The 121,896-nt window shown below is 42.0% G+C and overlaps 2 protein-coding genes across 8 annotated transcripts; both read right to left on the bottom strand.

Annotated features, from left to right (window-relative positions):
- Window positions 1–11,959: 11,959 nt before the first annotated feature.
- MMAA (metabolism of cobalamin associated A) lies at window positions 11,960–25,190 on the bottom strand. 5 transcript variants are annotated; one of them, XM_074950952.1, is made up of 9 exons: window positions 25,111–25,190; window positions 23,148–23,279; window positions 22,116–22,598; window positions 20,579–20,701; window positions 18,993–19,163; window positions 18,519–18,604; window positions 17,030–17,179; window positions 14,908–14,995; window positions 11,972–12,250 (listed from the first exon to the last, which is right to left on the bottom strand). In XM_074950952.1, exons 3-9 carry the CDS (start codon window positions 22,540–22,542, stop codon window positions 12,192–12,194), a joined length of 1,104 nt encoding a protein of 367 aa, XP_074807053.1. In that variant the 5' UTR covers window positions 22,543–22,598; window positions 23,148–23,279; window positions 25,111–25,190; the 3' UTR covers window positions 11,972–12,191. The 5 variants fall into 5 exon arrangements, with proteins under 5 accessions (XP_074807049.1, XP_074807051.1, XP_074807052.1 ...); XM_074950948.1 differs by having other exon boundaries at window positions 11,960–14,995; XM_074950950.1 differs by lacking the exon at window positions 23,148–23,279 and having other exon boundaries at window positions 11,960–14,995; window positions 25,111–25,177.
- A 20,694-nt stretch (window positions 25,191–45,884) lies between these two features.
- SMAD1 (SMAD family member 1) lies at window positions 45,885–116,331 on the bottom strand. Of its 3 annotated transcripts, XM_074950945.1 has the most exons (9): window positions 116,112–116,331; window positions 87,270–87,540; window positions 86,988–87,073; window positions 84,299–84,912; window positions 62,973–63,230; window positions 60,290–60,406; window positions 56,293–56,514; window positions 51,336–51,592; window positions 45,885–47,242 (listed from the first exon to the last, which is right to left on the bottom strand). In XM_074950945.1, the coding sequence occupies exons 4-9, from the start codon at window positions 84,696–84,698 to the stop codon at window positions 47,099–47,101; spliced, it is 1,398 nt and encodes a 465-aa protein (XP_074807046.1). In that variant the 5' UTR covers window positions 84,699–84,912; window positions 86,988–87,073; window positions 87,270–87,540; window positions 116,112–116,331; the 3' UTR covers window positions 45,885–47,098. The 3 variants fall into 3 exon arrangements, with proteins under 3 accessions (XP_074807046.1, XP_074807045.1, XP_074807047.1); XM_074950944.1 differs by lacking the exon at window positions 87,270–87,540; XM_074950946.1 differs by lacking the exons at window positions 86,988–87,073; window positions 87,270–87,540.
- Window positions 116,332–121,896: the final 5,565 nt, after the last annotated feature.

Genomic DNA, 121,896 nt, shown 5'->3' with positions numbered 1-121,896 from the left:
CCTCATTGGGGTTCGAGCATTGTACATCATGTAGGGCGGCCATCCCCAGCAGCAACCCCCACCCAAGGTGCTTGTTGTGTCTTAGTGAGGGACACATTAAAGATTGGTGCTCCATCTGCAAGTTATTCACAAAGAGGACTCGGGTCAAGAGACTTGTGGTTGAAGAAGCACCTTCTGGAGCAGGCTGTGAGTAGAACTCTGTGTCTGTCACGGAGGTCACAGAAGTCACAGATTCCATGACTTCCTGCAACTTCCATGACTTCTGCAGCAGCCAGTATGCCTGACCCCAGGGCTGCCCATGCAGATGCTCCAGGGCAGATGCTCAGGTCGCCTTGGGGACAGCCACACCAGCCGCTGCTTGGGCAGCTCCAGGCAGCAGTCCCGGGCCAGCGGAGCAGCCTCAGTCTGCAGCCCCAGGCAGCGGTCCCCGGCGGTTTCAGCCACGGGGTGTCCATTAAGTCCAGTACCGACGACAACGGCACCAGAGCCAACCATCTCCATGCCAATAGCATACCAGGCAGCACCCGACATTCTTTGCCTCTCAATCCTGGACTCTAGTTCAGGAGTTCTCCAGTGCTATGACTTTTACCAGCTCTTCCTCCATTCTGCCTCCAGCACCTTCTGGCCAGGTTGCAGAGCCGCCAGGTCTGTCAGCACCGCAGCTCACATCACCTGGGCTGCAGACTGTGGCATCGAGACTGGGTCTGGCACCGAATACCCTCTTAATGTTGTGCATCCTTGGGTCCTGTCATTGTAATGGTGGCAGATCCCGTCATCCAGTTTGGTACTGGCCTCGGTGTCAGTGTCTCTCCCGGTACCAAGCAGGAGTGGGTTCCATTTGGTGCCACTGGTGCTAATTCCCCACTCCTCTTCAGCACCGATGATGCCTCCATATTGGGCTTCAGATTAGTCTGATCAGTTTGGCTCATCAGGGCTGGCTCCCCCGTTTGTCACCACAGAACCTCCAAGATTCCTCAAGATCCAGGTCAGTGTCCTCGTCAGATTGCCCTTTGATCTCTATCGGTACTGAGATCATGATAGGGGCTCTTGGTTTGGTGCCTACTGACCACCAATACCTTATCTGTATACCTAGTGGTTTCCTTGGAATCCCTGGGACACTCCACAGTCCCTAGTGTCCTACTCCTTGACCTAATCCAGAGAGATATCACTGGTCCCGCAAGTGACTCCTGCTCCCATACTGTCTCAGCTGCAAGTGACCACTGAGTCCATTCCCTCGGCACCTACGGGGCTCTTCTGACCCAATCCTGTGGTGTAAGAACATGATTCATTGTTGGCGCAGTGAACCGCCTCCTCACCCTCCCTCAATGACTCTACCATGACAGAATCTTCCTCTCCCTTGGTGCCCGAGGACTTTAAAGTGTATCAGGAGCTCTGGAGGAATATGACCACTACTTTGGGCATCCATGGGGAATTCCTGCAGGAGATTATGCATAAACTGCTGGATATTCTCCAATCATCAGCTCCAGAGAGAGTAGCCCTCCCAATAAATTAAAGGCCTGCACAGGCCCTCTGGAATACCCCCTCTTAATTGCCCTTATGGCAAAGCATTCAGAGAAACAATAGTTCATTCCCATGCAAGGGTTTGAGGGTTTCTACTCTCACCAGGCCCCTAACTCCCTGGTTGTGACTGCTTGGCTAAATGAGGAGGAGGAGGACTGATGTTCAGAGTGTGTCCAGCAGGTCTTGCTTGACGGGGGAAGCCCTCCACTGGGCAGCCTATTCAGCCAAATGGAAGTGATTCTCAGTATGATAGTTAGCCCAGGGAGATCAACCGACACTCCAAAATATCCTGGATACAAGCCAGTATCTGTTATACCTTCAGTCTTCTGGTCTTATAAAGTCCACCTGGTGGAAATTTTGGCATTTCATCCACCTATGCGTGGGAAGTTGGTGTTTTCAAATTCCATGGCAGTGAGGTTCTTGAAAGCAGTCACTCATCTCCACACATCAGTTAAAGAGCTGGTTCCTTTGTAGGGCCTTAATTCAGTTTTAGAAGCTCTTATGAGACCTCCATTTGAGCCTCTGGCGGCAACTTCTTCTTTCCCCTTTGTGTGTCAGAAAAATGCCTTCCTTGTGGCAGTAACATCTGCAAGGAGAGTGCGTGAGTTGCAGGCTTTGATGGCAGAGCCTCCTTACACTCAGTTTTGTAGAGACAAAGGACCCCTGCAGCCACACCCTAAAGTTTTTATCTAAGGTGATTTCCCAGTTTCACTTGAACCAAGTTAAATATCCTCCCTAAATTGCATACAATCCCAGAGAAGCAGCATCTTCGCACATTGGATGTCAAGTAATGTTTAGCTTTTTATCTGGATAGAACTAAGCCTTTCCATTCCTCACCTCTTCTATTTGTTTCATATGCAGACTGAATGAAGGGTCAAGCAGTCCCTTCACAGACAGTCTCCAGGTGGATGACTTCCTGTATCATGACAGCATGAAATAGCCCAGACTACACTGACTCAAGGGATATCAGCTTATTCCATGAAAACTCAGGTGATGTCAACGGCATTTCTAGGTGACGTTCCTATATTGGACATGTGCAGGGCTGCTACTTGGTCCTCTGTGTGTACTTTTGCAAACCACTATGCCATTACGGCTGCATCCAGATGAAATCCAAACTTTGGGAAGGCAGTCCTGTAGTCCTTCTGTAAGTACACTCAGCCCCGCCTCCTATTAGTACTGTTTGCGAGTCGCCCACAAGGAACGCACAGCTGCATCTCCTCAAAGAAGAAAAAACACCCATCTGTTGCTTTTGTTCTTCGAGATGTATTCCATGATCCACCCTCCATCCTGTCTGCATCAGAGTCTGTACTCCTGATATTCGGTGCGAAGGAACTGAAGGGTTTGGGGGCAATGCCATCCTTATATGAGCAGGGGAGGAGCCTTATATACGGCTCCAAGGCATGAGCGCCCCCCCTAAGGATACTGCTAGGCAAAGTTCTCTGGCTCAAGTGAGTGGGGCATGCACATGCCCACATGGAATACTTGTCTGCATCACATCTCGAAGAACAACAGACACAAGAAGCTAACCATTTGTTTATAAATCTTCAGTCATTTGACTAGGATAAAATGCTGATGCCTTCTATTGTCAACACAAGATCTATAGATTTAAATAATCAGGTACAAATTCACTTCAAATTCTGTACTTACTACTCGTTGTCCGAGATACTTTGAATCGTCTCTGTAACCTGGATATTCATAGCATTTGCCTGGAAGGAAAACAAGAAATGAAAGCCTTAGAGTGAGTAAAATGTTCAGTCCAATTTCTTGATACATTATCAAGCTGATTATCGTTTTTAAGTTCAAAAGATGTTTTGTTGAATTTTACAGTACACAAATATACACAGAGAGGAAAATTAGGCTACCAAATTAAACAGTGTTTCCCCAGCTCATCCTCCACCCTCCTGGGGAAATTTTGTGGGATGGGGCCACAGAGGAGGTGATCTCCTTGCAGTTATTCACCTTGCCTGCCACATTTTGCCATGTGAGAAGCAGGTTTGCCTCCCTGAATGAAAGGCCCAAGGCCTGCTCCCAAACTTGGCAGCTCCCCAAGGATCTGAAGGATATCAGGTCCATCTGCATGGAGGCTTTGTGCCTCCTCAGCAGCCACCTTCTCCCACCCCACTCACTGGCTCCCCAGCGACACCAGTCCATTGGAACTGTAATACCAGGTTGTCCGCTGACCATGGCTGCCTCCAGCACATTCCGGCAGAAAAGTAATACAACTTGGGCTTGTATTTATTAAATTATCAGAGAAATTTCCACTTGGTCAGATGTGGGGCAATGTGCATCCTCCCCCTAACCTGGCCGGTCCCTTCCACTTCACCAGTGCAGAGCATGGACCATGCCAGGTCGCCGCTGCAGTGGTGGGGAAAGAGCCCCACCGGTGCACATGGGTCCAAGAAGCACAATCTGGGTTAAATAGTTAAACAAGATCTGAGAGCTGAGTATATCTAATATACTAAGTAATATAAATGTTAGTTACAAATATTTACATCTACTTTTTGAATGCGATTCGTTTTAATTAAAACTGTGTTGAAACAACCTGCACAAAAAATGCATATATGGAGCAATGAGAAATAACTATGGATGCATTGCTGCCCCATAACAATGGAACGCTACAATTCTTTTACTGAGTTGCTAATTCTGGATTATTAAAGATATTATACAATGACTCTTTAATACAGCTAGAGCCCTTTATTAGATCATTATCAATAATAAACTGTAACTTTGTGCACCATTCTGGGATATGACCTTTTTAAACAGCAGTGTAGTCTAGTGAGAGCCAGGAACCTCCTGGGGTGTAATCCCAGCTGTACTACTGACTTGCTGTGTGCTATTGGGCAAGTCACTTTAACCTCTCCTTGGCTGTTTCCTCCCCTATAAAATCAAGGTGATACTTGCCTCCCTCACAGTGGTGTATAGACGATTACTGAGCTGAAGATTTGAACAGCACGAGGAAGATGCAAAGTGCTAGATCCGTGCAAAATATTGTTCCTGGTGTTTAAGGATTTTCATTCTGCAAAACTCAGCTATAGCTAGAGGTAAACGGCCAGTGTAGAAGTGGGACTTCCCATTCTTTGACAGATGAGAGTTTACCACTCTATTTGGACCATTGATGTGGCACTTTTCATTGGTGTGGTGGAAAAGCATCATGGAGGTTTCTTTGGTAGTTTTCAAAAAAAAATTCTGGCGGAGACAAGTGAAGGAGACTAACCTGGTAACTTGACACTTTGTCAGTCAGTGACTTCAGCAGTACAGTTTCTCAAGGTACAGAGAGAGACAAGAGACTCAGATAAATTTTGTTCCCAGCTACATGCTGGCAGCTCCCATTCAAGTGAATGAGGGTAATGATAACGTGGCCCATATAATAATAACGAATACTTGTAACACAGCAGGATGCAGGCTTTGGGATGACTAGAACTTACGGTACATCTCCAAGTTACGTAGTCTTTACCTTTCAATTGCTGAGTTACCATGGTTACAGGAAATCACAAAGACTGTTGAAGGTTTTTAACTAGTATTTTAATATAGACTATTACACAGAAGATGATTGAGACAACAATAAATAAGGTGTTTCTTAAATATTAGATCAATATAATTGGCTTCAGTCAGACTACTCGTGCTTGCGTATCTTGCTGAATTGTGCAAGTTTAGAAAGAATTTGAAATATCTCAAACTGATAGAAACCAGGAGGAGCACCCTATTATACTGGAGGGAGTCACATTCCCTAACAGTAACAAACTTAATTTTTACCTTCTCTCACAGAAAAATCTCCACCTTTACTGTAGCTCATTTTTCCTCATCCTCCTTACAGAAGTGACAGCTAGATATTTGCTATTTATGAACTATTGATAATGTAGATGGAGAGTACTTACAATTGCCTTTCACAAGTTCACCAACAGCTTCAAAATAAAACCTACATTACAGCTTGAACTCTGTCTTGCTGAAAAAGATCTTAGTTTCAATATATTTTTAATTAAGGTCATTTCATATAGCCCTAATTTGTTGGCATGTCTCCAGTCCCCAATCCAGATCCCCAATCCATGAACTCTAACTTCAGAAATAAATTGTGTTATACAGTGAGAAAGACTGATGGTGAAAGTGATGATACTACACTGTAATTATGTGAAGAAGCTCCAGGAGTTAATACTGTACTTCTGTAATTGTGATCCCCAAATCTTATGCTGCTATTAATGAAATGCTGTGGGTGTTTTATTTAAAAGTAATGCTGCTTACACATGTATAGACAGACATACTAAAACATCCCATGGTTTAAGTTTAGTAGGAGGAATAAATTCTAGCAATTACTGCAGTCTGCGTTCAAATGTAATATTAAAATGTGTCTAATGACAGATGACATTTAGTGACCTTAATAAATGGTGTCTGCAGCCAGTGTTCCCTTGTTCCCATGGGTGAATTAACTTAGCCTCCATGGATTTGGGACCTGGGATCAGAGGGGGCCTATGGACCCACAAACTTTGGATCTATGGGGGGACATTACCCAGAAAGTGCTGGAGGTAGCATTGGCTGGGCCAGGAATTTTCCACAGGTGGAGGGAAAAGATTTGATTGGGGAGGGTGAGGAGGATGGACTTCGGTTGGATCAGATCCAGGTTCCTTTGAGTTTCAGTCAACCCCTGTTTGTACCCATTGTCCATGGGCCATTTTGCAACTGCTTGTCTTTCATCTGACAAGTCCCTGAAACAATTGTTTATCTTTCTGTGGCAGTCCTGGACTGGTGGCCTACGTGGTAACTGCCCGGGTTGCCTGGCCCATTTGACCAGACTAGCTAGAGGGAGCACCCCCAGAAGGCGCAGAGGCATACTGAATGCTGAGCTGCCCTTGCCTCAGATTCTGGCTAGCTGGTGGCTGCAGGGCTGAGGAACACTGCTCCACAGCACCATCTAGGCACTGCCTGTAAACGCTGCAGCCCAGGTCCAGTCATCCTGCAGCTGCTCTGGCCAGCTCCCAGTTGCTCTGTTATGTCTCTTCATTGCCTCCCATCTACATGAAACTTTCCAAGTGTTTTCACTCTCCCCCCAACCTACATCTCTCCATACCTCTAAATCATTGTCATTGCTCCATCAGTAACAAGAATCTGGAAATCACAGAGGTTGCCAGATTGGCTAAGGAACCATCTTCAGAATAACCAAGCGTGTTAGATTTACCTTTGTCATCTGAAGCAGTTTGTTTATCACTGTTGTAATATCCAGGTATATAATGAAGCTGGTTTACCATAAATACTCTAGAGAACACACAGGGGGAGAGAATGTTTAAGTCTTTTAGATCAAACAAAAGGCTGCTTTATTTCTATAAGCTTGTGCAATATGATAAATTTGCAGCATCTTTACCTTGTCATTGGTCAGGTTTATTTATTTACAATAAGTTATGCAGGCAGTTTTTAATATCTGTTTTATTTAGGTTCTTAACACCATGCCCATCAACACAAGAACAAGAGCCCAATGGTCCATCTGGTTGGGTATCCTGTCTCTGACAGTGCCCAGTACAAGCTGCTTTGGCAGAAGAAACCTTAGGGAATTAAGCACCAAAAAAAGTCTGTTCTTTTCCCCTGGTACTTAGAACATTCATTATGCTCTAGCTGGTCAATAAGGCATAACTTTTCAAAATGTTACATGGGAGATGCCATTCTAGTTCTATAGTTGTTTTACAGGATTCGTATGTATGTCTCTAGGAGCAGGATGGCAGGAGACAATTCTTAACTCTCTGAGACCGTCTGCAGCTAAGGATCCCGAATGGAAGAAGGAATCTTATCTGTGGCTCATCAGCCAGGCACAGCAGGTCAACTTCTTAGGCACCTTAGACCCGCCCCCCTTCTCCCCACCACTCTTCTCAGCATTTCACTCCTGGCTAGCTTAGATGGCTGACTCGTGAAAACCCCCTTTTCAAGTGCTTAACTATCCCCAAGGATTCTATAGGTAGCATGGAGCCACCTAACTTGGGGCTGAAAATTCCACTAAGCAACCCAGGGGTTGTGTGTTGGCGCACTCAGCTGACCAACACCTAAATCCCTTTAAAAATCTGGCCCTGAATGCCTAACACATTTTTGAAAATGGGACTTAGATGCCTAAATCACTGAAGTGCTTTGGAATATTTTACCCTAAATCCTGCTGTGTCTGGCATTGTGAGATTGAACAGTGATCAACTACAAAACTCTGCCAGCCAGGGCAAGATTCTCCACTGCCAGAAGGGACAATGTCAGTGTGTGAGTGGGGGTAATCTGAGCTCTCAGTGCGTGGTGCTGACAGCACCGGCTGCCTGGTAGGTTGGAAAGACACCCCATTAACCAAATGGTAAATTTCTGTCCCTTAGAGACATGATGCACAGGCCAGCAAGCCTTCCCCCTCACTCTCTCAAAGATCCTGCTCTGCTGCTTGGGTGAGGGAAAGTTGTTCACTACATCTTCCTCTTCCTCCTCCTCTTGGGAACTAGTACAGCAGAAGACAGGCCCCAAATTTGCTACAACATTATGCAAGGAAGGAATACATACATCATAAAGTCAGAAAACTGTCAATTAATGTTCCAGAACCTACTTCATTTCCAAACCCTGTACTCCAGCCCACCTCCCGCATGCAGTCCGAACTCTTCCCCATTAGTACACCATTCTGATGCATTCTTCACCTATGTGCAGACATATCCCTGCCTGCTCTCCTGATCTAACACAGATTTAATTTACTGGGAAGCACCTAGATACTTCCAGAATGGGAACTAGAGAAAACCCTCAGAACAAAGTTATATTGTGAATGTAGGGGATGGAGCCCAGAGTTGAAGAAACAACTGCTCATATATGTATGTAGAGTGTTTTGGGCCCATATATTGAGTGACAGGAGGATGCAGGGTGGAGAACAGTCCATGATATGAGGAGCAGAATTACAGTTGTTTTTATAATGAGTAGGAAGGGGGCCTGCATATGCCATGTATGGCAGGTGAGACTCGAGAGCAGCAAAAATTAGGTTGGTGCCGCAACTGTACCTGAGAATTCATGACATTTAGGCATTTAAAGTCTCACCTACAACAACGTAGCATATTTTAGGGTGAAATCCTAGCCCCACTGAAGTCAGTGATAAAACTCCCATTGATTTCAATTTGGCCAGGATTTCACCCTTAGTTTTTTGGTAAGGTAATATATTTTTACTCTTTAGCCTGCATTATAAGAGGTTTTTTGCTTGTTTTTTAAAGGAACAACACTATGTATTTTAGATCTTCTAGTTAGGCCAGTGGTTCCATACTGGGACCCCTTTTTCATACCAAGGCCTTGCTCCCATCTAGCTGGGATCCCCCTTCAGACTTAGCAATATGGGAAGGCCAAGATGGTTGCAATCGTGCAACACCTGGGGTCTCAACTCCCATATCACAAACTCAGACTTTAGGCAATTGCTAAGTTACTGAATGTCTTTCAATACTCTATTTCTGATTAACGACATGAGTCATATACATGTTTTGGCTCTATCAGACAACAAATACTAGCAGATGTTTTCCCTCAGACCCAATATTAATCAGGATAAACAATGACATCACATTCTCTCGACAGCTTGCAAAAAGCGTGCTACTGTGGCAAACTAAATTTGCTTCCACCAAGTAGGGATGCTGAACCAAAAGAAGGCAATTTTTTTTGACCTTCAAGTACTTTCTGAGATTTCTTGATGGATGGTTCCTGTTTCTTGTTAGACTTGAATAAGGATTTCATCAAAAATGGATTTTTATAAGAATGTACACTGCAAATGTTTCCATCTTCTTAGTGTATTCAAGTTTACACAGTGCTAGATGTGTGCATGATATCATCAACTGTTCTTCAATACAGCACTGCTGCTAATTGCTGTTCTACTAACAGGTTCAGAGAATCTGGTAGAGGACAGGAGCCAAAAAGCAGAGAGGAAGAGAGAGAAGCTACAGCCTGCCCCATCAAATTCTTGAATGTAATGCCTGAATTGTGAAAGTTGTCTCCATCGTTAAATGGATAGATAAGCTGTACTGTATATATATGTATCTCTAGTTCTTTAACTTATAAAACAGAGCTAGATCTAGAATTAAAATCTGAGTAGCAAGGCAATGATAAAACGACTCTAGGTTAAGATTCTGATGACATAATAAAGAATACGAGCCCTTGTAGTTTATGATCTCATTAGAAACCCTCCTTGCAGTTCTTTACTAGCTGTTCCCATTCCAGGATTGAAAATGAAATGTGGCTAACTTAATCCTGGGTCTTAAACAGAACCTGCCAAATTTGATTAGGTGATCTTTTTATACGTTATTTTTGATTTCTAAACTGATCCTACTCATTTTCTATAGCAGTCAGGTTTCATTCCAGTTCAGTATGTTCAAATTCCTCTTAGAAGAGATGAAGAATAAGAAAGGCCTACTGTAATAAACCTCTCCTAGCCTCTACCTCTAAGAGGAATTTATTTTTCCACTCACATAAACTACGTATTGTAGGCTCCACTAAATAGGAATAAACCTTACTCTGGTGGATGAGGTCTGTTTATCCTGGTAGGAGAGGAGGGTTTGGTGCTCCACCTTGTGGGGTCAGCCAGCTCCTTTTTTCCATAACCAGCAGAATAGGTTGTTGCACAGTTGGCCTCTCTTTGAGCCTCCCGTCTCCAGGCTTCCCCAGCATGGCGCTGGATTTCTTTAAAAGCTTGAGGAGAGAGAGGACTAAAGGGCAAAGGCAATTCAGGAGATAAGAAGAGATAGCTCATCCTGGATGCAGCTCATAGATTCTGAGCAGCAACTTTACCTTACTTTAGAAATAATTTTCCTCAGCTGATGAGTGCTAAAGGTGATCAAGCCTAACTTTAACAAGGTTAAGGAAAGGGAAAGTGCTTTGCTGTTGTTGATAAAAGTTGCTAAGCAACAGGTCATAAAAACTCTACCAGCACTACACCCAGTAAAAGAAGTAGTAGTAATTAGCAAACTACAAACTGGATTTTTGTGTATATTTATATACCTGCTGGGAGGAAATATTTAGAAATGAGACTTATGTTAGGGCACTGTCTATGCGTGCAGTGATAATTTTTTATTCTTCTTATGTGGGTACTAGCATCACAATCAGTCAAAGGACAGGTCAGCTGACTAGTCTCCCCTTTGACACTTCCTTTTAATTGTTAATTTTTTCATGGCAAAAATGAGGAAGGTGGTGGTAAAATAGCAGATAAAGCTATGTAGTAGAAATATATCCGATTGATAAAAAAAAGGGGGGGGCCTTAAAGTGATCTTAAATTACATTTATGTAAATAAGAATAAAGCCTTAGCTAATTACTTTACAGCAGTGTTGCAATAAGGGAAGCATTTACTTTTCAGTGTCAACTACTGTGGAACACACACATTGTAAAGTTTCTCATTTTTGTAACAGGTGAATAGATATCATCTACTCAAACATCTAAGACCTGTGAGTACTTCAATCTCTTTGTAGCAAAATCGTGATTTTTAATCTCCATTTGGTTCCTAAAGGACAAATATTTTCTTTGCAATTGTGCCGCTAGGTAAGCGGAAACAACAATCGTGGAGACTGAAATAACCATTCAGTCTTTAATGTAGTCCATGCAGCCCAGAAATGAAGGATGTTCACAGTGGATTACATCAGTCTCTAAGTGTTGACAATCAGGCATCTTTCACAAATACTACAGTCCCATTTAAAAAAAAAAAAAAATCCAACCACCCCCAAAAACAGAGATTTTCTTATTTGGTTACATAACATTCCCTTGTTTCAGGCTACCGTGCATGTCATGTTTCTCCTTTTTTGTCTTTTTCTTTCCATTTGTTGTTTAGCAAGATCGTAAATTGTAAAGGTAATAAGGAACATTTTAGGTATGTGTGTTTCCGCTCTAAAATGTTCTTTTCAGTTGTTTACAACTTTTTTCTTTTCTAAAAAAATGCAATCAACTTTTTAAGGGAACTAGGAACATGATTAAAAAATATATTTGCAACATCTTTTGAATTGTAGATTTAGAAGCTGAACATTGGACAGGGACAGAGTTGTCTACCTGTTGGTAGTTCAGTGAAAATTGCCTGTCTGTGAACTGTCAAAGCTGTAAAGGTTTAAAAATCATACTTTGTGCCTGCACGCTGTTTTTCTAAAATAAACATGCTCATGTAGCAGTCTGCCACTTTTCTATCAGCATTGCACAGATACCCTATGTTAGGAAAGTTCATCAGGAGTGCTGTCCCTGCCCCCCTATGCGAAGGCACCGAGGAAAAAGGCCGGGCTTCTCCCTCGCTGAGTGCTCATGTGTGTAAAAGGGTTCGGCTGCTGCCTAGCAAACAGTGGCACATCATGTTCAATTACATTTTTACAAAAAACAGTTTATTATTCATTGTTGTTTATTTGTATTACAGTAGTACCCAGATGCCCCAACTCAGATCACAGCCCCATTGCACAAAAAGATCAGGAAGGCTGCAACATGCTCCATGTATATTCTGAGCTGAAAACTGGACTGATAGAGCGTTATTTGAGAAATGGTATGTGACATCATAGTACTGAATTATAATATATATGCCAAACAGGATGGAGTTAAAGTTATACATCCACCCTTAATTTTGTAATTTCCTGATTTAAGTGGTTTGCATGACATCTATTATCCAGCTATTGTTAGGGAAAATATGTATCCAAGGAAAAGTATTGCTATCGAAGTCTTAAACTATGTGAAGATCCATTTCTTATTCCAAAAAGTGGAAAAAAACAGAAAAGGGGTGATGTAGATTTTCTCTGAACATCCCTGAAAAACAGAATAAAAATTGTGGAGTTAGGGAGAAAACTGAGGTAGTTACTGCAGTGTGGAGGGAGTGGATACCATAGCAAGACGTGGCTACTTTTTAAAAGTAAACATCAGGAAGGGAGTTCTTCTCCAAGGTTAAAAAAACAATTTTATTTACATACAGTAGCCTCAGCAAACACACAGGAAGCGAGTCAGTGCAGCTTGTAGCGCTACACACATAAGGAACAGACAAGAGGAGACTTATTAAAGGCTGACAAGCTTGTAAAACAGGAGGTAATGAATTTACAAAAGCAATAATTTTGACAATGGAGCAGTCAACCAAGCATGGGTCACTTGGCCCTATCACTGAAAACAGAGATTAGATATGAAGAGAATAATCCAAGCTAGGAGAAAGGGATTGAATTTGCCGAGGGCACTTCAGCTGTAGATTCCTTTTAGCAAGTTTGACTGTTTAAGTAGAATAGTTTCAGATTTTCCCAGGAGATGGAAAATGGCAGCCGTTAGCACTCGAACAAAAAGTCAAAAGGGTAAAGTTTTGTTTTAATAGATTAGCCTGGATGAACTCCACTATTTTTCATCACACAGATGGTCTAGAAAAATATTGAGAAAACCAGTCTAAATGCTGTTCTCATCACTTTCTAGATCAAGCCAGTTTCCAACCAAAAGTTACGTAGCATATTAGTCCATCCACAAGTTTTCTCCATACGGAAACTGCCTTTCACCCTCACCAGCCAAACCATGGTTGTCCTGCTGTTCAGTACTATAATCCCTGAAAATGTACTTCAGCAGGGCTAGTCCTGTGAACGCACATGCATGTTTGCAGGATGGGGTCCTTCCATCGAATTTTATCCTTTCTTTTTTTATCATAATGAAGTATAATGGAAAATAAGGCAAAAGCTGTCACCTGTCAGGCAAACTAACTTTAATCCTGGCAGCAAGAATTAAAGTAGCAGGACTTAGACAATGAAGAACCCCCCCTTGTTAAAGGATTAAAAAAAAAATTCCCAGTGTCTTCAAAAGCTAACTTTTCTGATGTATTGCAATTTACCTAGAAGATTAAAAAAAAAAAAAAAAGCTGAAGATCTAGAGAAATAAATATAGATGCAAAATCAAGTATCCCCACTTTTAACATAATTCAAAAATTCAATTTACCTATGCAAGATATGAAGAATTCTTCATAGAACTCCAATTATTATTTTATTGCTTTTCTGCAGTTTCCAAAATTGGCATTTTTTCTGTAATAATACATTTCTGCCAAACAGACCATGTTTTCAAAATAATATTTTAGAAGATCCTCCAATTTATTATTAAAGGATATCAAAATGTGCGTATAGACCTTGAATAGTCAAAGTATTTAAGGTGAATTTAACAGGAGAAAGTTTAGAAATTGAAGCTTTCATCCAGCCAAATGGCCTTAAAACCCTATAGACAAAGTTGTTTTTTTAACTATAGCTCTTTAGTTATGGAAATACTTATCTTTATCATTAAACTCTGATGTGGGTTCCACTTGAAGTCTTTATCATTAGCTATATTACCTAATGAAACTTCACCTTTTGTTTTAAAAAATTTCTATTCAGGAGACACGAGTAGGGTGTTTCCTTGGATAAATATAGCTCCCAGGCGAGGCTACTTCAGTGCTATATCTGTTTGTAACACAAAGAACAGGTTTTGCTTAGGTAATTATACAGCACCCAACACTTTTGTTGTCACTCACAGTGAGGAGATGGGCAATGATCCATGCTGGCAACCGCTCCCCTTGCAGCATCTACCACTATACCAGAGCTGAAATCTGTAGCGTGGATACAATCTAATTGTAGCCCTAAACCACAGAAGGCTCCAGCAGCAGTAAGCTGTGTTATACTATAGCCATGTTTAAACACTTATTTTTGTTGTGTAAATGAGACTTTGGAGACTCGTTGTTTAATGTGCTTACTGAATCAGAAAAATCTCAGGTTTTTGGTAAATTTTACAGTGCATACATGACCTGTCTGTATAACTTAACAGGCATGTCCCCTGCAGTAAAAGACACAGATGAGCCCAAGAGCAGTTATCCTTATTTTGTGTGGGGGTTTTGTTGGTAAATATAATAGGACAAGTGCTGAAAAATTTGGAAAACAGGCAAACAAATTAACGAGCTTGCTGTGACAAACAGTACCATAGTTATTTTGTTTTAACAATTTCTATTACAATCTCATTAAGAGCTTTAAAACAACCAACATCCTTCACTATGCTGTACTCAAATAAGAGTTTTAGACGTGTACATTTTTCTTTTTGAATATAATCTGTAGTACTCCCAGAAACTAGCTTTGTTCCTCATGTGTATTATCTTTGCCTGAGTCTAGTACTATATGCAAGTATGCTGCAGTAATAAAAATATGAAGCCATGCTTAGGAAAATTTTATTTAATGTTTAAATAATTTGTGCAAATTGATCAATGACACAGTAGAACATGGTATCTTAAGGTCTGTCTTTGAATGCTTTCAGCAATAGGTCTGCTGCCAGCCCTGGAGCTAAGACACCACTGAGAACCTTTTCTTCTAAAAGTGGAATTTTATCCCTCACTGCTAAATGACTCCGAAAATGGTCCAGCATATTTTCTTGGATTAGATTCCACATCCACACTTTCTGCTGTTTCTGTCGTTTCGTGGTCAACTCACCACTTGTAAGCATGAGATCATGAAATTCTGTCATCTTATCCCACATATCTGAAATGCCTTCTCCAGTTTTAGCAGAGATGCGCATTACCTGTTGGATTAAGGACGACATCTTAAAAGAAATTAAGTAATCATTGGGTTGGGGAGGGTGTTTACACCTGAGTTCTGCATCAGCTAGATTCTACTAGTTCCAATTCTAGTAAGGCAAACTCATCCTTCAGTGCTACTGTAGACCTTTTTCTTCCCCCCCATGCAGCTTATGTTGTGTCCTCCTGATGAGACTTGAAAACCAAGTTTCTGCCACCTCCAAAATGTTACTCACATCCTATAGTACTTGTGACAAAGAGGGTTTGCCTACGTATTCTTGAACAAAGTTCCCCCTGTACTGTCTGATGGCTTACACCCAAGCAGTTGCTGCAGTTCAGTAATTTGTAGAAGGTTTTAGGATCCAAAGGTAAAGTATACAATATTACTACTTAAATGGGAAGTCAATTAGGTCTTTGCATAACCACATTAATATGAAACCCTGGATAGTTTCAATACTATACCAACAGTATTAACTTCCCTTTGTACATTGGAAGAGTGATTGTAGGCTAGAAAGCAAACATCCAAGCCATTTGAAACAAGTTCTAAAAACACCCTAGTTAGAGAAGTGTTTTTAGTCAGCCAAAAAAACCCACACGGGTCCATTTTTTTTTTTTTTACTATTAACACTTGACAGAGATGCCTGGTCTGTTAAATGTGTAGAGAGAGAGCTTTCACACAATGTAATAAAATCTCTAGAAATTACACATTATAGGTGTTGTAATGATGCTAACTCTATAATATGGTAACACTCTAAAAAGAAAGACCTGATGACTCTATTCCTGTGTAATTTGAAACTTAAGCTTACTGTTGTAAGGATTGTTTTGTTGCTGATATTTACAGGGCAAGGATTTGTAAACTTCTTAAAATTTCCTAAATAAAAAAGCATGTCTCTCAAAAGCTTCCATATCTAAACTTCTGCTTGGCAGTGCTGAGGAGGGGAGTGTGTGGCTTCTGCCAGTTGATATAAATCTCAAGTCACCTATCAGCCCTCCTGGTTCATGTTTATATGGAGCAGAACTGAACCAGACAGCGAAAGGCTACATTCCCTATTAAACTTTATGGGGTAAAGGTTTCAGCTCTGTGTAAATTGCTCTGCCGCTTGAACAAATTAATCACTAGACACTGCAAAGCACAAATGTATGTGCCACCTATGTAAGTATGTTAAAAGCTGAACACATTTGCATTGCAACAGAAGCAGTCTATAACACTGTTTCAAAGGGCACATTCAGGTCAGTTTGCATAACTTCCTGGGTTTTGTTTCAAAGGGATAAGCCAGAGGACTAAAAATCTGATCAGGAAGCAAAGTAAAAGTTGTTCTACAGTGATGTCCAATCACTAATTTGGTTTCAAATGACTGGGAGTTGAGGCACTCTAAGTGTAGGGGGTAGAATGGGAACAGAAAACCATTACCAAGGAAGCCTCATTTATATATAAAAGCATTTTACTACCGACTCTTTGCCGCAATTATGAATTCTAATTATTTGTATTGCAGTAGTACCTAAAGGCCCACAGGATCAGGGACCCTTCGTGCTAGGTGCTGTACACACAGAGGAAGACAAGGTCATTGCACTAAAATCCCATGACACACATCACAAGTGGGTATAACAAGGAGGAGAAAATAAAACATGGATAATAGTAGTTACATAGGTTAGTATGGTTTACAACAAGATGGTTTCCAAACTTCTTAAAAATGTACAGAAATGATTAAAATTCAGCAAGCCCCCCTGACCCTAGGTCTAGCCATTATCAGTTTGCTGTAGGCAACGTGGTAGATGTGAGTTTTGAGGAAGGATCTGGAGGCGAGAGAGAGCGAGCAAGTAATGGCTTTCTAAACTAGTTCAGGGAGGTACCCAATAAATAAGGGATTGCGTGAAAGTAGCAGCAAAGATGTTTCAGGCACTGGTGCACAAGTGGTGCAGGAGAGACTTTTACATAAATGTCCAGGTGGTTAATATGTAGTTAGGATTAAGTTAAGTCCTGTAAGCTACACACCACCTCTTCGGAAATAAAAAGAAGAAAATTGTGAAAACATACAAACCTTTGGTCTCCAAACCTTAGAGCGCTTGCGAAGTAGTTTCATAGCACTAACATATTCTGCTTGTATCCGCCGTGCAGGCACAACTAAATCCCCATCAGCTTTAGTTATAGCAACTAGATCTGCCATCTCAATTATACCCCGTTTAATACCCTGAATGGAACAAGGAAAAGGAGAAAAAAATGAATATGTTAATGCTCAGTCATAAAACTTTGATAAACTAATGGGGCTTGTCTGTTGTATTATCTTACCCCCTGACTTTCTTCTTAGAGTCACAGACTTTAAGGTCAGAAGGGACCATCATGATCATCTAGTCTGACCTGCACAATGCAGGCCACAGAATCCCACCCACTCTTGTAATAAACCCCTAACCTATGTCTGAGCTACTGAAGTCCTCAAATCATGGTTTAAAGACTTCAAGGTACAGAGAATCCTCCAGCAAGTGACCCATGCCCCACTCTGCAGAGGATGGTGAAAAAACCCCAGGACCTCTTCTAATCTGCCCTGGAGGAAAATTCCTTCCCAACCCCAAATATGGGGATCAGCTAAACCCTGAGCATGTGGGCCAGACACCCAGAATTCTCTGTAGTAACCCAGATCCCATCCCATCACAGGCCATGGGGCACATTTACCGCTCATAATCAAAGATCAATTAATTGCCAAAATTAGGCTATCCCATCATACCATCTCCTCCATAAACTTATCAAGCTTAGTCTTGAAGCCAGATGTGTCTTTTGCCCCCACTGCTCCCCTAGGAAGGCTTAATCTTTAGGCACCAGGAATTTCCTAATATTAGGACTGTCTGAGGTTTCATTAGTAGTTAGGCAGTTGTTATGACTCTGAACCATTAAATTCACATATTTATTCCTCTACCATGAGAAACTAACACCCTTCATGTATGTATAGCATGGGTTGGCATATATTACCTGAAAGGAGCATAACTGAATTTGCTAAACCAGTGGCTCTCAAACTTTTTTTTACTGGTGACCCCTTTCACACAGCAAGCCTCGGAGTGCGAATATATACACTTTTTAATATATTTAAACACCATTATAAATGCTGGAGGCAGAGCCAGGCTTGGGGTGGAGGTTGACGGCTCGCGACCTCCTGAGGGGTCCTGACCCCCGGTCTGAGGACCCCTCTGCTAAACTAATCAGTTATTACACAATTGATTGTTGTTGTCGTCGTCATGTACATATATGAGCATTCAAAAGTGAGAAGTTAATCATATCTAATGAGTAATGTGGATCGTAAGAGACTGGCCAGAACCAAAACTTCAAATCCTAACACCTGTAACATTTGGGAAAATTCAGATCCAAATTTTGTGGGTCAAGTTGGTAAGATTCTGACTTCAGTGGGAGAAGAGTGAGGCCACCACCAAGCACTTCGGAAAATACTACTACTACTTGCTTACTCAGACTTAATGCACACACACATTCCAAATTCAGACTTATGTTTTAGGTCATAATTCGCATTTGAGAAAGATAAATACCTGTAACTCATCTCCTCCTGCTGGTGGTAGCAGCAAAACAAACATATCAACCATGTCAGCAACTGCAAATTCAGATTGCCCCACACCTGAAAAATTGAAACCAGAATTGAACTTTCACAGCCATTCTAATGACAGTACTAAGGAGAAGTCCCACTATGGCTCCCTCTCTTTCTGAGCTCAACAAAGTTGGATACAATGAAGGTCAGTATGAAATCTAGTTTTATAAAATTCTCTCAGAATTTACAAGGGCTTAAAGACATAACAGAAAGGCCCCATTGGGTGAAGTCAACACACACTTACGAAAGGAATGGACCAAAATGGAACAGAAAAGATGAAGTACCAGAAACAGACAAGGCAGAAGAAAAGCTGTAAGAGGAAATATATGCATCATTAGTGCCATAAGTTGGCCTGGACAGTACAGTGGGGTGCAGGTGCAAGCGCTAAATTTTTAATTTTTACTTTTAAATCACATACCTACTGTTTCCACAAGAATGATGTCATAGCCTCCTCCCTCACATAGCAGAATAGCTTCATTTGTGGTCCTAGTCACACCTCCTAACGTTCCCCTGGTTGGAGATGGCCTGATGTAAGCATTCATGTCCCTTGACAACTCAGTCATCCGTGTTTTATCACCCAAGAGCGAGCCTTAAACATTTAACATTAACAATTTCAAAAAGGGCAAGTAGTCTGTTAATTTTCAATAGTCAATAACATAGGTGGGAAGGTGAGTGTCTCTGCTGAGGAATCAAACGAGAATTTCCCAGTGTTGTGTGCTACCAAGTTCCTGTGTGGCTCTTCTGGCTTGCAAGATGTGAGAATATCACAAAAGTGTAACGGCAAGTTAATGCAACCCACTGTCCCTAAACTCAGAGGGCTCCCTCTATGCCAGCACAGACTCTGCAAGTCCTGAACCCTTTTATGTGACCTGAGCACAGCTGGGTCAGCAAACTCTTACCTATCTGTTATCCCTCCCTGAGGGCAAAGCCTCATCTCCCACTCCATAGGAAACTGCCCAAAGACAAGCAGTGTCCTCCCAAGACGAAACTCTCCTATAGTCATTTTTTTATTTGAACTTAATGAAAATTTACTGGTATGACAAGTGTTGCTAAAGTTTAAAAGGAGACAGACCCTCTCAGTCCTCCTTTGTTCCTTATCCTGACCCTTTCTCTGGTGACCTATAAGTCTTGTCTCCACTACACATTCAAGGCATATTCCGTCTAGCCACAACTAATTGCACAGTCGTTATTCATAGTTAACCTGTAACATCTCCCAGTAGTAGAATTATAACAAGTTTCAAGAGACAGATATACAGAAAATGATAACGTATTAGTCAGATACAGCCATCTATGACAAAAGGATTAAAATCTGAGTTTCTACTGGTTAGGTCCCAGATAAGTTTTCTAAATCAAGCTTAGTCAGCATTGCACCATAGGATTTAAATTTTGGGAGGGGTAGGGTTTGCAGACGAATGCAACATGGGTTTGGAGAGCCTGTTGCTGAAGAGCAGGTAGCCCACAAAAGTTAGTCAAGTTCAGTGGCACTGCAACATCACCATGACTTACTACACAGAAGAGTCAATCTTGGCACCAAGATAGTCCCACAGAAGTTAAACAATTTGTTCCCATTCAAGGATGATAGTGTATTTTTCCAAGATCCAAGGCAAAGCAGGAATATATTGGTGGGGAGAGGGGGAGGTTCAGCTGCAAGTGTATTCTGATGGCCTCTAAATGAAGAGATTATTTGGCATCACTTCCAGTCTACATCGCAAAGTTTTAACAATAACAGTGCTGATCACAGAAAAGGAAGTTTTCCCTTTCCCCATACAATACCAGGAGAGAGAGGCTGTACAAGGCCACCAGAAGACAGCACAAGTTTGGGGACCTCACAAAACTGGGACTATGATGCCTAATTCCACAGCACACAAAAAATGACTAAAAAGCAATATATAGTTCATTAATGTAACTTTATAGGATAAATTTTCAACCACACACACCAGAAGCACCAGATACTGTCAAGATTAAATGCAGGAGAGCTGACAAAAAGCTTTAAGACACACTCACCACCACTTGTGCTAGAGGAAGGGTCCACAGCCAGCACAGACACTTTGTGTCCCCGGTCTGTAAGCATTTTCCCAAAGCATTCTATAAATGTTGATTTCCCAGCACCAGGGGGACCAGACAATCCTAAGTAGTAGGAGGACAAAAAACTCTAGTTTAATGAAATAGGCAACAGCCTCTACTGATCTTTCCTTCTCAATGCTCTTCACATGTTATGAACTAATCCCCAACACATTCCTTTGACAATAACGTGAAAGAAATCATTTGTCTTAAAAATATAATTCAGAAAAATAGTACGAGACCCTATTCCAGTTATTTACTACAAATAATCTGAGGCTTGTCACTTCTAGTAAATTACCCCTCCTCTTTTGTACACACTCCCACCTCCATACAAAACCCTCTACTAATAGAGGGGTGTGGGTTTTTTTAATTTAGATTTGACTGAAAAAGTAACTTCCCCCTTTCCCTCCTCCAGATATATCACAAAATGCAACCAACTGCTACAATTAATCACCTTCATAAACCACATACTGGTAGATTTCATCTTCCCGTTAAGGCACCTAGAATTACATGTTAATATTGAATTTTCTAATGAAGAAATCCAAACCTTCTTATTTTGGATTTGCAGTGTATTACATCAGTCTGCTCTGGAGGGGATCACTCACTTCTCTAACGCTTATTCATTCTGCCCATAGCAACATAAGATTGATTTCTTTAACCTCTTCTCCTCTTCCCAAACAGAGGTTTCTCAATATTGGTTTGCACTGCAGAACTTTAAAAATGCAACATGTCAAATCTACAATTTTCAGAAATCATTTAGTATTTAAAGCTGCTGCTTCAGATAAGAAGGTGGATGACTTGCATTCTAATTTAAGACAACTAAACTAGGACTGGCCTGTTGCTTTGGGCTTTGTGCTCTTCACTAACATTTAAGATGCCATGCTCCAGTTCTTGCTTCCTTTGGGCATACAAATGCATAAGGTAATTGTGCACTACACCACTCTACAGTGATCCTTCCAACTGATATTGAAGCATTTGATAGGCTGTAAAGGAAATCTCACCCACCTCTCCTCAGCTAAAAGGTAGGTTGCTTTAAGGTGGGGCCTTTACTAATGATAAAACAACTGAAACAATTTTTCCTCCTCCTTTTTTTGGGGAAAACACATGCACCTCAAGAAAAAAAGATACAGCCATTTGGTAATGCTCATCTAAACTTTGAACAGCTGGTGCAACTACGCCTTCTAGCCCCCCACATTCTTCAGCTCAGCAAAACTAATCCTATCATCCATGAGAAATTCCCCTATATCCTCTCCAGAAATTGAGGGGCCATTTTTAAAGCCTCCCTAAGAGTATTTTCCAGCATTGTGGAGAAGCTATTCTTATGAACAATACAAGTGACTTAAAGATGGTTACAAACTATTAATAACCCAATGATTTCAGAGTCTACTCCATATTTGCTTAAAAATTATAAATATCGGAAACAAGAGATGATATCATCATAAGATCACAACAGTTACTGGACAGACAAAAGAGGACTGACCCACTCTAAAGGCTAGTGGTTTTCCTTTATTTAACTTTTCTTGTTCTCTGTGGTAGGATAATACCTTCTGAATGAGCACCTGGGCTATCTCCTTTTTCCTGCTCTGAGTTGATTCTACGAGGGTAATGGCCTCTGCCAAGCAGGCTCTGTGCCCTTGGATTAATCCACTGTAAAGTTTGTCTACAAGTCTCTGTTCCTTGTCACAAAGTCCCTGTGTTTGTTGGTCCACGGTTGCTTGATAACACATCCCTCTTTTCAAATCACTTGCTGGCAACATCCACTTTGTACAATACAAGCATACTGAATTAAAAGATTGGGTATATGGAAATAATGGTCTAGGAGTGAAATTTGAGTGGAAGCTTTTGGAAGAAATCTCTCTCAGAAAACGGTAGTGAGGGAATCTTAGCAGCAATGACAACGTGTTCATCTTGTTTGGAATCAGAGAGTATCAGTGGTATCTGTTCAACTGTGTTTGCAGCCAGCCTAAAAGGAGAGAAAAACCACTTTAGTTTCTTAAAAATACCTCTAAACATTGAAATTAACAGATGTAGATGATCAATCTTTTCAGTCAAATCATTAGATTTTACTTTATCCACACCTGTGTCCATAACATGTACAAAGGAGATTTGCACACAAAACAGTTGTGTTAACTACTCTCTCTAAAAGATGACATTTTATTCTTGTTGGAAAAATATCACCATGGGAAACCACCCATTAGGTGGATTTAGGAAGACACACAATTGTTAATTTTTAAAGCTGAAGTTAATAAACTAAACCATTTGTTTAAAAAGTTTGTACTCTAGTTATAGGGAGAAAAAAATCATCTATCCTCTTGAGCACCAGAAAGCTGTTTTAACAAAAAACAAAAAAACCAAAAAAATTCACCTCAACAGGTAAGAAAGTTCTCATACACATCCCCCCTTCTGTGCTCTTGACACAACAAACCTTATATGTTTATTCAATAGTTTCCTCAGGTCTGTTCTGCTCTGAAGCCCATAATAAAATCAAATAAAACAACCCTCTGGAGTTTACCTTTTGTACCTTTTCTCCAGAAGTAGATGTCGTTAGGTGCACTAAATAAGCGTGGGGAACTTGGAAATAATTTGATAACTTTGAGGATTTAAGATGGAGCCTATTAGGTCTCATCTACATGGAGGTTATTTTCTGGAAAGAAAAAAAAAAGTCCCATAATTGCACCCTCATAAACAAGTTGCCAGAAGCACTACAACACCTACTCTGAACAGGTTTAGACACTGGTTAAAATGTTGGCAACTACCTGAAGCTGCATCTATATTACTGCTCAGCTCAGTGGAGCTATGCCAAAATTAGCAATGATGGGAACTTTCTCAGAAAGAAGTCTAATGTAGAAACAGCCTCGCAATGCAAGAGACATTCTATTCTACAATCCTATTTTCACTTCCTTGTAAATTTCACAAGCAGCACATTTCTAGAGCCCTGCAAATCTGCAGATATCCCCAGTCCATGTTTGCGGATTGCAGATCAGATGTGGGCACAAATTTTCTATCTGCACAGGGCTCTACGCACACCTACAGTTAGCGAGCTTCAGCGAAGAGGCTCCCCCTGCATAGAACTGTATTCACTTTAAACTACCTATACGCCTTTTCCAAGGCACCCGGTTTGTCTTTTAACTGGGCTACTGTAACTCTAGTAGCTTCAGACAAAATCAGATGCATTAACAATAGGACAAGATTTGACTACACTCCATAGCATGTGCACTCACTTTATACAGTGTATTGTGTATTCTGCTTATTTTTACTGCAGCAAATCTTCAGAAAAAAAGCACAGACAAAACTGTACTAGTTCACTGTGATTGGGAAACACATTGACCAAAATTTTAAAATCTATGGGACTAAAGTTAGACTCCTAAATCAATATTTAGGCATCTAAGCAAAGTAGCCCTTATTCTGAGGGACTGAGCATCTCACATTCTCATTGACTTAAATGGAAGCTGGTATGCTTCTGAAAAATGAGGCCACTTCTATTTAGATGCCTACAGCCCAGGTCTTGCAATGACATCTGTGCAGGTGAATCTCTGCACACACACACACACACACAGATGTCATTGCAGAATCTGGGCCTTGACATGGATTTAGGAACCTAACTTTTGGGCAGACAAATTCAAAAAGGGTGGCCATTCTGAATCACTGGATTCTGCAAAACATCAAGTTTGTTAACAGATGACATAAGGAAACTGAACCACCAAGTGACGATTGTTCACTTATTTTGACAATGAAAATTTAGAAAATAAGAATGACCCCCCAGACCAGCAACCCCAGGGGTGAGGCAATGGCAGGGGCTGGAGCAGCTGTAGTCAGCTCCCCCGCAGGAGCAGCGGCCAGAGGTCAGCCCCGAGCAGCGCTCTGTTCGCGCCCCCCCCGAATTTTCAGTAAGAGCCAAGGACAGGTCATGGGATTCTGTGAATTCTTCTTGATTGCCCATGGCCTGTCCCTGACTTGACTAAAAATATCCATGACAGAATCTTAACCTCACTCCTTAGCGATCCTCCAGTCGCCTGGCACAGAGGCCAGTTTAAGTGATAAGTTACATATCTCAGTGAGCAGTTCCGCAATGTCAAACGAGAGTTCCTTCAGTGAATCCCAGCGGGCCCTGGGGCCTCACTACGGTTCAATTCATTCAGTCTGCCCCCCAACTGCATAATGGTTCCACCGCCTATCCGTGCCGTTCACCCCCGTTCAGAGATCTGTGCTCTCTGCGCGCTGACACGGCCAGGACATGGGCTGGAAAAGTATCACCGGGTTCTCTGGACAACCCCAGCGCCCGGGAGCCCGCCGCACTCGCGCCCCGCCGCGCAGCAAGGGCGGCGGGTCTACGTGGGGCTGCTCGTGTGAACAATGACGCGCATAACCCACGACGCACCTCCCCCGCCGCCCCAGACACACAGTCCCCATACGCCGCTCGACACAGGCCCCCGGCGCCCCGCATCACCCACGGACCCCCCAAGGCCCAGCCCTACCCGCCCAGCAACAGGTTCCGGCTCCGGCGGCTTCCCCCGGCCTCCCAGCACGGCCGAGCGGGACATCCGGGGCAAAGGGCGCGGTTGGTGGGAGGGGGGGCGTGTGTGAGCGCCAGGCATGCGCAATGCGCATTAGAGGGCACGGCGCGTGCACTTTTCTAGAGCTCGTGTGTACAACGACTAGAACAATCCCCCCCAGAGAGACCGCTTCCCCCGTGTCCCCCAACGCCCCCAGCCACCCCCCGTACACACCCCTCTCCCAACAGACCCCCCCACACCCGCAGCCACCGCTCTAGGGGTCATCCCTGCACCCCAGCCCCCACACACACCCTGAATCCCTGGCCCCACCACAGAGCCCGCACCCCCCCCGACCCTCAACCTGCAGCCCCCTCCCACACGCCAAATCCCTCGCCCCACCCCCCAGCCTGGAGCCCAAGCCCCTCAGCCCCGCCCCTGAGCCATCACCCCCCACCAGAGCCATCACCCCCTCCCACACCCCAAGTCCCTGCCTGGAGCCCCCTCCTTTCTGGCCCCACCCCACTTAGAGCCCTCCCCCAGCCCAGTGAAAGTGAGTGAGAATGGGGGAGAGCAAGCCACAGAGGGAAGGGGACTGTTAATGAGCAGGGGCGGGGCTAGGGTGTTTGGTTTTGTGCAATTAGAAAGCTGGCAACCGTACCCTGTACACACACCTCTCCCAGCTGACACCCCCTATGCACACCCCTCTCCCAACACCCACAGCCACCCCCTGTGCACACACTTCTCCAAACACCCCCAACAGACACCTCCCAGACACACCACTACTCATATAACTGTCTCAGTGCCCAGACAGACACCTCCCAGTGCACACAGACATCCCACATATGCACCTACACCCCTCACTGTATATACACTCACCTCTCCCAACACCCCCAACAGACACCTCCATACACACCCCTCCCAACACCCACAGACTTCCCCACACACACATATAGACAACCTCTACCCAGACATCCCCAACACCCACTGCCCTTTCCCCTGACCCCCCGTACTGTTCTGCTATTACATTCTAGTCCTGGCCAGCAGATCTCATAGGAACAGCCACAAAGAGGAGCAGGTAGGGTGAAGAGGGCATAGTATCCTGTCACCTGTCCTGAGCTCTGCTAAACAACTCTCAATTAGACTTCAAACAGTGGGGTTTCTACACGCCCCTGACAACTTCACCCCCACAACAACTCACTCATTCACCAACATGCTGTCCCCCTATGAAAAAAGACACAAGAATGTGTGTATACCTGTTTATAATGGAAAACTGAAAAACCTGAGATTGCCCCTTGGCTGCTTTCCCCACACTCCCTAGCTTTTCTTCCATTTGCAAGGCCAAGGGCCAGGAGAAAGGGTGAGTATGTTAGAAATTACTGAACAGCCATCCAGTCAGTTTTAATTTTACTCACTACAGCTACAGATCAGTCAAGATCCATTCTGCTGATCTGTGGACTTATCCCTGACAGAGAAACAGTTATCTGATCCCAGGACATTTGATTTTGAATTTTTTTCCCATCCTGAATCAGGATGAAAACTTGAAATCTCAAAAATTTGCACAAACCAATAATCTATAAATATGTTGGATTGGGTCAATCAAAACATTTCATTAATTTCTAAAAATTTTGTTTCAACTTTGACCTTTCTAAATGTTAAACTTTTTGTGTAAATTACCTAAATTTTCAAAACAAAAAGTCATTTCAAACTGGAAAAACAAAAAACTTGTCCTGTTTCCACATTTTCAAAACTTCTGTAAAAAAAATTTCAAATCTGAAGATTTATTAGAATGGATCCTTTCCCACCTACAATTTTGGGTTTAACAAATGGACATTGTCTGACAAAAAAGAGTGCTTTCTCAGAAAATTCCCAAATGTCTCTATTGAATAGCTTACCATCTAGTTTAAGACAAGATACAATAAATAGGTGCAAACAACAATAGGAGGGAATGGGGTGAAAGGTAGGAAAAATGGTGATGTACATGAAGAAATAAAATCCAGTTCACTTGGTCTCTATTGGGGCAGTGCTGTCATTGAAAGACTGATGCCAAGTCGACATTAGAAAAAGTTTGCTCGTATAGTTATAATGGCAAACCGTCCCAGTGTAGACATACTTCATACCAGCAAAAAGTGCTTTTTCTGGGATTGCTTATAGCAGTTTCCTAAGTAAAATAAGCTATACTGGCAAAAACACTTTCTGCCATAACTGCATCTACACTAGGGCTTTTACCAGGATAGAAATGTTGCAAAAACACCCCTAAGCTACATTGCTATACTGACAAAGTTTCTAGATTAGACCTGGCCTAAGAGGAGTAAAAATGTATATGTCCCTAATGTCAGCAGATCAGATTCTGAAAATACAGAGGCATGTTGCAGAAAAGGTGCCAGTTTTATCTAGTAACTTTTCACAGTAAGACCACACTTTCAGAGAAACTTTGTTTCTCTTCTATCCCATGTTTTCAGACATAGCAGCTTTCCCCCCACCCCCAGTAATATATTGACTTGAGTGCTATGACCCACAGCCCTTACCTCAATGGCAGTCAGATAATGGAGGTGGATATATCTTGGTGATACAAAACATGTTAATAATCCATATCTTAAGCATATACAAGAATATAGACCTACATTTCTGTAAAACTTTTCCTGCCGAGGGATTGCTGCTCCCTTTGGCCAGAAGGGGAAGCTAGTGCTATACCTTTGTCTAATACAGCTTGAATGTGCCCTGATTTCACTGGAATTTTTATAAATTACATCATAAATCTGTACTGTTCAGCCAGAGCAGTTTTAAATCACTTGTCCTTAAAAACATTCAGAGTTCATTAGGTAAGACTCCAGAACGTGTGATATAAAATCACAGAGCTCAACCTTTGTCTATGTGAAAAGATTTAAATCCATGTTTTATTTTAACATTTAATCAAACATGACCAGCAGTGAGTGACCTTAACCCTGTTTAAAAGTCCTGGATTCTGCAGTGAACCTCTGACTTTTTAGACCCTGGTAGAATTGCATTGTTGCCCTCTCTGTGGGCTCTGCAGTAGGTCAGAGAGCTTTCTAAAGTATATGGTACTTGTGGGGACTACATCTTGTTAGTTACAGAAGCAGATGTCAGGTTTCAGAGTAACAGCCGTGTTAGTCTGTATTGTAAAAAGAAAAAAGAAAAGGAGTACTTGAAGCAGATGTGGAATGCAAAGCATAATTTTAACTCGTAGTTCTGCTTTTGTGACAGAGCATTTATTCAGAAGGTGGATGTGGGGAAAAAACGGGAAACAGAGCTTATTAAAGGTATGAACAGTTGCCCTGTGGCATAATTCAATATTTATCAGATTATTTGTGGGTTATTGCTGAGAGGCTGAAAAAAGAAAACTGCAGCTTTTGCCTCAGATGACTCATGCTCAGCTGTATATGATAAACACCCTTCACACTCTCTAAACCAAATTCAACTTATGTTGACTGTGCTTATTTTGATGCTTTGCAATTTTAGTCGAGAAGGAGACAGACTGAACCACTGTTTCTTTTTTGATCAAATATCCTATTTCAGCTTGTCAGCATTAAGCAGAAATGTCTGCTTATTTGATTAAAACTAATCCATTGCCAATGTTAGCTTGTCTTTCTCCTGATGCTGTGGGCTGTAACACTAGCACACAATCAGACATCAAAAGCTGTGTTCAATTCCTTTTAAATTTTCTAGTTTTACATCTGTCACGTGGGTGTTATCTGGCAAGTTCTCTGAAGACTTTTTGCCATTTTAGAAAGGCCACTGGCTATCCCAGGTTTCAGGAGTGCCCCACATACCTCAGCTAGGGGGCAGTCTGCTGCTGCCTGCCATCAAATCTTCACAGGACAAAGCAAAGAGGAACACAAAGATTGCCAGAATAATAGTTTGCATTACATATTCATACCATTTCCTGCTCCCATTACATTTCTTCCAGGAGATTGGATTCCTGTTGTGCCATTTTCTGTTCTTACCAGTACTTTGACACTAGAAAGTCTTATCTGAATACCTCATTTAGGGTAACATTTACACAGGTGTAGAGGCCCACAGGAGGCCCAACACACCCTTTATATCCTTTGTTAAGTTCTTAAACATAACCCAGAAGGGGGAGGAAGGAGTGAACTGGGCTTGTTCCCAGTCATGTATGAAGGGACCTAAACGTTTTTGCTTTTAAAAAGGTTTTTCCTCTTCCCTACTGATTTAGCTCAGGAATTCAAGCCCTGCTTACCCTGGAAGACTCTATGGATGACTAGAGAGTTGCTAGGATTATTAAATTAAAAGTGCCAAGGAAGATTTGCCTTTTTAAGTGAGAGGGTAAGTGGTTTTTATTCAGACATTTTTGGTCAGCTTTATTCACAACTATTTATTTCAACCTCTTAAGTGAAAAGATGTCTTTGTTAAGGCTTCAACAGGCTACCGCTTTCAATTAAGAGCTGAGAAAACTCCCAATATACAATTCTGGGATCCCCAATGAGTCCACCATGAAACCAGGAAAGACCGGCCTTGACATTTTCAAAGTTAAAAGCAAACAAACAATACCTTTGATAAATGTCTCCACCCTTGTAGGTTTTGTTTAAAGATAAGTGAAAAAAATGGGGGGACAACACAAACCTACCTTTCCTCCTACCCCCACTCTGCTGGTTGCTTTTAAGTGGTGATTATAGCTTTGTGTGGGTGGATTTTACAAAACGCTACTGCCTACGGTGAGCCAACATGCTGTGTGTTAATTTGGTTCACCATTCCAATTCTCCTACAGTTAGAGCAGTGGTGAAGACTAGGGAGAAGAGAACCCAGTGAAACAGTAAAGAAGAGGTTTCAGAGTAGCAGCCGTGTTAGTCAGTATCCGCAAAAAGAAAAGGAGGACTTGCGGCACCTGCATCCGATGAAGTGAGCTGTAGCTCAAGAAAGCTTATGCTCAAATAAATTTGTTAGTCTCTAAGGTGCCACAAGTCCTCCTGGTCTAGTAAAGAAGAGGGTAATGAAGAGCACCATTCCTCCTTTACCTGATTGCTCATCTAATTGGAGGCAAAGGGGAAGGGTGAAGCATATCAAGATTCTGAATACACACCAGTCCTCAATTTAATTTGGCTGGCATTCTGGAAAAATGGCCAGTGTTCTAAGTGTTAAACATTTATGGTCCATCCTGAACTGAGCAAGACATACAAATTCTGTTGGCATCTTCTTAAAATGAATCCATTCTTCTAACTAAGCCAGTGCCAAGAATCTGTATCATTTCTCATTATAAAAGTAGTATCTCCAGTACAATGTCAAAGTCGTTGCCCATCAGCCTATAGGGCTGTCACCACCTTCCCATGTTCTCTGCAGGGAGTGGAGAGAGTTTTAGTAGTTCCCTTTCCAGAACATTAATAAGCCTTTAGGACAGTCTCACATTAGGGCAGTGTTTTTCAACTTATATGGTCCACAGACTAGGCCTAAGATTTTGAAAGGAGTCCTCACCTCCATTCAAAAATTTTTAGAGGTCCCTAAATGAAAACCACTGCATTAGGGAATACCTACGTTAGGCTTTTTTACTGCTGTATAGTTTCAAACCAAGGTTAAATTATACTGGCAGTGCCAGCCCCACTTTACACTGGTGACCAGACAGCACATCTACATTGGGGAAACAACAAAGAAACAACACAGCAGCACGTGCACCGCTGTAGTGCTTAAGTGCAGACCCCACCTATGCTGATGGGAGGGGGTTCTTGTTCTGGGGCGTGAAAAAAAACACCCCCCTGAGCGCAGCAAGTTTCAGTGCTGTAAAGTGCCAGTGTAGACAGTGCACCAGCGCTGGGAGCTGCGCCCCTCGCGCTGGGAGCTAGGCAGTGCTTTAGCATTGCCAGTGTAGACTAGCCCTTACTTGTAGAGCAAGCTTTTCCACAAAGCATTAGTAATACAATCGCAGACATTGAGTGAACCCTGATATGCAGTTTCCCCAGTTGATTTTCCTCCTTTCAAAATTCAGCCACCAGGGCTGCGAGTATTTTAGTGATGGTTATTTTTGAAAAGTTTACAGCTGACCTTTTTTGGAAGACTGAGTAGACAGCTAAGGCTGATTATCCTCATCACATGTTGTTTGTAATTCATACAGTAATTCTAAATTGGAATTTAAAAGAGGGATCTACAGAGAGAAGATGCAGAGGGAGGCTGTCACTGTTTTTTTTTTTGGGGGGGGGGGGGGTGGAGTGGAGAGTTCTTTATGATGCATAAGGACCTGAAAGATGTGTGTTTTCCAAAGGAAGAACAAAGAACTGCTTTTCCCCCTTTTGGATGATCAATTAATGTCAAGTCTTGTCTTTTCTGTCTTTTTTTTTTTTTTTTTTTTTTTAAAGACTTTTTGGATGATTTGCAGATGTTTATTGGGAAATCTCTCAGCCTTTATCTGAAGTAGGGGGAGTGTTAAATTCTTAAACAGCTTTTCTTCTAAGAGCTATAGTTTAAAAGGTGTTAAAGAAACAAACAAAAAATCTTTCAATCTGAATAAATATCACTGAGGGAACTGATCTGATTGCCAATTCATTTGAGGTAGTTAACACTTTTGTAAAGACTAGTCTGGATACACCCCAATCCTTTGCTTCAGGCTAGAAACTTTTGTAGTTTAGCCTAGGCTGACCCTGACTGTTAATTTTGTTTCCATCAAAATTCTACGAATTCTAATTATTCATCAAGTCTTCCAGGAAAGCAGGACAGAAAGACCTAAGTTTTTAATGTAAAAAACCAAGCATGAAAACCCCCCATTACACCCTCCCTTCAACACAACTAACCATTCCAGAGGCAGAAATCCACTGTTTATCCACAGACCAGTACAATGTGGGCTACAGTGACAATTTCCCTACGCTGCTGGGCCTCAGTCCTGACCTAGAGGAACCACCTGGAGGGGTGAGAAGCTAGGTCTGAAGGGCTCCATGCTGAAACTGTCAGAAAGGTGGGTCACTTGAGAACTGTAGTGGTTTTGTGGACACTTGTCCATTGGTAACTGCTGAGAAAACATCTAATTCATTTCACATACATCCCCCAGCAACCTTAAAATGAAGACAACTTTCCATGGCTTGGAAAACATGGTCTGATGGACTGAGAATATGACAGAGCTCCTAAATTTAGTCCCATCATTAGTTAATCCTTACTATAATACCTTTAAGCTATAAAATGCTAAATATTATTGCTGACCTGAGCTTGAACGGACAAGGAGCGCAACACGAACGCTGATGGGATGCATCCCTGACTATCTTGGCCAATTTACCATTGATGGACCATTCCTCCATGGAAGTTATCTAATTCTTTTTTTGAACAGTTATAATTTTGGCCTTCACAACATCCACTGGCAATGAGTTCCATGGGTTGATTGAGCTGTGTGAAAAAGTACTTCCCTGTGCTTGTTTTAAACCTGCTGTCTATTTTATCGGGTGACCCCTGGGTCTTGTTACGTGAAGAAGTAGTAACACTTCCTTATTCACTTGCTCCATATCATTCATGATTTTATAGACTTCCTTCATATCCCCCCTTAGTTGTCAGCTTGGAAAAGAGACCGCCCCAGTCTTTTTAATCTTTCCTCATATGAAAGCTGTTCCATACCCCTAATCATTTTTGTTGCCTTTCTCCGTACTTTTTCCAGTTCTATTTTTTCTGATGAGGTGACCATAACTTCAGGCAGTGCCATGGATTTATATAGTGGCATCATAATATTTACTGTTTTTCTATCTATCCCTTTCCTAATGTTTGTTGACCCCCTCAAAGAATTCGAGTAGATTGGTGAGGCACGATTTCCCTTTATAAAAGCCATGTTGATTCTTCCCCAACAAATCATGTTCATCTAGGTGTCTGATAATTCTGTTCTTCATTATAGTTTCAACCAATCTGCCTGGTATTGAAGTTAGGCTTACTGACCTGTAATTGCCAGGATTGCTTCTGGAGCCTTTTTTAAAAATTGGTGCCACATTAGCAAGCCTCCAGTCTTCTGGTCCAGAAGCTGATTTAAGTTATAGATTACATACCACAGTTAATGATTCTGCAATTTCATATTTGAGTTATTTCAAAACTCTTGGGTGAATACATAGGTGCTGAAACTAGGGGTGCTGTCTCACTCCCTGGCTTGAAGTGGTTTCCATCATATAGGGTTTACAGTTTTGTTCAATGGTTCAACCCCACTATACAAAGTGAGTAAATACCATCTGGTCCTGGTGACTTATTGCTGTTCAATTTATCAGTTTCTTCCAAAATTACAACTGACACCTCAATCTGGGACAATTCCTCAGATTTGTCATCTAAAAAGAATGGCTCAGGAATGGGAATCTCCCTCACATCCTCTGCAGGGAAGATTGACGTGAAGAATTCATTTAGCTTTCCACAATGGCCTTATCTTCCTTGAGTGCTCTGTTAGCACCTTGATTGTCCAGTGACCCCACTGATTGCTTGGAAGGCTTCCTGCTTCTGACACATTTAATTTTTTTTGCTATTAGTTTTTGAGTCTTTGGCTAGTTGCTCTTCAAATTCTTTTTTGGCCTGCCTAATTATAACTTTACACACTTGATTTGCCAGAGTTTATGCTCCTTTCTATTTGCGTTCCTGTATAGCAGTGGTCACAAACTTTTCAGGGTCCCCTGTTCCCCCCACCCCGTGGCTGGGCCAGAGCAGAGCTGGGAGTGGAACGGAGCAGGGCTGGGTGCTGCTCCCTCCCCACCTCCCGTGGGAGCTGGCCCAAGCCCCACTGCACTTCCCCAAACATTCCTCTGCACACACACCCCCGGGGGGAGGGGGGGGGTCACATCCCACAGTTTCAGGACCTCTGCTATATAGGCTCCTCCTTTCCCAAAAGGCTCCCAAGTTCCTAATAAACCTAAATCTCTCCTCCCTACACCATTGTCTGATCCACACATTGAGACCCTGTCTAACTGGCCCTGCGTGTGGAACTAAAAGCATTTCAGAGAATGCTACCATAGAGGTCCTGGACTTCAATCTCTTACCTAGAAGTCTAAATTTGGCCTCCAAGCCCTCTCTTCTCTCTTTTCCTATATCATTGGTATCTACATGAACCACAACTATCAGTTCCTCCCCCGGGCTGCATATAAGCCTGTTCAGATGTCTCAAGAGATCCGCAACCTTCGCACCCGGCAGGCAAGTCACTATGCAGTTCTCCTGGTCATCAGAAACCTACCTATATTTCTAATGATCAAATCCCGCATTACTATTAACTGTCTTCCTAATTACCAGCATCCCCTCCTGCAAAGAGGTATTCTCAGTGTGAGAGGATACCCTGACATCATAGGAAAGGAGGGTCCCAACTATGGGATCATTTCCTTCCACTCCACTTGAAAGTCTCAGGGAAGGAGAACATCCATCTTCCTCAACAGAAGACAGGCTGTAAAACTGAGGTTGGCACTGCCCTACTGTGTCACAAAGTCTTATCTATGTACCTCTCTGTGTCCCTGAGCTCCTCCAGTTCAGCCACTCTGGTCTTCAGAGCCCATACTCTCTCAGAGCCATGAGCTCCTTACACACGCCACCAGCCCACAAGACAGGTGATCATACATGCTACATTCAGTGCAATAAGCTGAATAGCTCCCACTCTGCTGCTGGACTTCTGCCTGCATTCTCTTTACTCCTGCGGCTTTTACTCCTGGGGGTTTTGTTTTTTGTTGGGGTTCTTTTTGGGGGGTGGGGGGAGGAGAAGAGTGCTTATTGGCCTAAGATTAGACAATGTTAATCAGGTATGAGTGGATCTCAGGTACCCCCTCTAAATTTCCTCACAAAACACCCATTAGCTGATCTTGTTCACCAGCCCCCTGGTCACCTAGGAGCTGGCTTTTTAAACTCCTGTTCTCTCTGAGTAGCCCCCCCACTTAACAGGTGTTAACAGGCTTAGGGATTAAAGCCTTGTTAAGAAATTCTAAGCCAGTTAAATATTTTTTGTCAAGGTCCAAAATTTCTTGGTCAGGTATAGTCAAGGTCCAGACTCAGAAACATTTTTCACACTGCAATAACAATAGCAATAATAAGTAAATAGAAAGATTTCACGGCCCATTCAAAAAGCTTCTGGCAGTCTGGATTTTGCCCACGGTCCGCCTTATTGACTACCCCTGCTTAAATGTTGCCTGGTAGGCTCAGCACACAGCCCTCCAAACAGACCACACTATATACTTCAGTCAAGCAGCAAGCACACAGACAGCAAACTCACCCCAAGATCAGAGTCACTCCTCCTTCAGCTGGAGAACTCTCTCGACATATTCCCTGTTAGCTGCTCCTGTTCACTAGTTCCTCTGGTCGCTTAGGTCGCTATAATCCAAATTATATTGATAACCAGTTTAAAGGGGAGCTATGTTTGAACCATGCTTTGAACCAAATTTTTAACAGTGTGTAGAGAGAACTTTGGAGGTATCAACAAGACAAGCAGGCCCTCAAATTATAAAAAGTAACTGGCTGGAGAGGCGCCAGCTTGGAGTCTTAGGACTTGTCTCCACTGGCACTTTACAGTGCTGCAACGTTCTTGCTCAGGGGTGTGAAAAAACACCCCCCCAAGCACTGCAAGTTTCAGCACTAAGGTGCCAGCATAGACAGTGCACCAGCGCTGGGAGCTATGTCCCTCGTGGAGATGGGTTTATTAGAGTGCTGGGAGAGCTCTCTCCCAGCGCTCTGCTGCGACCATGCAAGCCACGTTAAAGCGCTGCCACGGCAGCACTTTAATGTTGCCAGTAAAGATATGCCCTTAATGTAAAGCCATTCAGTGCAACTGCTCATCTCGGAATGCTGTTGGATTTCAGAAACATGGGTTCTGTCAGGTGAAATCGTTCTCACTGTGGCAGCTTCTGAGCATTCAATGCAATTATTGGGTTTCACTCCCCATTTCTTAGACACCAGAGGATGACTGAGGCCAGAAGAATTATTCCATCAACCTAGCTGTACCTACACAGAGTTAGGTTGACATAACTACACAACACAGGGCATGAAATTTTTCACAATCATGAGTGACATAGCTAGGTTGAGCTAATTTTTAAAAGTAGACCAGGCCTAAGTCCTATCTACACACTGGTGTTGGTTACCAAGAACAGTATCTCTTGTGAGACTTTCCCTCACAAGGTCTCATAAGAGATGAGCAAGGAGCTGCATACCCTGATTTATTTGCTTTAGTCCTGGTCTACACTATAAAGTTACATTGACCTAAAGTGACTTACTTAGTTTTGAATGTGTCCATGCCTAAAGTTTGTCTCCCGCAGACACTGGCACCCCGTTACATTGACATGGTAGATTCATAGATTCCAAGTCCAGAAGGGACCACTGTGATAATTTTGTCTGACAACCTCTATAAACGCAGGCCATAGAATTTTCCCCGAAATAATTCCTACTGCATATCTTTTAGAAAAACATCTACTCTTGATTTAAATATTGCCACTGATAGAGAATACACCATTCCCCTTGGTTAATTGTTCCAATAGTTAATTACCTTCACTGTCAAAAATTCACATCTTATTTCCAGTCTGAATTTGTCTCGCTGCAACTTCCAGACATTGGCTCATGTTATATCTTTCTCGGGTAGATTGAAAAGCCCATTATGAAGAATCTGTTCTCCACTTAAGTATTTCTAAATAATCAAGTCACCCCTTAATGTTCCTTGTTAAGCTAAATAGTCTATCATAATAGGGCATATTTTCTAATCCTTTAATCATTCTTGTGACTCTTCTCTGAACCCTCTCCAATGTATTCTTGAATTGTGGATACCAGAACTGGACATAGTATTCCAGCAGTGGATGCACCAGTACCAAATGCAGAGGTAACAACCTCTCTAATTCTATTCAAGATTCCTGTTTATGCATCCAAGGATCCCTTTTGGCCACAGAGTCACACTAGAGCTCATGTTTAGTTGCAAAAAGAAAAGGAGTACTTGTGGCACCTTAGAGACTAACCAATTTATTTGAGCATGAGCTTTCGTGAGCTACAGCTCACTTCATCGGATGTTTAGTTGATTATCCGTACACATCCACCCCATCCCAAATATTTTTCAGAGTCACTGCTTCCCAGGTTAGAGTCCCCCAAATAGCATCATCTTCCCCTGAACAACTTGGGGCTAAAGCTGACCTATTTCCATCAATGTAGTGCTAGTGTAGACATTGCATTACCTGTGTCCACTAACTGACTTCCAGCTGGAGAAGAGGCAAAGGGACCAAAAGTTTCATTGGGAAATGCACTAGGACATTATGGCTTCGTTCAGGCTGCAAATGCAGATGTTGCACTACATTAATGAGCTAAATGCCTAAAGACCCTATACACCGCAGCCTCTCCTTCCATGGGAAACTCCACACATTGCTCCCCACACCACCCAGAACAACACATGGCAGCATGGCATAAATCTTTACCTCTATCACTTCACATCTGGGGAACACAAGGAGAACCATGACTATACCTATACTGGCCTGTGATTACTGCAGGCTCCACCAGCAAACACACGGCACTGTTTGTTTTTACCATGAATGAAGATTTTAATATGTAAACAAATGTTTGTTTTACTGGTGCTTTATAAGTATGGGTCACCCTAAGACAGTGCTCTAAAATATTTTCATCTTGTTTATTTGCACTTCAAGTTTGTTGCTTGTTCAGTTACGCACAATAAACTTTTAGTTTTTGAAAACCAGAGTATATGTATTGATTAGTTTGCACAGAGTAGACATGTCACATAGTCTACCCCTACGCAAAAATAACAATGGGAGTCAATACCCTACCCAGAGTTAGTGTAAACACACAACACTACTATGGCTGACTGTTCAAATGTTATTTTAAGGCCTCCCTCAGCCACATAGCCTTTGTGTCTGGGCAAAAGCAGCAGTTGGCACGCTTCACCCTTCCATCCTGCTGGTAGCCTTTCCCCTTTTGCTTCTCAAACATTATGTAATACACAACATGCAGCAACAGTAGGAACATTTGCCTCACTGAGATCCAATCTAGCATTAAACATCACCAGCAAGCTTGAAGTCTTCCAAAGCACATTCAACAGTCATCCTGCACCTGCTCAGCCAATAGTTCAGTCATTCCTTGGTTCTCTCAAGGTGGCCAGTGTATGATTTCATAAGCCAGGTGAGCAAATGTCGCCCCAAATCATTACTGGCATGTCAACTTCACCAATGTTAGTAAGCCAGTCAGGCAAGAATGTCCCTGCTTGCAGCTTTTGGAAAAGTCCTGCATTCTTAAAGATGACAGCATCCCTCACCTTCCACGACCAGCCCACATTGGTGTCAGTGAAGCATCCTTGGTGACCCACTAGCACTTGCATAACCAGGGAGAAGCACCCCTTTCAATTTATTACTCACTGGCAAGGTGGGGTGCTGCCAGAATAGGGATGTGTCCTGTATATCTCACCACAGTTCAGGAACTACAGTGCTTCAAATCCATCTGCTATTTTCTGTACATTGCCAAGAGCCACAGTTCTGTACAGCAGACAGAATGGCCTTGCGTAGGTAGAGGACAATGGAAAAAATCTACAGATGGCCCACTGACTAATAGCAATCTAGTATTGCAAGCTTCCAGACCATGATTACCCCTCACTTTTCCACTGTCAGTGCAGCTCTCATTCTGTTGTCCCAACGCTGGAGGGTTCGGGCAAGCTTGGCACTCAGATCCAGGAATGGGGCCTATTGCATCTCCAAGTTCTGCAGCCACGGCTCCTCATCCCAGATCTGCATTACAACATGATCCCACCACTCAGTGCTAATTTTTCAGGACCAGAAGTACCTGTCCATCATGCCTCTCCATGAATGCCTGCACCAACCTATTTTTATTTGCTGTCTCCTTCATCCATACATCATCCTCAGGCATCTCATCTTCATTACTGCACCACTGGTAGTGGTAATTGTTCTTCTGCAGATAAAGGAGAATTGTGGCATCCTATATTTGCAAAAGACATGAGCATTGTGCTGAGCTATACAGGGTCCATGCTTCTGCCACAGAGATGGCAACCACCGAAGAGTGGCATGTGGAACTGTGAGAATTTAAAAAATTATGTGATGGAATAAATGTTATGGGATGAAGAAAATGACCCTGTGGGAAACTGACTCTTAGGTTCACAGAAATCCTTGAGTGAATTGCTGGTATCTCAAAAAGCACAGCAAAAATGTCCCACAAGGCATTGCCCCAGACAGCAGTGCAAGGTACACTGTACCTGAGAGACACCACATCTTCTGTCGATGCCATCACTCGTGGTGAGGACACAGCACGACACAGGCAGCCAAGTGTGCATGTACTCAAGCAACATAAAAAGTTGGCAGCTGTAAGCCACCAAGACTTCAGTCAACCAAATTTTGTAGTGTAGATACAGCTTTAGATGTGGTAGGGTTTACAGCCATGGTAAGGAGAACACAGAATCCTGAACTCCGCCTTGATGGTTACATATAAGGGGAAACTGATTGGTATATAGGAAGTGTCCGTTTCTAAAATAAACTTCTAGATGGCTTTCAAGACACTATCTTTAAAAAGAGAACACACTTTTTTCCTTTTTAAATAAACACAAGTTTAAGGATGGACTGGCTATCATAAATCTGAATTCTCTGCTTGTGCCCATTTAAGTTACCCAGTTAAAATTATAACATTTGTTAAAACCAGCAGCATAGGGAAAACAAATTAAAATATCTATTGATATTACCATAGCGTTTTCATCAACATAATGGCTATAGATGGAGATGCAAGACTAAAATCTTAGTGAAAACACCACTCCCCTTTCCATTCACTGGAACAGTACTGTACAGGACTGTGGCCCCTTCAAACTCAGTGTAATACAAATGGAGCTGCAAGGGTATTCTCTCAGTGAATTAACAACATTGTTTGCAACTAGCGAGACTATGACATGTGTAGTAGCTGCTTGTCAAAGTGATTAACTCAGTCATTAAAAAAAAAACTTGGGGGGAAAAATGCAATCAAGTCACCTGTCTAAGGAAAGACAGAGTTTGTTTGTAAAACTGGAGGCAGCAGGCAGGGAATCAAACCACTGAACACAAACAAAAATTGTGCATATGGGCGGACAACTCACGTGGTTTCAGTTGGATGAAAATAAAATGATGACTACTGGAAAAAGGGCTTTAAAATGAAAATGACCTTTAAAATGAGAGCTGGTACATAACCCAGAGCAAAACTAAGATAAAATTACAGGGATCCTCCTCCTTCATTGGACGGGGTAAAGCAGCAACAAATGTGGTGTCTATGAAATTTGCATCTTTATCTGGTTGGTTTCCAGAACCAATGGAAATCTGTAATTCGTCATCTGCCTTTTGGCAACTGCACTTTAAAGCCTTGTTGTCTGACTGGAACATATGCTATCCAGCACTTATGAGAAAACCATTTGGCAAAAAGAGAGTTGTGTGGAAGGAGTTGGACAAAACAAGGGAATGGATTAGCCATGAAGTAGAGAAAAGGTGGTTCAGAGATAGACAGGGTAAAATGACAGTGACCCCAGAATGATGTGGTAGAAAGTCTGCCTTGAGTGATCTGTAGAGCATAAGGCACAGCAAGGGAGAATCTGAACTTAAGCGCCCGCTTACTTCTCTCTCCCCACATGCAATATAGCCGTGTGCAAAATGAATTGTGAGATGCATGTGAAAGATATATTGCTATACCATGACTGGTGATGGTACGAGTTACACTGTATATTTAGGCACACACCCAAAGTAGGGTGACTGCCAGTTCACACAGTTCTGAATCATGAATCTCAAGAAGCTGAACAAGAGGCTAGTGTGCTGAACAGAAGGAACCAGAAAGTAATTAATAAATCAGACTATGAAAACACTAGTAACTCGCAAAGGAGTGAACAGGGATTTGGAATATGACAATACAAAAAAACCCCCACCAAAACGAATGGTGCATACCATGAAAGGTTCATAACGCAAAAGGTCACAACATTGAGATGTCCAAAGCCTTTGGAAAGCTGAAGAAATGTATAAACAGTTCTGTAATGGGAAAAGAAATAGCCATAGAGAATAAAACCATTTACATTCATTCCAGTTAGAAAAAGACAACCGAAGTTGTGAAAGCATGACCATAGTAGGAGGAGAAGGAGGATTGATTTTAGTGCCCTGGCAAACAGGATACCAAGGCCAGACTAAAAACAGATTAGTGGCCTTCTGTATTGTATGTGTTTTTGACATACACTACAATTACAAATAAATAGCAGCAGAAATCGCTAAGAGAAGGTGTAGTTGAAGGCGATGTCACAAAGATTGTGACCTACAAAAATAGCTCCAGTCAAAATCTTTGAATGAGACTGTGCTCCAAACAGCACACATTTTATGCATTTCTGAATTCAAGTTTAGGAATAGCCGTGCTGGAGAATTACTGCAATATAGTCAAAGAGATGGGGCCTCAAAATGCAGTTGATTATAAAACAGCAGTGACATCAGGAGACTAAGAACCCTGATACAGTACTTCAATATGGAAGGAAGGAAGACAGGTTTCAAATATATAAGGGAACACTAACACTATTTGTTTTAAATTTTCAAAAGGAAGGCTTTCCAAAGGAGGTTTCAAAATCCTTCCAAGTTACTTATATCTTCATCAAATTGTACATCAGACAAATCTCACTCCCACTGCCTCAGACATCCCAAACTATTTGGAAAAAAATGTTATACATTTTGTAAAAGTATTATTAAAATACTAGCAAAGGTATCTTTTTGATTATTAGAAAGGTTACACGGTGCAATGTAGTCAAGAACTCCCAGTGAAACCACCCTTTGGTCCAAGATCATTGTAGAGTTCTCCAAAACTTGTTTGGATTGATCCAAATGGAAAAAATCTTGTTCTCAAGCTGTGCATCACTTATTGTAATATTACTCTGCTTACAAAGGCCACCATCAAGTGCAATACTGAATATACCTCTCAACAAATGCAGCTGTTGGGAACATCTCAGCACAGAGATTGGAGGGCTGGAAAGAGTGAAAAGATCACATTTATTCAGCAGTATCATTCACTCCCTCTTAAATGTGTCCAGAAATTGTGTGTCCAGATTTAAGAATTAGGTTTATGTCCATTATTGTTTGTTTATTTTATATAAATATAATAATATATATATAAAATATATTCTAAATATTTTATAATATTATATATATACACACACATATTATATATATATATACACACACACACACACACACACACACATATATATAAGTGCCTGAATTGTTTTTGGAAAAAACAAAAGTCTGTTTTTTTTGTTTTTGTTTTAAATTTTCTGAAACATCAGGAAAATCAAATTCTGATCTCCCTAAAATAAAATACCTGGAAGACCTTCTGGACATCTTAGACTATATAGACCATTAGTTTGCAAACCTTTATTAAACCAATAAGGATTGATTCAATAACCTCTAAAACGGTAATTCACTTAAGCATTCACACTGAAAAAGAAAATTTCAAACCATCTGACTAAACACACATTCAAGTCTCCAATGCTCAGCTTTCACTCTCATTCTTGTGATATCACCACATCATTTCACTAGTTCTCTAGTCATCAGTGGATTCCAGGCTAGACAGGAAATGAATTTCTAATGTAAAAAACAAGCAGAACACACACCTTTAACAATCCAGCACACCACCTTACAGGCTTTTTTTACATGCTACAAAAACGAAACGAAAAAGAGGCAAAATAGTATTTTGTATCCATTCTAATTGAATTACCTTTTAGGCCCCATCTACACAATGTCTTACTCTTATGAAGCTCCATGTAATGATTGTGCCCCAGCCTTTGCAACACAGCTCAGTCTTATTTACACAAGTAAGATCCAGGCCTCACTCTTCCCCACCCTATTATACCAGTTTTATGCCAGCGTAACTATTTAGTCAGCGGAATTACAGTGGCATACCTGAGTGGAGAATCAGGCTCTGGGTTTATAACATGTTAAAGCTTCATTATAGCAGCATTCCAATATGAGGAAGTCTAGTAAAAACAAAAATTTAGGCATGGTTTACACCTAGGGCCTGCTTTTTTTTAGGGGGCTGAAAGAAAATATCCAACTGGCCTCCTCTAGGCTACACAATTTGTTTTTTGTTCTTATATATTACACACAAAAAACTGTAGTAAAAGAGAATTAAGGTTACAAAGTCAAGCATTCAAGTTAGGAAATGCCAGAATTAAGATTGCTGTGCTCCCTGTCCCAATCTCCTTTTCTCCAGGCTCCTCACCCAATCTCAATGTCTCTCCCACCCCAAACTTCTTTATCCAGTGTCTTTGTCCAGCTAGTCCCAGTTCTGCCCCAGTGCCTCAACTCCTTGTCAGAGCTCTCACCTCTCACCCCCCCCACCCCCGCCCTTCCCACACTGGTTCCTACTTCAAGTCAGCCTCCCTTGCTCCAACTACGAATCATTATTTCTTTCTCCCATAGTCCCAAACTCACCACCTACTCCTTTCCCTCTCCCATCCAAGTTTGTTGTTGTTGCCTCTGCATTTATATCAGGCACTTTCTCCTCCATACTGCCAGCTGGGAGTGGAGCAACTGAAAGCACAGGAGAGATAGGCTCCTCCCTGCTCAGTTCTGGTGCCCAGTCCCACCGTGGCCCAGAGCAGCAATTTCAGGAAAAGTCCTTCTGAGTTCCATAGCCCTGGGCTGGAGCATGCCTCGCTGCTCTGTAGGGACGGCACATACAAAGTCTAGTTGGCACCAGGAACTGTGAGGGGGATGGTGTAAGGTCAGTGAGGACAAACTTTGGAAATTTTAGCTGCTTTTAAAAAAAAAAAGGGGGGGGGGGGGAGTTCCTATGGAAAATGCACAAATTGTGGATTTTTCAAAGGCTTATAACTAGGCCAACATTTGGATATTTTCACTGGGATGGCAAAAAGGAACATCTTGGACACAAAAGCCAGGCCCTTGCCAAATTCTGAGTCCTTGCTCCAAAGCATGGGGACACTAGAGCATTTCAAAGAAAAGCTCTCAAGACTTTATCATGGGTAAAACAAACTATTTTTCCATAGCCTCATTCTCAAAAATGCCAGACTTTCCAAAAAGGTTTAGCATGAGGCAGACACCTGACATGGAAAGTTTAAGTCCAAAGAGTTTAAGTTTGGCAAAGTTATAAGCAACTGACAGAAGGGTCTAATAATGGAAAGTGTCTGGCAACCTTAATAGGCAGTGCTACCTACCCCAACTATATTAACCCCTCACCACACACCAGATCCTACTTCCTTCAAAAACTAGATCAGTGTATTTCCCTTGTCTCTGCTAGTATGAAAACTTCCCTCCCACAAATGCCGCCAAAGATTTTTACAGTGCCCTTTTTTGGATCTTTGCTGTCACATTTGAATTGAGATGAGAGACTGAATACAAGTGCTGACAATATTATTCTCTAACCCCAGGGTTAATTACAGTTTAACATCTTATTTGCTCTCCTCTCCCTGAGCAATGGTGCATTTTTCTTCAGCTGATCACAAGGATTGCTAGGGTTTGTGTCTTTCTTCCCCGCCCCGGGGAGATTTACCACTAGTTCAGACATTTTTTCCAGAATCCTGCCACCAAGGCTTTGCAGTTCAAAGCAATTGTCTACCTGGGGAAGGAGGCTACCAGACTAGTCTAAGGCAGGAACAGAATCAAAGACAAGAAATCAAGAGGAGGCGACTGCATAACCTCAGATCTATCCAGCTCTTCACTTTCCAGTGCTCCCACTACTGTGGATAAAGCAGCATATGGATCTTGGAAAGCTATTTCCCCTCCCACTGCTTCTTCTGGCTCACTGTACGGAGCAGAACAGGGGCAGCCTGATGCTATTCCCCCACCTGAAGCATCTTGTAGACTTTGGGTGAGAGCATGTGTGGGGGAAATGACAATGGGGGGACAAACAATAAAAAATTAAAGCACTTCACAACCCAGGGAAAAAAAAGATGCTGTCCATTGTGCCAGAGAATGGCATAAGAAGCTGCTGTGGGTGCACTTTAATTCCAATAAGAAAAGGAGGACTTGTGGCACCTTAGAGACTAACCAATTTATTTGAGCCTAAGCTTTCGTGAGCTACAGCTCACTTCATTGGATGCATCCGATGAAGTGAGCTGTAGCTCACGAAAGCTTAGGCTCAAATAAATTGGTTAGTCTCTAAGGTGCCACAAGTACTCCTTTTCTTTTTGCGAATACAGACTAACACGGCTGCTACTCTGAAACCTTTAATTCCAATGGGTCTCAAACAAAATGGCTTGAAACCAGAGGTGGGTAGCGTATGCCATAATCTCGCCCTCACACAAAGAGCCAGTAAATGCTTTTCCTTTGTGTCAGTCCCAAGTATGTTCAAACAATACCTTCTCCTAAATCCTTCATTAAACATAGGCAGGTCCTGAGACCAATATAATTTTGCAACAGTGCTATTCTTAGGGGAATTTCTGACTCTGAGCTCCCAATATTTTAGTCAGTTAGAAGTCTCCAGTAAAGGGTGGAAAAGTGGCAGTTTAGACCCAAATCTCTGATCCGTCCTCACTGGAGGTATACAAGGTTTCTGCAGATATTCCATACTTGGAGAAGGGGGGCAAAGGGAAATCAGTGAAAGTCTATTAAGTTATATGGGCACATTAGTTCTACTGAATCTATTCTATTCTCACCTAATGAAGAAATCCATCTCCTCCACAAAATTCTCTCATCACCAGTACTGATTTAACATTGCTACCAAGCTGCATCAGAAGTTAAAACGCAGAGTAAATTTTTTTTCCATTTGAAGCAGTATTATCCAAGAGAATCTTTTTTTCTGGGTTGTTATAAAGCTGCCAAGAAGTAGACAAGACAAGGCATTAATCAAAGTAAGCAATAACAATGGTTTTATTTAAAACTTCCAGTAAAGACGACCCACTAGTTTTGGAATAAAAGTACTTAAAGTACTACAGAGTACGTGAATATAAAAGATTAGCAGAAAACAAAAAACAAAACAAAAAATCAGTAAAAAAATTAAAAATATTTTTTTAAAAAAAGTTTGAAATAGATCCAAACAGGGTTTTTAAATCCTCCAAACATTTAACAGTTACTAGGTTTGGCAAAACAAAATTCTTTTACACAATTAAAAGTCTACTTCTTTTATGTAAACTGCCTAAAATCGCTCAATAATTCAAGAACAGACTGTACAATTTGTCTTGAAATATACAGAGCTGCAGTCTCAGGACCGCAGGAATGATTAATTTTGCCTTCTTCTCAACTATATGAATTAACCAGCTACATAAACTGTTTTTGGGGGGAGGGAGGAGGCAAAAATAATCAGAGTTAACAAGATAAAGCCACTATAAAAAAAATTAATGAAATGCACAGCAAAGTTCAGACCTCTGTTTCATTTCTTTAAACTAACAAGCTACGTTTACAGTATATTCTGCATGTCAATTGCCATTTCCCCCTCCCCTTTTCCCCATTCAAATATTCCTAAATCCTCTAGTCCAAGCGAATTAATTCTAAACTTTCAAATACACTGTACATACATTTAGCAAAGAGCATACCTAACATTATTCTTACAGCAGTATGGTCAGTACACAATTTCATAAAGATTATTACACATGACCATGATTAAACCTCCCACTCCATTATTTCTTTCTTTCAAGAAAACAGCAAACTATTACTAGACAAATGGTTTTAAAATATTTTGTAGAAAGCCTGTGGAAAGCAGACTTCATCAATATGGGCTATCAACCCCAGAGAACATAATGAATGCTGAACATATAAAAGAAAGGTAACCTCAGAGTGCCAAGGAAGATCCCTTGGGAACACTGTCTAAAAGATTATTAGCTTGGTCATCCCTAACTATTACACAAAGTCCTGCTAAACAATTTGCATGTATCAATTTTACAAGAGACGGGTACAATGTAAACTGAAATTTTTGACACCAACAGTGTGTTAAAGGCTTTTTTTTTTTTTGCGCTTTTTCCCTGAATCCAAAAGTTGGTCACAGAGGTCAAGTATTATCAAGGCTCTTATTCAGCTGCTGCCAGTTCATAAATGTGTCTGACTCATACATCCTTCAAGTACATGCAAGGCTCAATAGTTTCCAAACTGCAGAAGCTTGGGACCCTTTAAGACACAGAGGAAATAGGATTATGAGGTGAGCCCATCTGAGTAAGAACTTTATCCAGCCACTGAAGGGGACCATGCAGGTGTATTTCAATCCAGCATGGAGTGCTCGTTACATCTTGGCGATGATATTCGGCTCCCCAACCCTACAAACAAAAATCACATAGAAAAGTTATTACTTTTACCTTATTTTACCATGTCAAGGAAGTGGAAAATGCTTCTCTCTCATTTTATATAGTACAAAGGCAACAGATATAACCTAGCCTCACAGGTGGAGGTTACCACGGTTGAGGAACCATTTTTGCATGAGTTATGTTACCACATTTCCCCATGTGAATCTGAAGCAGATTTAAGAGAATCTGGGTTAGGTGACAGACAGATACTTGAAAACTGAAGTCTCACTTCAAATTTGGCAATGGTAATGCATGCTTCCCCATATCGCCCAGCCAGTATGCCCCTATGTTGCCCTTGAGACACCACTCTTCTGGATTCCATCTACACTAGGGAAGCGACCTATGAACAATCTCTCCCCACCCCCCCGCCAATGACCTTGGTACTGAACAGTTCGGGTACCACTGCATGTGGGGACCAGAACATTTTTGAACACCATGGCAGAAAGCGTTCTGTAATGAAAGTGGTGCACACCTTTTGAGATGGGTGTTAAAAATGGTTTGGCCTTACAGGCAGACAATCTGACTATTAGAGTATGTGGGGCCAAACCATTTTTAATACCACGGCAGAAAGCGTGCACTACTTTCATAACAGAATATTAGAATACTATAGCATTAAATACAGTTTGGCTCAACATATACTAGTAGTCAAACTGTTTTCAACACCTGTGGAGGAGCTAGGGGCCCTTTGGGGGGTTTGTTGACCAAGTTACCAACCTGAGGTTATTTTCCTAGGGCAAACAAACAGGGTGAGTGGACAGCTCAGCCCCCATGCCTTTTTGGTCCTTGCCTTCTCTAGTGTGACTGCCACAAGGGTGTAATTAGTGCAAAGTCTGAGGCTGGATTTTTTTTTTTTTTTTTTAACTAATGGACATCTGTGCACTAGGAACTGGATTAAGCCCACAAACTCAGGTCCATCAGCCAGTGAACATCATCTTCAGCTTTCACTCAGTACTGACCTGGGCTGAACAGGAAATAGTAACCTAGAAGAGGAAAGGCTCCATGTGTCCCATTATGAATCCCAAAGCAAATATTGCTTTTGATTTTTTCACAAGGTGACATTCATTTTCACACCTGTTTATACTGACTCAAAGGGGAGTCCTACAGCAGATTCATATAGCAATGCATTTTGCAGAACATACATTAAAATGAAAAGGAAACTCTTTGACTCCCAAACCCATGGCTCTTGTGTTGCCCATGGTAGTCCTAGTCCTACTGAAGATTCCCCGCAAGTCTCTCCTCTTTCAGAGGACATGGAGGGAGGCAGGATGCAGTATTCTCTTGGAGGAGAGGGAAGTATAACTGATTAAAAACAATGAAATACAAACAGGATTGAGGCTACCACGTTTGTGTATTTTTGCACTTCTGGAGAGGTACAGGTAAAAGGATTGAAGATAAGGGCTACTGGAATCCCATAAAGCCTCTAGAAAAAGACTGAAGAAACCTCATGTACTAAGGCTAAAAAGAGTGAGATGGGAAGATACACTGCCAAACAAATTAACAGGCATAAAAACAAGACATCATGGATCAACATTAAGGTTGATCTACTCCATGCAGATAGGGCCAAGGTTTCTTTACAGGAAGGATGGGAGTACTGAAACAGATAAAGCTTCCCAAGACATCTCGGGCACTCTTGTAGCTATAAAAACAGCCAATGGAAGAAAGTAGTGTACACAAGAAGGTGTTGTTAAACTGGACAATTTTGGGGGAGAGAGGTGGCACTGGTCATATCCTAGATGGGCTGATGATATTTCCTAAATTAACAGGTCGAGCACCAATGGGTTCTCTTTTAGCTAAAACTGAGTCAGCTATAAGATTTACTAATTATCTGGAAAGAAATCTAACAAAGTTCATTGTGTAGTTTGATAAAGTAAATTATCTTTTTTGGGACAGGCTGTGGGGCAGTAGATGGACCACAGGAATCAAGAGTAAAAAAAAATATTTTGTATTAACCTCAGATTAACCCATAAGGCATGTGCACAAAGAAGTCACCTTATCCCTTTAAGCCACCATTTTAGGATACTGTGCAATTAATTTGGCAGTCTTGAAATATTTGACTGATCCACATTTCTGTCCCTCACACCACTGATCCTTTTATCCCGATCCACATTTCTGTCCCTCACATCATTGCTACAATCCTTACACGTACCCTGAGAACAGAACGGTATGCACTTTGTTTATAGAATTTCTAATCACCAGACAGACCCCAGGGAACAAAGCTACCCATCTTCCAATCACTTACATGACAGTCCCAGCTATTCTGTCCAAGAAATGCCCACTACTTCACAATTTTGATCCTTCGGACAGAAGGAGATTGTTACTGAATACAATGTGGTTATTTGAAGGGCATGGAAAAGACAAAGCCTGGAAAAGTTGCTTGTTAATTACCAAACTTTAACTTGACCCACTGTGCATCAACTCTGTTCATAAACACTCTTGGAGAAGTGGACTAAACACTGGGTAAATGGAGAGGAGTGCCACAAAAATGCTAAAAATTCAGAAAACCTGACCAATGAGAAAAGGTTAAAAAACTGTGCATGTTTAGTGTTGTGTAAAAAGACAACTGAGGGGGACCTGATAACTATTTTCAAATATGTTAAAGGTTGTTAGATGACAGATCAATTGTTCTCCACATCCACTGACAGTAGGACAAATAGCAAGGGGCTTAATCTGCTTCAAAGGAGATTTAGGTTAGACATTAGGAAAAACTTTCTAACCATAAGGGTAGTTAAGCACTGGAATAGTCCTCCAAGGGAAGCTGTGGAATCCGCATCCTTGGGAGGTTTTTAAGAAGTCAGAGGAATCTGTTTCTTAAGAACCTGTCACAGACATTTAGGTTTAGTTGGTCCTGCCTCAGTGCAGGGGGCTGAAGTGATGACCTCTCAGGGTCCCTTCTCACCCCTACATTTCTATGATTCTAATGCAGGGGTGGGCAAACTGTGGCCCATGGGCTGGATCCGGCCCGTCAGGGCTTTGGATCCGGCCCACGGGATTGCCACCCCCGTGGCGCTGCGGGGCTAAGGCAGGCTTCCTGCCTGCCCTGGCCCCTCGCCGCTCCCGGAAGCGGCTGGCACCATGTCCCTGTGGGCCCTGGAGGAGGCGGCGGGGGAGGCAGAGGGTTCTGTGCACTGTCCTTGCCTGCAGGCGCCACCCCCCACAGCTCCCACTGGCCGGGAACAGGGAACCATGGCCAGTGGGAGCTTCGGGGGTGGTACCCACAGGCAAGGGCAGGGAGGAGCCGCCTGCCCCGCCCCACCCCCAGGAACCACTGCCAGACAAGCTGGCCACTTCTGGGAGCAGCGCGGGACCAGGGCAGGCAGGGAGACTGCCTTAGCCCTGCTGCGTGCTGCTGCCACCCTGGAGCCACTCAAGGTAAGTGGCACCGGGCCGGAGCCCGCACCCCAAATCCCACACCCAGAATCCCTCCTGCACCCCAACCCCCTACCCTGAGCCCCCTTCCACACACTCTCCTGCGCCCCAACCCTCTGCCCTGAGCCCCCTTGTACACCCCGCACCCTTCCTGTGCCCCAACCCCTTGTCCTGAGCCCCTTCCTGCACACCGCACCCCCTCCCACACCCCAACCCCCTGCCCCAGCCCTACATTCATGGCCCTGCATGCAATTTCCCCATCCAGATGTGGCCCTCAGGCCAAAAAGTTTGCCCACCCCTCTTTTAATGTAACATTCTATTGAGGCAGTAAGAATAGTTGCTAGGCATGATGGAAACTACTTAACTGTGCCATTATCAGACCTACAAAAAAAATGTAATGGGGAGAAATCTGAAACCAAGAACCTACAGAATGTACCTTTGATTTTAAAATTCTGTACACCAACAAAATGATGTTTGTCCAAACAGATAGCTTTGTATGTTTAAGGACATGCATACAGCTTTTGTTTTATAGAAAAAGTGTTTATAAAATATAACACACATTTACAATCAATGTAATTGTTGATAGGGGAACTTCTCCAATATAAGGCAGGGAGCTGTTTGCACTAGGATTATTGAACAAAATTCAAAAGGGAATATTCTTTTGCTTACAAAACACAAGCCCAATTGAACTCTTACCTACCTTTACAAAACTCATACGGATAGTGCACATCTTAGTAAGCTCGTACACTGTTTCAAAGCCGTGGTTCACTGATTGAGCCAGAAGCTGCGCAAACTCTTGGTTGTTGAAAATTTTCAAACTGCAGCCACTGGGAATTTTACAAACTGTGGTTGGATGGAACCCATGGTGGTAGTTGCAGTTTCGACTTTGAACAAAAATACTGCTGTCACTAAGGCATTCAGCATACACTTCTCCCCCAACATAATAGAGGTGAACTCCTAAGAGGAAAAAGTATTTGTTACGGAGAGGTCAAATGAATTCATATCACATGCAGTGTCTGGCACACATCTTTGTGGAGATGCTTTTGTGCTTCTCCAGTTTAAAGAGAGACATTATATTTCACTCACTAGTAGGACTCTCTTAAAGCTTTGTTGTACCTGTCCCTCCAGATTCCACGAAAGTTTGTTTTTCAAATCAACCGTTCATTAAAGTTTTACTTCTTGTAAACTGCACAGAAGAAAACTACTGTAACAGTACAAGATGACAGATTTACAGGGCCAGAACATCTGCTCAGATCCCATGGGTTCATATTTGGGGGACAGAAGATTGACTGGGCCCAGGGTAGGGAGAAGAGACATTGTTCCCCTTCCAGCAGCACAAAGAATCCTCGGAAAATAGTAATACAGCTCCAAGATGGATTCTCCTCCAGCATGTACTAGCTAGGATGAGTCTCGGTTAGGATAGCTTCAACAGAGGTGCACTTCCAGGGAGCCAGAGCACAGTGCAGCGTCCAGAGGAACAGCTTAACGCCGCATGAATCCAATGGTTTCTCATGGACCACTCAAGATCTGAGCCCATGCCTTCGGCGTTTTCTATAGGGGACAGCAAACCCCTCTGGGATATTGGTGGGGGGTGGGGAATCTCCAGAGATCTCTCCCCCCAGAACCCTATACACAGGCTTTTAAACTTTACGAACTTTGGGGTTCAAGTTCTCCACTGTTGGAATAATCAGTGTGAAATAGCAAAACCAGAAAAAACACACAGAAGGTATTAAAGTAAATCAAATTCTGAGAAAGAAAATCTTGATGGCATTTAATAGTATGGTCCATGTAAAATTTTGCTGAGGACATAACTCCCATATCATCTTAACAACAAAACAATCTGTGGCCACGTCTTCAAGCTGTGAATCTGTTCTTCTTACAAAGGGGGAGATTTAAATGGCATTTCTATATAAGAACATGAAAACAGAAGAAAGGCCATACTGGGTCAGATCAATGGTCCATCTCACCCAGCATCCTGTCTCCAACAGTGGCTAATACAGAGCTTCAGGGGAACGGTCTTAAACAGGGCAGTTGGAGTGATCCTTCCCTATGTTCCCCCTCCTGGCTTCTGGCAATCAGAGGTTTATAGGGTCACCCTGAGCCTGGGGTTGCATCCTTGACCATCTTGGCTAATAGCCATCAACAGACCTATCCTCAGTGAACTTATTTAACTCTTTTTTTTAACCCAGCTATACTTTTGCCATTACAACATTCCATGGCAATGAGTTCCACAAGTTAATTGTACGTTGTGTGAAAAAGTACTTCATCTTGTTTGTATTAAACCTGCTCCCTATTAATTTCATTGGGTGACCCTGATTTTTGCATTGTGGGAAAGGTTAAATGCTTCTCTATTCAGTTTTTCCACAGCATTCATGTTTTTATAGAGCTCTATCATAGCCTCCCTTCGTCATATCGTTTCTAAAACTGAACAGCCCTAATCTTTTTAGTCCCTCCTCGTAGGGAAGCCATTCCATACTCTTATCATCTTAGTTGCCCTTTTCTGAATCTTTCCAGTTCCACTATATCCTTTTTGAGATGGGTGACTATAATTGGACACAATATTCAAGGTTTGGGCACCCCAGGGATTTATATAGTGGACTTATATTTTCGGTCTTATTTTCTATCCCTTCCTAAATAGTTCCTAACATTCCATTAGCCTTTTTGACTGCTGCTGTGCAGTGAGCTGAAATTTTCAGAGAATTATCCACGGTGACTCCAAGATCTCTTTACTGAGTGGTAACAGCTAATTTAGAACCCATCCTTGTATATGTGTAGTTGGGATTTTTTTCCCCCAGCATTCATTACTTTGTACTTCTCAACCTAGAATTTCACGTGCCATTATGTTGTTCAGTTACCCAGTATTGTGATATCCCTTTGCAACTCTTCACAGTCAGCTTTGGATTTAGCTACCTTGAATAATTTTTCATCATTTGCAAACTTTGCCACATCACTGTTCTCTCCCTTTTCCAGGTCATTAATGAATATGCTGAACAGCACAGGTTCTAGTACAGATCCTTGGGGGACCCTGCTGTTTGCCTCTTCATTCGTAAAACTGACTATTTATTCCTACTCTTTGTTTCCCATCTTTCAACCAGTATGAGAGGCCCTTTCCTGTTAGGCCATAACTACTTAGTTTTCTTAGGATCCTTTGGTGAGGGATCTTGTCAAAGGCTTTCTGAAAATCCAAGTACACTATATCAACTTGATCACCCTTACCCACATGCTTGCTGACACACTCAAAGAATTCTAGTAGACTGGTGAGGCATAACTTCTCTTTACAAAAGCCATGTTGACTTTTCCCAACAAATCATGTTTATCTCTTGATAAGTTTATAGAGGAGATGGTATGATGGGATAACATGGTTTTGGTAATTAAATATTCATGGTAAATAGGCCCAATGGCCTGTGATGGGATATTAGATGGGGTGGGATCTGAGTTACCCAGGAAAGAATTTTCTGTAGTATCTGGCTGATGAATCTTGTCCATATGCTCAGGGTTTAGCTGATCGCCATATTTGGGGTCAGGAAGGAACTTTCCTCCAGGGCAGATTGGAAGAGGCCCTGGAGGTTTTTCGCCTTCCTCTGTAGCATGGGGCATGGGTCACTTGCTGGAGGATTCTCTGCGCCTTGAAGTCTTTAAACCACGATTTGAGGACTTCAATAGCACAGACATAGGCGAGAGGTTTTTTGCAGGAGTGGTGGGTGAAATTCTGTGGCCTGCATTGTGCAGGAGGTCAGACTAGATGATCATAATGGTCCCTTGTGACTTAAATATCTATGAATCTCTGTGTCTGATAGAAACTATAGTAAATAACTGAACTACCAATTTGAGCAGTACTAAAGTTAGGTTTACCAGCCTGCAATTGCCAGACTCACCTCTGGAGCCCTTTTTTAAAAAACAGGTGTTACACTCGCTACCTTCTAGTCATCTGGTTGAGAGGCTTATTTCCAGCAATAGGTTACATACTGCAGTTAGTAGTTCTGCAATTTCATTTGAGTTCCTTCAGAACTCTGGATGAATACCATCTGGTCCTGGTGACTTATTACAGTTCAATTTATCAGTTTGTTCTAAAACATTCTCTATGGACACATCGATGTGGGACAGTACTTCAGATGTGTCACCCAAAAAGGATAATTCTGATGTGAGATCTCACCCACATCCTGTGCAGTGAAGACCAATGCAAATAATTCACTTAGCTTCTGTGCAATGGCCTCGTCTTCCTTGCATGCTCCTTTAACACCTTAGTTGTTTAGTGGCACCTGTTTGGCAGACTTCCTGTTTCTGATGTAAATATCTTACTGTTAGAACTTGTTAAAGAGACAAAAACTTTCCTGGCCTGCCTTATTATACTTTTACACTTAAGTTGTAAAAGAGTTTGTGCACCTTCTTATTATCCTCACTAGGATTTGACTTCCAATTTTTGAAGGATTGGTATCTGTACAGTTAATGTTTCAGTAGAACTTTGCTTGCAACGAGGCTGCTTTTAAAAGTTTACTTTTATAGTTTTAAATGGAAAATGAACAAAGTGTTATATAAAGTACATAGATACTTTCTGGGGTGGGGAAAAAAAAAAAAGAGAAGGAACAAGACTTAGTGGCACAACCTCTGAGTATGAACCTGGGAGCAGCACAGGTACTAGCATGGAAAAAGCTTTTCTTAGCTAAAGGTTGCTTTTCAGAATAATAAACTGTATGAAAACTAATCTCCCTGAGGCACCAGCTCAGTTTCAAAACCGTTTCCTGTGAGATCCAGAACAACATCACTGTAAGAAACTGATCTCCAAGCATAAAAAAAGAGTAGGGAGACATTCAAAGACAGCTTTCCCTCTAAACCCATTTCATAGGGCATCAATATAAAAAAGGCAATATAACCCTTCCCCTGAAATACATTTTTTTGGTTACAAAGCTCCAAGGACCTCTCTCTGGGGCGGGGCGGGGGGGGAATCTTCAGAATTTTTTCCCTGCCTAAAGATGAACAAAGTACTTTTACAATACCACTGCTAGGTGCTGTACAAACACAACATTTGCTACCACAAAAATTAAAATAAAGTTAATCTGGATTTAATTTACATGACAACATTCCCCTCAAAATGGACTATTATGAAGCTAAATTAAAAACATAACGATCAATTCTTTTGGGAGAAGACTGTCAAAGGCACGAAAACAGGAATACCATGAATTATCCTTTGGACTTCTGAAAATCCCTTCTTTAAACTGTATTTGGAATATTACTTTAGCAGGCCTATACTCCTTTAAGGGAGTTTAAGGGCCAGACAATTTAGATATCTTTAATCAAGAAAAAAAAAAAAAGATTTTGTTCAGAGAGCTGTCTGCAGTTATATAGTTCAGCTTTCCAGAATCATCAACAGCCAGGCTGTGTGTGAGAAAGCAACTGCCTTAAACTGTTGTGCTAATTAAAATTAAAATTGATGAGAGTCTGCAGACAATCAAAAAAACTGATTTGAAGATAGAAAGCTTCCTGCAATTATACAATAGGTGAGAACTTACAAGAGTACAGGACTTGACAAAGAAATTATGTATTTGCCAGTGTTCATTAGAACATGACTTCATAACATATATGATAGTCTGTCCTTAAGGCAAGAAGCCCAGATTGCCACGTTTAGCTAGAAAGCAAAACAAGAGAAAAACTAAATGCACCTTTGCCGATATGCCGCCTGGTGTTCTCAATGGTGGAATTCCGGTTAACATTAGAGAGCAGCCCAAGGCAAAATCTGTTCTTGTTGTTTGAAGGATCAGTAAAACCATCTACCAATACGCTGGTGGAGGAGGCATGAAATGCTTCCCCAACACGATTGTTCAGCTCATAGTAGACAATAGAACACCAGTGTTTTGGCTCTTCATAAGCAACTGCCTGAACATCTGGAAAGAAACAAAGAAAAGGTTACAATCAATGGCACTGCAACTAATATGTTTCTGAACTTTAAAGATCTGCAACCTGTAGGCTTTGGCTTAAGATCACAGAGAGAAATTCTGGATAAATAACTGCTAATTAAGTGCCATCTTCTATGGAGTTCATTTATCATTTAATTATTAAAAAAAAAAAAAAAAACCACTTTTCAGAGCCAAAGAAAGAATTTGTACAAATACAAGTTAAGATAAAATTACTCGCAAAACTTCAGACATAGGAAAAAAATATCAGAGCTGGCAACAGGTACTTAAGTAAGAGAACATGTTATGGGCTCAGCTACCACACCTATCAAGCACCCTTGCGTTCTTTGCAACATATGACCTAGATCAGCACTACCTTGAGTGTTGACAAATCAGTGAAGTACTCCCTCAGTTTATTTTACAGAGCTACCAACTTTTAAAATATTATACGTTACAAAATCCTTTATTAACGATGAGAAATCACATAGCAGAAATTGTCAGAACAGCTGGAGGTTTTCACAACTGCCTAGGAGACAGCTGGGATTTTGGCCATGCAGGCAGGAGTGACACATGGCTTGGGTTTTTGGTATCCAGATGGCAGATTAATCTTTTGTATATGGGAAGGCAATGCATCTTCCCCCCCCCCCCCCCACTCACCTACTGGGCAGGTGCAGAAATTACTTTAAAATTTGGGAAGGGGATGTTTGAATTCTTCATTTCCCTGCCCTACAGACCATAGGGTTGGTTCACAGCGACCTTCCCCAGTATCAGCCACTACATCCAACAACAAAAAATATGTACATTACAGTTGACGGTTCTATTAAAGTGATCAGCAATGAAATAGTCAACGTGCATGTAGTTGCTAGATTTCAGGGTTAACACCCTAATGAGATGCATAAACAAATTTCACATCTCAGAGCATTTGTTTCATACTCTTTGCAAACTCAAGCAGACAGTACTGCTTCAGTTTAGATTCTGCAGATTTTTTTCCCCCACAATCAGAAGGCTAGGAGGCTTTTCTAAAAAGAAAAAATAAATGAAAGCTTAGACTTTGGACCATAATTATGCAACAATTTAAAAATAATATGGAATTGGGAATTTACAAGGCTATGAGATTACATTATACACAGGAAGTGGAATATAGGAGGTTTATTGGAATAAAAGAGGTTGAAGAGGAGATAGGATGTGGCTGTTCTGTGTGTGAGGGTTTTAAAGTGAAGAGGATGACTATTTATGTGCTTAGTACACAGTTTAGGAATCTGAGATAGCAGCTCTGCAGATCACAGCTCTAAATGCAAGTCGAAGTGCTAAAATGACAATGATGTTGCAGGAATTTGTTTCTCCTTTCAGCGCATTCTCAATGCCAACATTAACTTTAAGACCAACATTCTATACTTTCCTTTGCTTAGAAAAATGTTTCTCATACACCGATTTTTTTCTGATAAAAAGGGACATGAGCAGAATTTTAAAAATTTAAAATGTGATTATCTAGCTGATATAAATAGTAGGAAAGTATGTAGCCTACGCAACGGCAGCGACGAAAACTGTGAGAGACAAAAATCTTGGTGCAGGGTTTTTCTAGTGTGATGTCCATTGCTGACCAAGAATATGCTGGGAAATGCTCATGAAAAGGGGTTTAACTTCTGTAAAGCCACCGTATTGTTAAGCCTTTTCAAATCATTGTAAAGAAAAGAAGCCTTTAATTATTAGTAAGGGGTTACTACACTTTGCTTTCAAATTAAGTTGCCAGTAACTACCAAAGCTACCGCTTTGCCCCAGTTCTCAAACTCAGGAAGAAATCTTGCCAGCTGGCCATTCTTACAGAATGAATCATATCTCTCTCACACAGATTTCATACTAACTTCCTTACGTTTGCTTTAAGTCATGCAGAGCAGGTGCGTTTTGTCTCTCCATTCCCAGCATGGGCCAACAATGGAAATTACCCAGCTTCAGTGACAGGATGCAGCTTGTTAAGTCAAATCTCTTAAGACTAACAAATCTCCATAAAGAACATGCTTCTAAACATTTGCAACTAAAATGTTTAACATAAAAGTTTATTGAAACAACTGTTTTTATACAACTACAGCAGACCTTTTAGGAGGGCAATTAGACACTGGATAGGCACAGCAAACAGACAGGAGCTCAAAGAATGAGCAGACAGATATAAGCATAAGCAAAGAAATAAATGTCTTTTTCCCTCACCCAAGAAACAGTGAATTAAAAGAGACTATTCAACTTACTAGCAAGAAAAAAAGATTTAAAAAACAAACACAAAGTAGAAAGCTCTTTTAAGATGAAAAGAAAAACGCAAGCCATTCCCTCTGGTTGTTACGGGTCTCAGATGTGATGCAAAAATTCCCCAGCACAGATAGAGCATATTTACAAGGGGAAAAAATGTGCAGAAGTCTGCAGAGTTAGGTATAAACACTGATAAATGCACTTTGGGCCTTCATCAGCTGCAGAGGCCAGTACACAGTCGTGTATAGATCAGCAAAACAACAGACAATGCCAAAGATGGTGCTGATCAAATGCAAGCTCACTCTGAAGGAGGAAAATAAGTGAACACGGAACCGATATAAATTATATTAGAAGAGCAGATATATTTGTGAGCCCAGACATTTTAAGCTTAACAACAAAACTCAAATGAAATTAAACAATCGCTGAAGTGTTCATATGCTTGTAATCTTTATAATCATTCTGGCACAGCGTTCAACTTGCTACTCTCTCCTCTGGCTGGATGCACGGCACTGTGAGCCTAAGTGTTCTCAGAGGGGGCTATTTCTCATCATGTGTTGAATGCACTAAATCCTTTACTCAGCAGTTTATATTTGCAATGTGTTTAAAAAGCCGCGTGTAAAAAGTTGTCTGTGCCATAAGATGTAAAACAAAATGAAAAGAATTTAACACATCTTCCCTGCAGCAATACCACCTCACGCTGCAATCTCACGAGCTAAGCAGGGTCATGCCAGGTCACTACTTACATGGGAAAGGAAACATTCCTACCCCAAGCTCCCAGGAAAAACCCAAGATGCTGCAGGAAGGAGTGTTGGCAATTCACTGTCATGCTCTTCTCTAGAAATCAGAGCTAAGCCAGTGCAATATCATGGTGGTTAGGAGGCACTTTGGCTGGGTGTACTGTGTTTCAGAAGACAAAGCATACTGAGACCCTGACCATTTTTATTAAAGTATTCATAGTACTTTTCACAAGTGTAAAGATGTTAGTGCCAGTGTCCTGACCAAATCTCAGTTTAGGCAGCTATATTCCCTGCTCTAAATTCACCCACCCACCAATTGGATATCAACCATACAACATCAAGCACTGTCTCAATAGTCACTATAATCATAATAGATACCTTTCACTGCCTGTTAACAGGTGTGCTTGTGCCATTACACACAATTACTATGCTTTACCATAAGAACGGTTTAACTTCAGTGATTGTTACAGATGAGAGTTTGTAATATGCTTTTGGATTCTTCTGGTTGGAAGTCAACATTTAAAACATGGCGATGCCTTAATTTAGTCATGTACGGTCACTTAGACTTTTTTAGACCTAGAGGCTCATAAGAGTGTATAATTTCACCCCCAGCGGGGGTGGGGGAAAAGGAAACCACATTCCCTGTAGTTTTTCTTATTGTCTACAGTTACATATTTCCATTAAATAATATGAATCCAGATCAATATTCAGCTTAAAAAAAATTATGAGACTCTTTGCACTTTAGAAACCAAGCAGGAAAAAAAAAAACAACACATATAGAAGCCTTTTACCTCCTCTGTTTATTTCTGGGGGAATTGAGGGTGCCATCATGTTGGTGTCCATTGGCTGTGAGCCATCCTGTGTCATCTGATCTTCCGGAGGCAGGTAAGCAGGAGGGGGAGTATCAGCTAAATATAGAGAAGGCAGAGATACAATTCCTTCCCTCTCTTTAAAATGTACATATATATCCACATAAACAGTTCAGCGTTAACTTGGAAATACTTTCAGCCTGACTCAGCCATAACTTCCACCCACTCATCAGAATATCTGAGAAAGCAATCATGGACCTTGATTCAGGGAAGCAGAGGATTACTGTGTATGAAATAGTAGTAATTTTTATTGTAGTTATAACTATCAATCCACAAGCGAAAGCTTGACTGCATTTCTGTCAACAGTGCTTCACAAGTTCAAGGCACTGGATATACATTAATGTCTCCATGCTCAGCACCATCAGCCCTACATTCATATAGAACATGAACAGAACACGAGCACAGGATTTGGAGTCTAGAGGTTCTAATCTCATTGATGTTGTTTCCAATGTGGCCCTCCATCAGTGTAGCATCTGAACGTACCGCAAGCGTTAATGAATTTCTCCTCAACATCCCGGTGAAATATCACCACCAGTTTATAAATGGGGAACTGAAGGACAGAGATTTAGGCCCAGATTTTTAAAAGGTATTTAGGCATTGCTGTGCTCACTGTTGCAGTGCTTAAAATGATTTAACAGCATAAGTCTCATGGTCTAAAGGGATTTAGGCTCTTAGGAGTGCTTAAAAAAGTCTTCCTGACCCCCACAGACTTTTTGCCCTGGTGCATGAGATTTGATTACTACCATTCTACACCAGAGAGCAAGTAGGCAGCCTATGTAGCACTGTTATCTCCATCAACAAGTGAGTCATCAACTATTATGACAAGTAACCAAAAGGCAAACAGGCCAATAACTACACCATGTCTTTCATGCAACTTTCTGGTCTTCAAAATCTCAAGCTAGTTAAAGTTAGCAACACAAAGCTCTCAACTAAAGCATTACACTAATACTACAGCTATGTTTTTCCAGTTGTCACTATCCTTTTCCACTTGACCTTACAAACAGTCCCCTTTATGGAGGGTGAGCAGGCATGCACCATGGAATAAGTTTGTGGGGTGAGGATCAAAATTTTGATTCCTTATTAGGCCTCTAATGAGCTATGAGACATTTGTGTAATTGAAATTGTTATGCTACTGTCATGCATATGAGAAAGTACTGTGGGAAGGCCAGCACATGTAAAATTTTCACATTTCTAGATATAGTACTGCTCCCCTTTATATTTTCACAACTGGGTCTCCTTCTGCCCTACTAACTCAAAATGGGTGTCTGCCAAGAGACCTATCTCAAGGCAATGACTCAGAATACTGAGTCAGGGCTAAGAGGGCCTCAAGATGGATGCCTTTTCATCTTTTCCACCACAACGCCCTCTAATTCAGTTTCTCCACTGCAGCTGCTGACTCTGCTTTACCTCTAGCCAGGAATGCAAGCAAAAATAGGACTCCTCAGAAACCAAATCCAATGACCTACCATAAAACATCTGGCATGGGGATACTGTAGGAGACCTTTCCCATTACAGACCAAGCATAGGACCTCTGTGACCTGATCTGTATCCACTGGGACAGGGAGCCCCAGAGCCTAAAATCATAGTCAGCAGTCTCTCAAGCTTTTATTCTATAGTTTCTTAAATAAAATGTGTGTGTGTGGGGGGGGGGGGGAGGAGACACGACCATAAAATTTACTGATTTCTCAGAAGAAATTACAAAACACATTCACGCAGTGCATACAGTTCAGTAGTCTTTACCCACCAAGGGAAATTTTCGAAGACAGACAACTATCAGTAGCTAACTTCAGTGAACACCCCCTTGACACAAGAAATTACATGTATATTTTTGCAAATCTCTCTCCCCCTTCCCTCCTCCAGCCCCAAAGGAAGGAAGGCAGCATGCCATTTGCCCAGGCGCCTTCTCCCAGCAGCAGAAAGTTAAATCAAAAACATCTTTCAGAGGCTGCTTTCTTCACGATACTTAGTCATGGACAAACCAGGAAAAAAGATGACATTTCTGTAAAAACCTTATAGCCAACCATCAAAACAGAAATAAAAGGCAATTGTTCCACTGTCTTTAAGACAGACATGCTGAAGGTTTCTTTCCAGGGCCTCTGCTGAGAGACTGTTTTGCAGCTGAAGCATTTGTTTCTTGGGATTACATCACCACTTGAATGAATTTAACCAAGTGGTGGTAGTGTGATCCCCTTGGGAAACATCTTTTATAGAACCATAACCTAATGCTGAATTTAAGAGTAGGTCTCTTTCCTGAACAAGGACATTCTGTAGCAATATTTGTTTGTCACAACATTAGCTGTGCATAACACCCCTCTGCCCCCACACTATACCAGGACTCAATGCTGCAATAATACACTATTCCCCCCACCCCTTGAAATGCAGCTGATTTGTAAAACAAAAACAAAGCATTTTACCTGCATTAGAAAGAATACTGTACTAAAAATTGAACATTATTGCTAGGCAGCCTGATTTAGTCACCAAGTTACCTAAAGTCTCTTCAACTGGCTACTGAATATACTTAAGTGCTGGCTGATGACGCTTTTGCTTAACGATACTTGCAATATCTAGCTATACTCTCCTTAACTCTTACAGAAGGTGAACTTACCTGGCATCTGGAAAGGACTTCCTGGGTCTGAGCTAGCAGGAGAGTGTGGATAGGTGCTACTGCTGCTTCCAGGAGAGTTGGGATAACTACTGTTGGGGGAATGGGGGAATGGATGACTGTTGGGTTGCTGGAAAGAGTCCGGGAAAGTGGCATTATGTGGCATGTGAGGCTCATTTTGTCCCAAGTTGCGGAACTGAGCCAAGAGACTGTGCTGAGGGTTGTATTCACTGTGTCTTGGAACCAGCACTGGAGGAAGAACTAGAAGGGGAAAAAAAAGAAAAACAACATTGAAGATCTGATCCCTAAGGGTTACATTATGCAGAGACATTTATACTTAGATGAAGTAAAAAGGAGTTCTTCAGAGTCCCTTATGCCATATCGAGGTGTGTCAGAAATGAGGTAGTCACATTCTAGGAACATATGTCTAGGCAAGAACCCTTTCCTTGTATCCTGTTACTGCATAATTTAAATTCACAATGATCACACTAGTTGTCTGGATCCCCCGCCATAAGCTTGTTTTTATGGAGGGCCAGTGTAGAAGAATAAAGGGACAAGCTATAACAACCTTTTCTTTTTTAATTAAATAAATTATCACAGAGATGCAATGTAACAGCATTTCACAACTTAATGCGGACATGTAGTTCATGTCAGTGCACTTGGTTCCCATGCTAATCGTTTAATGGTCTGTAACCCAAAACCCTGCTAATAAGGACAGATTTTTTTGAACACAATGTTAATACTACACGGGCCTTGAACTAATCCTGGTTCCAACAGCTGTAATTTTATTTTTAGCCTATGCAACGTGCTTAAGGGTTAATTTAAAAAAGGTTATAGTTTAACCCTCTATGCCAATTTACCATCAAATGCCTAATTTAGATAGGGTTATATAATACAATTAAAACAGAGCAATCTGGCAAACTAAAATCCTACCCTGTGTTGTTATGGGACAAGCGAGATACAGGTCAGAACTTGCTAGATCACACTCCCAAGATCCATACACTCCAGGGAAACAAATTTCTTTTTAATTCATTTTTATGGAGGAAATGAACAGGACACCAGATGTGTTAAAGTATAATAATCTTAGCTCTTTCAGCCCAGCATCTTTGCCTCCAAACTCCTTATAGCAGAGGCTGAACCGCTCAGATCATCATCCAGCTCTTTTAAAAGCACAGCTGTAGGTTTTTATTTTGGGAAGGGGTGGAAGGAAGAGAACCGTGGGGGGAAGGCACACACAACAGTGGGAGACACATGGAACATGATTCCTTTTGTTCCACCCCACTTCACTCCCTGGCTAAGGAAAACTGGAAAAAAAATCCCTTTTGGAGCCTGCCGAGAAAGGAGGAGAATGGTGGGAGGGAATGGAAGAAACTACAGTGTCTTACCCCAGAGGCTTATTTGCTGCCTCTCAACTCAGTTTGGCCACGTGAGGAACCATCTAAGACCCAGATGCAAATTATGTATCTGGCACTTTGAACAAAGGCCTTCTCATTCCTGTGTTTAGAACTCTCTCTCTGTGATGAAAGCAGCTCAGCTGTTTACCTCAACTGCAGGAGATGCCACAAGAGTGTTTGCAGTGTTTCTTGACTTTGATATATCCAGGAGAGGTTTTATTTAGAGAAGCTAGCCTAAACCTGCAACTCTTCACTCACTCAAGCAGTCCTGACAACATGGGGAATTTATACTTCGAGAAAGGGTTGCAGGATCAGACCCTTGGACTTTAAGGTCAAGCTGCAAGTCAAATCAGTACCAATTTTACATATACATCCAATTTCACCGACAGCAGCTTGAGCAGAGTTTTCATTATATTTACAATCCTTAAGCCAGGGTGTCATTATTTAAATGGACTGCTTCATAGTTAACTGTGTTCATTTTATGAGTGGAATGTCACACTAGAGGATGAATGTATGCTATGAGATGAGGTATCTTCATCTTCCACATGCTGGAAGTTCTTGCTCTTTGGCCTAATACATCACCAGGCAAATGAGTAGGAGAAACATGTTCATTCTATCATGCATATTCCTTGCTTCTAAGGAACTATTTCAATAATTAACTGGAGAAAGTCATTTAGATTTACCCCAACATTCACCTCAATATTTCAAATCTTACCAGTTGCAATACAGCACACGTCAAATTCCAATTCCTCTGAATATTAGGATTCCTCTTTTCATTAAAATTTGCTCTGAAAAACTTTTGGGTTTTTGAGCACTTCTTATTCAATAAAGTTCAAATAGTGTATTACTTGCCATAGCAAACATGTGTTGGCCTAATAAATAAGAAGTGAAAAGGGTAACAATGAGAGCTTATGTTTAAAGATATTTTTCCCTTTCCTGTCTTTATAATTCTTCCTTACTTTTCTGGACATTAAAACACTGCTTCCCTGTATCTCTATTTCCTGCAGATGAAGGTCAAACTTTTCTAAGCTAATTTCTGAAAAACAAAGTACATCATCTACCTTTCCCACCCCTACAATGACATACATGACATCACAGGAAGCCATGTGATTTATAGCATTTTTTAAAATAGCTGGAGGAACAGGATATTTTCAATATGGTTTTAGCCATTAAAAAAAAGCAGTATCAGATTTTCCCAAGGAGTGCACACACTATCTCCAGTTGGAACTGAGCCCTTCATAAAAAAACGGGAATATGTATGGATGTAAATTCTACATTTCTCCCTACATGTCTTCCCCTTCTCTTGCACCCAAACCATTCCCAGGTACATAATATGGCTTTGGCGGGTGGAGAAGAGAAAAGATCTCGCAAAAAAAAATTATTATATTACACCATAATTTAAGCGTTTTTCTAAATTGTAAAAGAGTTTGGAAGATGTAAAACATTACTGTGAAGAAGCACAGAAACTGACGCCTGGCACAGCACGGGTTAAAGAAAACCTGTGGGCTCAGCTAGCCCCACCCTGCTATTTCTGCAGCCAATGCCAGGCCAAGAAGGGCACAGAAAGAAGGGAGCCAGGCTCAGTTGGGGGCTGACTGGCAGGAGTTTTCGCAGCTACGGGAGACAAATCAGCCTTGCCCTGCCAAGGGGAGCCTGCAACTCAGCCCCAACTGTGGGATAATTGAACTAGAAGGGCCCTGCCACAGATTAGAGAGACTTTAATAGGAAGTAGCCCAGGGAAACAGGTCTTGAAAGCCACCCCAGCAGACAGGCAGAGCCATCAATCCCTGTTTAGGGGTCAAACTACACCAGGCCCTGGGGAGGGTCTGGGTCCCCCTCCAAACCCTCTGACCAACAATCTAGCCACTAGGCCACCGAAGGCTCTATCACAAGTGGTAGAGAATGCAGGCAATGCCCTAGTCCCTGCCAAAGGGAATTTAAAAACAAAACAAAACCCAAAACAAAAAGAAAGCTCTTGAATGGAGATAAAACAGATGCTGAAATGGATGGCTGAGCAAAACACCCACCATCAACAGCAGCAATTCCTGCAGCAGACAGCCATGCAGCAGCAGCAGCAAATCCATGAATTGGCAGCCCAGCAGCAGCAGCTGGTCCAGCAGGTGGCCTCCATACTGTGACCCAGTGCTCCAGCAGAATCGACTAACGTGCCCCATCAGGCTTACCAAGTTGGGGCCTGATGATGATCCTAAGCTTTCTTAGAAACTTTTGAGAGGGTAGCCACAGTAGCCCTGAGACCAACTGGCTGCAGTGCTGGCCCCATACTTAATCAGAGTAGCACAGACCACATATCATGCTTTAGATCCTGCAGCCGCCAAGGAACATGCCCGGGTTAAGGTAGCGATACTCGATGCCCTAGACATGTCGGAGGGGACATTCTGTCAGTGCTTCTGGGGGAGCGGTATCCACCGGGAACCTGACCCCATCTGGTCACCCAGAAGCCGCGGAACACATGCTTGAGATGGCTCAAGCCCGAGGCAAAGTCGGGAGCGCAGGTCGTTGAACTGGTCCTGTTAGAGCAGTTTGTCCAGATCCTGCCCCTTGGGGGAAGAGAGTGGATGTTGCGGTACCATCTGGAGACTATGACAGATGCCATCCAGCTCACTGAGAATTACCTAGCTGCCAAGTCCCCCATGACGACATCCCCCCAGGGACTGGCCGGGACCAAGAGCCCCATACTACCAAAGGATGGAACCTTCCATGGACTCCGGTCCCTTGAGCAGCATAGACATGCTCCCCCTCTTTCCAGAGCTCCAGGGGGCCCAAGGACCAAAATGCCCAGAGGTTCCCCAAACGAGAGCCCCAGAACCATTTGCTCACACCCCAAGTCAAGGAACCACTGCCACATTGGAGGTTCAGAAGGTGGTCCAGAACTCAGGGAGGCCCATTGGGAAGAGACCACCCAGATACAGAGACAGGGAGCCACTTGCACCACCCAAGATCCAGATCAGTATTTCACATATGGCTGTTCTGGGCATTGATCCAGAGATTGTCCTTATATGGAATGCAGCTTTCAGAAGATCTGGACCCCACAGACCCAAGCACGTCAAGGCAACACAACTAAACTGACCATCCCGGTGTGGGTAAATGGGAGAGAAGTAGTGGGGCTGGTGGATTCGGGGTGTGCCCAGACCCTTGTACCAAAGCACGGTGGTTATTAACTCAGCGCACCATCATGCTACAGTGTGTTCATGGGGACATGAGGGCCCCCACACGGAAGTAACACTGACAGTGGGGAGACAGGAGGAGCCCATGATGGTCAGTCTGGCCCCGACGCTCACCTACCCACTGATTCTAGGCAGAGATCAGAGCTATTCTGGGGAGTTGTTAACAGAGCTGGTAAGACCCACTTCTGACGGACAGAATGCCCTTCCTCTGGCCACAAGCTGGCCTAAAGCCACGACCCTTGTGGGCACGGAGGAGGCTGCAGACCCTGGTGAGGGGATCTCTCAGTCTTCAGTACCAACCTAGCCAGACTAGGGATGTAAATACCATTTAAAAAGTTAACCATTTAAACAATAAAAAAAATTTTGTTTAAGCGGTTAACCAATTAAAGGGTCGGCTGGTGCAGGGCTGCTGGGGCAGGGCAGGGCAGGCCAGGCCAGGCCAGGCCAGCCTGGGGGCTAATAGTTAAGGCGGGTTAACCAGTAAGACTAATGCTTACCAGTTAACAGTCAACATTTTATACCCCTAAACCAGACTAGCCCCACTCCCAGCCAGCTAAGGAACTGTCCCCACTACCCAAGTCTGAGATTCTGACGCACCTCTCTGACTTTGTGGAAGGGCAACGGGCTGACGACACACTGAGCCAAGCATATGCCCAGGTGGTAGCAATAAATGGGGAAACCGTTAAGCCCCATCAAGCAGGACAGTTTCCCCACTTTGAGATTCAGGGTAACTGTCTATACTGCTTAGAGAAAGACCAGCAGACCAAAGAGGTTCGACATCAGCTCTCGGTGCCCCGCCCTTAGCTGAAGGAGGTTATGCGACTCACCCATGCCATATCTGCTGCTGGGCACCTGGGAAGGGAAAAGACGCTAACCCAGGTTCTGGCCCGGTTCTTTTGGCCAGGGGTCTACAGAAACATGGTGGATTTCTGTGTCTCCTACCCAGAGTGCCAGCTCACTACACCTCAGCCAGCTGAGAAAGCACCACTGATCTCCCTCCCACGCATAAGTGTGCCTTTTGACTGAACTGGAGTCAACACAGTCAGCCCTCTGGACACCGGTTTATTCTTGTTGTAGTAAACTATGCAACCCGGTACCTGGAAGCTGTGCCATTACGCTCCATGAATGCAAAACAGTGGCTACAGAGCTTATGAGTATCTTTGCTTGAGTCAGGGTGCCCTGGGAGATCTTGACAGACCAAGAAACAAATTTTATGTCTCAGACGACGAAACAACGCTGCCATTTACTAAAAATCAAGACTCTACAAACATCCATATACCACCCCCAAACAGACGGCCTGGTGGAGTGCTGTCACAGAACCCTAAAAACAATGTCCCAAAGGTTTGTCCTGATGGATGTCTGACATTGGGACCAACTACACCCTCCTCTTCTATTCACGGTCCGAGAAGTTCCCCAGTCTTCCACTGGCTTCTTGCTATTCAGGCTTTTCTATGGAAAGCATCCCCAAGGAATTTTAGACCTAGTTCGGGAAATGTGGGAAAAGCAGCAATCTTGAGCCGACAACACAGTTTGGTATGTCTTAAGCCTGTGGAAGAAACTTGAGGCTTTAGGTTCATTTGCCAGAGAGAACCTCTTAGGTTATGTCTACATTACATGAATAACATAGCTGGAGTTGACGTACCTTAGGTCGAGTTACTGCGGGGGTCGACGGGAGAAAAATCTCCTGTTGACTTACCTTACTCTTCTCATCAGGGGTAGAGTACAGGAGTCGACTGCAGACTGATCTGCAGTCGATCTGGCAGGTCTTTATTAGACTCGCTGGAGCAATCTCAGAGTGTCAATCCTGGCTGTAGTGTAGACCTGCCCTTACATGCCCAAGACACCCAGGAAGCTGCGTACAATAAACTAGCATGCCTCCGGGAGTTTCAGCCCGTTGATTGGGTACTGTTGTTATTGCCTAGCTTGGAGTCGAAGCTCCTAGCCTGCTGGCAGGGAGCTCTATGAGGTGAACAGGTGAACTAAGAAATCAGGCAACCTGACAAGCATAAGGTACAACAAATCTACCATGTGAACTTTTAAAACGTGGAAAGCCCAAGAAAGCTTATTAATAAACTTCCTACCCACCAGAGCCTGAACGAGGCCCTTGGGCTGCAGAGGTCTCAATGTCAAGTGTGGTCAAGATTGGGGACAACCTTACCCCTGAGCAGAGAGACCAGGCATAACAACTGATCACTGCCTTCTCTTCTGTGTTCTCTACCTGACCAGGGCGGGCTCACCTGATAACTCATCAGATTCAGATGGAACCGGGAGTTAAGGTCAGGGAAAACCCTCGGTCCCGGCCCAAGAAGTTAAGGGCGATCGTGAAACAGGAATTCCACTCGATGCTAGTGTTGGGAGTGATCGAGGAGTCTTTCAGTGACTGGAGAAGCCCTGTGGTACTGGTACCTAAATCCAATGGGACCACTCAATTTTGCATCGACTTCTGCAAGGTCAATGCAGTATCAAAATTCTACACATACCTGATGCCACACAGATGAGCCACTCTGGACTTACAGGGATATTGGCAGATCCCCCTCACACCTGAATCCAGGGAAAAGACAGCTTTCTTCACCCCCTTCCGGCTCTTTCAATTCCAGACCATGCCCTTGAGATTGCACGGGGTCCAAGGCACATTTCAGCAACTAATGGACCCAGTCCTTCGCCCCCATAGCTGGTATGCAGCTGCATACCTAGATGATGTGGTGATCTATAGTCACTACTGGTAGACAGTCTCTCGAGGCTAGGCTGACAGCGAGCCCCACTAAATGTCACCTCGGTAACGATGAGACCACCTATCTCAGGTACACCTTGGGAAAGGGCACAAACTGACCCTTGATTAGCAAGGTCCAGGCCCTCCAGATATACTCCCCACTTTCCTCGAAGAAGCAAGTACGCCAGTTTCTAGGTCTGACCCGATACCACCACGGCTTTATTCCAGGGTTCTCATCCACCGCAGCCCCTCTTTCTGATCTACTCAAGAATGAGAGCCCCAAAAAGGATCCAGTGGACCAGAGTCCTGTGAGGAGACTTTTCAAACCCTGAAAGCCCAGCTTTGTTGAGAACCAGTCTTTTATAGCCCCAACTTCACCAAGGAGTTTTGTTACAGGAGCCATGGGGCTGTTTTATCCGCATCTTATACATTAGCCGGAATTTGGTCCCGAAGGAGGAGCCCCACTCTCTAATCGAGAAAGAAGTCTTAGCAGTAAAGTGGGCTGTGGATTCACTCTTATTACCTTCGGGGTGCACCCTTCAGACTAGTCACTGACCATATCCCTCTCCGCTGGTCACATGCCATGAAGGATACAAACCCCCAAATTATGAGCTGGTACCTCTCCCTCCAGCCCTCCTCCTTCTGCATTCAGCACCGAGCTGGAAGAGCCCATCTGAATACCAACTTCTTCTCATAGGATAGTGAAGAGCAGTTGAGGGAGGGGAGGCAGAGCCCAAATGGTGTCCTAAGGGGGAAGGGATGTGTGAAGGAGCAGAGTATGTGCCGCCTGGCGCAGCAAGGGTTAAAGAAAACCTGTGGGCTCAGCTAGCCCTGCCCCTCTATACCTGCAGCCAATGCCAGGCCTGAAGGGGGAAAAAAAAAGAAGGGAGCCTGGTTCAGTTAGGGGCTGACTGGCGAGGAGGCTGGAGCTCTCTGTTTGGCTGCCTTAAAGTAAGCCTTCCCCTGCCAAGGGGAGCCTGCAGCTAAGCCCCAAACTGTGGGGTAATTGAACTAGAAGGGCCCTTCCCCAGATTAAAGAGACTTAAATAGGAAGTTACCAGGGAAACAGGTCTTGAAAGCCACCCCGGCAGAGAGGCAGACCCATCAACCCCAGTTTAGGGATCAAACTATACAGGGCTCTGGGGAGCATCCAGCTCCCCCTCCAACCCTTCTGACCAATGATCTAGCCACTAGGCCGCCTGTCTACCAAAGGCTCCATTACAACAACATAAAGGCCAATTATTTCTTAAGAATGTTTTAAAAATTCAGTCTAAAGGGTAGACAAAAGCAAAGCAGGCCCATCTAACTGCAAAGTTAGAGTTATAACTCAGTGTTATCCCTAATTCAAGTCCCCCCGCCCCATACCCTTCACCCCAAAATCCCTTAAGTCAAGTGGTGCTTTTAATGGGAGTCGGCTGGCCCATCAGGCTACAGCTTGAGTTAGCACAACCTAGCAGCTCCTAACACACACTATACAGTTGGAATGTTATTTCACAGTGAGAGCTGCCAACTCAAGAGAGGAGTTAACTCCAGTTATCTGCACTCAAGTTAACTGTGCAGGGAAGACATGGCCAGAGATTCTTCAGAAGTATGGAGGAATGGGTAACAGTTCAAAATGTTACTGTGAACACAAACTATTCTTACTCCCCAGTTTAAGTCTGTGAGCTTCTGGTCACACTGAAGACCTGAACCATATGGAACAACAAATTACCGAGGCTCAGTGCAGCAGAAAAGGAGGTTGATCTCTGTAGCAGCGGCTAGCCCCCGAAAGAAGTAATTGAAGGGGAGAAAGCATGTGAGAGAGTGTTATTCAGTGTTAAGCCCGCACAAATGTTGCTATAAAATAATCAAGTAGGGCACATCTTTGCTGTGGAGAACCCTGAAGGGCACTGCTCTAGGTGATAGCTTGTGGAAGAAATGTCTCCCTTCTCCTTTCTCAGTGAAGAACAGATACAGTGAGAAGCAATAATATTAATTTTACCTGAGACAATTTCCACTTGTCTCTTTTTAATACAGATATCACTATTTAATGAGGGAAATATGTATTCATTAAGTGCTTTTCAGAAAAATGACTAACAAAAGATACCATCTAAACTCAACAGATCTGAGAGTTACATCTATCTGCTTCATTAAAGTAAGGGTTTTAACTATCAATTAGAGCAATAGCTCAACAAAGCAACAAAACAAAAGCTAGATTCTATACCTTCTCAAAAAAAAAAAAAAAAAATCTGGTGTTTAACTCCAGGTCTAAAATTTGGTCCTTAGTTAATCTACGCAACCCCACTGAAGACTGCGGACAGTTTCTGGAGTCTGGGGGTTGTACATGTCTAATTAAAGACATAAAATAAAGGTTCTACAGGCCAAATTATTACCACTCAATGCATAAAAAAAAGGAGTTAGAGGGGGACTCACTTGACTTTCTGATTTCAGTTTAAGTTTGCAGAGCTGCAGCTAGAAAAACATCTTATTCGTAAATGGTAAATTTGCATCTGGAGTCAGACACTGATATTTACATATTGATTTACAGAGACGCTATTCATAGTAAATAAGTGTTATGACCACATTCAGTTGCAAGTGTGAGCTTGGTGCTGTACAAAGTACAGCGACAGGGCCATTTCATCAAAGAGCCTACAGCACCAACACACAAAATCTAACAAGCAAGATGCCATAAATGGCCAGATGAAGTAAAAAATACTCTGTAATTAGAAATTTCATTAGTAATGGTAGTCTTTGTGGAAGTAGTTTAGGGGAAACCTATGAGTCCCTATTCTTTGTGCTCTGTTTTTCTGTATGTTAAGTCTCCCCATTACTTGATTCTGTTGTTTAACCAATAGCAGTGGAATAATCTGAAAGCAGCGCATACTTCTAACACCCAGAGGAGAGTGATATATGTATGCAATTCTAATCAGTTTCAACTTTATTTCTGAAACACAAAACAGAACAAAATGGGTGGAGTAAGCAAAAAATCTGAATTCTCCTTTTAAAATCTTCATGTTTAGAAGTGTAAAAATTAATCCAATTGAAGGACTTGTAATATTTTCAAGTTAGGGCATGTTTTCTCCCTCATTTGGTTTCGCCATCATCCTACATGAGCGCAGATTAAAGGGTTTAGTTCCCTTGCCACCCGTAGTTTTGTATTTATCACCACCTGCTAGCAACTAAAGTTTAGTAAACTTCTCTCTTCTGTTTGAGACAGAATCTCAGAAGCTGGGAAGAACTGAGTGGAGGAGACGGGAGGAAGGGAGAAGTGGAAGAGGAAGGAGAGATACTTCGATCATCCATCCTCCAGGATGTTAAACTACTTCTTGAAATCCAGGTACATATGCAAATTCCAATTTTTCCATAAAAATTATGAATAAGATGAACTGCTGTTGCATTTTCACTATTGACTCCGGGTGGAATTCTGTGCCAAAAAATTAAATTCTGCGCACTATATTTTCAAATTCTGCAAAATCTGTATACTTTGTCAAAACACCACAATATAATCACACCAGTTTCAATTGTTTTGGGTAATTTATTTCAAAATACCTGTCAGCAAGTATGTCTGTAACAATACAGACAACAAAAAAGATTCAGTAAATATTTTTTGACAAAGATTCCTTACTAGGCATGTTAATACAGAGCTCTGAGTAATAATTCATTTAAACTACAATAGAGAACCATATTTCACTCATCCCCCAGAAACAGTGCAACGGCTGGGGGGAAGTCAGGTAATGGAGGAGCCGAGGGAGAGGGAAATATTTGCTGGGAAGGAGCCTGGGTGTGAACTTGGAAGGTTGTTGGGTATGGATGAGAAGAGTATGGAACAGGTTTTTTGGGGGGGTGGGGAGGGACTGTTAGGGAGCTTCCCCCATGCAGACCCTGGCTGACCCCTAGCCTCTCCCATTCAGTCAGGCACATATGTTTCTCCATCCCTACTCAGACACACTCCCCCCAGCCCCATGTGGCCCTGCACCCCTCCCTGTCCCCATGTGTCTCTGTGCCCCCACTCGGCCACTCCCCCATCTCTACGTGGCTCTGTGTCTCCATTGCCATTCTGTCCTTGCCCACTAGCCCTTATGAGCCTGTCTGACCAGCCAGCAGCCCCACACTGTCCATCTCCCCATAGCCCCTGTCTCCTGACCTGGCCCTAAAGGTGCTGTGAAGGCAGCTCTGCAGGCTCTCTCTTCCCTAGCTGGCTGAGAGTGGCTGCTTTGTTCTATTGCCACAGTGCCCTCTGGTGGGCAAGAGGTAGAATTGCAGCGCCTTTTCAACAGAAGCTTTTTCTGCTCAAAAAATTAAAAATGTGCACAGCTCATTAATTATGCGCACTCACAGTGGCACAGAATTTCCCCAGGAGTAACTATTAAGATTGACTGTACCAGGACTTGACAGACGCATACTACAAAGGAGCATTTGTGCAATTCCTGCCACATTGGGGCCCCCATCCCAAATCAGGGTCTCTGGGCAGTACCATATTTTTTTTTTATTTTATATATATATTATATAAACAAACATACATACATACATACACACACACACACACACACACACACGCTTTCAAGAGCATTTACCCACAGTCACTTGCTGTTATATTTGAAAGGTTCAATTAAAAATTAAACTGTAGGTTTTGTTCCAAACAAAAGAGAAATATCAATAGCTAAGGGAAAATAGAAATGTGGAGCTTGCGTTCAGAATTCAAGATGGAAAATCTTGTATGGATGAAGTGGCAAAAGAATGATTTGGAATGAGAAGGAAATCCATATGGTAACAGTTTTAGCCTATAAAACTCTAAAAGGGTTTAGGTCTTAGATTAAAAACCCCCCACATCTCCCTCCTATTTGATTCCTCAGCAGTTGAAATCAGCTGTGATATACTGGCTAGCAGCCCCCCAGTTTAAATAGAGATGGGTTTAGTGCATTTTAAGTTGAGGACTCAAGTTGAATTTGCTTGACTCTCTTTGGCAACTGTAGTGTTAAACAGTTGATGTGAGTGTACTGGTTGGAACCTTTTGCCAGGAACCCTCTTCTCCTTGCAAAGGTTAAACATTGAGTGGAAAGAAAGTTTTGATGCACTTATGTTTCAGACAGTGCAAGAGAACAAGACTCTCCTTGGCAAGCATAAGTAGTCTTTAACCACAGGACATGTTCCCAAATTCAAAGACACTTACATTTCTACACTGTGGATTAAGTTGCTCTTAACAATAACTAATATGGTTATGTCCAAAGCTGGTCTCAGAGGACCTAGCTACATTATGCTGTTCTACCACCACCTGGTTCAAACAAGGTTTTTCTATGCCATGTGGTGGTGAAACTTTGCTTTACTGTTTCTCAGAAGCAGAAGTGCCAAGATTTTAGCTGTTTGCTTCAATAGGACTTAAGTTACAGTAACTGTAAATGGAAAGGCTCAATAATAGCCATCCAGCAGTCTGTTTTGGGTGACTATGATCAGACAGGCAAACATTCCAGGCTATTCATTCAAGAGACAGCTGAGAGTCTGGTTTTCTTAACTTTATTTCTCAATTTCAGTAGACCTCACAGCTTGATTTGTATTTTGCATATTTGCTACTGAAGACTTTATTTAAAAACATTTGTTGCTTCATTTACTGTAATTTTAAAATCAGACATCTGGCATAACACATTTGGCAAGTAATATTAGTAAGTTTCCTGCATTATAATGCTCAGCTAACATTAGAAGCTTTACTTGGATGCCCACTGATTCATGAAATTGACATTTGTTCCAAGTGCCTCCAGAATTCAGCACTAATTACATGCCTACGATTAAAGCAACACTTACTAGTTTATGGCAAAAGTAATTTTGACAGTTCTGCAGAGGATAGCTAATAGTTTGACAGTGCATTTTAACTTGAGGACATTTGAAGTGATCAAACTTCTCATTACACCTGTAAGCAGCACTACCATGTTGCCATATAGGAGAAAAGATTTGCAACTTCAAGTCTGGAGTGACATTTGACAGGAATTTGGTTAATTTTTAAAAGGATTTAGTCTCATTGACAAATCCATCAATAATGGGATCCCCTTCTCCGGTTCACACTGGAGAAGGGCAAAAATATTCCCCCAAATTGTGTTCCTTTCCAATTGTTTTCAGTGGTGCACTGAAATTGGCAAAAATTAGATGAAGAAAGCTCAATACCACTTGCCAAACAAACTGACAGTTGTCTGCTATTTTGGGGAAACATCCTAGAATTGTACACACCTGTTGTAGCATGCTATTTTTAAAGCTACGCCCAACAGTAACATTATGAAGCAATATGACAAATCCTCTCACCAGTGACACTTTGCAGTCTCCCATCCCTGAACTTGCAGAGCTATAGGATGCCTAATAGAAAAACAAAGTCTAGAAACAAGAATTTCACTAACACAATTCAGACAGTTTTTTCCTTTCCTTGTTTAAGTCAGCGAGTGACTAACTCCCTGTCTCCAACCCCCCTTCCCATCCCTTTCTTCTTCCACCTCTAATTCATCCAGTCTCCATTTTCTTGTCTCCTCTTGGATGATTTCCACTCAATTTATCTTCGCTGTCTTTGAAAAGGACACTTCATTTTTTTTCCTCTCCATTCTCCAGACTGGAGCAGCAACAGCTTCTCCTTTGCCCTTGTTCTTTTATAGTCTCTCCCCATTGCTTTCCTCCCCCTCCTCTAATTCTATTACTGTCTAATGTTCCCCTCAAAAAGTGCTGGCAGTATGGGAGTATTGCACACAGCTGTTCCACTCTGCTCCCTCTAGTCTTCCTGATCAAAGCTTTCCCATCTGGCCGGAAACAGACCAGAGAACTGAGTGCTGATCAGAGTTCTCCCAGGTGTTGGATGGAGGACGGAGTTACTGATCAGTCCTGGAATCCTTACACTAGCCAGATAGGTCACAAGATAGTAGTGTTTAAGAGTAAGTTTGCCAATTATTATAACTCCTGTCTTAGTCCCAAATTCAATTCTGAAACGATTTAGCAGCTGTTACCTTGAGAACCACTAGAAAAACCACACTAACAAAAACTGCATACCAAGTATGGAACCCAAGATTCAAATGATAAAGCACTAATTTTAGTGGTCTAATTTAAGTTTGGCTAAAACTGTATCAGAATTGAAGTGCTGTGAAAAAAGCAAGATGATAGGTAAGAATGAAATGATATTTAAAGGGCCAGAAACAGTTTCAGGACCAGTAAAGTTTTCTAAATACTGGTACAAAGGACCAGAGAGAAAACGTTTCAAATCCCCATAAGGTGGATGGGGAAAAAAACGTAATCCAGTTTGGGTACAAATTTCAGAGGCACAGCACAAGTTTCTTTCATTCTTTTTAACACATACATAAACAAGTTTTTAATGAAACATGATACGAAATGCAAGCTAGGGACACATTTTAAAGGGGATTTATCTTAGGACAGCGTGGATCTCAAAGTGGCTTGGCCAAGACTGTTATCACTTAAGGGTTTTCTCCTCTGGTGAATCGCAGGGTTGCCTTTGTGATCAGAAAAATATACTTTTTCACTCTAACACAACACACCCCGCATCTGTGTCTGATTATACAGGCTCGATTTAGACAGCAAGTTACTCAAGAAAATGATCAAGCCAAATCTGAAAAACCATGCTGAGGGCATGAGAGGAGTCCATGCTGGGGATGAAGACAGCATGACATGGCTACTGTTTCTCAGAGTCAGACCTCTGCTGCTTAGGCAGCAAGAAGCCTCCTATACATTTAGTGTGTTACTTCCTACACTCAACTGACCTGCACTTTGAATCCCAGGCGTGCTAACTGACTGGAACATCAGTCTTCAGACTGAAAATAAAAATTGGCCTCTTACTTCAGTTTCCCAGTAAATGCCACTGAATGGCAGTTGTGCTTCATATGGCAATTTGGGCACAGCACGTGCACTACTAGTCATATCAGCTCTCCTCAGCGTAAGGCATAGGCCATAACTGGCTGCACAGACTCCGTCCACTTGTTATTGGTAATTACAAGGAAACTGGAGCAGGAGCAGACCAGTTATTTTCAGCCTCAGATTGGATGCAACAGTGAGCCAGTCAATGCCTACAGGATTTTTGAAGTTCAGATCAGCAATCTGTGCAACTAATTGCGAGTAATTATATTTTATACCACCCTTTCACTATGTGTGCATCAACAGTGCCTAATTCAACAGGGCATCAACTGCTTTTGCAAACTACTGCAATAAAATATCACCGCCACCAACCACCACATCATTCAGAGCAGGAACTGAGTTTGCTTGGATTACTGGACAATACGTTTTTTCCTAGCTTGACTGCATGTTAAATTCTCAACAGTCCTTAGAATTTGATGGCCACCTCGGGTTTGGAGAAAGCCTGATGTGCAAGGGATTGCCAAAGAGGAAGACTGTGTATTGTACATTACCACCCTACTTCACATGAGTAAATATCAGAAAAAAAGTTAAATTGTAAAATTATGGATTAGAAATTTCTGCTAGCAAATTAATTAGCTTGGATTCTCAAACTCCTTTAGCCGTTTTACTTTCCATTCCTGTTCCCATTCACGTAATTAGACATTCTAGTTATACTCATGGTATAGAATAACCATGAGACATGACTACAGTTTTTAAAATTTCAGAATGATGTATAAAGACAACCTAAAGTTTGTTTTTTTAAACCATTCTTTCTGCTTGTTTTTAAAATACATTAGAAATTCAGGTTCTGTCTAGCTTGGATGACTATGATGACCAAAAAACTAGTGAAATGAAAATGCAAGAGACAAGATAGTAAAAGTGATTTTCGGTCCAACTGTTTCCAGTTTAAAAAACCAAAAAGTTTTAAAACCCCATATAACTCAGAAGACTAAGTAACAATTGGGAAAAATGAAGCTTTGGTTAAAGATTCATTACGCCGCTCCTCCTTCAGTTAAGGCAAGAGAGTTGACAACAGGCTCCAAGATCCCACAAACAAGTTCCCCAAGCAAAACTTGAGATGTCATTCCTGATATTTCCAAGGGAAGAAAAAAATAAACCCGTGACCTTCTCTCTCCCCTTCCTGCCACACAAAAAACCAGGCATAATCCCAGTTTTTAGAACAGCCTTTGGATCACCTTTAAATTTCACTCCTTGATTAAGTTAAAAGAGGCAAACAGACTGAGTCATACTAAATATGCCAGTCAGATTTTTTCAAAAAGTTCTTAAATAAAAGTTCTGTGCAAGTTTTAAAAGCTTTGCCTTGCCCTGCCAAAAGCAGCCAGTCAGATTTGATATAGCCATTAACGAGACCATTGTCTTCACTAGCAAATGTGCAGCATACAAATGACTCTGCATAAAACAGTTGAGCTATTCCAACATGCTTGTAGAAGGTACTTCTTTCCGACTATATCTGTTTGCCAGATGACAAGCTTCCCTCAGCATTTTCTTCCATATACCACCATATGTATTCAGCAGTTTATGAAGCAGCATGCTTTCAACAAAGCCTAGATTCTCCAGGCTTGAAATTCCCAGGAGCCTCCTCTCCTGCCCTTCCCCCAGCATCTCATTACAGCTAACTTATGTTTTCAGCCTCCTGTGTATTGCTAATAAATAAATAAATAAAATTTGAATGTGATTTTTTAATTTTAAAAGTAAAAAAATTAGATCTGGAATTAGAATTGAGATTTTCTAAAATCTCTGTGTTCATCTTGTGTACAAGAGATGAGTATCACTTTAGCACCACAAGTTTTAAAAAGCAGACGTGTCCAAAAAAAAAAAAAAAAAGTGTGGCCTTCATTCCCCAGTGTAGAGTGCTGTGTGATTTTATACATATCAAGGGTAGATTTTTTTTATTATGAACCAGCTTTTCAAAAAACCCCAAACAGAATAGCGAAATGGAAAATGTAACAAAACATATATACCCACTTTGCATCTTGTCCATCTGAGTAAAAGCCTCCACAGTCATTTTAGAGGAAGGGTATCAAAACATATGACCCACAGGCCAGATCAGCTCACAAGAGGTAGTGAAATTTTGGTCCAGCTTACATTTCATCGTCAACTATTAATTCCTGAGAATTTTAGCAGATGAAACAGGGAAAATGAGAGTGAAAACTTTAAAGGAGTAGGAACTGAAGATAGCTACAGGGAAGAAAATGAAGAGGGAACAACTGAGGAAACCTTACAGACAGAAGAGGACAGAAATAGAGAAAGGAAAGGAAACAAAGGTTCAGACAAAAAAAACTACCAAACCACTGAGGGTACTGAATGTGCCAATAAGATACTGAATAAAATACAACTTCAATTGATACAGAAAAGCTGCATTCTCCCTTAGATCTCTGTGCAAACATCCCACAAACATTAGTGGGACATCAACTGTGGATTGAGGAGAGTACAAAGTCCTGAGTTTATATCCCGCCCACCAACTGTAATAAAACATGAAATCTGTCCCTCTGCCTCCTGACACCCCAGTGCTAGAGTTTTTATACTAGCATGTCTAGACATTGCACAGGTCTCAGAACAGTGCTCTATTTTAATTATAAACTGCCAGTTCTCCCACTCCCATTCTCTTCACCTCTGCTTAACTCCATTCCTGTCTGTCCTTACCCTCTCCTCCCCTGCACTGCTCCCCTCACTCCCACTTCCCTTGGCTTTCCATTTAACTGATCCCCTCCTAAGTCCTCCACCCCCAAAAACAGTGGAACTAACATACCATTTATCACCATTACATTGCTCACTCAGCTAGTGTGTTTTACACCTTCCCCCACCCCATGGCCGTCTTGAATGTTTAGACAACATTGTCTCATTGTTTCATTGTACTCTCCCATCTCTCTGTATCCATCTGTTGTCTCTTGTCTTTTACTTGGATTGTAAGCTCTTTGGGGCAAGGACTGTATTTTTGTTCTACTGTGTTGGTATAGAGCTGAGCTCAAAGGGGTCTTGGTCCATGAGTAGGAGTCCTCAGTGCTACTGTAATATTACTACTCCTGATGACAATGATAATAAAACGCTTAGCTTCCTTGTGTCCATCATAATTTTATTTCCTTTTATAACTGGGGAAGAGTGGAAGGGACATCTGCCCATTTTACAGATGGGAAACTGAAGCTCAGGGAGAAGAAGGGCCTGATCCAAATTCCACCAAAGACTAAGGATATATCTACACAATGATTAAACAGCCACAGCTGGCCCAGGTCAGCTGACTTGGGCTTGCGGGGCTCGGGCTGTAGGTCTGTAAAATTGAAGGGTAGATGTTTGGGCTCAGACTTCAGCCCAAGCCCCGCAGCCCAAGCCCTGCAAACCAAAGTCAGCTGACCCAGGCCTGCCATGGGTGAATAATTGCTACGTAGACATATGCTAATTCAGTGGCTCTCAACCTTTCCAGAGTACTGTACACCTTTCAGGAGTCTGATTTGTCTTGTGTACATGCAAGTATCACCTCACTTAACAACTAACTGCTTACAAAAACCAGACATTAAAAATATACGTGTGTTAGCAAACTATTACTGAAAAATTGCTTAACTTTCTTATTTTTACCATATCAATTATAAAATAAATAGACTGGAATATAAATATTGTACTTACATTTCAGCGTATAGTATACAGAGCAGTATAAACAAGTCATTGTCTGTATGAAATTTTAGTTTGTACTGACTTTGCTAGTGCTTTTTATGTAGCGTGTTGTAAAACTAGTCAAAATATCTAGATGCATTGATGTACCTCCTGGGAGACCTCTGCGTAACCCCAGGGGTACATATACCCTTGTTTGAGAACCACTGCCCTAGTTGACTTCGGTGGCCTTTAGATCAGGCCCTAAAGCCCCGACTCAGCAAAACATTTAAGCACAAGTTCAAGTCAAAACTACACTCTGTTCAGCAGTTATTTCCAGAATATTTTGATTGAGAGGACTGCACTAGACTTTTGTGAACTTTTGAACATTTCCAAGGCCTCCTCAGTATTTGAATATATTCTGTCCTCCCTTTAGCTGTGAAAATGCCCTAAAAAACTGGAGCCTACCAGGTGATTCAATAAGAGTGTAGTTTTTCCTCAAGATGAGAACTCTAGAAAAGTAAAATGGGGTTTTTTTTCCCCCTTTCTTTCTTCTTTTTACTGCTCAACTAAAATCTTTGCATTCAAATATTTAATTGTACCTGGATAGCTTTTCTTTAAAAGAGTATCCAGGAGTCAGAATGTGTAATATTAGCTTTATTTCCTTAAGACACTATTTAAAACAACAAAACTGAATAAAAATGACAATGACACTAAATCCAGGAAGATAAGTAAATGGATGGTTTGCAAGCTACCAGATACAACCGTGATGACATATTTTAGATGTTAAAATATACAGTAAGCCCTCCAATGTATTTGCCTATCTTGCTGCAGCATCATGAAGTTTTTGTAGTTTTTTTTAAAATACCGTGCAACAAGATGAGAACATTCTCAAACACCAAACCAGTAAGCTGCTGCCAAGATTAAATCAAGAAGAGTTAGCATAACGTTAAGTAACATGTTCTAATAGCAAATGTCTTATTGTTGCTCAATGACTTAAGATTTTTTTTTTTTTTTTTTTTTTTTTAAAGGAATCCAAGCCTTCAGCACATTGGGATACACCTGATCCAGCTGTCTATGCATAAAGGACAGAGTCAGAGACAACTGCTCATTTTAATGTCTCACATCTAAAGAACAGGAAACTGTGAGGAGGACATTCCTTTAAGCTTCTGCTGCACAAAATGTGCATGTTGTGGTATCAGTTTAGCTATTTGGATTGTTTCCAAATTAATACTTAAATGATGAAAGGAAATATTATATAGCACCATAAATATGCACTGCACGTTACAAAACAGAGCTGCAAAAACCGTGAACTATAAGGCCTTGTCTACAGTGTAGTTTTTAGCTATCTGTGTAGCTATGCAAGTATAATTGCTCCGTTACAAATCCCTAGTATAGATGCACTGCACAACTATAAGCCATGATGAACTAGTGCATAGCAGCCACACTAGGGATTGTCACTGGTGCAACTACATCTGTACAGCTACACCAGTGGTGACTAAAGCCTCCTGTGTAGACAAGCCCCAAATAATTAAGCATATGCATAACTGAATTCATGTGAATATTTCCAGTGAACTGAATTGGACTACTCACACAAGCAAATAAAGCCTGTGCGTAAGAAGTGTTCGCAGGATTAGTGCCTTAAGAAGGCAAGAAGAGAAGGAGGTGGTGCCAAACAAGGATTTTACATTTTAAGAGTGGAAAAATGGGGGGGAAAAAACCAACATCTGTAAAGTGCATGAAATGGATTTTAAAATTCTGTATGTGTATTTAGAAAGTAACAGACTATTGGTCACTAAAGCAGTATAAGCCAAATTGTGAACCTTTCTAGAAAGAATACAGAAATGCAACTACAGAACTATAGTAAAGTCTGTGCCAGTAGCTAGAATTCAACTCTGATCTGGAAGGTCCAAATCACTGCTGTGAAGTTTGTACACGTATATGCCACATCTTCCCACAGCACTACATTGTACAAAAAGACACTTTGCTGCCCTAAAGTGCTATTCCACTGATAAATATAACGATTATTTTGTAGAATCACCTAGTAATAGCCACATACCATCCTCCTAATTGGTTATCCCACTTCTAAACCTCAAGGATATAAAGATGAAAGGATCTCTTTGAGAATGAAAATTCTGACTTGGCCAAATGGTTGCCTATATTTTAATTTTTTTGTGAAAATTACAAGTCTGCACATCCAGCCATATTTGCAAAAAAGAGTTACCTGACTGTAATTTTGACTTTCAGAGCACTTTATGATTCATTAATCTGCAAGTCTGTATGGAGAGGGTGAATGACTTACCTAATATTACACTCAGTGGCCAAGCTAGGAGAAGCCAGGCCTCCTGACTCCCAGTCCTGTGTTCAGACCACCCTTCCCTATAGCCATAGAACACGTTTACACACATTTATAGTCCCCAGCATGTGAAAGAGCAAGCTACTGTATCATCACTTCTCTTTGAAATTATGAGGAGTCTGAGATGTGACATTCATATTTGCTTAAGTTTAAGAGGATACCAGCCATCTGATCACTTTAATTACTAGACTCGTATGTTACTGTCTAGATAAGATTTGAGAGAGGGAACTTACCAGGACTCTCCACTCGTTTGTAGTGGTAGGGATTGATGCAAACCTCCTTCTGTTTTGAACCGAAGGGAAACTCACAGCATTCCAGTGGTTTCAGTTCATGATGGCTCTGGAGGTCTGGCCAGCGCCACACTCTACAGTAAATTACATGTGGTAGCCCTTTCCGGTGCGAAACCTGAAGCCTGCCATCCAGGGAACGAGGAATTGTAACACAGTTGCTGGGCTGACCTGGACAGCTTAATGCTTTTTCCAGTTCCTCCATAGCACCTTTTTTCTTCTTTAATTTTTTAACTAATGCATCAACAGCTTTCTCTGCCCATTTTTCTTCTTCATCCCCCTGCTTCCATCCCAGCAGCCTCTTAACTGCTGGGCTTGTGAAGGAGAATAAGCTTGTCACATTCATGGTGATCAACTCAGTCACACTGGATACTGAAGAAACAGAAAAGATTGCCCCCTGAAAAATGGACACAGCAGATCCTGTATGTAAATGGACACCAAAGGTTTGCCTGAATTTATACTGTTCCCTTTGGCTTTCTGATTCTGAAGTCTTGAGAAACTGAAACTAACATTCCAGCTTGACAGAAGGGATCTTTGTGTTCCAAACTGAAGTCCAGCACCTAGAGGGAGGGGGAGGGGGGAAGGAGGGGAAGAGAAGAGAAACAATTTGTTTTTAGTAAGTGACAACAAATAAACATGTCTAGATGTGAAAGTGGAATGATAAAACACAAACAAAAAACCCCACATATCCAAGTGCTGACAGCCTTCAGAATCTGACTAAACTGGCAGCATCCAAATTATTACAGAACATAGATCCATCGATTTGTGCACATGATGCTGGAAGAGGGGTTCTCAAATACTTGAGCGTGAACCACATCTTGACAGGGAGCGAGTTTCACAGACCACTTCTCTTACCATTTACAGTTGCACACGTTTCCCTTTTTAAAATAAATCTAAATAAAATTAAATCTGAAATTATGACAACTTGTGTTAAGGCCTAAACTCACTATGATTATCAGTTACATTAAATTTAATACTGCACTGTACATGTGTGCTGCTGAAGTTTTTTAGAAAGTCAAATCACTGAGCCAGTAGGAGTCAGTGGATAAGCACTAGGACCCAGAGTTTGCTGAAGTTCTAAACCAGCTTAAAAATTATTATTAATAATAGCAGCAGCCGCCTGTTTTGCAGGTCCAAAAGAATATTTTCTTCATTTTAGTTTATTCAACTAGTTCAGTTCAATGACTACTTCATTCAAAAATTAAGAAAATCAAATGGGAGTTTGAGAAAGCAGAAAAGTTTTTCTTCTTCTTATGTCGAAGGAAAAAAAAAAACAACAACCTGGTGTGCGCTGATGAGATTTACTAGTTCTAAAAAATCTTGAAGGACATAGTAACTAGAAACAATCAGTTCAATTCACTACCTACAGATATCTCCTCTGTTTATTAAAATCAGTTTTAAATAAAAAAAAAACATGTTTTGATTAGCTTTTGCCCCCTTTTGTGTATCCAGCATATTTAAAGTGATTTTACTAAATACAAAAAATAAAAAATGTTGCATTTTAGTGCATTTTAAAAGAATTGCTATTTCCACCCTAACAAATTTGTTGCAAATCAAATCACAAGTAAAAAATTAATCTAGTAAATTAATCATTCACCATTTTCTAACATAGTAAAAATATAAACGATAAGAACCTGAATAAATCTGTTAAACTATATAACTGCTTAAATAAATGTGTATAGATACAGTATATCTTTCTGGTTAGCAAAAAAGTACCAAATTTAGTGTAAAGGCTATGTTTAGTTGCAAATCAATGTTTTAATGTTACCAGCCAATGAGAATCAACCTTTCTTTATAAAACAAAAAAAAAGTGAAAATGCAAAACACAACTACAATACATTATTTAAATCAAGGTTTCCTTCTTTCTGATTTACATCATGATTAAAATGATTTAAATCAACCCAGCCTGCCTTCCATTCACAAATTTAACAGCCCTATGGAATTTATAGCAAATAGGTGGAAAAAGTATTTTTAGCGGTCTTCAGTTTAGCAGCTGATAACAAGGAGAGTCAGTAGCACATGACCATCCAGCATTCTGCAGACCACCAGCAATACAGGGACCAGTTTGAAAACCACAGCAACTAGAGTCTGTGAATACTGTGACCTGAAATAAATTAGGTCAGCTTGTTCATCTCAATACGTTATTTTTCGTTTAAAAAACTGACTAAAAACTTAAAAGATTTAAAACCAAGGATCTCTTTGTCAAGACCCATGTCACATTAAAAAAAAAAAATGCAAGCCACACATGCAGGCTATAGGAAGTAGCCATCATGACTTCATATGGACCCCCTCCCAGGGGCCACATGACAGTTTCAGGTTCTTATTTTAAATCATGTTTAAAGTTCAGCAGAAAAGTTATGATGAAAAGACAATTTTAGATAACTGGGGTAACCTGTTGCGATCCAGAAAAAAAAAGAAACAAAATTAAAAGCAACAAGATGTAATCACATGCAGTTTTGAATAGAATCATACACCGAGTCTTCAACATTAATTTGTAGTATCTAACAAGAGATATCTTTAGAGTGACAGAAGCGATGTGTTACCAGATATATTTTTACATTTATTTTCTGGACTCTGCCAGAATGAGGATTTGTCACCAGTTTATTCAGTGGCTTTGCCATATCTATCAACATACCTGGAGTACTTTCAATTAAAATGAAACACCGTAAAGTATTTTGTCATGAAAATGTTATCAGATAACAATGTTGCTCTTGAAGTTATCTGAAATACAAAAAATGGAAAAATAAATTATGTCAACACCGTTTACAACTAATCCATGTCTGTTTATACTTGGTGCTAGTTTATCCCACTCTTAAGAAAACTTTAAGAATTCAAGTAATCAAATTTTGTACAATATTGTCAATGAAATGGAAGATTTTCATGAGCCTGGAGCAAATTTAAGAATATATTCAGTTACCTGGACATTTGCTGTATTATTTCATGAACTCAAACTCAATTACCACCACTGAATGTGCTCTGGATATGATTTATCCTTATGTGTACTGTGAAGTGCTCCATTAAGTGCTGTGGTGAGTTAAGAACCTCATCAGTAGAGCGCCACGTGTGGTTAGAGTATAACGGGCAAGTCATGGAAGTTAGTCTTGACTCTCAGAATACTCTCCAATATGTAAAAATAAGTGTTATATTGCTCTGATCAGATTTCCAAAACTCCACAGACTAAAGCTTTCCTTAAAAAAAGAAACATAACAGGTTAAAAGTTTCAATTTAAAAAAAGCCTTCTCTATGTTACTACAAGCTTAGTTTATTCCTCATGAAATAATTTTAAAAGTTAATATTCCACTCTGTGTGTCAATCCTTCCAGATTGGACAATGAAAACACACATCAATTTCACTTTTATTTATAGTCTGCTTTCAGAGTCACATCCACTAGCACAATACTACAAGTTTCAAATGGCTAAATAAATAAAAATAAAAGAAATTGTTTTTATTTATTTAGGTAACTGTTTCCATTAGAATGGAAAGATTGTAAGCTATACAATTTTATTTTTACAAGCCCTAAATCTTGGGCCTACATGTAAGCGGGGGAATAGTCCCGTTATTGTGGGGAACTTTCCTGGCTTCTGCACTACCCCGGTGAAGTGGGCTAGTGGAATTGGGAGCGAGGACTCCGATCCTTTCTTTACCCAGTGGCCTCCCTGCCCTTGAGGACTCCCCGTCCACTCTCCTGTCTGGCAGAGTCCTCATAACCCCAACAAGGCTGGGCCCAGGATTCCTGGGGGGCTCAACCCCCAACCCTGCTGTGGTCACCTAGGACAGGGGCTAGGGTGTCCCTGCTCTGGGGTACTCTCTCTGCACTGGGCAATTCTCTGACCCACTGACCATTACATACAAGTTAAAGCAAATGCAAGTTATTTAATCAACAATTAATTTTAAAAAGAATAAGGAAAAATGGGGAAGGTTAAAGGAAACACATCAACCCGCTCTATGGCAGGGAACATCACAAATAGTGTCTCTGGAATGTCAGGGCAGTTCACAGTCTGTTCCTTGTAAGTCCCAGGCCGCCTTCTCATGCCCTGGCTGTGCTGTAGGGATGCTGCCGTGCTCTGGTGGTGGCCACACGCTCTCAGGCTCTAAGTGGTAGGACCCTTCTTCCCAGTGTCACCCACGCCCTGTCGGGCTCATGATCCAAGCCTGACCTGCAGAGCCTCTTGGCTGAGGTGTCTCCCTGTGCTGGGCCCGCTGCCCAGAGTCCCCCTTGGTTTCCTCAGCTGCTCACCGCACCCAGCTCTAGACTGCTCCAGCCCCAGCTCCACCACTCTGTCTCAGCACTGCTGCTGCTGCTCTGCCTTCAGCTCCCTGGGCTGCTTCTTTGGCCCCTCTGGCTCTGGTTGCTGCAGATCTGCTCCCAGGGCAAGTCTGCTCTCTCTGGGCTGTGCCTCTGGCTTTGGGGCTGCAGCTCTGCTCCCAGGACAGGGTCTGCTCTCTCTGGATCTGGCACAGCTCTGCTCCCCAGCTTAGCCTGGGCCCCTGCTTTCTCCTTAGTTCAGCCCCACTCTGTCTGACCCAGGCAAATCCAGCTCACAGGACCTCCCTGGCCTCCTGACTCCCTGATTAACCTGCCCGCCCTATCATTCAGGCTGACCTGGAGCATTGGCCTCTCCCCATTGTTCCTGGGGGCTGTCAGTCTCAGGGTCCTGATTCCCCATCGACCCTTCCCCCTTTTTAGTACTGGGAGCTAGCAACTAAAACACCCCCACTGAATGTTAGTAAGGGGGCAAAAGTCCCCTTACGTACATAATGGTGTTCTTTTAATGTCAGTTGCTGAACATTAACTAGCTGTGGGTATCTTTTCATTTGGGCTTCATTTATTGTTATTGAACTGCTTTAACACAATAGGTCAAATCCTGTTTGCCTTTCACAAACTAGTAGTCTCATTGATTCTAATGGGACTAATGTGGAAGGTGAACAAGGTTTGCAATTTTTTCCTGTTTTCAAAAATAACTCCATCATGGTTTTAAAAGGTAAGTGTCATATCAAGGTATTCTGTACATTTAGTTGTGGCTAAAGACAAATACTCTATAGAAGCAAGGACTTATACACTAGTTCTACAAGACTCAACAGGACTTTCAAAAACATCCAGATGTGGCCTAGCCCAGCACCATGTGCAGAAATAGGTTAATGCTAAGAACTCTTGAAAAATCTCACATTTATATTTCACCCATCTATGCTACATTGCATAACAGCACAGTCTAGAGCAGGGTTTTATGAACCACATTTCTACCCCTTCAAAATTCCTTTACGTCCCTGTGGCAACTGCACAGAAAAATATTAGAAAAGCCTGTATTTTTAGCCATCATTGAAGTGCATGAAATTTAGCAGCTGGAAATGCCAGCATCATATGACTAGCCAGCTCTCTATGGACATGCACCATAGTTGGCTTTAGTATTGCTTTTTTTAAGTTACTTACATTTTGCTACGCTGGATAATCTATTCAAAATAAATGGGACAAAGACAACACACATTTCTAAATTAATTGTGTTGAAACTGCTATACACCAAAGTCTGCTATGATCTGCTCTAACGCAGAATTCCAATGTCAAGACAGTATTAAACTAAAAAAAGATAGCGTAGGTGGAGTTTTTTCATTTCCAAGAATTATAAAGTGTATCCATGGTTCTGAGCTTTTGCCAGTACATTCCGTTTTCCTTTCTGCCACTTTTGGTTTTTGCAATGCATCATTTCCTGTATTGCTTTTACACAAAGTGGTCTTATCAGTTTAAAGTGCAAAATAAAGATTAACACATGAGTCAGCAGATGACAGATTTTCTCCTCTCTTCCGCAGAAAATACACATGCCCTTCTGGGGGGGGGGAGGGGGGGGAGGGTATGCGCTCCTAATAGCTAAGTCACTACCAGTCCTTGAAGATAAATATGTTTATCCACAAGGTATTGTACAATCAGAAAAATAAGATGATCTCCATGTGATCTTGACCCTGGTTTAAAGGAAATCTAGTTCCTGGCCAGTTAGCAACCACTCCTTATGTCAAACCACACATACCTTTATTGTGTATTCTGAAGCTGAAATCAAACTTATTTCAAATGCAACTACCTCTTTGTATTTTTTTTCTTCACTTTAGCTAGCTTTAGTGTTTAGTCTTTGGACCTTACAGAAATACTTAAAAAACAAACAGTTTAAAACAAAACTGCCACAAACAGCTGTGTTACTTGCTTTGTATTTAAACAAAACTCAGCTAGGCAGCTTCCCGAACAGTGAGATTATTTTTCTTTCTAGCCTCCAATGAAGAGACAATTATAACTAAGAATCTGTCAGCAACACTGAGTGGCTAGTTCGATGGTGAATATTTTACTGCCTTCAAATGCCCACAAGACAGTCTGTAGGAATCTATCCTCATTTGGATAAGAGGTTGTTTTTTGGCAGGTGGGGAGAGGGGTCAGGACAATCAAATTACCACCACTGATGGAGGAAGGGAACCAACTCCTAGCCCCAGGTTCAAACAAACAAGGAGGTAGCTTTGACTCTTGTACTGACTTTAGTGTTTACTTTAATGCTCAGTGGGGCAGACAAAATAAAGAATTCCAGTAAAAAGGTTTTAAAATGTGTACAACTCAATAAAAAAAATAAAAAAAATTCAGGCATAAAAATTGTGAGAGTGCCAAGGGGGAATGGAAATCAAGAGAATCCACACAACTCCTAAGAGAGGTTTTTTTCCATTCGTTTTTCCACACTTAGTTCCATGGTTCTTTTCTCAATCTTCATTAGTTATTAATGGCATAAAGAAATAATAGGACAAGGGATTTTAATTTGCTTCTTAGAAAATAGTCATTTGATTCACTTCTCTGAAAGAAGCTCACATCTTCACAGCAATTCATTTCTTTCAATACAATATTTAGCGCTTGCAACAGAAATCAGAGTGGCTCCTCCCTGCTTTTGGTTCCCACTTTGCTCCCTGCAAAAATATTTTCCCACACAAGACTATGCCCTGGTCTACATTTAAAATTTAGAGCGACCTAGTTACAGCACTCAAGGGGGTGAAAAATTCATACACCACGCTGAGTGCTGTAGTTAAGTAGACCGAACCCCAGGTAATGTAGACCTCGCTGGGTCAACAAAAGAATTCTTCTTTTGCCCCCCATTCTTGCAGCAACCAGCGAAAAGATTTGTTTTTTCATGTTGGAACTAGGTCATGGGAGAATTGAGTGTCACTGATTCAATTATAACTGTAGTATAGATGGGGTATAAACTATTATTACAAGTACCATGGATCAGAGTATTGCACTGCAATGGACCACAGAATTTCTCCCAGTAAGTTTTACCAATTTGTATATTAATTTTTGTTTGGAACCTTATAGAAAACAGACCAATTTTCACACCTTTAAGTGTGACCAACTATGCATATCCAATCTTCCTTCAGTGGGAGCTGAGAGAAGTCCTCAAAGTGGGCAACAAGAGATTTTATTGTTGGTAACACCAGCTTACCCTTCTGAGCTACAGATTCTGATAACTTTACTTACACTAAAGAGCAACTTCACAAGTGCTCCTGGTGAAGTCACTGAGATTACTCAGGGAGTGAAGTACCATCCAATGGGCTCAAATTAATAGCAAACACAAGCTAAGTCCTGAAAGAACAGAAAAGCCTCTAAACCAAATAATGTGGACTACAGCCTATCTTTTTTACATAGTTCAGATAAACTCCATTTATGACCATTTTATAATTAAAAAAAAAGTTAGCTTGTAACAAGCTTGTAAATCACAAGATAAGCATTTTAGATGCCAAATTCAGTACTAAAAAAATAAAAAAATCAAGAGGTAAAAAGGGGGAAATGTGTCTTTCCTTTTTATCATAAAGCCCCGATGTGATTTTTTTAAGTAAACACAGAGCATTCCCTTTCCTGACAGTATGAACTGTCTTTAAAAAACAGGTGTTGTTTACAACAAACACCACCACACACACACACACAGATGTGTGGGTGTGTTAATACACACAAAGGCAGGATAGCTGAAACCTCTTCCTATATTTAGATCTGTCTGGTCAGCTGTAATTGCATAATTTAATCAGGACCCTCTACAGCGGAAATACATCCATATTCATCATAGGCATCAAAGGAAACATCTTTACAACTATATCCTTTTACAAACCAACGCATGGTCCCACGCCATTCTCCCAATTGTTGAATTCCTCCTTTGGGAAGAGCATGGAATTTTATTTCTTTTGATCAGTTGAAAAAAATCACTTCCCTCTAATTCTGCACAGTAGGGCAGGAGGCGTTTCCTTCACAGGTGAGCTGTTGATTTGTCTCTTTCAGGAATTTTTATTTTTTAATGGTTAAAATGCACATTTAAAATGCAAAGGAAAATTTGAGAAGCTAGATCATCATATGTTAAAATCAAGTTTGTAAGACAAAATTTATTGTGTCTTTTATTCCGGAAGGCAGCACAGTCCAGTGCATATGACATGGGACTGGGAGATAGAACAGAACCATAATCTGCTGGTCTATTTTAGGATTTGCCTACAATGGGGTATTTTGCATCAGAATAGCTATATCAAATGCAAACCCAGTGAAGCTGCAATGACACAAGTGTCTTCACGAAGGGTTTGCACTCATGCCTCTATACAGGTAGCAAAAACAAAGAGTGTAGAAAAGCCCTAGAACTGAAGTCTGATCCTGATCTCATGTATCTGAGATTAAGTCATTTATCTCTGCATCTCAGCCTCCTCATCTCTAAAATGTGGATAGACAATGCTTTACCAAAGTACACAAGACAAAATCTGAAGGAAAAAAATAAAATTTATACAGTAAGATGTGTTTTAATCAAAGCTCAGCAACACAGAAACTGGCTCCTCAAAACCAAGCCAATATTATTTTAAATAATCATTTAAAATATCTGCTTTTAATAATTATCTTTACAAACTCTTGAAATAGCTCCTTCCCTTTCATTTTACTACTAAAAAAAATTTCTACAGCTACATGCATAACATTTACCTCCAAAGCATTTCTTGGCAAGAAAATTCTCTAATTTTTTTTTTCAATTTATAGAATCAATTTTATAAAACTTTAAATCACCTTTATAGACCAATCATTACTCTATCTCCTCAGCTACTTCATTTTAAAGAAAGATCTGAGTTTTATTAAATTCTTTGGTTAAAATTTTCCAGCAGTCCCTTTAAGTGTTGTAATAAGAACCCATCTGACCCACAAATGTAGCATTCTGAACAAAGAAAGTGTTTAAAGACAATATAGCTTCAAAAGCCAAGTTTATACAACCACTGAAATAAACATCAAGATCTGCCAGATTTCCACCCTCCAATGAAAAGTCTGTTTAACTACTGCATGCCATTAGTGGTCTCTTGAAAACCAGGACTGGACTTCCACATTACATTAGACCAGCTCAGTCTGGGCTTACAGAATAATCAGTGACCAGCAGCTACACTTTCAAATTGCAGGAAGTGCTCTTTGGCGCTCTCTTTTATTCAATATTTGTCAACCCACCTGAGTATGCCATACTCTTAAACAAAAGAGGCAAAGATGGGAAAGTCTTGAATTTCTTTATAGCTCATAAACTGAAGATTTTTTTTTTAATTGGAGATTTACAGGAGAAAGAGCATATCCATGCATCCTACAGTGGTTGGTAGACTCAGGGAAGACCAGATCAGAAAGCTTAGCTATTCATATTCAGATTGTTTATAAACAAACAAAATCTCAAAAAACAAAAACAAAAAACTAATAATCACAAAACCAAACAAACCAGCCTACTCGATCCCAGGTGGTAGTGACCAAAACTCATGTTGTGTGATGTGAGAACAAACACGTTGGGCTTGTCTACACTAGAAAGTTATATCGTTTTAACTATACCAGCATAATCCCCCTAATATAGATGTTGTTTGTCAGTATAAAGTGCCTTACACCATGTGGAAGGGGAAATAAATACACTTGATATAAGCCACCTTTATACCAGTATAAATGCAGAAACACTAGGGCTTTTACCAGTATAAATACTGGTTTCACACACACACACACACACACACCCTGAACCAAAACACTTATACTGGTTGAACTGAAGTATAGATCACTGTTATCAGTTTATCCCCAAACTGGCAAATGACCCCCGGACACAAAGACACCATTTGAGACTGGTACCCTTGTTGATAGCAAGGACAAAGACTGAATAGGTGGGAAAAATCAAGACAGTCTCATTCCTTGAGGTGGTCCCTCCACATAAGTTTAATGCCTTAACTCTCAGGTCTGGTCTATACTTAACTGTTTTACTAGCATAGTTATGCAGGTTAGGAAAACAATTTTTTTACATTTACATCGTTATGCCAGTAAAAGCCCTAGACTAGATGCAGTGATAGAGGCAGTGTTACCTAATGGCTAAGAACTTGGAAGACCTGGGTTCTATTCCCAGCTCTGCCAAAGACCTGCTGGGTGACCTTCGGCAAATTATTTCACCTGTGCCTCAGTTTACCCACCTTTAAAATAGGGATAGTGATACTTTATAAAGTGCTATGAAATCTACTGATGAAAAACGCTATACAAAAGCTAGATATTATTATACCTTATGCTGGTGCCCTGAAATGGCATAAGCTATCCCTGCATAAACACTTGCATACTGCTATAATTGCATCCACACTAGAGGCTTCTATCAGTAGAGCTATACAAGTAAAATTACACCAGCAAAACCCTTACTATTGCCCCAACCAACTGTCCCACACCATGCAGGGGGGTGGCAACACAGCTATAGGCAATTTGGCATGGACAAGAGTCATGCTGCAATTGCTGCAGGGCCCAAGGGCAAGCACTCTCAGGCTGAAACCTGCAGCACAAGCCCATACTACTCTCACTGATCTCAACCAGTCCTATGACAAATGGAGACTTCGTAATCACTGCCTCTAAGGAATGATACAGCAAGGATCCAGGAACCTTGGATATGCTCCTCCTTTTTAAAAATCACAAAAAGAAAGACATGGGCCTAAATTTGAGGAATAAAAAAAGCTAGAAAATTGATGAATGAAGCAAAAATAGCTAGCACACCTTGAAATCAAGGTATACACAATTGCATGCCTACGGTTTTCTTCTGTCCCGAACATTAAGGCCTTGGAGGATTTTGCTCCAAGGGTTGGAGGCACTGAAATACAGACAGTAGCGAACAGATCACACAGCACACTACAACAGGATAATTTTAAAGGAAGTGAAAAAACATGACCCTACTATGCTTACAGGAAATACAGATGTTTTACAATAAAAGGAAACTGTTACAGTATATTCTCCTGGTCTTCTGGTTGCTTCTGTGGGTTATTTTGTTTATGCCCTAGGAACAGAAATCAAGACAAGTAAAAGTCACTAGGTATCATTTTCTTATCTGAGCTTCTCCATTATTAATGTGCCCTACATTATTCTAAACCAAGAAATATTACTTGGGGTGCTGGGTGCATTTGCACCTTTTTCACACTAATTGACTGAGAGCAGATAATCAGTTCTCCAGGACAACTGCAGAACTTCAGTGAGCTCCACTAACATGTAATTAGTTACTGACATTTTCTAACTTAGCTAGGAATAGTCACATGCCAAATCAGGTCCTCTCTCCTATGCAGATAGGCCATATAAAGCTAAGGACAAGAACTGAATTGCATGAGTTTTTGGTAACTGGTCATGCCAATATCTTTTCTGCGCCACCACCACCACACATGCTGACAACTTGTGCTTAAAAAATAAATAAATGAACAAAAACACTTTTATAGTAAACAGGTGGTGTTCAAGAGGATGTACTCTGTGCGGATCCCACTGTAGCTGTACATACACCCCGCATGCGCAAGATCACAGACTTGTGACCAGCAGTGTCTGTTGAGGCCGTGCAACGCCCCCTCATTCTCCTCTCTCATACAAGAGCATAAAGGACGGGGCAGTTGCAACAATCTCTCAGGGTAGTTAAGAACTACAAAATAAACAAGTGTGGCGATAGCCTGGTCCTATCTACACAAGAAAGCAACCTCCTGAAGCACGTGTAGTAGTTTCTTCTTCTGGTGGTGGTTTCAGCAAGAGGACAGGAAGCTTGATCAACAGTTTAGATAAAAGCTGAGAACACTTTAGGAAAGAACTTCAGGTGAGGTCTCGGCACTACCTTGTTCCTGTGGAGAGTTGTAATGGAGATTTAGCCATAAGCATTTGAAGCTCGCTCACTCACTCGGCTGAAGTCAGAGCCCACCAATAAAACCAAGCTTCAGAGCGAGGTCGTGTGTGGAACATTCTGAGAAGGACCACACTGAAGTCCCAGGTTCTCTGACTGGTGACGTAAAAGTTCCTTGATAAACTTTAATACCATGGAGTGAGACACAATCAAACAACTATACAGACCGGTGGCAAGGTGAAATTGCCGTGAGGTAGCCCAAATAGAGCTGAGTGGAAGCGCGGCCTGTTTCAAGCATCAGAGGTAGTCATGGGTCTTATGTACTAAGGTCTGAGCAGGGTCCAGACCATGCTTGGCCACCTGTATGGAGAATCTCTTCTATGACTACGTCCATCTGATAAATATTTCCCTATTCTGAACAACAATTTCCTGGACCTGGAGGGAGCAGACAGTATCTGTGGTACTCAGCCAACCAACAGCTGTACTGTCAGATGCAGTGACCCCGGGTCTGGATACAGTATCAGCAGTGGTGCTGTGAGATCAGGTCCAGATGGCCCAGAAGGCCCAGAAGCTGGCTTGGTGACTGAATGGATATTTAAGAGATCTGTCAGCCAAAATTGTCTTGGCCAATAGAGAGGCAATCAGAATGACCATGACCTTATCTCTGCTGATGTTGGAGATCACCCTGGGAATTAGGTGAACAGGTAGAAAGGCATGGAGCAAACCTCCATCCCACTGTAGGAATGGGCTTATTCCACCTATGGAACAAAATTTCTAATATATGACATTGTCCTTGCTGGCAAACAAGTCTATCAGGAAAATCCTCAAAGACAGAATATCAGCTCCACTATCGATCTGTGCAACGACCATTCATGGCTGGTCACAGATTGACTGCTCAGGACATCCACTAGGTTGTTGTTGACTCTCAGGAGGTGAAGAGCCATTGGTGTCACCTTGTTCTGGTGACATCAAGTCCGAAACTAGATGGCCTCCCAGACCACAGGGGTGAGAAGAAGGTGCCCTTTTTTTGTATGCAGTGCATATCTGTGTTGTCCATGAAGATCTGCACTACCCAAATTCCAGAAGACATGCTGGAGCTCCACACAGGCCAGCCTGATAGCTCTGTGCTCCAGGACAGTCATCTGTCTCCAGAAAAGTCTACGGATCAGGTCCTTTGAATTTGTAGATGGTCCAATGAGCTCCCCAGTCTGCCCTGACACCTCCGTGATCAGGGTCTTTGTCAGGGAGGCGACTGAAAAGGATACTTCTCTTCGTGTGTTTGTTGGGTCCACCCGCCAAGCCAGCTCTGCAATGACATGCTGGGAGCACTGAAACCATCCTGTCTAATATCTTGCTGGGGAACAGACTGACCTGGAGGGGCCACAAATGAAGTCCAGTAAGCCGTGGTGTCATGTATGTGCATGCTGACATGTGGCTAACATTGCGAGACAAGTCCATGCTGTTGTAGTCTGTTTTAATGTCAGCTGAAGATTGAATGGCTGTAACGTCTGGAACCTGTCCTCCTAAGGCAGATATGCATTTTCAGATCTGGAGTTCATCATGGTTCCTATGAGGGAGCAAGAGATGATTTTCGTTATTCACTAGCAGGCCCAACTGAGCGAACAGGCATATAGTGCATTCCAAACTTGCTGCAGTCTCCTGCTGTGATCTCCCTCTGAGCAGCTGGTCATCCGGATAGGGGTAGAAGTGGGCCTTCTCAGGTGGGCCACTATCACCAGCAGGCATTTTTGTGAAGATTCTTGGTGCTGTGGAGAGCTTGAATGACAGTATCTTGTACAGGTAATGAGTTTGGTCCCCCCACAATGTGGTTCCCCAGTGATCTCAGGGTGGCCCTAGCATCCTTTAAGGAGTGGAGCGATCATCAGTTCTTTTATTAAACATCTCCACCTCCCTCAAATGGGAGGTCTTGTATGGTGTCCTGGATCTTTTCTGATATTCCTGATGATAAAAGCCAGGAGGCCCGCCTCATGGGTATAGCCAGTGCCATCAGTCTGACCACCACATCAGCAGCGTCGCTGGCTGCCTGTAAGGCTGTTCTGGCAAGCATCTGGCTTTCTCTAATGATCTCCTTTAAACTCCTCCCCAGCATCCTGCGGCACTTGCTCCAAGAAGAGAGGGATCTCTGGCAAGCTCTAGGGTCACTCAAAGGATAGCAAGGAAGTATCCCTGCTTGATGCTGGGAGGAAGGTATAGTGTGGTGGTGGTGGGGAGGAGTAGTATTCTTTAAACACTGGGGCTGAGGAGTGATTTCTCTGCTTCAGAGCCCAGTGCTGTTAAGGTGCCAATGATGCCCCCATACAGGATCTTGATGACTCTGGGGGGGTGGGGGGGGTGGACCTTGGTCCCATAATTATCACCACAGTAAATACTTCATCCGTGCCACCCTCCAGGCACAGATTTAGGCATCCTGTCCTTGGAAGACTGATTTATTTTCTCCTTTCTCTGGGCAGTGCCTCTCTATGCTGGGAGCTGTGTCTGGCTCCGCTTGGCCCTTCTTTTCAGCCTTACCTTTGTGTTGAGGCACCAGTGCAAGATCCAACAATAGCCGTGCTGTTGACTGAGGAGCCAGTGCAGAGGCTGAGACCAGTGCTGAATTATTGGCACTGATGTCAGAATGGTAACTGTTTTGGGGTTGAGATAGCAGCAGTTGGTAGAGAACCACTGGCATAGGCTATGCCCATTGACAAGGGATATGAGTCCATAGAAGGTAAGGGCTTCAATCTTTGAAAGCTGAGAGTCCAACATGGCAGTTCGCTCAAGACACGTCACCCAGTTGTACCGGAGGGAATGGGGAAAATCCTCCTGTTTGTTGGGTGGTTTTTGTTTGTTTTATTCTTTGTTTTTTGTCAGAAGTTTCCAAACAATACAGTTAATCAGAGATAAGGGTGAATAAGTATTTCTTCAAACTATGCATAAAAGAGGAGTCTGAAGTAAAAGAAGGGTAGCAGGTCAAACAGTCACCAGGTTCCATCTTGCTGCCATGGGCAGTAAGGGGGAACTGCAGAAGGGTCGAGGCTGCTCTACCCTTTATCCCCTTGTACAGGAGCATGAGGTGGCACAGGTCACATTCATGGTGCTGACAGCAACACCTAGTAAAAAAAAAAAATCCAATCTTTGGGCACCTAAATACTCAAAGAGCCACCTAAGCTTTCATTTACAGAAAACAAATAACTCCCTCACCCAACAGTTCAATCCCCATATGCACAAAGATGGCTTTAGATAAAAAAAAAAAAATCGAAGGTTTGGTCTACATTAGATAACTAGTTTGTTCCCCCTCAATCACTTGAAATAAATGCACTTTACATTCATACAAAGTGCTTCTTCCTGCAATAATCGGGGCTCTAAACAGTGATGAGCTGCCAAAAGCTTAACAACCGGTTCCCTCCTCACCCCATGAGGGGGTCGTGGCCCGCCCCCACCCCTGCCTCATCCAACCCCCTCCCGTGTTCCCTGACTGCTCCTGGAACCGGGCAGGAGGGTCTCGTGGGCCACTACGTTACCCCGCCCCTAAGAGAGGTGCTGGCGGTGCTTACCTGGGGCGGCACCTGGGAAGCATCCAGCAGGTCCCTCTGGCTTCTAGGGGTGGGATAACGTACCTGGGGGGGGAGCAAGGGGAGCGGCCGCTCCCCCCACTGATCACATCAAAAGTGGCACCTTAGGTGCCGACTCCGTGGGGGCTCCGGGTCTGGAATACCCATGGGAAAAATTTGGTGGGTGCAGAGCACCCACCGGCAGCTCCCCGCCCCATGCCCAGCCCCAGCTCACCTCCGCCTCCTCCCCACTCTGCTTCTCTGCCCCCCACCCCCGGCTTCCCACGAATCATTTGTTTGTGAGGGAAGCCTGGGAGGGCTGAGAAGCAGGCGGTGGCTTCACGCTCAGGCCCAGGGAGGCAGAGGCGAGCTGGGGCAGGGAGCGGTTCCCCTGCGTGCCTCCCGCCCTCCTCTCCCCCAGTTACCTGCTGCGGTGTAGGTGGCCCCCCGCCCCAGCTCGCCTCCGCCTCCTGGGCCTGAGCGCAAAGCCGCTGCCTGCTTCTCAGCCCTCCCCGGCTTCCCACACGAACACCTGATTTGCAGGAAGCCGGGAGGTGAGGGGAGGCCGGGAGTGGAGAAGCAGAGCGGGGCGGAGCATAACTCAGGGGCAAAGACGAGCTGGGGCCAGGGCAGGGAGCTGCACCCCCCAAATTTTCCCCGTTGGTGCTCCAACCCTGGAGCACCCACAGAGTCAGCGCCTAAGGTGCCACTTTTGGCCGGTTCTAAAAGGGCATCTAAATTTAACAATCGGTTCCAGTGAACCGGCTCCAGCTCACCACTGGCTCTAAGGGATGTTCCAAACAGGCCTTGATTTTTAGGGATAAACAACTGAGTCTGAATCATTTCAATGCCCATGCAGATCAAGCTGCTTGATAAAGTGTTTAAAATAGTTCTCCCACCACTGGGGGGCAGGGAATGCTGGGAATAGAGCTATCAGCTGCAGCTCACAGCTGCCTCTGCCAACAAACCTTCTGCAGTTCACCAGCTCAACACTCCTGCCATTCCACTCTCCACCTATTGAAATACTAGCCACTCCATAGGTCTCTTCAGCTTTCCTCCAACCCCCAAACTCGTGTCCACAGCTGTTCAGCCACCTGTGGTTTGGTGACTGCAAGCCCCATTCTGACGGTTCACTTGGGGTTGATCAAATTGTGACCTGTAGTTACTAAGCCAGGGATAGTTATTTTTTTGTCAATGTCCAAGATCTCTTGATCAAGGTATAGTCAAGGTCCAGAGTCCAGAGAAAAAAAAACAACAAAAATAATAAATAATAAGTAAATAAAAATATTTTGGGGTCCATTCAAAAACAACTGGCAGTCTGGATCTGGCCCCCAGTCTGCCTATTGACTACCCCTGTACTAAGCCAACTGTGGTTTGCCAGCTGGTGAGAGCATTAGCATGATGATAAAGGTCAATTCTAGGAGATATCAGTCCAAGATGGCTCCACTGTCCCTTGCCCCATTACTGACTCCCAGCCTCAGGAAGGTGCCCACTCTCCCTGCTACAGCTCTGTTCTATTAAAGAGGGCAAGCACTAATTGAACAACATCCTGCCACCCAAAAAAAGGCAGAGACCCCAGTCTTCCCACCTGCCAGTTAGCCAGGAGATTGAGAAGGGGGAATGCTGGTGGAGAAATAGGGCCTTTTCTGTGGGAACATTATGAGGGGCTTAGGTGCTCCTCCCCTCACCTTCCCCCACTACTCTGATCTCCGTCCACATGCCACAGGTCATCTGCCAGATGAGGACACAAATGGGTAGCATTTCTGGTTGGGAGAATGGGAAGAAGTGGAAGTGGGTGAATGGTCAGGAAGGGACTCTCAGCCAGTAAGCTATGGGAAATTCACTGGCAGATTTGTCTGAGGTTTTAGGACAGTTACATCAAGGCTAGGTTCTAGGTGCGCTACAAATGTTAATGATGGTGTACCCAACTATGTCACGTACCTGATTACATCTGACAGGGCTTTATGCAGTTCTATATACACAGCAGGATATATAAGCCAGGGACATACTTATGAACCATCTGTTAACAGTAAGAACGGATTGGAAGAAAAGGGAAAAAAAACTGAAAATTTTCAAAAGTCAGTACTTTTTCCATTGGAAATAAAAGGACATATTTTCCAGTCAGCTCAACTGACTGTTACATGGAAAATAGCTGTGTGTGGATTCATATTATTACCTTCTTACAAATTCAATAAGAAAAAAAGTGGTTCAGCCATTTTACAGCTACTTGTGAACAAAAGCAGTTAATTCAATTTTTTTTTCTCAAAACTATCTTGAACAAGTTATTCACCTCAAACAAACAAGTCAATAGGTCTGAAACCGAACTGATAGGGGACTAGAGAAGTTCTGTGATGCTTCTAAGACTGTCTAGTCCAACAATTCAATTCATCAGGATAGTAACTGTACTGGTTACCCTAAAACTACATCCAAACAAAACACACATAGCCAGTTTAAAATACAAGTAGACGTTTTTCCTAATCACTGACACAATTACCTTTTGCAACACTTAAATGGCAAGCACTTGTAGACTTGTAGAATGACTATTACAATAAGACAGCACTGCAATACAATTGTGTATTTATATACAAAAACGTTTCAGTCATCAAAATACATGGTCCACATCCATATTTTAATAATAATTATAGGCGAACATGATTTCTCTGAAATGATACAAGGTTTGCCACTACTAGTCCCTCTGACATATAAAGACGGCTTCACTGTGTATAGAGAAAAATGGGGAGGGAAGTCACGCCTTTCTGGGGGGTTTTTTGTTTTGATTTATTTTAATATCTAATCTCAGGTTCTCCCTTCTCTCTCTTAGCTAGAAACTCTGGCATATTTGGGACTGTAACAAAGATCTCCCTTCCAGCAAATAGAGGTATAAAAAGTATTCTTTTTAAACTGGCGGTTCATTCAAATGCCCCAATCCAGATCAGGATCCTGTGTTAGGAGAGGTGCAAATACACGGGATGACACTACACCTGGCGTACAGAGTTTACAATTGCAAATTATTAGACAAAATTTCAAGGAAGCAGAAAATATATTTAAATAAATTTGAGGCCATTTTCACAGATAAGTGGCAAAAAAGTGTTACTTTAAAGGTGACCTAAAAAGCAAGAGCGATTGCTTCCTAAATTTCCTTATGAGAAAAATCTAAAAGGCCTTGAAAAAGGCAGGTGGTGGTTTATCAATTCCCTGGACTCTGCAGTACTTGATAGTCATTAGCTTACAGTGGTATATCATCATCAAATGTCTTACTCCTCCCTCTTTCCTTCATTAGCAGATGTTTGTAGTAAAGCCAGCCTTTGTTTTTAAGAGGACTCTGAAATGGATTCTTAAAAGTTCTGCCAGCAACTTTAAAATTAGTTTCCCCTTTCTTTTAAGTAGCAAGAGAAAAGCTTTTCTACCAATCACAAGTCATCAAATAAATGTAACAATATTATTTTGAAAAAAGAGTAAATATGTTCTACTTTAGTCTAGGTCCACACATGGAAGCTTCTTGTGGCAAAACCGCACTTTTACCAGTACAGTTATATCAGTTCCATTTAGGCTATGTCTACACTGCGCTTTCATCACTATAAGTTTTGTTGCTCAAGGGTGTGAAAAAAATCACACACCCCCCCCGAACAACAAAAGTTGACACGAAAAGCACCAGTGTGGACAGCGCTTTGTGGGCAGGAGACACTCTCCCGGTGACGAAGCTACCGCCTCTCATTCAGGGTGGTCTTATTTTGTCGCCGGGAGAGCACAGCTGCACCATTGTAAGGTGCGTAGTATAGACATAGCCCTACACCTCGCCATATCTCGGATAGACGTAGCTATGCCAGTAGAAGTCTGCAGTATTGACCTGGCCTCAGTAGATGTTTTAAGGAGCTGCAGTACTCCTGACTGAAATATTCATCTCTGACTAGATAATTCCTGTAGCTGTCTTGGGTCAGTAACTTAAGTGATATCCAAATATGACAGAGTGCTAGCAGCAGCACCCTGATCACCCTGATGGTGCTGCAGCATGAAGTAGGCTGCAGGCTCAGCTATGAACAATTAAATACTTTCTACTGCAGGAATGTGAGCACCTGGGTGGTAATTACTGGGCTCATGATGAAATTAGGAGGATATAGGTAGAAGGAAGAGGCAGCAAGGGGGAGCTTTCTACAGCGTTAAATCTGTCCGCAGAAATGATATTCTTAACGAAATATTACGGCTAGCCACAGAACTTGTGCAATTGGCTATAGCTACTGTAATAGTAGGGATGCTGGTGCATATTGAGATAGCAGGCAACAAATTGGCGGACAAAGGCAAAAAGTAACATTAATCATGAACAAGTTGACCTAGTAATCCCCTTAGCAAACTGGAATTTAAACACCTAATCAAAAATGAGCTAAGGAAGGAATGTCAAGAACATTGGGCAAATTAAACAAAAAGGGATAAATTCCGAGAAGTATGTCCTACATTTGACAATGTTGACATAATCAAAGGCCCTGAGAGGAAGAACAAAGTGGTTCTATTTAGAATTATATCAGGGCATTGTAGTAATTTATTTCTAATTAACATACACAAAAATAAATTATGTATGACATGTAAAGGTCCAGGGAACAATAGATCCTTTTGGATTGTAAAGACCACGCCAATGATGGAGGTGTTTATATAGAAAAATAAGAAGCCTTAAAGTAAAAACACTTTGCAACATTTATAAAAAATACAAGGAAAATGGGGCTCAATAGTAAAAGCTTTTCTGCAATTCTTTAAGAACACCAGGAAAGGCATGAGAACCTAAGTCATGAAAAAGATATAAAAGTACAGTGCATTCGGGGATCGAGAACGAAGTCTGCTACTCCATAAAACCAAAGTAGCAGCTCAGACAGGAAGCTTAGGGCTTGTCTACATTACCAGCCGGATCACGGGCAGCGATCAATCCAGCGGGGGTCGATTTATCGTGTCTGGTCTAGACACGATAAAATCGACCGCCGCACACTCTCCCGTCGACTCCGGAACTCGACCGGAGCGAGAGGCTCAGGCGGAGTACACGGGGGAGCGTCAGCTGTCAACTTACCGCAGTGAAGACACCACAGTAAATAGATCTAAGTACGATTGATTGATTTCCCTCCCGGTGTAGGCCAGGCCTCAGAAAGTGAGCTGTACTGAAGAGGGAGGCTGCATGGAAAAAAGCTCTTCCTCCAAGATGCCTGTGTTATGTTTGGTTTCAGAGTAGCAGCCATGTTAGTCTGTATTCGCAAAACGAAAAGGAGTACTTGTGGCACCTTAGAGACCAACAAATTTATTTGAGCATAAGCTTTTGTGAGCTACAGCTCACTTCATCGGATGCATGTTTAGCAAACAGTTTAGCAAACACTTGAGCCCTTCTAAGCTACTATTGTTTTTTGCTTTGGGTTACTAAAGGTTAAACTTTTGTTTTTGTAAGTGATCTCTCACCTATCTATCCAGAAAGCATGCTTCAAGGCTTGAAACTAATATCGGTTTTAAATGTTTCAAAAGAGACTTCTCTAGATTAAGTCTAATGCTAGAAGTTACACAAACTATAACTTACATGTTTCAGGTAATACAGACAAAAGACTTTTCCTCTGCCTTCTACATCCCAAATGGAAGCACTGAACACACCAACACCAACAGGAATAATAAAGGGCCTATTAAGGATGCTACGCTGCAAAACCAGCAATGGGCAAAATTCAAAACAAGAAGCTGTAATCGCTGAGACGGTAATCTACACATAACTAGATTTCCTGAGGTATTCAATAAAGTCAAAATTTACACCTTTTAGAAAAAAGTACAGTTCTTCATTGTATTCACCAAGTCTTCATTCTACATAGTTCTACTAAACAGGTCACTGATATAGTAATATCCTCTATGAACCAACGTAGGTCCCACAAAGCTAATGGAGTTAGATGTCTAGAGATCAGAGAAGGAGACCGCAAATCAGGAAACCCTCATCCAATGTAAATCGACATCAACTTCAATGGCATTCATCTATGCAAGCTGAAGAGCTGGTTACACAACTCTGATTTTAAAGTTGATTTAGCTAAACTGTTGGTCTTGAATCCAGTGAGAAAGTTTCTCCAGCATAGACAGGCCCTAGGCATTATCTTTCCATCCAGGACAACAGAAGCACAATACAGAAAACCAAAGAAAGTGTGCTATCAAATACAAGGACTTCAGGCTCATTGTATATCAAAAACAGTAAGATCCCAAAGACCTTAGAAGAATATGGTGTTTTCACAAGTAAGACAAACCCCATAGTTCACAGAGATTTTGTACTGTTAATCATTTAAGAATTCAAACTGCTTTACAAGAACAGGTTCTCTCTCTGTTTCCTAGTTTTGATCAAGTCAAAAAATATCACTAGAATGGCCCTTCACCTTACTTGGCTTCTTGCCAAAAATGAGGAGGAGCACAAAAAATAACCAAAACTTCTTAAGGCTGTAAAAGTTGAACGGGCTTGCTCATCCCATCTCTTCACTCCTTATGTTCTCAACGTTTCTCTGAGATGTCTGTGCTTAAGGGAACAAAGCTGTCATGTGCCATCATTTTCCCTCCTCCCATCATATACATCCCTGTGAGGAAACCCTCATTTTCTAACTGTCCTACCGCTTTGGTGAGTGACTGAAGGACCAGATAAGAAGAGAGAGACTATTACACTGTACCTGTAATTATACTATCTTAGAAAGAGAAAGTATTAAAAAAAATCTACCAGCTCTCCACACTAGACTACATTCCCGTTCAAAAAAAAGCTACAGAAGTGACAAACAACGTATACAAACTTTGCAACAAAAAATGAAGTCTTTAGTCTCAAAAGAGAAAAAAAACACCGTTTATGCATTTGTCTTATCTGCTTTGGTGTACAACACCCCATAATAGTAGGAATGGGACCAGAATCTTCCCTAATTTAAGATAATGGTCTAGCAGAAGACTAGCTAACACCTTTCTTGTCTCTCACAAAACTGCTCAGCAACTTTAAAAGCACAATTGAGCAAAGAATAAGCAAAAAATTGTTTTGCAAGCCATTTTTCTTTGTAAAGAAACATGAATGCAAATGTGTTTTGTGATTCTCTGGTATGCGGGGGACAGTGGCGGATTAAAGATTTTGCCGCCCCTAGGCCCTGAAATAATTGCATCCCCTCCACCCCAACTCACCTCCGCTCCGCCTCCTCCCCTGAGCGCGCCACCAGGTCCTGCTTCTCCCCGCTCCCTGCCAGTGCTTGCGTGTGAAACAGCTTCACGACGGATGGGGGAAGAGCGGGTAACGCGGCACGCTCAGGAGAGGAGGCGGGGCCAGGGCGGGGATTTGGGGAAGGGGTGGAGTTGCGGCGGGGCCGGGGGCCACGAACCAGCACCAGGGGAAGCAGCCTCTGGCTGCTATTATAAATTTGTCGGCCTAGGCATTAATACGCCGCTGGCTGGGGATGGCCAGTGGAAAGGGGAGTGAGAAAAAGCCTTTTACTCTTCACTATCTGTATCATACCTAGAGAGACTGATAGGAACTCAGTCTTGCCCCCAAGTTTACAGAAAATTACTAAAAAAAAAGATCAGGAAGAACAGCAAGAGATTTAACAGTTTCAGCCAGTCCTAGATTCACTTCTTGCTCACCTATGCTTTGGAAACAAATATGAGAGCCTCCTTTCCACTGTATCTAGGAAATAAGCAAGTTGCAACCTGTATATTTTTTTATCCATTAATCAAAGCTGCTTTACATGAGAGTCTTTAGCCATGGGTGCATGCAAGGTAGGAAGCTTTCAATTTTAACTACTTTCCACCTCAAGCCACACTGAAACCTAATTACCTAAAGAGTGCAATGTATTGGTAGAATAAAGATAAATATGCAGTTCATTAACACATGAATGTGAACAAACAGCAAATGTTTCCCCTCCTCCCCCAAACACGTTTACATGTGGAAACCACAACAGGATTCTTCAGACACATTTCACATCTAAGCGAACTTTTCTGCTTTAAAAAAAAAACGGCTAGGTACTACAGTTAGTTTACTTTGATTCGTTTATATATAAATGATTCTCTACCTAAATAATTTCATTGAGTCACCTTTCTATTTGACCCAATTAATTACAGCAGGTTTAACATTGAACACTGCAGATTTTAAGCAGACAATTCATGTACATGCACACTAACATGGCATATTTAAGAAGTACAAGAAACTCAAAGATTTACTATAACCTAACATAATGAATTTAAAATAAGCCTCTACTGTAGAATATGCTACATATGCAATGTGCTGCAAATACTGCTTATTTAATGTCTTATATAAAATGTTTAAAATATTCATATTATACAAGTTTGAAATGACATTAATATTTGATTCTTCAATGTGCCTAATTCTGTGTCCATAAATAAGACTATAATCACATAACAGTAGCTAGTACCAGCTCTATTTGTCCCTCCCCAATTTATCTATATTTTTTCCTATAATTAAAATGGCCTCAGTAGTCCTAACAATATACTGTGGCCTCATCCACATGCAGAAATTGCATTGCTTTAATGAGTTAAAAAACCCCAATTCAGCTAAATCAGTGCAAAGCCCATATATTAGTGTAAGCTAACCTGATATAACCCAGCTGAAAAGTATGCCTATGCAGGGCTTGCACTGGTTTAACTAAATAAGTTTCTAAACAGATTTTAGTTAAATTGGTTCAATTTATAGGATTAGACAATGCATTACAAAAGTTGGCTATAAATTCTGAAACTCAATTTATACTTTTATCTGTTAAAAAAATAAAAAACATCAAATACTGCATTTGGACTTTCCTTATCACAAACGTTTTGTACCCAGAGGTAAGGTCTGTCAGCTTGAAGCTGTTCACAATCACCCCCCTATTCAACCACGTTATTGAGTGAGGAGCGGGAAAACAAATGAGGCACTATCAAATTATCAAGATAAATGTTTTTAAACGCATACCCATTTCTAAGTTATGCAATACTATTCTGATCACTTTGGTGTAACATTTTTAATAATTTCAATGACAAAACTTGCAAGTTAAATAAATATTTTAATTTATAATTTAGACTATCTGTGTTAGACATTTCTAATTAAGACTGTCTGCATTAACATATTTAGATAATCACATCTGTTGCCATGAAGGAAAAAAGTCCCTCTTCTAAGCATAAAAATATGAAATAATGCTTTAGAAATTACTGGTGAACCACATTAATGATTTACTCATATGCCAAGTCAGCAGTAACACTTGCCTTTGGATAATACTGCTCTGAACAGTACCTAAATATAATTTTATAAAGGCATGTTTAAAAATAATTTTCTTTTCTCCTTGTATGCCAGACAAGGCCATGTCTACATGAGGAAATTGACCAGAACAGCTCCAGTATAATTTAGGGGTTCTGGAATAACTCCCCATGTGGACACTCGATTCCTGAATAAAAGCAATTTTATTCTGTAATAGTAACTTCACTTTCAAGATGGAGTAGTTATTCCACAATAAAGTCACTTTTATTTCAGAACAGAGCGTCCACACGGCAGGCAGGGTCATTCTGGAATAGCTAAGTAAGAATAGGTTTCAGAGTAGCAGCCGTGTTAGTCTGTATTCGCAAAAAGAAAAGGAGTACTCGTGGCACCTTAGAGACTAACAAATTTGTGCCACAAGTACTCCTTTAAATAAGAATAGTTGTTCTGGAATAAATGCCAGTCAATTTGCCCATAAATCTACAAAAGAAATTTAACTGAACAAATAAACACTTTCCTATCACTGATCTAGGATCTTAATTATCTTGCAACTGTTTACCATGCCAGGTATTACATGCACAATATTGCTACACTAGGCAGCCCGGGAGTCATATCACCACAATGTTAAACTGTCATTTCAATGGAAGACAAGTACAGAGGTGGTGCACCAGTGGCCATATTGTTAATATTAAAAGATCCCAGGCACAAGAGGCATGGCTGTGCAATTAAGTATGTAGTTCAATGCTCTGTACTATGAGCAAAGGCTAAAGGAAGTGGTAATGTTTAGTTTGGAAAAGAGGAGATGGGGGGGTGGGGGGGGGGTGATATCCATCTTGAAAGGCTGCCATTAAAAAAAAAAATGGAGAAAAGTTGTTCTCTCTTGCCACAAAGGACAGGACAAGAGGCAATGGGTTCAAACTACAGCATAGCAGATTTCGATTGAATCTCAGAAGAAACTTCCTAACTGTAAGAACAGTAGGACAATGGAACAGACTGCCTAGGGAGGTTGTGGAAGCTTCTTCACTGGAGGTTTTCAAAAGGAGGCTGGATCTGTCTTGGATGGTTTAGACAAAACAAATCCTGCATCTTGGCAGGGGGTTAGACTAGACCAGTGGTTCTCAACTGGGGCACTCCAAGCAGGTTTTATGGGGTCCACCAAGCAGGACCAGCATTAGACTCGCTGGAACCCAGGGCAGAAAGCCACAGCCCCACCGCAAGGGGCTGAAGCCCAGGGCCCTGAGCCGCAACACCTGAGGTGGAAACAAGCCTGAGCAACTTCGGTTTGCGGTGCCCCATGACGTGGAGCCCCTGGCAATTGTCCTGCTTGTTACCCCTTAACGCAAGCCGTGGCTTTTATATGCAGAAAACCAGTTATGGTGGCAGAGCTGGGCTGTGAAGTTTTTATAGCATGTCTGGGGGACCTCAGAAAGAAAAAGGTCGAGAACCCCGGGACAAGACGACCATTGCAGTCCCTTCTAATCCTTTGTTCCCCCCTAAGACTAGTTATGAGAACTACACTTCATCTGCCTTTGATCCAACTCAACTACGCGGCACATTTTAGAGCAAACAGAAATGTGCAAAAACCTGAAGTCACACTGTGTAAGTCTACACTGCATCTGGGAGTGCATCTCCCAGCCCAGCTCCACAGACTTGTGCTAGCAAAGCTCACACTAGCACATTAAAAATTGCTGTGCAGCTGGGGCTGGAGCTCAGGTTCTCAAGCCTGGAGTTGGGACCACTGCCTGAGTGGCTACATCAAAGCAACATCTGTCTACACAGCTATTTTTAGTGTGCTAGCACAAGCCCCAATACCACATGTCTGTGGATCCAGTCTGCGAAGCTCATTCCCAGATGCTGTGTAGACGTACCCTTAAATTCTGTTAATCTGGGCTCTTTTGCATTCCTTGGAATTGGACTGTTTATTTTATGAAGCGTTTGGCTTTTCTTCCCTAAAAGACAGCTTCCTTTATGCAAATGAACATTTGTTCTCCATTGAGATTGTAAAAAGAAAAGGAGTACTTGTGGCACCTTAGAGACTAAACCAGTAAAATTCTGTCCCTCTTCCCCCTCCATACTTCACCCTACAAGGGAGTATTATCTTTAAAACCAGAGGCCTGTTCTACACACAGTTCTTGTGCTGGTATAACTATTTCAGTTTGGGATGTAATTTTTTTTACCAAGATATTTATAACAATACAACCCTTTATGTAGGTAAGTTATATCAATACAAAGGGGCCTTATACCCATGTAGCTTATGCCCCTTCCCATATACTGTCATAACTGTGTCCACACCAGGGAGGTTACACTGCTTTAACTATAGTGGTTGCAACTTGTGTGTAGATGAGCTCTAAGACACTGACATCTTAACAAATCAACAAAGTTTTTGTTTTAAAATGTACTTTTGTTTGGCTTTAAAAAAAAAAAAAAAGCCCAACACATTTAGAAACTCAAGAACAGGAATCAGAAAATCTTTATAAAGAACTGGGTGGTTCCAATTATTTCAGATATCCTTACACACACAGAGAAAGTAAAAGGGCTATCTGAACATTAATATTCAGAATAGTTCTTCAGGAACTGGAATGGAAAAAGACAGTATAACTGGGCAAGTTAGTCATAAAAAAAAATAAACCACAAATAAAAAGAACATTAGAAGAGTCACTTCATTAACCACAAGGCAGTCTTTGTGACCTCATGTCCATTTTCACAGGTTTTACAGTTCTCCTTTCAATAAGGTTATTTCATTAGTCTGTTTCACCACAGCACAAGAGAGCTCCTTATCCACATTTTACAAATATTTCTCTGAAAAATGGGTTTCAATGCTTTACTTCCAGCTCAGAAAGTAGCTTACCTAAAAGGGCATCTTGTTTTGATCGGACTGAACCTGTAGTCTAGTCTCTTCAATCTTCCAGTAATACTCTATTGATTTTCTATTGCTTTCCATAGCCTCTCACAAATCCATTTTAATCTGTAGTTATCACAGATAAATACAGATGGATGCAAAAATACTTAGTTTCTCTCAATTAGAGATCATATATGATTCAATGATGTTCACACAAGTCAAACCAGACAGCATTTAAGTCTACCACCACAAAAATACCAAACCAAAGGACACAGATAAGAGCCACAAGCAGGATTTGCCATGTGTGCATTGTAAAGCTTTTACTATCAGTACAAATAGTAAGAAGATTTAAGATGCTTAACATACAAAACAGTTAGTTTATGCCATTAGAAACTAGTATGCCACAGATAAAACCGATTTTTTTCCTGTAAATAGTTTAAAAAATCACAGTTGCCTTAACTAAGGAAAGTAGCGAGCTATTGACAAGCAGGATTTAAAATCAGATTAGTTTTAAAATAGGTTTGGTCATATAATTCAACATATACCACTCAGTTCTACAGAAGCATTTCAACAGAGATACATTCAGAGTCACTACTTCTAGTAGAAAGAAAAGGAGTACTAGTGGCACCTTAGAGACTAACTAATTTATTTGAGCCTAAGCTTTCGTGAGCTACAGCTCACTTCATCGGATGCATCCGATGAAGTGAGCTGTAGCTCACGAAAGCTTAGGCTCAAATAAATTAGTTAGTCTCTAAGGTGCCACTAGTACTCCTTTTCTTTTTGCGAATACAGACTAATATGGCTGCTACTCTGAAACCTACTTCTAGTAGGATAAAGATCACTAGTAGACTGGACAGAGTGTTAAACCATTTGCCCGCTTTCATCACTTCGCTGTTGGATTGTGTAGTCAGCAAGTAAAGCCTGATCATTTTTGAACCTCGGGAACTGTATAAAATTCAGCTTTTCCCCCACCCAATAAGAGAGAGATGGTCATTCTCTATTTCAATTGTTAATGACTGGGAGAAGGAGGTTAATAGTCAGGGTACCTCTGCTCACATATTGCTCTTCATAATTTCAAATTCTCTTTATATAAAATGTTTTAAGTTATACACATGGTGCTCTCCGCATCCCCATTTTTGAAGCATAACAGGCCATGCCACACATGCTTGCTTTGGTGCCCCCATAATGTGGTTTAATTATGATGACTGAACTAATAGGCTCATATCACAGACTTTTACAGGTTGACCCCATGTCATTCTGATGTATCATTTTGCACCAGTTCAGTGCTGTAAATCAATTTAAGATCTCCAGCAGGCTGAAAAGGCTGGTAATGATGCTTTCTCTGCAGTCTCTGGGGACTCCACATTATACACAACTTACATTATTTATAAAGCTGAGAGGATGCCTCCATTAGCCTTATAAGACTACAGAAATGAAGGCTTTTGTATACACACAACTTGGACTGGGCAGTGCACACTATTGTATTTTAAATATGACAACATTCAAACTTATTATTTCCTATTTTTTTTAAACAAACAAACATGGCTTCAGTCTTTAACTTGCACCCATAAAATGGCTCAGAATTTAAGGAGGGTCTGTAAAAATCACTCCAGTATACACAAAAAAGGCGTAGCAATGTTATTAACCACTGTATCACTTTTCTTTACATTTCATCACTTTAGGTACTAGTTTGAACTCAAAACTATATTTATCAACTTCCAAACACTTGAATTGGTAGACACTGCTTATACAGAAACTGAAGGATCTCAAGCTGTTTATCTAGTCTTTTTCCGACACTGTACTGGATCAAAGAGTACACAAAATGAAAAGTAGACAGGATAGCATAAGGAAAAAAGTGTATTTGATTACATACCAAGGGAATGGAAGGGTCAAAACTAAAGCAAGGACAAATCCCTACCTTTAGGGTAACCTGATCTTGCCTTGAACTGATCCTTTCTGGAGACCGTGTAAGGGTCCTGGATCACCCAACTCCAGCAAAATCTTTGTCAAGCCCCAAGTTACAGTGTGAAATGAATTACAAGAGGAGAGTCTGAACAACAGCACAGGATTATCAAATACATGGGTTAAGTATTATTCATCTTAACATTAAAAAACCCTAAAGACAGCCACTGTAAAGGAGTCACAAAAATGAAGTATTTAATATTTAAACAAGGAGCAATGAGAATCTTCTACCAACTGCCCTGCACAGAACTCCTGTCCAGACTGATATATTTTACCTTGTGAGTTGCAATTGGAAGCAAGTTGCCAATAAATTTAACGTAGTACTTAGAGACAAGATTAAAATCAGTTTTAACACAGCAAGTTCCTTTATAGGATTCACTCACTGTTTGACACACTGAGGTGTGGGCACGAGACCACATGAAGACTAGCAGAATTTGAGGTGTCTGCTTATAAAGAAAAATAATCTCTGTGGGTTCTTAGCCTCAGTTTTGAGCTTCATGTTGTGTAATGTACAAAATCACAAACAAGCTAAGTCTTACAGGGAAGGAGAAGTCAGAAGAGGCAAGAGTTGACAGTTTTTATGTAAAAAGAAAACGAGTACTTGTGGCACCTTAGAGACTAACCAATTTATTTGAGCATAAGCTTTCGTGAGCTACAGCTCACTTCACTGGATGAAGTGAACTATAGCTCACGAAAGCTTATGCTCAAATAAACTGGTTAGTCTCTAAGGTGCCACAAGTACTCCTTTTCTTTTTGCAGATCCAGAGAGTAACACGGTTGCTACTCTGAAACTGGTTTTTATGTATAGAGTGGTCTGAAACATAACCTTTTACCTAAAATGCTAATTTCTAGAAATATAATATCCTACTACGTCTGCCATAAACTAAGGATGGGCATATATTTGCTTCTATTTGAAATGTACACCAATGAAAAAAAAAGTAGAATTTGATGTTTCTGACAATCCAATATTCCACCCAAGAGAAGGGTTGCGTCCATTCTTAGATGCAATGAACATCAGTTCTTTTTCCCTAAATATATCTTCCAAAAACTAAACTACAAATAAGCATACGCTCTACAAGCAAACTGCAAAACCGGCCTGTACATCTTCTGTAATTTTATAAACTGCTAACAAAGGGACAAATATTGTGGTTCTTACTCCATCAAAGCTCCCACTGGCTTCATTAAAAATGATAGAGTCTGGCCCAGCTACTTTAGAAAGCATGATTGAACACTTGCGCATGGACATATCTTAATAAAATTTAAAGGTACATCTCGAGCTGGATAATCTCATTCTGTACAGCAGAAGTAAATTGAAAATCACATTGAGAGAAGGAAAATCACGTGCATCCAAACCTTCTAATAATCAGAAGAATTTTAAGTGAACTTTCCTTGACCTCTCAACAAATCTTGTTGCAAAAAGCAAATCCATTCGGAGGGACAAAGATTTGGAGTAGCCAAGTCATTAGAGAAATGCTTTTCCCAAATAAAAACAAAAGGGCATTTGCCTTGTGCTAGCCAGAGCTTTACAGGAACCGTTGCAAGTTTCTCCCACTTGGCTGTGAACACAATGGGGCCAGGACAAGAGTCTGAGGCAGCAGAAGCCCCAGGAATAGGGTTTTCTCATGAGAGAGGGGGAAAGGGAGAAAGGAAGAGGGAAGGAGAGCGCTCTTGGCGGCTCTATTTTTAATTCCTCCAGCCCAACAAAGAAATCTGCCCAGAAACTTTAAACCAAAGAAGGCAGCAACGCTGAAAGCACAGAAGTCACAGGTTTCTCTCCGGGCACCCGCAGAGACGCCATCATGCTGGAGAAAAACCCTGTCCCCCTCCAAAAAAATAGAAATAAAAAGAATCCGTCCCTCCTTACCCCAAATGGTGGCGAAAAGAAGAAGCCCGGACCCGAGCCCGAGGCTGGAAATAACCGGGGGAAGGGAGAGCAACAAGGCAAAGCGCAGCCACCATTCAAACCACTTCCCCGGCGGCAGCAAGCCCTGCCCGGCCCCGGCCAGCCAGCAAGCCCCAGGACGCGGGGGGTGGGGGCTTGGAGGGCCCCTGGCCAGGCACAGGAGCCGGCCGAGGAGAGGGCAAAGAAGCGCAAAGTTGTTACCGGCTGCTGGGCGGCGAAGCGGGCAGAGGAGGCACCGAACGCCGCGGCCGCTCGCTCGCTGGCTCCCTCCGTCCTCCCCTGGCTGCGGCTGCTGCTGCTGCTGCTGTTGCGGCTCCAGCCGCCAGGCAGCCCTGCACTCGCTCTGCCTCTGCGCCTGGATTGATCTGGTCTCACTGGCGTCAGGCAGTCGGAGCCGCCCAGCCTCCACTTACCCCACTGCCAATATAACACACACACCAGGCCGGCGAGGGATCCTCTCCAAATTCCCACCCCCGCCGGCAGCTGCAGCTGCCTTGGGGCCCCTCGACAAAGTACTGGGTCGTGCTCCCCTTGCATTGCCGGCTTAGTTTGGTTTGTTAGCGCCGGCCTCCAGCGTTCAAAAGTCACGAAAGTGACTTAAAAAGCACGGTTTAAAAAAAAAAACCAGGAATATATTTGGGCTACTTTTTATTTTCCATCTGGTTTCGCAGTCTACAGGGTACACTTGCTTCACGTTTTCAAATGTGTCCCTGCAAACATGAGGGCTAGTAAAAATATATATAGCTTTAATAAAATTAATTATTATTGCAGCTGATATTCTCACAACAGTCTCGTGTTTCCAAGAGTTGTGGCCCTGATTCTGCAGCGTAGTCCATGCTTGGGCAAAGATTCGCCACCGCGGAACTCGTGCTGGGCGCAGAACAAAGTTGGTGAGGAAGGAGACTGAGAGTTTGTCTATACAGTGAAATTGCCTGGCATAACTTAACCTGTATAATTATATTGCTATGGTAAAGCCAGTAAATTTCCCCGTGGGCAGCACAGCATGGGGAGGAGGTGACCAGCCCCCTGTGGAGAAAGAAGTGGTTTGGGACTATTTAGAAAAGCTGGACGTGCACAAGTCCATGGGGCCGGATGCGCTGCATCCGAGAATGCTAAAGGAGTTGGCGGATGTGATTGCAGAGCCATTGGCCATTATCTTTGAAAACTCATGGCGATCGGGGGAGGTCCCGGATGACTGGAAAAAGGCTAATGTAGTGCCCATCTTTAAAAAAGGGAAGAAGGAGGATCCTGGGAACTACAGGCCAGTCAGCCTCACCTCAGTCCCCGGAAAAATCATGGAGCGGGTCCTCAAGGAATCAATTCTGAAGCACTTAGAGGAGAGGAAAGTGATCAGGAACAGTCAGCATGGATTCACCAAGGGCAAGTCATGCCTGACTAATCTACTTGCCTTCTCTGACGAGATAACTGGCTCTGTGGATGAGGGGAAAGCAGTCGACGTGGTGTTCCTTGACTTTAGCAAAGCTTTTGATATGGTCTCCCACAGTATGCTTGCCAGCAAGTTAAAGAAGTATGGGCTGGATGAATGGACGATAAGGTGGATAGAAAGTTGGCTAGATTGTCGGGCTCAATGGGTAGTGATCAATGGCTCCATGTCTAGTTGGCAGCCGGTATCAAGTGGAGTGCCCCAGGGGTCGGTCCTGGGCCGGTTTTGTTCAATATCTTCATTAATGATCTGGAGAATGGTTTGGGATTGCACCCTCAGCAAGTTTGCAGATGACACTAAACTGGGAGGAGAGGTAGATATGCTGGAGGGTAGGGATAGGATACAGAGGGCCCTAGACAAATTAGAAGATTGGGCCAAAAGAAATCTGATGAGGTTCAACAAGGACAAGTGCGGAGTCCTGCACTTAGGACAGAAGAATCCCATGCACCGCTACAGACTAGGGACCGTATGGCTCGGCAGCAGTTCTGCAGAAAAGGACCTAGGGGTTACAGTGGACAAGAAGCTAGATCTGAGTCAACAGTGTGCTGTTGTTGCTAGAAGGCCAATGGCATTTTGAGATGTATAAGTAGGGGCATTGCCAGCAGATCGAGGGACGTGATCGTTCCCCTCTATTCGACATTGGCGAGGCCTCATCTGGAGTACTGTGTCCAGTTTTGGGCCCCACACTACAAGAAGAATGTGGAAAAATTGGAAAACGTCCAGCGGAGGGCAACAAAAATGATTAGGGGACTGGAACACATGAGTTATGAGGAGAGGCTGAGGGAACTGGGATTATTTAGTCTGCAGAAGAGAAGAATGAGGGGGGATTTGATAGCTGCTTTCAACTACCTGAAAGGAGGTTCCAAAGAGGATGGATCTAGACTGTTCTCAGTGGTAGCAGATGACAGAACAATGGTCTCAAGTTGCCGTGGGGGAGGATAAGGTTGGATATTAGGAAAAACTTTTTCACTAGGAGGGTGGTGAAACACTGGAATGCGTTACCTAGGGAGGTGGTGGAATCTCCTTCCTTAGAAGTTTTTAAGGTCAGGCTTGACCAAGCCCTGTCTGGGATGATTTAGTTGGGGATTGGTCCTGTTTTGAGCAGGGGGTTGGACTAGATGACCTCCTGAGGTCCCTTCCAACCCTGATATTCTATGATCTAAGTATTATATTAACCTAATTTTAAAAGACAAAGAAATTGAAACACAGAGAGGTTACAAGGCCCTGATGCTGCTAACACTTTTGCACAGGAGTAATTTTACACATGTGAGTAGTAGTCCTGGATTACTCACACATATAAAGTTACTCCTGGGTGTCAGGCCATGTCTACATTTTGGGCGCTACAGAGGCATCCCTAAAGTGCCATAGCTACACTACTGTAAGCCCACAGTATAGACACAGCCTACAGCAAGGGAAGGGATTTTTCCTTCACTGTAGGAACACCACCTCCCTGAGCAAGAGTAGTTAGGTTGACAGAAACATTCTTACATCCTTCTACACCAGGAATTATGTCAGCATTGCTACCAATGGTCAGGCGTATGTAGATTGTTCACACCTCTGAGTGCTGTAGCTATGTCAACCTAAATTTTGAGACCAGGCCTCAGTATCTTCAGGAACCTCACCTAAATGACTTGCCCAAGATGACAAAAGAAACCTGTGGGAGTAGAACCTAAATTGTCTGGCTCTCAGGCCTCTGCCACAAGATCACCTTTACTCCCATACAGATTAATAATGGAAATTCAGTCACCTGTCTGGTAAACAAACATACAACCAGTGTAATAAACACAACATTGGCAGACGTGGGAACTTTGGTAAAAGACATTGGGGTGCCCCTCCCCGCAACGCAAGAAAAGTATCATGGGTTCTTTAAGGTCCACACAAAGTGGCCAGGACCTTCCTTTTAAAAAAAGGGATCATCTTGGATTAAATTTTGTATTTTAAATAAACAAGTCCCTATACCTGTTACCACTTGCACCTTCTATTATTAAAGATGAATGGATTCTAATAATCCAGTTTACTCTGACCCATTTATGCTGTGTTTACTTTTTATACTTTATTCAATTTGGACAATTAAATTAAACCCCTCAGGTTTCCCTTTCTGGTCCTCATGCATCAGCAGAATGCTGCAATGTATAAGTCGAAAATACTACTGTGAAATGCTTACATCCAAACAAAATAAAATGTTTCAAATTATTTTTCAGTGTAATGAAAACATTTATGAATAGAGAAGTGCAGAAGAAGGATAAGCTAATTAGTCTATATTATTTGCATTGTGGTAAAACCTATAGACCCAGACAGGGGTCAGGACCCTATTGTGCTAGGCATATACGCACAGTGATAAGATAGTCCCTGCCTCAAAGGTTTAACAATCTAAGAACACCATGACCAGATCCTTGAACCCAGGTGTTGTCCCACTGACTTCAGCGGGCCCCAATGGGCAGAAGAATCTGCCCATACAGTCCTCACTGTAGGACTGGACCCGAAGGAGATGTGACAAGAAGCTAATTAGGGACTAAGCAGCGCAGTTTGTCAGGTGTCTTGTTAAAACCACAATTTTTGCTATTTTGTGAGGGGGAAGCTTGGGGTTTGTTTGTTTTTTGTGAGGGGGAGGCATGTGGTGTGATGCAAAGGCGTTATAGTGCATTCTATTATTTAGTTAACACTTCTTTGAGGGATAGGGAAGGTCTAGGTCAGGGGTGGCCAACCTGAGCCTCAAGAAGGAGCCAGAATTTACCAATGTACATTGCCAAAGAGCCACAGTAATACGTCAGCAGCCCCTCCTCCCCCAAGCTCGGCCCCCCTCCCGTCCCCCCAGCTCCCAGTGCCTTCTGCCCACCAGCAGCCCCACCAATCAGCATCTCCCCCTCCCTCCCTGCACCTCCCGATCAGCTGTTTTGTGGCATGCAGGAGGCTTGGGGGGGAGGGGGAGGAGCGAGGGCCTGGCAGGCTCAGGGGAGGGAGCGGGAACGGGTGGAGTGGGGGCAGGGCCTGGGGCAGGGCCAGGGGTTGAGAAGTGAGCACCCCTGGCACATTGGAAAGTTGGCACCTGTAGCTCCAGCCCCGAAGTCGGTGCCTATACAAGGAGCCACATATTAACTTCTGAAGAGCCGCATGTGGCTCCGCAGCCACAGGTTGGCCACCCGTGGTCTAGGTTTTATAGGCTACCTATCCCTAAAAAGTGTGTTGTAAAGAGGTAATTAATTGGAGGAGGAGTGTGTAGAGGCATGGGAAAAGTCAGTCATATGGCATAGGGCCAGATTTTTAAAGGTAAAGACAGATAGATATCCAGTGGGATTTTCAAAAGTGATTTTAATTTCTTTGGTGCTTTTGAAAATCCCGCTAGGTGCCCATCTGCATCTTTAGGCACCTAAATAACTTTGAAAATCTAGCCCAAAGAGGCTGCATGAAAGAACGCAGAGAATGAGGGTGGGAGACAGATGCAAAATGAGAATTTATGTAGGCAGAATTTACTTAATTGTTTCTTCTTTACCATTCAAATTAAAAACATCCATGCCAGTATTATGATTCATTGTTATCTTGTCTTATTTAATACACAAAATAACGACTATAACAAATGCCTAAAGAAATGCCACTTTCTGAACAGGGTAATTGCTCTCAGTCTGTGGGATTCTTACTCTGAGATGTGAGATCAGAATTTACATGCAGATTATGACAGATGATTTCTAGTTAAAATCAGCCTGGCAGCAGAAGTTTCATTTGGCTTGTTCCCTGGGCTTCTGTTACAGATAGTGGCTTCTGTTGGTGACAATGCTGTGCTGAACTCCCTAGTTTTGCTTCATGTTATGTTCACCAAATTTTTGCCAGGCGGATAGCCAATAATCCAATAAAGCCAGTATTTTCATGAAATGTTGTTCAATATTGATCAATGTGCAACTTTTTACCTTTCAAAGCTGGGGGGGCGGGGTGGCAACAAAGAGTTCTCTCTGTCTGTGTGTGTGTTGCTTTTGCCAGGACCAGAGCAGGAATGCAGGTCAGAACTCCTGTAAAAAGTCAGTAAGCAATCTAGTTAGAGATGCGTTAGCTTCTGTTTTGTTTAAATGGCTGATAAAATAAGCTGTGCTGAATGGGATGTATATTCCTGTTTTTGTGTCTTTTAATAACTTAAGGTTTTGCCTAGAGGGATTCTCTGTGTTTTGAATCTGATTACCTTGTAAGGTATTTACCATCCTGATTTTACAGAGGTGATTCTTTTACTTTTTCTTCTGTTAAAATTCTTCTTTTAAGAACCTGATTGCTTTTTCATTGTTCTTAAGATCCAAGGGTTTGGGTCTGTGTTCACCTATGCAAATTGGTGAGGATTTTTATCAAGCCTTCCCCAGGAAAGAGGGTGTAGGGCTTGGGGGGATTTTGGGGGGGGAAAAGACGTTTCCAAGTGGGCTCTTTCACTGTTATATTTGTTAGATGCTTGGTGGTGGCAGCAATAAAGTCCAGGGACAAAAAGGTAAAATAGTTTGTACTTGGGGAAATTTTAACCTAAGCTGGTAAAAATAAGCTTAGGGGGTTTTTCATACAGGTCCCCAC

Source organism: Natator depressus, chromosome 4, assembly GCF_965152275.1.
Source record: "Natator depressus isolate rNatDep1 chromosome 4, rNatDep2.hap1, whole genome shotgun sequence".
Lineage (NCBI taxonomy): Eukaryota > Metazoa > Chordata > Testudines > Cheloniidae > Natator > Natator depressus.
This window is presented reverse-complemented; position numbering and strand designations above follow the sequence as displayed.

Bases quoted from the DNA above. Each gene is read 5' to 3' on its own strand.
- MMAA (XM_074950948.1), bottom strand. From the start codon at position 22,542: ATGAACACGTTGTCATTGCTGCTAAGATTCCCTCACTACCGTTTTCTG. The intron at 19,164-20,578 runs GTGAGTGTGTCT...TAAATGTTTAAG, and splicing joins TTCCTCTAGCACAAGTGGTG to GCTCGCTCTTGGGTGATAAA. The intron at 14,996-17,029 runs GTTTGTATGTTT...TTAATCCAACAG, and splicing joins CTAAGGTTTGGAGACCAAAG to GTAATGCGCATCTCTGCTAA.
- SMAD1 (XM_074950945.1), bottom strand. From the start codon at position 84,698: ATGAATGTGACAAGCTTATTCTCCTTCACAAGCCCAGCAGTTAAGAGG. The intron at 51,593-56,292 runs GTGCATTTAGTT...TTTTCCTCTTAG, and splicing joins CAGGCGGCATATCGGCAAAG to GAGTTCACCTCTATTATGTT. The intron at 47,243-51,335 runs GTAGGTAAGAGT...TTTTGTTTGTAG, and splicing joins TCCGTATGAGTTTTGTAAAG to GGTTGGGGAGCCGAATATCA.